Source organism: Sciurus vulgaris, assembly GCF_902686455.1.
Source record: "Sciurus vulgaris genome assembly, chromosome: 14".
Lineage (NCBI taxonomy): Eukaryota > Metazoa > Chordata > Mammalia > Rodentia > Sciuridae > Sciurus > Sciurus vulgaris.
Genome location: NC_136475.1, coordinates 79,625,092 through 79,752,118, shown reverse-complemented (window position 1 = coordinate 79,752,118; position 127,027 = coordinate 79,625,092). Strand labels below are relative to the sequence as shown.

General features: G+C 46.7%; 3 protein-coding genes and 1 long non-coding RNA gene across 7 annotated transcripts; 2 read left to right on the top strand and 2 right to left on the bottom strand.

The window, feature by feature from the left end:
* Positions 1-19,952: 19,952 nt before the first annotated feature.
* PTRHD1 (peptidyl-tRNA hydrolase domain containing 1) lies at positions 19,953-23,491 on the bottom strand. Of its 2 annotated transcripts, none has more exons than XM_079109642.1 (2): positions 23,135-23,491; positions 19,953-20,278 (listed from the first exon to the last, which is right to left on the bottom strand). In XM_079109642.1, the coding sequence occupies exons 1-2, from the start codon at positions 23,384-23,386 to the stop codon at positions 20,108-20,110; spliced, it is 423 nt and encodes a 140-aa protein (XP_078965768.1). In that variant the 5' UTR covers positions 23,387-23,491; the 3' UTR covers positions 19,953-20,107. The 2 variants fall into 2 exon arrangements, 1 of the variants encoding a protein (XP_078965768.1); XR_013758949.1 differs by lacking the exon at positions 23,135-23,491 and adding an exon at positions 22,636-23,092 and having other exon boundaries at positions 20,139-20,278.
* A 4-nt stretch (positions 23,492-23,495) lies between these two features.
* Positions 23,496-41,380, top strand: CENPO (centromere protein O). Of its 2 annotated transcripts, none has more exons than XM_079109640.1 (7): positions 23,496-23,564; positions 23,745-23,850; positions 25,973-26,142; positions 36,197-36,314; positions 37,591-37,850; positions 38,694-38,865; positions 39,525-40,169. In XM_079109640.1, exons 2-7 carry the CDS (start codon positions 23,805-23,807, stop codon positions 39,656-39,658), a joined length of 900 nt encoding a protein of 299 aa, XP_078965766.1. In that variant the 5' UTR covers positions 23,496-23,564; positions 23,745-23,804; the 3' UTR covers positions 39,659-40,169. The 2 variants fall into 2 exon arrangements, with proteins under 2 accessions (XP_078965766.1, XP_078965767.1); XM_079109641.1 differs by lacking the exon at positions 23,496-23,564 and adding an exon at positions 41,241-41,380 and having other exon boundaries at positions 23,675-23,850; positions 39,525-39,688.
* On the bottom strand, positions 41,060-121,513 carry ADCY3 (adenylate cyclase 3). Of its 2 annotated transcripts, XM_079109625.1 has the most exons (22): positions 121,312-121,513; positions 119,998-120,852; positions 85,371-85,520; positions 59,876-60,006; positions 59,198-59,309; positions 58,955-59,082; positions 57,650-57,808; positions 56,664-56,841; positions 55,155-55,280; positions 53,399-53,541; positions 53,115-53,276; positions 50,731-50,818; positions 49,769-49,885; positions 47,755-48,014; positions 47,413-47,478; positions 46,764-46,845; positions 45,766-45,924; positions 45,130-45,276; positions 44,502-44,621; positions 43,513-43,636; positions 42,707-42,831; positions 41,060-42,081 (listed from the first exon to the last, which is right to left on the bottom strand). In XM_079109625.1, exons 2-22 carry the CDS (start codon positions 120,670-120,672, stop codon positions 41,899-41,901), a joined length of 3,435 nt encoding a protein of 1,144 aa, XP_078965751.1. In that variant the 5' UTR covers positions 120,673-120,852; positions 121,312-121,513; the 3' UTR covers positions 41,060-41,898. The 2 variants fall into 2 exon arrangements, with proteins under 2 accessions (XP_078965751.1, XP_078965752.1); XM_079109626.1 differs by lacking the exon at positions 119,998-120,852 and having other exon boundaries at positions 121,312-121,466.
* LOC306643489 lies at positions 42,075-49,630 on the top strand. The gene is made up of 3 exons (XR_013758950.1): positions 42,075-42,512; positions 45,790-45,947; positions 49,089-49,630. It is a non-coding gene; the product is annotated as an uncharacterized lncRNA (long non-coding RNA).
* Positions 121,514-127,027: the final 5,514 nt, after the last annotated feature.

Genomic DNA, 127,027 nt, shown 5'->3' with positions numbered 1-127,027 from the left:
TGCTTGATCCTTGACATTCCTGTGCCTCTGAAGATAGTGATGATTTAATTAAACCCATTAATTCTTTTTATTGATAAAACTGCCAAAGGAAGCATTTCTCCATCCATTACCCTTTCTGCCAGCATTCAATTAGTTTTTTGGTTTTTATTTTTTTAATTTGGTATCAGGGATTGAACTCAGGGGCATTTGACCACTGAGCCACATCCTCAGTTTTGTATTTTATTTAGAGACAGGGTCTCCCTGCGTTGCTTAGCACCTCACTGTTGCTGAGGCTGATTTTGAACTCGAGATCCTCCTGCCTCAGCCTTCCAAGCAACTGGGATTACAGGTGTGTGACACCACACCCAGCTACTAAATTAGTTTTCTTTGTATATTTTATCTTTATTGCCAACAGAACTCATTTAACAAGACTGAGAGAAACCAAATGATTTATTCTTGTGCACTCATTCAACGCATTTTATTCTTTATTCAGGGCTCCATGGATATGAAAGGATCCAGACACAAATGAACCCTGTCATCATGAAACTTATATTCACATTTGCAGGGGTGTGAGGATAGTTATAATCATGATTGAGTTAAGTGGTACAGAGGAGAGTTGTAAGTCACATTGTGAGGGAGATCATGTCCCAGGACAAAGCAGGTTTCCCTGTGGAAGAGATGGTATTTGAGGTGACATCTGCAGGGTAGTGAAGAGCAGAGTGAGGATAATTCTGAAAAAGCATTATGAAAGCCCAGAGGCAGAAAGGAGCCCCAGAGAGCCAGCTTTTAAGTTGTTAACTAGTATTCTGAGCTCTCTCTAATGTGTTACTACGATTATGTCAGCTGAAAGGCTAGAAAGGAATTGAAATCAGCCTTTGGCTGCAGGAGGAACACACTAGGCTTTGGGATCCTCATTTGGAAATTGTACTAGCTGATAGCTACGGCCCCTTCCGAAACTGGCCCTATCCAACCAGAAGTAGAGGCTTCTGTTTCTTCACAATTAACTGTAGCTGATAACTTAAAAAATTCAGAGAAAATTAATTTTTTACTTGTAACAATTTCTGAAATACTTTTAGGAACATCGTTCTCAATCCTCCAGACTTTGAGAGAGTTGTAAAGACAACAATTTCCACAAGGTTATGATATCAGCAGCACTGCTGATCAGTGGAATTGGGACTTTACACCACATCTTCTAATTCCAAATTCTGGATTCACTATCCTAGATTATATGGTTTAGGAATAATTTGGAGTCTGCAGAGTTTAATCTTATCGTGTGACCTGAGGCAGTGCTTTCTTAGATGAGGTAACTTTTTTAAAAAATATTTTTTTAGTTGTTGATGAACCTTTATTTATTAGTATGTGGTGCTGAGAATTGAACTCAGTGCCTCACATGTGCTAGGCAAGCGCTCTACAACTAAGCCACAATCCCAGCCCCATGAGGTGACTTTTAAATACATCTTTGAAAAGAGGGGATCCAATCCTTCTCTGGAAGTAGTCAGAGCCTGCCCTTCGGGGTCCTCAATATGTGGTCATCAGGATATCCCAATATAATTTGGGAGAGGAATTTTGTCTATATCTAAACAGAATGAAAAGGGGCCTCCAGTGAGATCAGTGTCAACCCTTTAGCTTAAAATAATTTTAGAAGATACGGGTTCTCTGTGGGGCAGGTATAAGAACAGCTAACAGATATGGGGATGTAGCTCAGTGCTAGAGAGCGTGCCTTGCATGTGCCATGCACAAGGCCCTGGGTTCAAGCCTCAGCAACACACACACATACATACAGGATGCTTTTCATGAGGCAGAGTAATTGTAGCATCTGCAATTCTTCCCAGGATAATAGATTTCTTGGATCACACTTAGAGGTATTCACTTTTCTCTGGTCCTTGATCTGCAAAGAACCTTTCTCCTGTGCCGTGAGTCTGACTCTGGTATAACCATATGTGCTTGTCTCCAAGCTCTAGTCGTTTGTACAATGAGCAGAAGCAAGCAGTGCCTACAGGTATCCATAGCAACCTGGAAGCACTGATTTGAGAACAGAAAAAATAAAATGTTAAAAGGAATAACTCCTTTTCCATGAGATTTACCTCATTCCACCTAAGAAAAAAAAAAAATACTCCAGGCCAGAATTATCCATTTTTTGGTCAGTTGATACAATACAGATGGTGACAGACAGTGTAAGCAGCATAGAGACAATTGCCTGTGCTTCTCTCCTACAATGGAGATTCCACATCAGATGAAATATTTTCTCATTTCTATTCTACCAGGCAGTGTACTAGGCAAATACCTACTCATATGCTAAAAGTTTCTTGTATTTGTCCAGCACTTTCACAAACATTTGATCTACAAAGTCGTATAAATCAATGAGTAAGTCACTTTACAGATGATGAAACTGAAGCTCAGGTTTGTAGTGAGGTGGCTGGGAAATGCTGGCCACAAGAGTCAATTCTTGGGCTTTGGGATGAAACCTACCACTGTTTCTACTGCACAATACAACTACTGGAGATGAAAGTACCATTAGTAACCCATAAAACTCAAAATCCAAGTCCAGTGCAGCACATACTTTTAACCCCAGCCATTCACGAGGCTGAGGCAGGAGGGATTGCAGGTTTGAGACCAGCCTGGACAACTTAGGGAGACCCTATCTCAGAAAAAAAGAGATGAGGGTGTAGATAGAGCTGTAGCTCAGGAGAGTACCTGGTTTCAATCCGGGGGTGGGCTTGGAGGAGTGAAAGACTAGGAATCCTGTTGAGTTAAAAATTAGTTCCTGGGATTGAACTCAGAGGCACTTAACCACCAAGCCACATTCCCAGCCCCTTTTTCCACGTTTTATTTTAAAGACAGGATCTTGCTGAATTGCTTAGGGCCTTGCTAAGTTGCTGAGGCTGGCTTGGAACTTGCCGTCCTCCTGCCTCTGCCTCCCTCCAGAACTACCAGGATTATAGGCATGTGCCACCACACCTGGTCAGGATTTCCATTTTGAAAAAAAAGTGGGCACAAAATTTTGAGTTTGTTTAGGTTTGAATGTTGTATATGTGTGTGTGTGTATGCATTGTAAGTCCACTCTTCTAGCCAAGACATCTTCCAAGATCCAGTCCTAAATTTCCAACTGGTGAACACTACTATGTGGATTCCATCCTTTCAACTCCAGCACCTCAAAATTAAAGCCCAAACCAATTATGTACTTGTGTCCCTACCTGTTAGCAGTCATTTTCAATGACTTCCTTTCACTCATTTCACTCACCAAGCTGCAAGAAGTTGTCCTTTGTAATGCCTCATGGGCACCTTCTTTCCAGCCCTATTAATCACAGACCAAATCCAAGACTTAATTGTTTCTATGTATGACTGCAATGACCACCAGATCCAAAGTATTAACAGGAAGACCTTTCACTTACAGGAATAAATATCATACCTGGGATTTCTATCCTTAAACCTGGAAAGCAGTCCTGCCCTGCTCAGTTGTGCTTTGTTTTCAAATCTAAAGTAATTACCATACACCTGCCTGAACTCAATTTTAAGCTGCATACTGCATATTCATTTTCTTTTTTAATTTGCAAACTTACACAAAAATAAGCATTTTAATTAGTTTTCATTTTAACATGCTTTGGTGTTAGCAATTATATTTTAAATGATAATTAGTAAGCTATAATTTAAAGTTCAACCAAATCAAACTAGAAAAAAGTCTCCCTACAGAACATGTGCTTAAGACTCATCACCTCAAAGCTTAGGCTTTCCATTATCACCCTTCCCTGGAGAATTTTCATTAAAGAAATGTTCAAGTAGACCTGAAAATAGAATAGTGTAAATAACCAGTTCTAGACTGTTAAATTAGTCTTTTGGGGGCGGTGGGAGGCATTCTAGAAATTGAACTCAGGGCACTTGGTCACTGAGCCACATTCCCAGCTTTTTATTTTTGATTTTGAGACAGAGTCTCAATAAGTTTCCTGGGTTGGCCTCAAACTTGGAACTCTCCTGCCTTAGCCTCTTGAGACGCTGGGATTACAGGTGTGTACCACTGTTAAATCAGTGTTTAATATTTTATTTTTATAACCTCAAAGAGATGATCAGTCATTTTGTCCATTTCTAGCTCAAAAATAAGTGGTTAGCCTTCTTGGGAATCTTTAGATTTAAGAATGTCCCTTGTAAAAGTAGTATGATACTTATTTTAAATAATTAATTTTTAGGTACGCCTTTACTCCATGTACAAACAGAAACAACATGTATCCCATTTGTTTACAATAAAAAAAACCTGCAAAAAAAACCCCAAAAATAATTAATTTTTAAAGTAATTTAATAGCAGTGACAGAACATATATTTTCAGTCAACCTATATTAACTGAACACCTACTATTTGCCAGGTATTGTTCTAAGCACTGGGCTACATCAACAAAGAAAAGAAAAATCCCTGTCCTTGTGGTACTTGCATTCTAATGACGGTTGGTTGACAGGCAAATAATGTGTATCAGATGGCAAGTGTTGTGGAGAAAAATTAAGTAGGGAGGGAGGAACAGGAGGACTTGAGAGGAGTTGTCAGTTTAAAACAGGAAAGTCAGAAAAGGCGTTCTGAGAAGTGACAGCCTATAGGAGGCCAAACAGTAAGGCATGGCAATATGGAGAAGAGCTTTCTGGGCAGAGGTGCAAAGGTCTTGAGGCTGGAGCAGAGTAAAGGGGGAGAATAATAGGTGATGAAGTCAGAGGTTAATGAGGGCCAAGGATCAGAAAGGACCTTGTAGACAATATAAGTTTTGACTTTTACTCTGGGATAGAGAGCTAATAGGAGATTTTTAAGGGGGATGACAACTTTTACCTGGGTTCTGACAAGATCACTCTGGCTTTTGTGTTGAGCGCAGCTGCAGAGAAGGCAACGCAGAGCGCAGAAACCTGCTAGGAAGCAGGTGAGAGACGATGGCTTGGGGCAAGGTGTAGCAGTGAGATCGTGAGAAACGATCAGATTCTGGATATGTTCTGAAGGTACAAACAACAGTATTTGCTGACATACTAGTATTTTCCTCCTTGCTGTGAGGAAAGGATAAAGAATGACTCCTAGGTTTTGGACCTAAGGAACTGAAAGGACAGAATTGCCATTCACAGAAAAGGGAAAGAAAGCAGGTTTTATTCATTTTCTGTCCTAAGTTTGCAATTCCTATGGCATCCAAGTGATATCAGATCTGAAAGTTCAAAAAATTATTGTGGCTGAAGATATACATTTGAGAAGTCATCCACATGCAGTTGGTCCCAGACGAAAGAGAACAAGAGCCCGAGTCTCTTAACTAGGCCATCTCTCTCACATTAATTAATGACCTCAAGTAGGGCTTGTTCCAGGAACAAAGATGACCCAATACTTGAGGTCTAGCAGTGCCACTCACCACAGTCACAACAGAGCAAACACCACATGATTATTTCAGTAGATGCAGAAAAGCTATTTGATTTTTTTAAATACCCATTTATGAATTTTCTTTTAAATTTGGGGAAATTTTGGTAGAAGGGAACCTCATTAATCTGATGAAGAGTATTTGCTGAAACTCTGAATAAATGATACACCTAACACTGAAGGTCCCTAAGCATTCTGAATGAAGTCAACAGCTAGGCAAGGACTTCTGTTACTGGACTCAAGGTCCTAATCAACCAAGTGAGAAGAAGGAGGAGTGCACTGAAAGGAGAGCCAAGCTGTCTGCAGCACTTCCACAGGGTATCTGAATTATTCCCAGGATAATCCTGTTAGGAATTAGTCACAGGTAAGGAATCTGAGGCAAACTTGCAGTCATTAAGTAACAGAGTTGAGCCTTGCCTCAGGTTTCTGGGATTGTCATCTGCTTTGCTCTTTCTTTGTACCTAAAGTCTTCAGAGTTCCTCGCATCCGGTGTTGCGGAGGAGGTAAAATGCTTCATCCCCAGTGTTGATGGTGTGTTCTTTTGCAGAGGGAACTTAATTAACATAATGCTTCCGTTTGTTGCTCCACCTAACTCTTCCTCATGGAGGGTAAAAGGATAACCTGGTTAGTGGATGATTACTTTTTTTTTTTTTATTGTAAACAAATGGGATACATGTTGTTTCTGTTTGTACATGGAGTAACAGCATGCATTTGCATATTCATACATTTACATAGAGTAATGATGTTTGATTTATTCTGTTATTTTTTCCTTCCCCCCACCCCTCCCACCTCTCTTTTCCCTCTATACAGTCCCTCCTTCCTCCATTCTTGCCCCCCTCCCACCCCGCATTACGTGTCATCATCTGCTTATCAGTGAGATCATTCGTCTTTTGGATTTTTTAGATTGGCTTATCTCACTTAACATGATATTCTCCAATTTCATCCATTTGCCTGCAAATGCCATAATTTTATTATTCTTTATGGCTGAATAATATTCCATTGTATATATATACCACAGTTTCTTTATCCATTCATCAATTGAAGGGCATCTAGGTTGGTTCCACAGTCTGGCTATTATGAATTGAGCTGCTATGAACATTGATGTGGCTGTATCTCTGTAGTATGCTGATTTTAAGACCTTTGGGTATAGGCTGAGGAGTGGGATAGCTGGGTCAAATGGTAGGTCCATTCCAAGTTTTCTAAGGAATCTCCACACTGCTTTCCAGAGTGGCTGCACTAATTTGCAGCCCCACCAGCAATGTATGAGTGTACTTTTTCCCCACATCCTCTCCAACACCTATTGTTGATTGTATTCTTGATAATCGCCATTCTAATTGGGGTGAGATGGAATCTTAGTGTAGTTTTGATTTGCATTTTTCTTATTACTAAAGATGGTGAACATTTTTTCATATGTTTGTCGATTGCTTGTAGATCTTCTGTGAAGTGTCTGTTCATTTCCTTAGCCCATTTGTTGATTGGATTATTTGTATTCTTGGTGTAGAGTTTTTTGAGTTCTTTATAGATTCTGGAAATTAGTGCTCTATCTGAAGTATGAGTGGCAAAGATATTCTCCCACTCTATAGGCTCTCTCTTCGCATTGCTGTTAGTTTCCTTTGCTGAGAGAAAGCTATTTAGTTTGAATCTATCCCAGTTATTGATTCTTGCTTTTATTTCTTGTGCTATGGGAGTCCTGTTAAGGAAGTCTGATCCTAAGCCAACAAGGTGAAGATTTGGACCTACTTTTTCTTCTATAAGATGCAGGGTCTCTGGTCTGATTTCAAGGTCCTTGATCCATTGTGAGTTGAGTTTTGTGCAGGGTGAGAGATAGGGGTTTAGTTTCATGCTGTTGCATATGGATTTCCAGTTTTCCCAGCACCATTTGTTGAAGAGGCTATCTTTTCTCCATTGCATATTTTTGGCACCTTTGTCTAGTATGAGAAAATTGTATTTATTTGGGTTTGTGTCTGTGTCCTCTATTCTGTACCATTGATCTTCCTGTCTATTTTGGTGCCAATACCATGCTGTTTTTGTTACTATTGCTTTGTAGTATAGTTGAAGTTCTGGTATTTCGATACCCCCTGTTTTATTCTTCCTGCTAAGGATTGCTTTAGCTATTCTGGGTTTCTTATTCTTCCAGATGAATTTCATGACTGCTTGCTCTATTTCTGTAAGGCACGTCATTGGGATTTTAATTGGAATTGCATTGAATTTGTATAGCGCTTTTGGTAGCATGGCCATTGACAATATTAATTCGGCCTATCCAAGAACATGGGAGATCTTTCCATCTTCTAAGGTCTTCCTTAATTTCTTCCTTCAATGTTTTGTAGATTTCATCGTAGAGATCTTTTACCTCTTTGGTTAGATGGATGCCCAACTATTTTATATTTTTTTGAGGCTATTGCAAATGGAGTTGTTTTCCTCATTTCCCTTTCAGCTGTTTCTTCGCTTGCATATAAAAATGCTTTAGATTTATGCGTGTTGATTTTATAGCCTGCTATTTTGCTGAATTCATTGATGAGGTCTAGAAGTTTTCTGGAGGAGGTTTTTGGATCATGTCATCTGCAAATAGTGACACCTTAAGTTCCTCTTTTCCTATTCATATCCCTTTAATTTCTGTAGTCTGCCTAATTGCTCTGGCTAGAGTTTCGAGGACAATGTTGAATAGAAGTGGTGAAAGAGGACATCCCTGTCTTGTTCCCATTTTTAAAGGGAATGGTTTCAGTTTTTCTCCATTAAGAATGATGTTGGCCATGGGCTTATCATAAATAGCCTTTACAATGTTCAGGTATGTTCCTACTATCCCTATTTTTTCTAGTGTTTTAAGCATGAAAGGGTGTTGTATTTTGTCGAACGCTTTTTCTGCATCAGTTGAAATCACCATATGATTCTTATCCTTAAGTCTACTGACATGATGGATTACGTTTATTGATTTACGAATGTTGAATCATCCTTGCATTCCAGGGATGAACCCCACTTGATCGTGGTGCACAATTTTCTTAATATGTTTTTGGATACGGTTGGCCAATATTTTGTTAAGGATCTTTGCATCTATATTCATCAAGGATATTGGTCTAAAATTTTCTTTCCTTGACATGTCTTTGCCTGGTTTGGGTATGAGGGCGATATTAGCTTCATAGAATGAGTTCGGTAGGGTACCCTCCTTTTCTATTTCCTGGAATACTTTGAGAAGTATTGGAATGAGTTCTTCTTTGAAGGTCTCATAGAACTCGGCTGAGAATCTGTCTGGTCCTGGGCTTTTCTTGTATGGTAGATTTTTAATGGCTTCTTCTATTTCATTGCTTGATATTGATCTGTTTAAATTGTGTATGTCCTCCTGGTTCAGTTTGGGAGGACCATATGTCTCTAGAAATTTGTCAATGTCTTCGGTACTTTCTGTTTTGTTGGAATACAGATTTTCAAAGTAGCTTCTCATTATGTTCTGTATCTCAGTGGTGTCTGTCGTGATATTTCCTTTTGCATTATGTATTTTAGTAATTTGAGTCCTCTCTCCTTCTCTTTGTTAGTGTGGCTAAGGGTTTTTCTATTTTGTTTACTTTCTCAAAGAACCAACATTTTGTTTTGTCAATTTTTTGAATAGTTTCTTTTGTTTCAATTTCAATGATTTCAGCTCTGATTTTAATTATTTCCTGTCTTCTACTACTTTTGCTGTTTTTCTGTTCTTCTTTTTCTAGGGCTTTGAGCTATAATGTTAGGTCATTTAGTTGTTGACTTTTCATTCTTTTCTGGAATGTGCTCCATGCAATGAATTTTCCTCTTAGTACCGCTTTCATAGTGTCCCAGAGATTTTGATATGTTGTATCATCGTTCTCATTGACCTCTAAGAATTTTTTAATCTCCTCCCTGATGTTTTTTGTTATCCATGTTTCATTCAATAGCATATTATTTAGTCTCCAAGTGTTGGAGTAATTTCCCTTTTTTATTTTGTCATTGATTTCTACTCTCAGTCCATTATGATCTGATAGAACACAAGGCAGTATCTCTATTTTTTTGCATTTCCTAAGGGCTGCTTTGTGGCATAACATATGGTCTATTTTCGAGAAGGTTCCACGTGCTGCTGAGAAGAAAGTGTATCCGCTCGTTGATGGATGGAATATTCTATATATGTCTATTAAGTCTAGGTTATTGATTGTGTTATTGAGTTCTATGGTTTCTTTCGTTGGATTTTGTTTGGAAGATCTATCTAGTGGTGACAACGGTGCGTTAAACTCGCCCAGAATTATTGTGTGTGGTCTATGTGATTCTTGATATTGAGAAGGATTTGTTTGATGTACAGGGATGCACCATTGTTTAGGGCATAAATATTTACTATTTATGGAATCATAAATATTTACTGATTTATGGTTCCCTTAAGCAGTATGAAATGTCCTTCTCTATCCCTTCTGACTAACTTTGGCTTGAAGTCTACTTTATCTGATATAAGGATGGAAACCCCCGCTTTTTTACTAAGTCCATGTGCGTGGTAGGTTTTTTCCCATCCTTTCACCTTTAGTCTGTGGATGTCTTTTTCTATGAGATGAGTCTCCTGCAGGCAGCATATTGTTGGGTCTTTCTTTTTAATCCATTCTGCCAGTCTATGTCTTTTGATTGATGAGTTTAGGCCATTAACATTCAGTGTTATTATTGAGAAATAATTTGTATTCCCAGTCATTTGGCTTATTTTTGGTTTTTAAGTTGTCTTGGTTTCTCCTTTGAGTGGTTTTTCTCTAAGGTAGTTCCTCCCTTTGCTGACCTCCATTGTTGTTTTTCATTTCCTCCTCATGGAATATTTTGTTGAGAACATTCTGTAGTGCAGGCTTTCTATTTGTAAATTCTTTTAACTTTCGTTTATCATGGAAGGATTTTATTTCATCTTCAAATCTGAAGGTTAGTTTTGCTGGGTATAGGATTCTTGGTTGGCAACCATGTTCTTTCAGAGCTTGAAATATGTTGGTCCAGGCCCTTCTAGCTTTTAGAGTCTGGGTTGAGAAGTTGGCTGCTATCCATATTGGTCTCCCCCTATATGTAATCTCATGCTTTTCTCTCGTGGCCTTCAAAATCCTATCTTTATTTTGAATGTTAGGCATTTTCATTATAATGTGTCTTGGTGTGGATCTGTTGTGATTCTGTGCATTTGGTGTTCTGTAAGCCTCTTGTATTTGATTTTCCATTTCATTCTTCAGGTTTGGGAAATTTTCTGATATTATTTCATTGAATAAGTTGTTCATTCCTTTGGTTTGTATCTCTGTGCCTTCCTCAATCCCAATAATTCTTAAATTTGGTCTTTTCATGATGTCCCATAGTTCTTGGAGATTCTGTTCATGATTTCTTCCTATCTTCTCTGTTTGGGCAACTTTATTTTCAAGATTAAATATTTTGTCTTCATTGTCTGAGGTTGTCTTCCAAGTGGTCTAGTCTGTTGGTGATGCTTTCCATTGAGTTTTTTATTTGGTTTATTGTTTCCTTCCTTTCAAGGATTTCCGTTTTTTTTTTTTTTTTTTTTTTTGAGAATCTCTATCTCTTTGTTGAAATGATCTTTTGCTTCCTGCAGGTGCTCTTTCAGCTTATTGGTATTATCATTCATTGCCTGCATTTGCTCTCTTATCTCATCCTTTGCTTCGCGAATCATCTTAATCATGTATAATCTGAAGTCCTTTTCTGACATTTCTTCTAACATACTGTCATTGGATTCTATTACTATACAATCTAGATTTGTTTGGATCATTTCCTTCCCTTGTTTTTTCATGTTGTTCATGTATCTTCCCTCTAGCAGTACAGATCTGGGGTATTGCAGATTTCCCCCTATAGGCTTATAGTGGCCCTATAGGTTTCCAAAACCCTTTCTTTAAGGGGAGATCAATATTACCAGTGCCAAATCAGACACTATGCAAACCTAGACCAAATAGCCCCTATGGGAACAATAACAAAATTGTCATAATAAACAAAGTGAGTTCAAATATTATCTTCGGTAAAACAAACAGGTTTGCAATAAGGTCTGCAGTTTCTAATGGAGGACAAAGAGGATGCAGAGGGATGTAGAATGTGGCTGTTAATGGGATAAGAAAAGAATATACAGAAGTTCTAGAAAATAGAAAGGGTGAGAGTGTAATCAAGAGAAATCAGATGTTAGCATGCAAAAAAGGGAGAAAGAGACTCTGAGGGAACAGGTAAACAAAAGAAAAAGAGAGCAAGAAAAGTAAAGAAATAAAAACAAATTTTTTTAAAAAGGAGAAAGAAGAAAATCTGTATAGCAGTCATATACTAACAGTAGCCTGATGCATGAGAAGTACCTGACAATGAGCTTCAAGCCTCCAGCAGGCGTCTCAGGATGGGATTTGCCCCACCCGAAGATCGGAGCTACAGCTTTCAGGATTATCCAAGATGGCTGCTCTGGCTTCGAAATGTGTTGGCAAATGGGGAGCTTCAGCTCAGGGGTGGACGTGGTCAGATGGAGGTCCTGAAGATGGGATGCAGTTGGTCCGGTGGGGGTCCTGGGGGTCCAGTGTGTTTGGTGTGATTGTGGGATCCTGGAGGCCGGGTGCAATCAGTCCGTCTGGGGTCCCGGTGATAGGGCGCAGTCAGTTGGTCTGGGGGTCCTGGCAGCAGGGAACAGTCAGTCGATGTGAGGGCCCCAGCGGCAGGGAGTGATTGGTCGGGCTGAGGAATCCTGGAGATGGGGCTCAGTCAGTCCGGCCAGGGGTCCTACAGGGCCTGGCTGTTGTCTCAAAATGGTGGCAACCACGTGTAATCAAATCTGCAGGTACTGTAACAGTGAATTTCCAGGCAGCAGCAGGCAGCTGGTGCTCCACTGGCGGTTGGCGATCAGTTTGCTGACTGTTGTTGGATGATTGGGAGGTGAACCTCGAGCGTGGGGTGATGGATAGGGGTAAGGCAGGCGATGGACAGGCGAGAGGCAGGCAAATGGCGGATGATAGACGCCTGACAGTGAGCAATCTGCTCTCAAAAAAGGCGTCGATATGCTGGCAGACTGCAGATCATCACAGCAGACTAATGGGTAAACACCAGGAGATCGATAAGCAGCAAAAACTGCCTCACCGAGAAAAAGATATCCTCTGCTTGAATCCGGCCTTACAGAGCGACAAGGAACGCAGCCTCCCTCTAATCTGCCATCTTGGATCTCCAGCCGGATGATTACTTTTTTTTTTTTTTTTTGCGGTGCTGGGGATTGAACTCAGGGCCTATGTGCTTGCAAGGCAAGCACTCTACCAACTGAGCTATATCCCCAGTCCCGGATGATTACTTTTTTTTTTTTTTTTTTTTTTAAAGTTTCTTTCTAGATGTTGATAGACCTTTACTTTATTCTTTTATATGTGGTGCTGAGAGTCGAACCCAGTGCCTCACACATGCTAGGCAAGTGCTCTACCACTGAGCCACAACTCCAGCCACCCCCGGATGATTACTTTTGATTCATATTTCTCAAATGAGTGGAACCAGTCTACCAAAGCTTAATGGGTTGAATGTAGGGAATCTGTTCTTTTTATCCATACTTCATCCACATGACCAGTAGGAAGCAACAACTCTAGTGAGAGTACCTACTCTGTGTACTAACGCTTCCCGTAGGACAGGGAATTAGCAAGCCCCTTGAGGCCATCACATAAAGCTGTATCTTCTAGTTGATGATAAAAGTGATGTTTTGTGTCTGCTTTTTGTCTCATTTCTCAAGAACCCAGGTTCAGCCAGGCACGGTGGCACATGCATGTAATCCCAGTGACTCGGAAGGCTGAGGTAGGAGGATGGCAAGCCAGTCTCAGCAACTTAGCGAGACCCTGTCTCAGAAGGAGGGATGTGGCACCTAAAGTTCAATCCCTGGTACCAAAATATCAAAGAAAAACAACCCTAGGTTCAGAACTTGGGTGCCACTTATCTGGCCCTTGCAAAACCCCCACAGCTACAATCCAGCCTTAGGCCAGAATTTAAAACCTACCACATCTGGATCCTAGAGGAAAATCTGGGGCTGTGCTGAGCTTGACCTCAGAGGACAGCTTAAACTTGTGGCATGATTGTAGCCAAGGGTGGTGATTCTCAGCCATTTTTAATCACCAGCACCTTCCCATCAGTAACAATAGCTCCATAGTGCTAAAACTCTCACCCAGGAAGCAGAAAGGAGTGTACACCCCAGGACATCATCTCAGAGTTGGTGGGAAAGTTGTCAATTAAAACATTTACAGAGGCAGCTTTTCACATAGTCCTCTAGAGGAGGTCTCTGCATTCCATCAGCACTGTGAGCAGTGACCTAAGTTTGGATCCTGACTTTGGAAGTTCAGAACCTGAATTCTGTCAGCTCATCCAGTGATAATGGGGCTCTAGTCACACAACTCACAGTCATAGGAGGCTGATTTATAATCCAGAATGTCAATTAACCAATTTCAAATGACAGCTACAGTTTTCCTGTGCTTGAACTACCTGTGACCCCTTCCCAAACCACCCCCTCTAACTTGTATCTGTGTGGAGGAAAGACCAAATTAGTAACCAGCTATGAGAAGGTAAGAAAACTGAACCGATAGAAGACCTAGTTTTCAATCCCAGTTTTGCCACTGACTTTGATCTTGGGCAACTCAAAGTTTTTCCAAATCTGTAAACTCTGAGACAAGACTGCCTGCATCATACAATTCTCAGAACTGAGTAGTATGGAAGCACTTTGTTAATTATAAACTGTTTTTCCAGTATAAGAAACTTACCAGAGCGTTGGAGATTCTTTTCAAGGGTATATCATCTACCCTGTGGCTTGCAGCATCATCTTTGCTGTTAGAGAATATATCACTTTTTGTGACCTTAGCCTATGTGGCAGATGTATCGTATACTTAGATCCAGATTTCTGATCTCATCTTGACTCCTAATGAGCAAGGTATACACACTTATTGTTTACCTTTTAGGTTGGTTATTTTGGGGGGCCCAGCTGCTTCTAGGCAGTAGCAGAGTTCTGAATCAGTGGGTCTTCTGTAGGACCTGAGAGGTGGCATTTCTAAGATTAATGATGCTGATCTACAGGACCACACCACCATTTGAGAACCACTGGTCTAGTTTACAGTCTAAGCAGATACTAATAAGAAAACCTGTCACTCCCTACTTCTTCCTCTCATTCACCTGCCTACCTGTCCTTTCCCCACTTAGGAAGAAGTTCATGCCATGTGCGGACACTTGCCTCTCTCCCTCTTTATCACTGTTTTACTGTAGAATTCAGAATTAACAAATTTAAAACAAAAAATTTTAAATGCAGTGTCAATTGGAAATTTTCCTAATTGGCTTGAATGGAAATATCAGGGACTGCTTGATGATCTGTGGATGGCATCACTCCCAGACAGCAGAAGAATTGGACAACTGTATTAGTTGACCGAGAGCTCTCTGAGGGCAGCTCTTTGAGGTGGTGTCTCCTGTAACTTCCTATGCTTAGGTTGCAGCACCAAGCACCCTGGCACTGTCACAGGATTTGCATAAACAAATATGCATTTAATCCACACAGTTCTATAAATTCCTATTTTGCAGATGAGGAAATGGGGCTCAGGGAAGTTGAGTGGCTTGCCCACACTCACAGAGCTTGAAAGCATGAGAGCCAGATCTGGACTCAGGCAGTTTGATACCAGCCTGGGTTCCTGTCACTATGGTAAGCCATTTAATACAGTGCACAGTAAGTACATTCAGTGTCATCAAGGATTATATGCCTCCTTTTTCATAGGAAAAAAATCAGTAGGTGAGGTCAATGTCAACTTTATTCCTCCTCCATTCTATGAATTTGTGGACAGCTATACCTTCCGCCACTGTCTTTCTTGCAGACTCAAAAAAGTTTTCCCCATCTCTCAATTCAAGTCCAGTTCTTCCCTATGTCCTTGACCCCACCTCTTGCTATTTTCTCTGGATTTTATTTATTTATTTTGGTACCAAGGATTGAAGCCAGAAATGCTTAATCACTGAGCCACATTTTGAGATAGGGTCTTGCCAAGTTGCTTAAAGCCTCACTAAGTTGCCACGGATAGCCTGGAACTTGCAAGCCTCAGCCTCTCAAATTGCTGGGAGTATAGGAGTATGCCACTAAGCCCAGCATCTCTGAACTTCTTTTTTTTATTTTTATTTTTTTATCTCTAAACTTCTTTTATCAGTTATTCTATTTAGTAACTTTAATCTCTCCTCTTGTTTTAGTCAACTTTTCCATCATTGTGACCAAAATATCTGACAAGAACAACTTAGAGGAAGAAGTTTATTTGGGACTCGCAATTTTAGATGGCTGACACCAATACTCTGAGCCCAAAGTGAGGTACCACATAGTGGGGGAAAAGACCCAGCAGAGGAAAGTAGTTCAACTCATGGCAGGGTCAGGAGAGGGTAGGGGGAAGGAGTTATAAGGAAGATATACCCTTTGGGGCATGTCTCAGTGACCAGCCATGCCCCACATGCCTACAGTTACCAGTCAGCTCATTCAAACTAAAGATGGACTGATTAGGTCATAGCTATCTTAATCTAATAGTTGTACTTCTGAATGTTCCTGCATTAACAGGAGCTTTTAGAAGATACCTCATAACCAAACCATAACACCTTTGTTTAACCCCCTTCTCTTTACCTACCAACTGGCTCAAGCATCTAAAAAAATTCCCCAATGGGACCTAGCATTCACCTTTCCAGTCCCCAATCAATATCCTCTTTTCTGTTTCAAACTTCTTAAAAGGACAGTTCGCAGCTCATACCTCCCCGCCCATTCTTGTCTCAGTAGTCTACAATCAGATTTCCATCCTCATTATGCTATTTAAACTGCCTTCACTGAATTTCTCATTCAGTGCCTTCATTCCTAATTGTTAAATGTTTTCAGTTCCTATTTACTGAAATCTTATTCCAGTTTTAGTACTCTCTCCTGGAATTGGTTCTACCCTCAGCACTGTACTAGTTCTCCCTGGGAGGCCTTATTTACTCAAGTGACTACCTCTTTTAAAGGAAAATCTTAGTATCTAATATCTTTACTTTTTTTTTTTTTTTTTTTTTTTTTGGCAGTACTGGGGATCAAACTCAGGGCCTTCTGCTTGCAAGGCAAGCACTCTACTAGCTGAGCTATCTCCCCAGCCCAGTATCTAATATCTTACTACAATGTTATCTAAGAGATATACAATTCTATAATAATTATCTGTCTTCTTATTAGATGCTCAGCTATCTGATGGCAAAAACTCTTTTATTCATGCTATGGTTTGGGTAAGTCCCTAGGGTGGCCCTACTGGGAGGTGGGGCAACCTTTCAGAGATGGGGCCTAGTGGGAGGTCTTTACAGCATTGGGGGTGTGCCCTCTAAGGGGCATTGTGGGACCCCAGCCTCTTCCTCATTCTCTTGCTTCCTGACCCTGAGGCAACCAGTTTGCTTTTACTACTTGTTCCCCACCTTTGCATCCAGTACCCCCACCCGAATTCCAAAGCATGAATTCAACCAATCTTGGACTGGAACTTCCAAAACTGAAGGCAAAATAAGCCTTTTCTCTTTATAAGTTAACTATCTCAGGTATTTCATTACAGTGAGGGGGAGCAGTTCATACACTCATTTTAATATTTTTAGCTCTTAGTATAGCTGCCACAGCAGACATGCAACATGTGTCTGTTTAACAAATTATCCTCTGAACTTTGCTTCACAGGTGTTTCAGCAATTTCTATAGATGTGTCCAAATGTTTATATCAGTATTTTCAACACTGTACAGTTATAGGTATTCAGAGAGAAGAACAACCATTTTTGGCTGGATAAGACTTTAAGGTGATAGCACTTGAGGTGCAAATAATTTAAGTGGAATCCAGAGGCAGAAAAGGGAGGGAAAGAACAGTAACTCCCAGGCCACAGATGAGAAGAGCAACTGGTATGACTGTTGAAACACTGAGTATAAATAAGGGAAGAGAATATTCAACTAAAAAGATAGGTATGGAATATAAATGGGGAGAGCCTGGAGGCTAAGCTAAGGCGTCCCAGCATTATTACATGGACAAGTAGTAGCTCTACTGAGCAGGGTGTTCAGTGCTCCCATCTATATACACCTGGCAGCAGAACATCTGCTACATTGGTACTGCATACACCGGAGGTAGATCAGTGGGCCACTCTGAGAAGCAAAACAGAGGGTAGCAGCACACGGATTATAAGAAAACAGCTATAGAACAGGACAACTTTCATCAAATGTAATATATATGTGTGTATAAATATTTAAATTTTTTTGATATTAAAATACATCTTAGAATCAGTTTCTTGTCTTGCTTTATTGGAGTTGGGGCAGTACTGGGGATTGAAACCAGGAGTGCTCTACCACTGAGCTACATCCCCAGCCTTTTTAAAAATATTTTTTAAATTTTGAGAAAAGGTCTTGCTAAGTTCCTGAGGTTGGCCTAGAACTTGCAATCCTCCTGCCTCAACCTCCCAAGTTGCTGGGATTACAAGTATGTGCCACTGAGCCCCATTGATAGTATTTCTTAACAATACATAAAACAATGTTTCATCTTAAAGTTGATGTTGTCTTAGACTCAATGAAATATAACTAGATATGAGTAAGAAATAAGGAATTCATTCGCCTGTGGGATTACCTTTCTCACTCTAGCATCACGCTCCAGACAACACCACTTAAAACAGTTTCTCAGAAAAGAAACTGAGAATCTTTTGATCTCCAATGGAAAGATTCTTTAACTTTTCATCAAGATTTTTTTTTAAGATTCTTTTTCTCTGTTTATTTGTGACCTTAATAGTACATGGACACTTATACATATTCACATTTTTTTTCTCATTTCTAGCAATTTTGAAGCCAGTTATTTTTCATGGATTAGTATTTTGTGAATTATGATGTTTGATTAGTATATTTTAGGTTTGTTTTGATTTTTGTTTTTTTAATTTTTACATTTTATATATATATATATATTTTCTCCTGTTTTCTTTGATTCTTTTTCAGCTAACAGCCAATCTCTATTGTTCTCTTTCACTCTTCCGTTTAATTTTTTACTTCTTCTCTCTTCCTCCCTCATAATCTTCACATTCTATATCACTTGTATTCTCTCTCTGTCCACCATTTGAAATTATATAAACCCTTTTGCAAACTTGCTGTTTTTATTGTAGGTAATAAAACGATCATATCATTTCTGTTTATTGTGATAATTAACATTGCAGACATCATAGTAGGAACTATTTGGTTTAATGCTGTATACTGTTTGCATTGCGTGTTGTTATTATTTTTCTCCCCTTAAAGAAGGAGGTACTGAAAACCTTCAGGAACACTGTAAGTCCACAGGGTAGAAACTCTACCGCTTCAGATCCATACTATTAGATGGGTAGACACACAAACTATGAAAAAGAAAGGGAACAAATTGCCCCAAACAAACCAAGATACTCCAATAACAGAATCTATCCACAGTGGAAGAAATATCAGAGAAGGAGTTTAGCAAGTACATAGTTAAACTGATTTGCAAAGTAAAGGATGATGTAAGACAGCAAATAAAGGTAGCAAAAGATCACTTCAATAAAGATATAGAGATCCTGAAAAAAAGAACAACTAAACACAAATCCTTGAAATGAAGGAAACAATAAACCAAATTAAAAATTCAATAGAAAGCATCACCAACAGACTAGTTCACCTGGATAACAGAACCTCAGGCAATGAAGACAAAATATATAATCTTGAAAATAGAGTTGACCGTGGAGAGAAGATGTTAAGAAACCATAAACGGAACTATGGGATAACATGAAAAGACCAAATTTAAGATTTACTGGGATAATTGAAGGTGCGAAGATACAAACTAAAGGAATGCATAATCTTTTCAATGTAATACTATCAGAAAATTTCCCAAACCTAAAGAATGAAATGGAAAATCAAATACAAGAGGCTTACAGTACCTCCAAATGTACAAAATTACAAAAGACCCACGCCAAGGCACATTATAATAAAAATGCCTAACATAAAGAATAAGAATAGAATTTTAAAGGCTGCAAGAGAAATATCAGATTACATACAGGGGGAAATCAATTCGGATCTAAGATGATTTCTCAAACCAGGCCCTCAAAGTTAGGAGGTCCTGGAATAACATATATCAAGCTCTCCAAGAAAATGGACAGAAACTCAAAATCCTGTATCTGGCAAAATTAAGCTTCAGATTTGAAGGTGAAATAAAAGCCTTCCATGATAAACAAAAGTTAAAAGAATTTGCAACTAGAAAGCCTGCACTACAGAATATTCTCAGCAAAATATTCCATGAGGAGGAAACAGAAAAAAAAAAAAAAAGTGAAAACCAGAAAAGGGAGGAACTACACTACAGGAATAGTCAATCAAAGGAGAAACTATTTCAAATTAAAAACTAGAAATAAACCCAAATGACTGGAAACACAAATCATATCTCAATAATAACCCTGAACATTAATGGCCTAACCTCATCAATCAAAAGACACAGACTGTGTAGCTCAGTGTTAAGAGTGCCACTGGATTCAATCCCCTACTGCGAGGGGGGAAAAAAAACTCCATTATTCATAACAATATGTGAGTTTCCTCAATTCCTCATACCAGGGTTAAAGTAAATCTTCTATTTGGGTTAATGGCCCATAGATAATATTGCTGTTCACCTACTTTCCTCATTTGAACTAATTAATAATAGGAGGAAGTATTTATTAATGACAACTTTAATTTGAACATGTGTGGGATTCTCAGGAAACCACAACTGAAAGAGTAAACTGACACTGAAAGGAGTACATCATGCTTAGGGATGGATGGAATTCTACTTCTGGACCCAGCTGATATTCAACTATACCAAAGCAGCAGTCATTTGAACAATCGGAATTTTTTCAAATACTGGTTCACTTCTTCTCTAGGGTATGGCCGGAGTGCAATGCAAGTGGCGATATTCTCTGGCTGCTCAAGCCATAGCATGTGGTCAATGTTCTTCTGCTGCAGGGTCTCAGCCAGCTCCTTTAGGGTAGTCTCATCTGGGGCCTATAACAAACAGAACACATAGCACAGACTGAGTAGCCCATTTAGAAAATGTCAAAAGCCCACAAATACAAGGGTATGTGTGTATTTCTCTTAACTGAAACTGAAGACACCATTTAACCAAAGGAACTGCAGAGCAACAGTTTCATTCTCTGGGTTGCCATTCACTCTCTGCAGGATCTCAGATAAGTGACTGGGGAGGTGAGGAGCAGGGAGAAGCCTAATAGTCCTGTTATAAAATCCTAGGATGTTGTAATTATGCCCCTTACATTCTCTAGTTCTCCTATAGCTGGTGTTCATAACAGCTATCCCTATTTCTTCGGCCAGCTAGAACTTTAAGAGCTGATTACTGAAAGGATTTCTAAAATGACATGCACCTTCCTCCCCCCCTCCAATCCCCCCAGGCCCCAAACCTAGAAGTTTTCCTTCTGCTGGGATAGCTCCTGCTTTTTATTATGAAAGGGAGAACAAACTATTCTCTAACATTTTTCTGAAATTATTTCTGGGTCATCCTTATCACCCACTTCAGAAAGCGCAGGCTGAATCCCATTGCAGGAAGTATTAAAACTATAACTCAGAAAATGAAGAAAATGAGTGTGTGATTTTACTTAAGATACATTTTTTTGCCTATGAAGGCAGAGGCCACTAAGATAACTGGAGGCTTCCCTTATCAAGTTGGTGAATGCTAGGATTGTCACTCATCAGGCTAAGTCCCTCAGGTAAAGTCATGCTAGAGGCATCAATGCCACATCCCCCTCCCCACCTTGTTGCTCTGGGCAGCAGCACAGGACAATGGGGTAAGTCTCTGGAAACAGACTGCTGAACTTCAAACTCTTGCTTAATCACCTATTGGTTGTGTGACCTTGAATAAGTTATGTGACTTAGCAGGGCCTCCATTTCTACTTTGTGAAAAAGGATGATAATGCTTCCTAGCAGTAATGAGAATTCAGTGAAATTAGGCTTAGACCTGTGACTGGCACGTAATAAACACTAATAGATGTACTTAATCTTGACACTGGCTTATATTTTATTCAACCTTATAGCTATGGAGCAGTAATTTAATCAGCAATGACTCCTAAGTCCGAATCTTACTCACGGCCAACAACTATCAGAGGGATGTCCATTAGTTTCCTGTGGGCTTCAGATGTCTTGCCTGAGGAATGAGTCTTGAGCCAGATTTTTGTAAGTCCTCTTTTATAAAAAAGAATCTAAATGCAAAGCTACCTGACTCCTGCTTTTCTGCCTACTCAGATTCCCAAGACATTTTCCTAAAGACTACTGCTTGCTGTTTCACTACCCAAGGCTATTTCTCTCTCTCTCTCTCCCTTTTTTTTTTTCTTTGAAAGATCCTCTGTCAGTCATCCATGAAGGAACTGTCCCACTCCTGCACTCCAGGTTTCTGTTGTTTTCTTTTTTTAAGCCGTTTTTTTTTTTTTTTTTTTCCTCATTACAAAACATGTGACTGATGTGGAAAATTTAAAAATATAGAGAAACATAAGGAAATAACAAAAATCCCACCATCTAGTAAATATTCACATGTATTTCTGTAACACTGGTCCACTTCACCTTTTGAATATAGCTCAGGTTTATTTTAAAAAGGGACATGTCTTACTTTTCCTCTTCTCCCTCTTCTCCTCCCTAACCAGGGGCGGGGTGAAGATTATCTTGAGTTATTTGTGCACCACAGGAAGGAGATATCTGCCAGAAGATCAAGGAAGTGAATCTCTCCCAAATTAACAAGTGAATGTTAACACACCACCAGGGCACCCTGGGGCCCCCAGTCAGGGCATACCTGGAACGCAGCCTTTGAAGAATTCCTTTAAAAGGACAGAATCACAGCCTCTGGGACATGATTCCCTGTGTTTCTCCTTTGCTAGCAAAGCAATAAAACTTTTTCCATTTTCTCAAAATTGTGTCCTTGATCAAGGACCGAGCTTTCGGTTTCATGTCCTTTCAAAATTTAAATCATTCTGTATATATAATATAACTCACCTAGTTTCATGTCATGAGCACTCATATGCCACTAAATATGCTTCAAAACATGATTTCAGCTAATTACAGAATAATACTTTATAAGGGCACAAATTAACCAATTCTCGGACTGGAAATTTAATATTTCTACATTATTTTTACCAGTACAAATCACTGCGCAAAGGTCTTTGGTTGCATCTGATTTTTTAGGAGGTAAAGGACTTCCAGCTGCATAACTGCAAGTCAAAGAGTAAGAAAGATCTGTCTGGTCCTCTACAAAAGGAAACTTATCGCTATTTTAAAAGGTGTACACCCTTGGTGTCTGGTATTTTCGATGGTAGGTTCGATTTATATTTAAATACCTATTTACAAATAATGTGGCGTCATACCTAGGTAAATGCATATTTCACTTTACTTCTCACTGCCTCAAAGACGAAAAGGAAATTTTGTATCCAAATCCCTTCTGAGTTGGTTTCCCAGGCGGCAGGACATCTGCGCACAGCTATACAGGGCTAGTCAGTGCGGAGGCAGAAAGGCCAGAGGAAAAGTAGGAGGGGAAGGGCACGCTCCCCCATTCTCCTCCCTTAGAGGCGCCTACGTACCTGTAAGGGACGTAAGGGACGTAGGCGCCACCAGTTTCCGGTGAGCCCAAAAGGGTGCCGACCCGTTCTTACTAACGAGCCCGAAGTCCATTCTTCACAAACCAGAGTGTGTGAAGGTCCAAGGAAGGGATCCTCGGTTAAACAGCCCAAGACCCAGAACCCTTTCCAAAGTCTAAAAGTTAGTAATTCCTGCCCACTCAGACCACACCTACCCCACCAAGTTAGGCCACACCCACTTCCGGTCTCGGCGTCCTCAAAGTCCCTCCCCTTAGCCTGGGGGCCTCACCTCGAGAACCACTTTACGCATGCGCCCCAGGTCCCCGAGGTAAGCCGAGGTGTGCGGGTGGTCGCGGTGAAGGTGCAAGGCTGCAGTGGCTGCATGACAAGCCTGCGCTACCAATGCGCCCGCCGGCCAGGAGAACGGAGCCTGCGATAGATCTTTTCGTAACACCAAGTATTGTACCAGGATCTGCGGCTCCGCCCCAGAAGACGCCATCTTTCTGACAACCTGAAAGGCCAGGCCTGCTCCCCGGTGCATCCTGGGATTAGGGAGGGGCCCTGAGCGCTGCCATGTTTTTGTACGGCAGGAGCGCAAAGCACGCTGGGACTGACGCTGGTGTTTGAAGGCGGGGACGGCGGGAATTCTCATCCCAGACTTGTGTGAGAAGAGAGGAAAGGGAAAGGAAGACCCGCCGACCCGCCAGCAGGTGACTAGGGTGCGAGCTCCTTTGTGTAGGGAAACCGGGTTGGACCTGGCCGCGTAGTTGGGAGCGGGAGGTAGATAGACGGCTGGCTGGTCGGGAAGGCGTCCCGCGGGGACTCGTGGGTTATCTCGGAGTCCAGGGGCGTGTCGGAACGGGAATAGGTCTGACAGCTGTTTTTCTTTTATCGTTCAGGACGTGTAGGTCTCTAGTAGACTGGACAACTTCGTAGGAAGACGGGACCTTGAGGAGCAGATGGAGCGCGCACACACCATATGTCAAGACGGCGTGTCCTCAGGAGGTATTAAAAAGCCTCCTTTGTCCCCTTAGCGCTGCTGCCCCAGGCGACCCGCGCGCCGAAAGCCCTTCCTCCTGTAACTGAAGCGTGACCAGTACTGTGTAGGATCAGAAGGGTGAAAGCCGCTGACGGTGAAGGAACAGCACCGAGAGCATGAAACCCGGAAAACAAGGACTGGCTGTTCCTAGGCTCCTTGTTTTGAACCGGATAGGCTGCGTTGATATATGCCCACTGTTCACGTAGAGAGTCGCAGCTCTAGCCAGGGAGATCTCTTTCCGGATTTGTTTTGTTTTGTTTTGTTTTGTTTTTAGTGTGTTACTTCCGAGGGGGAATCAACATGGGGCCGTGAGTTGATATTGCTTAGACTTGTGTTTGATTCCTGGCTCTGCTCTTGTAGAGATTGTGGCCTTGGGTGAGTTACTTTATAGTTTTCTACCTCAAATTTCTTCATCTGGAACATGGAGAAGAAGAATAACATTGTTATGTTGGTTGTGGATGTTTTTGTGCGTACTTTATTACATGCTTTATAAGTAAAGCATTTAGCACAAGTGTCTTAATATGTAAGAAATGTTCAACAAAGTTGCTTGCCATTATGAAACAATGAACATGGGTGCTTAGTCCTTGGGATACTGAAACTTGCTTCTGTTTCTGTGCAGAACTGAGGATGCTTAAACTTTCCTCTTTAATACCCAGCAGTATTTGTTAGCAGTTCTTGTTAGTTTGTGTGAGTTTTGAAGTACTTATTCAACTCTGGTGTCTTAACTCTTAAGGAGTTTGCGATTTCTGAGAAAGACAATGAATTTAGTGTTCTTGTTTTCCTCTGAGTTCTTATGATCATGGATTACTGGCAATTAGAAAACTTAAGCTGAGACAATCCCTGGGTTAAGATTTATTGTTACTTCAAAAATAAAACTAAGTTTGGTGACACATGCTACAGTGAAGTGTCTAGTCTAGGCCTAGTTTTGTTTCTTTTAAAATAAGTGATGATATGGAAGTTCTGGATCATCACCTAGATCAAGTCAAAGGGTAATTCTACAACTTCTTTATTGTCTGCCCCAAATAATATTTAAACATTTAGCTATTACCCATACTGGTTTGATCCCTCTGCTTGGTAATTTCACCTGTCTGCTTATGGTGTGTGCATCTGTGGAAGGATTCAATTAAGAGGAAATGGATATAGCAGAGAAAAGGAATAATATATCTAAGGCTCCTGAGAAAACAAGAGGAGATAGGAGTCAATGAGTAATGGTAAGAAAAACAAATGATATAGGGTTATTCTGTGTATTGTATGTCTATTTCTCTCTCATGCTAGCTTTTCTCTTCAATGGGATATACACCAACCATAAGAGAGTTCAGATGTCTAGTCTTTGGGAGAGATGGTGGGGGGTTCTGGGGACCAAATTCAAGGCCTTGCAGATACCAGGCAAGTGTTCTACCACTGAGTACATTCCAAGCCCTTTTTATTTTTTTTTATTTTGAAACAGAATCTTGATAAGTTGCTGAGGTTGGCCTTGAACTTGTGGTCCTCCTGCCTCAGCTTCTCAAGTACCTGGGATTACAGGCATGTGCCACCAAGCCTAGGCAGATGTCTATTATTGGATAGATGAGTAAGTTTTTGGACTCTCTCCCACAGTGATTTTCATGTATGTATATGTTTATGAACCCTATAGCATAGATGTTGAATCTACTTAAGAAACCTAATTAACTGAAGTGCGGTAGTTAAAAAGTATAGAATTTGTGTAAGGGAGATTTCATCTAGTCTGGTAAAGCTATTGAAGCATTCTTTTCAACAGAGATGTGCTTTTGTGATGTTATGTAAGCATAGATAAAATACTGCTGGCTCAAAAACATGAAATAGATAAATCAGATTCTCTCTTTTGTTCTTTTTGAATAGTAACCTGGTCAGGAACTATTTTTATATCAGTGTCCAACCTAAAAGGTTGATAATCTTTGATTTTAGTTGTCAGATCCTCTAGTTTTATAAATCATAGCAAATATCTAACAATTCAGCTGGCCACAAAGTTCTGGGAAAAAGAGACACTCTGTTCCTTCTTGAAGTGCTTGCTGTTGCCAGAATTAGAAGCCCTTGTCTTTTCTTGTGAAATTTCCTTTTTATTTTCCTTAGGTGTTTTAGCTCATTTGGAAAGATTAGAGGCTCAAGTGAACAAATCTCATAAAAAATCTGAAGAACTGCAGAGTGCTCAGGCAGAGGAAAGTGCTCTTGAAACGAAGATTCACCAACTGAGGCACATTCGAGATAAACTGAGGGCTGAAGTGAAGCAACGGCAAGCTAGAGTGAGTAGGAGGGTAATGTCGGCAGACTTTTCTGGGGTGTAGAGGACAATAATACTCCAGCTGTTGACAAATCTGTATAATATGTTTTACTTGTGATCTTACTATATTGTTTTCAGTCTTTAATGCTTCAAATGATCAAACCTGTAGAGTTGCAGCTGATTATCAACTAACAAGTCAGGCACTTGTGATGGGTCAGGCAAATTCTTTATAACGTTCCCCCAGCCTGCCCTTACTAACATCTAGGCCTCTTAACTCAATCTCAGCAGACTTGAGTCATTTGTATTTTTGTCAATAGTACCATCTTTCTATCACCCAGACTCAAAAACCTCACAGTAAACATCAACCCTTCCCTTCCTTCTTGTCAGTTTCTTTTGTAGCCAAGGTCCAGTCAGCAAGGCCTGTCATATTTTCCTTTATTGTCTTTGCCTTTACTCTCTCCATTGCCATAGCTCAAGTATTTTCCATATATGTAGTAAATATTTATCAGGAATTGGATACTAGGATTACTAGGGTAGTCTGGTAGTTGGAGGTCTCTTGGAGTATTTCTACTTTCTAATCCTACCGGTGTCATAAAACACCAAATTGTTCCTTGCCCAAATCCACCAATAACCATTTATTGCCCACAGGACGACATCAGCTTTCCATCTTTTTCTCTCCATTTCTCTTTCCCTCCCTTCCCTCTCTTTTCCTTAACTCCCTTCTCATTTTCCTTCTTAACTCCTTTCCTTTCTTTGCTTTATTGAAATAAACTATATAAAGTGCACAAATAGGGTGAATATTTTTTACAGAGTGAACACGCCCAGTTATCTACCATACAGATCAAAAGTGTAGAATGTTACCAGTGCCCCAGAATTCTCCCTTTTGCCTCCTAGTCATTTCTTCAAAGTAACCACTATTCTGATTTGGGTCACCAAGATTGGTTTTACCTGGTTTTGAACTGTATATAAACATAAAAAGTATCAACTCTTTTATGTCTGATTTTATTTGCTAAATGTTATGAGATTCATCCATTCTGTTTGCATGTAGTAGTAATTCTTTTTATTGCCATATAATTCTGTTTTATGAATGTATGACAGTTTACCCATTCCGTTGATACCGTGTGGGTCATTTGGGTTGCTTCATTTTGGGATGATTGTGAATATTGCTGCCACAAACATTCTCACTCCTTTCTTTTAGTATAAAAATATGCACTTTTCTATTAGGTTCACACCTAATAGAACTGCTGAGATATAGGGCATGTATACTGCCAGTATTTGAAAGCACTTGTGGCAGTTTTACATTCCCAAGTGTGTTATAAGATTTCTATTATTTTGTGTCTTTACCTTTACCATACTTTGTTATATCAGTTTTAAAAGTTTGTCATTTTGGTAGGGGTGTAATAGTATCTCACTGTGGATTAATTTGTATTTGCTTCATCACTAATGATGTTAAATACAGACAGCCCTTTGTATCCATGTATTCCATGTTTGTGGATTCAACCAACCATGATGGGTCAGAAATATTCAAGAAAAAAAAATGCATCTGTACCGAACATGCCCACAATTTTTGGTGGGGGTGTGTGTGCTGGGTATTGAACCCAGGGACATTTTACCACTGAACTATGTCCCAGCCCTTTTTCTTTTTTATTTTGAGACAGGGTCTTACTAAGCTACTGAGGTCCTCACTGAGTTGCTGAGGCTGGCCTCAAACTTGTGAACCTCCTGCCTCAGCCTTCTAAGTCACTGGGACTATAGGCATGTGCCACTGTGACCAGTCAGACTTTTCTTGCTATCATGGTATTCTCTAAATGATACAATATAACAACTCTTTATATAATACTGCATATTTGTCATATTAAGTATTATAAGTAATCTAGGGGTGAGTTAAAGTATGGGAGGTTGTTTGTACATTATATGCAAATACTATGACATTTTATGTAAGGGAACAGTCCCCCTTGGATAGTAAAATCTCTGTTGTGAAGTATGCTTTTTCAGACTTTTGCACAATTTTTATTTGTTGTCTTTTGAATGTGGGATTCTTTACATATTTTGGATATGAGTTCTTTGAGTATATGTGTTAGAATCTTCCCTTACTCTGTCATGGTGTTTCATGATGAAAAGACATTCTCTGTTTAATGAAATTCAGTTTAGGAATTTAGCTGTATGTTTTGTGCTCTTTGTTTACTGTTTAATGAATCTTTTTCTAACTTGTGATCATGATGTATTCTTTGTTATTTTCTTTATTTTTAAGCTTTGCTGTTTCATACTTTAGAATTTCAGTCCATTTAATTTGTTGTCATGTGATAGAAGTCATGCTGCTTTTCTTTGTTTGTTTGTTTTCCATATGGATATCCAGTTCATCCAGCACTTCTTGAAAAGACCACTCTTTGCCTGTTATATTCTAGGGGATCTGCTTCTGGATTCTTTTCTGCTCCATTGTTCTATTTGTCCATCTTTGCCTCAGCCAGAAGTTTATTTACTATAAGTCTTGATACCCATAGTACATGTCCTCTTGAGAATTATCTTGGCTGTTCTTGACCTCTTGAATTCCCCATAAATTTTTTTTCTTTTTTTCCCCCCACCCCTCCCACCCCTCTTTTCCCTCTATACAGTCCCTCATTCCTCCATTCTTGCCCCCCTCCCACCCCCATTACGTGTCTCATCCACTTATCAGCGAGATCATTCGTCCTTTGGTTTTTTGAGATTGGCTTATCTCACTTAGCATGATATTCTCCAATTTCATCCATTTGCCTGCAAATGCCATAATTTTATTATTCTTTATAGCTGAGTAATATTCCATTTTATATATATATATATATATATATATATATATATATATATATATCACAGTTTCTTTATCCATTCATCAATTGAAGGACATCTAGGTTGGTTCCACAGCACAGTCTGGCTATTGTGAATTGAGCAGCTATGAACATTGATGTGGCAGTATTACTGTAGTATGCTGATTTTAAGTCCTTTGGGTATAGGCCGAGGAGTGGGATAGCTGGGTCAAATGGTGGGTCCATTCCAAGTTTTCTAAGGAATCTCCACACTGTTTTCCAGAGTGGCTGCACTAATTTGCATCCCCACCAGCAATGTATGAGTGTACCTTTTTCCCCACATCCTCGCCAACACCTATTGTTGATTGTATTCTTGATAATCGCCATTCTAATTGGGGTGAGATGGAATCTTAGTGTAGTTTTGATTTGCATTTCTCTTGTTACTAAAGATGGTGAACATTTTTTTATATGTTTGTTGATTGCTTGTAGATCTTCTGTGAAGCGTCTGTTCGTATCCTTAGCCCATTTGTTGATTGGGTTATTTGTATTCTTGGTGTAGAGTTTTTTGAGTTCTTTATAGATTCTGGAAATTAGTGCTCTATCTGAAGTATGAGTGGCAAAGATATTCTCTCACTCTATAGACTCTCTCTTCGCATTGCTGATAATTTCCTTTGCTGAGAGAAAGCTATTTAGTTTGAATCTATCCCGGTTATTGATTCTTGCTTTTATTTCTTGTGCTATGGGAGTCCTGTTAAGGAAGTCTGATCCTAAGCCAACAAGGTGAAGATTTGGACCTACTTTTTCTTCTATAAGATGCAGGGTCTCTGGTCTGATTTCAAGGTCCTTGATCCATTGTGAGTTGAGTTTTGTGCAGGGTGAGAGATAGGGGTTTAGTTTCATTCTGTTGCATATGGATTTCCAGTTTTCCCAGCACCATTTGTTGAAGAGGCTATCTTTTCTCCATTGCATATTTTTGGCACCTTTGTCTAGTATGAGAAAATTGTATTTATTTGGGTTTGTGTCTGTGTCCTCTATTCTGTACCATTGATCTTCTTGTCTATTTTGGTGCCGATACCATGCCGTTTTTGTTACTATTGTTTTGTAGTATGGTTGAAGGTCTGGTATTGCGATACCCCGTTTCATTCTTCCTGCTAAGGAAGCTATTCTGGGTTTCTTATTCTTCTAGATGGAATTCCCCATAAATTTAGGAATTGGCTGCCACTTTCAAAAATGAACCTCTTCATTTTTATTGGAATGATATTGAATTTATAGATCAATTTGGGGAGAACTTGCCTCTTTATAGTACTTCATCTTCCAGTCAGTGTACATGGTATATCTTTCGATTTAATTTTGGTTGACTTTTCTCAGTAATGTATATGGTTTTATATGTAGAGGTTTTAAACCTTATGTATTTAATCTGGATGTTACTGTACATGGCAAGGATCAGCAGATTTCTGTAGAGGGCCATGTGTTTTAGGATTTGTGAACCATATGATCTCCATGGCAGTTGCTCAGTTCTGCTGTTACAGCATGAAAGACAGTATGTAAAATAGGTATGGTGTTAGCCAGTGAACCCTTCTTTACAAAACAAGCAGCTAGCTGGGTTTGACCCATAAAATGCGATTTGGTGACCCCTGATATATGGTATTATCATTTGGAAGTTTTATTCCTAATGTATTATATAGAAATACATATGATCTTATATATGACAACTTCACTAAATCCACATAGCCTAATAGTTTATCTTTCTATTTTAGAGAATTTTTACTTTTGGAATTATGTCACATGCAAACAGTAAGTCTTATTTCTTCCTTTCCAGTCCTTGAAACTTTTGTTTTTCATACTTAATTCACTGACTAAGATCTCTTCTATGTTGAATAGAGTCATAGGGTCAGTCTTTTTGCTCTAAATTTGTACCCTTTATCAAATTAAAGAAATATTCTTGTATTTCTAATTTTCTATGAGTTTTAATCTTGATCAAGTATTGAATTTTATTACTATTTTACTGTACATAATAAGGTGATCCTATGATTTTGCCCTTTATTAATGTGTAAAATACATTAATTGATATTTGAGAAATCACCTGTACTTTCTTGGAATAAACCTAACTGGTTTGATGTATTATCCTTTTTATATAGTACTGAATCTGATATTTGCCAATAGAATTTTTACATCTAAATTCATGACAGAGATTGCCCTCGTTTTTTTCATTAGTTTTTCTGTGATTGGTATCACAGAGCAGGTTGAGACATTTTTCTTCTTTTTCTATTCTCTGGAAGAGTTTATATAAAATTGGTGTTATTTTCCCTTAAAATTTTGTAAAGAATTCCCTGGTAAAGCCCCTTGGGCCTTCTCTGTGGGAAGGCTTTGAATTTCTGATTCAGTTTCACTGATCAGCATACTACTATTCAGATTTCTATTTCTTCTTAGGTCACTTTTGGTAAGTTGTATTTTTCAAAGAATTTGTCCATTTCATATAAACTCTCATATTTAGATTTGCTCGAAACTTTTTTTTTTTTTTCACAATTTACTGTCTTGTGAATAAGAAGATCTAATTTTTTATTCTGATATTAGTAATTTGGGCTCATTCTTACTCTCTTTTTCCTTACCCCTGTTATGTTTAATCACTTGTGTGCCTTTTCAGGGAACCAGCTTTACGCTTTGTTAATGTTCTGTGTTTGTTTTTTGTTTTTTGGGTTTTTTTGTTTTGTTTTTTGTTTTTGTGGTGCTGGGGATCTAACCCAGGGCCTTGTGCTTGCAAGGCAAGCACTCTACCAACTGAGCTATCTCCCCAGCCCTCTGTGTTTTTTTTTTTAGTTTCGTTGACTTATGTGCTCTGCTTCCTCTGGATTTAAATTACTTTATTTTAGGTTCTGAGGATGCATACTTATTGCCTTCTTTTATGTGTATTTAAGATTATAAAGTTTCCTGTTAAACACGGCCTTTGCTATATACCACAAGTTCTCCTATTTTCATTGTCATTTCAATCTAAGACATTTTTAATTTTCAGTTGTGATATTTTCTTTGGCCTATAGGTTTTAGAAGCGTATTGCTTAATTTCCAAAACTTTGGGTATTTGTTAGTTATTTGTTTTAGTTACTGATTTACAGCTTAATTCCACTATGGTGAGAGAATATGACCCATCATATTATCAGTTTTGGTAAATATTTCATGAGCATTAAATGTGGATTTTACATTTGTTGGGTACTGTATTCGATATATATCAAATAGATCAAATGGGTTCATCATGTTTAGTTTTTCATTTTTTAAATTATTTTTGTTTTTTTAGATATATATGATAGTATAGTTTGACATATAATATGTACATGGAGTATAACTTATTCTAATTAGGATCCTGTTTTTATGGTTGAACATGATATGTGGAGTTTCACTTATGGTATATTCATATGTGAGCATAGGAAAGGTATATCTGATTCATCCTACTGTCTTTCCTATTCCCACCCCCTCTCCCTTCCCTTCATTCCCTTTGTCTAATCCAATGAATTTCTATTATTCCGTCCCCCTCTTATTGTGTGTTAGCATCTGCATATCACAGAGAATTTTCAGTCTTTGTATTTTTGGGATTGACTTATTTCACTTAGCATTATAGTCTCCAGTTCCATCCATTTACAGGCAAATGCCATAATTTCATCCTTCTTTATGACTGAGTAATATTCCATTGTGTGTATATATACCACATTTTCTTTATCCATTCATATCTTGAAGGGCGTCTAGTTTGGTTCCATAGTTTGGCTCTTGTGAATTGAGCTACTATACACATTGATGTGGCTGTGTCATTGTAGTATGCTGATTTTAAGCCCTTTGAGTATGTACCAAAGAGTGGGTCAAATGGTGGTTCCATTCCAAGTTTTGTGAGGAATCTCCACATTGCTTTCCAGAATAGTTGCACCAATTTGCATTCCCACCAGCAGTGTATGAATGTGCCTTTTCCCCCATATCCTCACCAACATTTAATGTTACTTATATTTTTAGCTGTAGATGGACCCAATATCTTTTTTTTTTTTTTTTTATGTAGTGCTGAGAATCAAACCCAGTGCCTCACACATGCTAGGCGAGTGCTCTACCACCGAGCCACAAACCAGCCCATACTTGTATTCTTGATAATTGCCATTCGGACTGGAGTAATATGAAATCTCAGTTGTTTCAATTTGCATTTCCGTAGAGCTAGAGAAGTTGAACATTTTTTCATACATTTGTTGACCATTTGTATTTCTTCTGTCATCATGTTTAAATATTTTACATCCTTACTGATTTACCTATTTTATCAGTTACTGAGATTAGATTTGTTAAAATCTCCCCCTATGGTTATGGATCTTTTTAATCTTTTTCTTTCTTTCTTTTTCTGTATGTTTTAGGTACAAATTTAGGATTACTGTATCTTCCTGATTGAGTTAATCTTTTATTATGAAATGTTCCTTATTGTTGTTTTGTTAAATTTTTTGTCTTTAGGTCTTTATTAAATGTTAGTACAACTTTTTTCTTTTTTCGCAGGGCTGGGGCTAGAACTCAGGGCCTTATGCAAGCTAGGTGAGCCCTTTACCACCACACCACACCCCGAGGCGAACAACTTTTTTGGTTAGAGTTTGCATCATAAACATATCTTTCTACTCTCAGTCTTTCAGTGCTCTTATATTTGAAATATTCCTATTGGTGGGGGGCAGATAAGAGAAGAATGGAGGAACTTTGTTTTGTGTAGAGGGAAATGAGGGGAGGGGTTGAGGTGGGGGAAGGAAAGAGTGGGATGAGACAGACATCATTACCCTGTGTACATGTATGATTACATGAGTGGTGTGAATCTATATTGTGCACAACCATAGAAATGAAATGATGTACCCCATTTGTGTACAATGAATTAAAACACAGTTTGTAACAATAAAAATAAATAAATTTAGAAAACATGGTTAATTGCAAAAAAAAAGTATTCCTTATATAATAGTAGCATATAAATATTTTTAATTTAGCCTGTCTTTGTCCTTTTTTTTTTTTTTTTTTTTTTTGTCCAGTATTGGGGATTGAACTCCAGTGCATTCTACCTCTGAGCTATATCCTCAGTCCTTTTTATTTATATTTTATGACAGTATCGTACCGAATTGCCCAGGTCAGCCTCCCAAGTAATTGAGATTACAGGCATGCACTACCACTCCTGGCTCAGTCTTGTGTCTTTTAATTGGAGTATTTAGTTCATGAACTTTTAATGTAATTACCTACATCTCAGTGTATCAGGTTATTATAATTTTTTGTGCTATTTGTTTTATATAGTCAGTATTCCTTTAGAGTTATACACATAGTTAACCTTTTCATTACTCTATTACTTCCTGCATTTTCATATGGGATTATTTTCTTTCACACAAATAGCTCATTTTGGTGCTTTTAGTATAAAATCTGCTGGTAGTACATTTTCTATTTTTGTCTGAAATCATCTTTCATTGTATTTTAAAACTTCGAGCATTTTTTTGCTGTGTATAGAGTTAAAGATTGGAAGTTATTTTTGTTAATACTTCAAATATATCACTGTTTCTGGGTCTGATTAGTCTTATTGTTCGAATATGTGTCTTTTTATTTCCCTCAGATTTCAAGATTTCCGTTGGTTTTCAGCAGTTTTATATCATAATGTGATGTTAGACATTGTTTTCTTTCTTTATTCTGCTTGATGTTTGTAGAACTTAAATCATTAATGGACATTTTTCATTCATTTTGGAAAATTTGGCTATTACCTCATTCTTTTTCTTCTTGGACTTCCATGGTATGGTTGGTTGGTTTTGTTGTTTTCTATGACCTATATGTTTAGGTCCTATATGATTTTCCGATCCATTTTTTTCTTCATATTTGTTTTAATCAGGTTATGAACATACATCTGTTTCACTTCCCTTATCACTTTTTCTTACTATTTAGTTGGCTTTTACTTCTATTAAATTGCTAATTTTTGTTACTAAACTTTTTGATTCTAGGATTGCCATCTGATTTATATGTAAAATTTTAAAAATTTTGTACACACACACAGATTCTAACTCTTTGGTATGAGTTCTCCATCTTTTAACCTATTTTAATCACATACCTGATAACTCAGATAGCAGAATTCCTTGAATCTGTTTCTGTTGTCTTTTATGATTTTTCAGTCATCTGTTTCTCTTTTTGGGTATTCCTGGTAATTTTCTTGATTGAGTAATGAGTATTATATATGGAAAAAATATAGCAGTCTAAAAAGTATTATATTCCTTCAAAGAAAATTTAAGTTTTTTTTTCTTGGCAGGCAGATAACATGTGAATAGATCACCTTGATTTTGTTGAGGTGGTCTAGTTCCCATTTGCCCTCACTCCTAAGGTATAGACTTTTTATAGGACCCTCAGTTGAAAGTTTGAGAGTGTTTTGGGGACAGGTGTATCAAAGCCTCTTTTCCTTGGCAGGTCCTGAACTCCAAACTTTATTCTATCAAAATCTCTGCTTAACAACTTTTTTTTTGTGTAGTTTCTTAGTTCCGAGTCACACGTGCACTGATTAGGAATTAGCAAATGCCAGGAGGGCAAATTACACACAGAATATTGGGTTCCCTTCTCTGTGAAATTTTGACCTGTAGAAAGACCACTTTGGTGACAGTGGTTTCCAGTCTTTGCTCCCCCTATACTGAAACTACTACTCTAGCTTCCTGTTCAGGCCATGCAACTTGAGATACAAATAAGCCAGTTGTCTGAAGGGAAAAACTGCAAGGGAGAGCCAGCTAACTTCAGAGCATTTATCTTTACTCTTCAATCTTGGCTGTTTGGCTTGTTCTCTAATGCCTTCAGTTCATCTTTCAGTTTGCTTGCTTGCTTATTTATATTTGCTATTTTATTCAGCTTGCATAGTTCTCAGAGGGAATTTTAGCCTTATTCCATCTGCTGGGCTGTGGCTAGAAGTGCAAGCGTTGGAATCCTGGCATTTGAAATCCTGCAGCCTCACTCAGAACAGCTTTCCTGGCTTTGCCTCTTCATAGCTATCTGTTGTGCCCACCCAGTGCTCATCCTAGATGTTCCTCACACCCCCACAGTCTTCTTCATTTCCACCCAAACTCGAATTGTTCTTTGGCTTGTAGTTTCTACTCTTCTAGGACACCATGACCCACAGATTCTACTTCTTGAATTCACAGTGCCAACTGAATGGCCACAAGGAGTATTTAGGTCTTGATGCTTTACATAATAGAAACTACTCTGCATTTTGCATTTATCCAGTCAGGTCAGGGCAGGGACTTTGTGATAATACCCCTCAGTATCCAGTTTGATTTGCTGCATATCTTGCAGGCTAACGCATCTTCTGCCAACGTAGAACCTGACCAAACAGTGGAGATCAGTGAGCAAGATGTTTTGGAAAGAAAACAGGAAAACATGAAAGCCATTCTGCAAGCTTATCATTTTACAGGTATAATTTGTCCTGGCCTGATTCATCCTGGGCCCCTGTCGCTCATGAGTTAGTATGCTACCTGTGTTTTTTGTCCTGGACTGTTCCTGAGAATTTATTTTGTAGCCCCTTCCTGCCATCATAAACACACATACAAAGTTGGCATATTGTTCATAGGCATGTTTACCTGTAAGGTAGGTTTCTTTGTGCAGACTGAGCCCATTCATTTTAGCAGGCATCATGTGCCAGACCCTACATTTGAACTTTTTTTTTTTTTCACTTTTGGCCTGCTTTGTGCTATTGGTCATACAATAATTTGAATTCCTCATCTCTCTGTTTTAGCATAGATGGGGATTTTTTCTCCCAACTATGCTACAAGAGGATTGTGGGAAGAACGGGATTAACATGAATTATTTGACACTCGGGGGGAAAAGAAAGGTAAAGGGTAGGGATATAGCTCAGTGGCAGAGCTCTTGCCTAGCATGTTCAGGGTCCTGGGTTCTTTTCCTAATATCATTTAAAAAAAAAAAAAATTTTTTTTTTTTTTTTGAAAATTTTAAAAAGTTTTCCTGAATAGTTTGGTATTTAGTGTGTCTGTCTCTTTCTTTCTTTCTTTCTTTCTTTCTTTCTTTCTTTCTTTCTTTCTTTCTTTCTTTCTTTCTTCCTTTCTTCCTCTCTTCCTCTCTTCCTCTCTTCCTCTCTTCCTCTCTTCCTTTCTTCCTTTCCTTTCTTTCCTTTCTTTCCTTTCTTTCCTTTTTTTTTTTTTTTTTTTGTTCAGGAGATTTAACTTGGGGCACTGAGTGCCCAGGCTGGCCTTGAACTTACAATTCTCCTGTCTGAGTCTTCCCAGTGCCCAGGCTGGCCTTGAACTTACAATTCTCCTGTCTGAGTCTTCCCAGTTGCTGGGATTATAGGCATGAACCCTCACACCTGGCTCAGGTGTTTTTTCCTTCCCACTCTCTTTTTTTTTTTTTTTTTTTTTTTTTTTTTTTTTAGATGTTGATGAATATTTTATTCATTTATTTATATGTAGTGCTGAGAATTGAACCCAGTGCCTTGCACATGCTAGGCAAGTTCTTTACTATTGAGCCACAACTCCAGCCCCTCCTTCCCAATCTTCTGTGGTTTTAACAGTTCAGTCTTAATAATGATCCAGAATCAAGGAGAGGAGCCGTTGATACTCAAGAAGCATTCAGGCACATATGCTAGGCTATGCAAGCTACCAGTGTGCTTATATGAATAAGGTACTACCTTTGCCAGCATTTGTTGATTGGTATCATCTTACTGTTTGTTTCAGGGCTCAGTGGAAAAGTAACCAGCCGTGGAGTCTGTGTCTGTATCAGCACTGCTTTTGAGGGGAACCTACTGGATTCCTATTTTGTGGACCTTGTCATACAGAAGCCGCTCCAAATCCATCACCATTCCATCCCAGTCTTCATTCCTCTTGAAAAAATTGCTGCAAAATACTTACAGACTGATATTCAGCACTTCCTGTTCAGTCTCTGTGAATACCTAAATGCTTATTCTGGGAGGAAGTACCAGGCAGATCAACTTCAGGTATTTTCTAGGATCTTATATACTTTATTTTGTGGACCTGAGATAAAATTAAAAGGAAAACAAAAGGAAAAGTTCTCTTTTGTATTTTAAATATTTCTTAACTCTGAGCCAGAAGTTTATTCATTACCTTTCTGATACTTTCTTAAAAATTTACAATCTATTTTCCACCCCTTTTTTCTTACTCTTTGAAAACTTTGATGATGAAGTGTGAGTCCTGGTTAAGGGATTATGCACTCTCCTGGTGGTCCTCTAACTTTCATCACAAGGTAGTGAAGCATGCTTGCTGTACTTTCAATTCAACCAGAAATTTCAGAGTACATGACTGAGCCTTGAATATAGATGCATAATACCATAGAGGACTGCGATCCATCTTCCCCTTGCAAGCTTTCAAGGCTGTCACAGTCTCAGTGAGTTGAGTTTTTTTTTTTTTTTTTTTTTTTTTTTTTTTTTTTTTTGCAGTACTGGGGATCAAACTTAGGGCCTTGTGCTTGAGAGGCAAGCACTCTACCAGCTGAGCTGTCTCCCCAGCCCTTCAGTGAGTTTTTTTGTTTGTTTGTTTTTTAATGACAAGCATCTTACTATTTCTCAGGCTGGTCTCAAACTGTGGGTCTTAAGTGATATTCCTGCCACAGCCTTCTGAGTAGCTGGGACTAACTGTACTTGGCTTCTTTATCTTATATATGTTTTTCATTAGTCTTTTTTTTTTTTAGGCATTTTTCTGTTCATTTCTTTCTCTGAAATTTAATGAACGGGCTCTCTTTTGGTAGGCATGCTTAAAGCATCACAGCCATTGCCTATGAAGCAGCAGTCCTCATACACTTGCTTTGTTCCTCACCTTCATAGAGTGACTTCGCAGCCCTTCTCACTGGGCCCTTGCAGAGAAACCCCCTGTGCAACTTGCTGTCATTTACTTACAAAGTGGATCTGGGGGATCGGTCATTCCCATTTTGTGCCAGATTGCTATATAAAGACCTCACAAGAACTCTTCCAACTGATGTCACCGTTACATATCAAGGTATGAGGAAAGACACCTCATTGAAGAAATATAATATGCTCTGGTTTATTCACATTGAAGCAGGTAAATCAGGTAGACTACATTAAGTGAACCCCTTGAGACATTTTCTTCTGTTTTCATACTATAAATTTACTCAGTATGACACAAAGAATATTGTTTTTATCATTTTTTCCTTTCTTCTTTGAAAATGGCATATATAATTATCCTAGTTTTTCCCCCTCCTTGCCACACCCAACTCAGCCCATGTTTTTATCTTTTGTTGGAGACCCTCTTGAAGAAAGACTGAATCATAGGGTCATCTGTGGTGAATGGAGCCAAAAGACTCCATTCATTTAAATGTACCATAACAAGTGCGTGTGTGCACGAGCGAGCTTCTATCAGTTAAGCGTGCCATAACAATGTGACATTGGCAATGATGAAAAGTTGAGTAAAATGTATTTAGGAGGCAGAAATTGTAAAGGTGCCACAAGTTTCACATCATAGGTGTTATTTCCCTGGGCAGAGTCTGTTTCAAATCCTGGTCTCAAAATTACATTGGCTTAATAAGGGGCAGACTCTCTCAGCTCCAAACCAAAAAAAGGTGTCCAGAATAGTGGTAATCCAGGTTGTGATTCCCCTAGTTGCACTCAAATGAGACTGAGAAAATCTCTGTTTTTTAGGAATGGAAGCATTGTCCACTGCATGGGAAAAGCATAGAGCATCTCATGAAACATTGTTCTGTACAGTGCCATTGCACCGAGTGTTTGCTTCGTTTTCAAGAGAAGGAGAAAAGCTGGATTTGAGTCTGTCCTAAAATAGTGTTTCCATTGGGAGCACATCTGAAGTGAGTACACTGGTACTGTCCCCAGTCCTGGGTGTGGTCCTAGAACTGAAAACTGAAAGGCTCTGACTCCTTGCTCGGGGACCATCCTTGCTGTAAGGATACCTGCTTCTTCATCAGAATGACAAGAAGCAAATTTGACTCCCATAGGCACTGGAGTTTTTAGACAGTTCTCCATGGTTGATCACTTGTTATCAGTGCTCAGGATCGTCTCTTCTTCTGAGGCATTAATTGATTTAATCTTGTATTTTAGTCCCAAATCAGAACTTTTTGTGGGGTAGTAGGACATATTTTATGAAAGACTAAGGAACATCTCTACCTTTTATGAAAGCTTTGAGTAATTTTGCCTCATTTTCCTAAGACTTTGAAAAGAAACTATTTTTTTAAACAAATATCTTTTTTTTTTTACATTTTGGTGGACCTACATGTAAATGTACATTATATGTGGTGCTGAGAATCGAACCCAGTGCCTCACACATGTTAGGCAAGCACTCTATCACTGAGCCACAACCCCAGCCCCACTAAAAGAAAGTTCTTAGGACACTCCAGATATGGGATAGATCATAGGAAGGGAAGTGTGTTTACTTTGATTTGGAACAGTGGCCACTGTTTTATAAAGAATATGATGTGCCAGAGAACTAAAGATAAAATAATTGGGGTTTTGTGCCTAATATCTTGTTTCCTAAAGCATTTTAGTAGAGAGCTTAGTGCATATAGTCATTTTGAGGAAAAATTGTTGGAATCTTACAAATGGAAATGGACCCTCTTTTTTCATGTCTTCCTTTCCCCTCCTAGAACCTCCAGGCCATGGCTGCACAATCTCACACTCCATCTTCAGGGCCTTTCAGTGTATTGTTTCTCCCTGTAACCATGTGCTGGTACTTACTTTTCCCTGGCTTAGGGCAGGTGGACAGCTGTGAAAACCCAAGTGTAGCTGATCAGGTTCTTCCATCTCAATTCCTGTCCCTCCTTTGCCCATTTACAGATAATAGGTGTTACTTCCTGAGGCCCACAGCTATACTCATGCTTTGCTCTGAAACGGCCACTTCCTGGATCTCACGAATGTTAGGCACTTCCATGTGTGGGAGCTCCAGTGAACACTTGGAAGAGCGCAGCCTGGGCCGACCTTAAAGCAGTTTAAGAATAAAAGGGGCTCAGGTTGTGGATTGGTGGGAGAGCACGTGCCTAGCCCATGTGAGGCACTGGGCTTAATCCTCAGCACCACATAATAAATAAAGTTATTGTGTCCATCTACACTAAAAATTTTAAAAAGAAGAATAAAAGAGATGTCTCAGTTCAAACTCTTCTAAGCATTTGGTTGGGCTGGTGAAGCACTTAGCAGGGTGCATTAACAGAATCTCCTCAATGATTCCATTCAAGTTGAGTAAAGCTTTTAATAAAACAGTCTTGTTCTTTATCAATACCTGTAAATTCTCTTAAAGCAGTAGCAAAGGCGACCATAGCAAGAGCTCAAAAGGCAAGGCAATATTGGAAAGTTTTTTTAACAGGTTAAAAATATAAATGTAGAAGATCTGTTTATATATTTTTCTTTCAGAAATAACCCCCCTCCCTCTACCAGGTGAAAGGAAATATTGCACTTTCTGCTCTCATAACTAAGGTGATTGGGGGTTCCAGAAGAACCTTTCAAGATTACCAGGAACATCAGGACAAGGGCCATTTAACCTAATTGGGACCCTGCGGAGACAATCAGGTCCCACTGGAGCTCTCTTCACAACGAAAGCACTGCTGTCAGGTTCCAGCCGGGAGTGGAGCATTCTCCAGCAGTGTCTAGCTCTGCCACACTCTACTCTTTTTAGCAAAGCTCCTGTACCTGTGCTCCCAGCCCGGGGGCAAAGGCAGCTTCATTCCACCTCTGCTGAATTCTTACTCACAGTGGCCATGGCCTCTCTGGGGGAAGAAGGGCTGAGTTGTAACTGGGGCTCTGGAAGGACTGTTCAGTACTACGCCTAAGACCCCCTACACTGGGGAAGCTACAGGCACACTGAAGAATAGTATGGCCACCCTCAGAGCTGACATATCCACAAACAAATGAAGGCTTAAGATTTTTAAACCTAAAGTCTACGGGAGTGTGCACTTCAACAATTCAGGAACATCAAGATGTGGTCATTGCCCTTTCTGAAGGCCTTTCTTCAGTTCCAAAAAGAAAAAAACCTCTCCCTTCCCACGTGGACCGTTGTGGGATCAGAGGCCATTCAGGAGTTGTCCACCACCTGATGGGGCAGCGTAACAGAGGAGCCATTGGGGAAGGCAGCTGGCTTATCCTTCCCCTTTAAGAAAAAGGTCAGAAGCTCGCCCTTCCCTTTCACAAAGATGGGACCTCGTCTCACAAAGCGAAAGCCGTACTCTCGGAGGATGACCTGCGTTTCTTCTACAACCTGCATGTGAAGGAGAGAGTAAGAGAGCTTAGGGTAAGGGAGGGAGCCTAGACTGTGCTGGGCTGAGGGACTTGGGTGTTTGGGCTGAAAATGTATCCACACAATACTATATTTATGTGACCATAAGGTCCCCGTCAGTGCCGAACTTCAATGCTCTACCCCAGACACCCAAGAGGGCCTGAGGTGAGAACCATGAAACTCAGGGTGACTGGTCCAGAGCCCTTCTCCCTCTCAAAGACAGCCTTAGTCCTCTCTCCCAGTAGGACAGCCTCAGGTCACCCATGCAGAAGACTGCAGTCTGGGAACTTTAACTCTCTATTCTACTCCTTGGGCTCCCATTTCATGGGGCTTTTCTGGCAGACTCAGATGACATACCACGAGTGTTGCAGGGGTTGCTGCTTTCAGCACCAGACATCAGTTCACACCGAAGGGTAAGCGCTTCTCAACTCAAACTCAAACCTAAGTGGCACGAGCACTTTCCTCCCTCTCCTCCCATGCATGACCTTCACCTCACAGTTCTGCCAGCTTCGTGTTCTGGGCCAGTGACAGGAGGCAGTGGTGCAAAGCAGAGCACTCACTGTCCTGCTTTTGTCCTGTTCCCTGTATCTGAGCATGCTGAACATACCTGAATGTTGCCCATGACCCCTGTGGACTCCATCCTGCTGGCCACATTGACTGTGTTGCCCCATATATCGTAGTGTGGTTTCCGGGCTCCAATGACCCCAGCCAGAACCCCTCCTTTGTTCATGCCTGGAGCAGGAGGCATAAAGTTCAGCGCAGCCACATGCCAGGCTTGGCATTATCCTCCCTCAGAAGCCACCAATTCCTCTTTTATAAAAAATTTTCACTTGACCCCCCACCACAAAGCTCCTGATTTTGTAATACTTTGTATTCCTATTGAAGTCATCCCTGAGCTACTTGAAGGCAGAAACTATGTCTCCTATTCATCCTGTCCTCACTAAGTCTATGCAGGTGTTGGCTACCCCAGTACACTGATTTAATCAGTGCAATACTGTCCAGCTTCTAACATACCTAGTACTTAAGGCTTTGCAACTTCATCCAGAAGGAGACCCCCCTCAGTAGGGAATTGGCAAGTGACATTAACCCCTTCAAAAGGCAATCTGCTCTGAGGAGGAAAATCCTTAGCAGGCCCAGAAATACCTTCAAAGTTCAGACAACAGACCCACTTCCTGGCTAGGTCAGAAGGAATGCTAGATTATGAGAGTGTGCCATGAGGCCAGGTCTAGCTCAGCCATTTCATCATTCGGTTTTCAGTTTGGAGACTGGACTAAAGATGCTCCAAATCCTCTCCAGGTCTGTGAGTGTGCGACCTCCCCACCCTAACTGCCTTTCATTTTCCTGAGCCTCTGATCTTTTCCTGCTGATGTCCCTAGCACCAGACGGCCAAGGCAGGTGGCCCAGACCCCTTACCTATGCGCAGCATGAAGTTGTTGAAGGACTGGTTGTTGATGTTCGTAAGTGTATCCTTCATGGCTAGTGCAAAGTCAGCCAGGTCAGCCAGGTGCTGCCAGCGCTCCTTGTCTGACTTTTCCTCCTGTCAAGCAGTGGTGAAAGAATCAGGAGCCACCCAGGCGCTCACCAGAGCAGCCTGCTCTCCTGCTTCCTTCCTGTAGCAGCATTTCAGGGGAGGGGGTCTCTACATCTACTTGGTGGTCTTTCCTTCCTCCTGGAGTCTGCTGCAGCATATTGCTGTGATACGAGTTCACACAGGTCCCTCTAGCAGGTTTAGGACAAAGACTGGCCATGGTGATGGGGAAGACAGGCTCTACCCAACTCAGCTACTTCCTGTCTGTCAGGTTCTTGATCACGACTCAGGTCTCCACGCCCTAAGCCTGGTCTTCAGGTTTTTGTGTAGTTATTTTTGTTTGGATTCCTCAACTAGATTTTAAGCACTTGAGGGTGATGACCCACCTTCAACCTGCTTCGTCAATATTATCCAGAAATTGAGTACTGACATAGTTGTAAAGGTAGAACAGGACCATGTTTTAAGAACAGTGTTTGACACCTGGGTTCCACAAGTCTATATTAACTTAGCAAAGAGCAGATAGCAGCCAGTGAGTTCTCAGGTCTTCCTCTTTAAGTTTTCATTGTTACAGGATTGCATAGAGGGCTCCTGCTCCCCACTTATAAAAGTATGAATCCTGAAGGGGGCATGGTCACAGTGTGCACAAACCACCTCAGGCCTACACTGGAACAGTAGGGAGGTTTGTGTATGTTGTTTCTTGGCTTTCTCAATAAATTCTCTTTTATATCTGTACTGCATGTGCAATGTGTGTCTGGGAGCCCTTTGTACAACACTACTCGGTAACTTATCATTTCCCACATGCTGGGTCTCCTTTTCCCAGGTAGAAGCCTTTGTCTCCTCTCTACATAGTTACTTAGCTAACAAGTTTAGTTACCTTATTGGAGCTGGAAAAGCCATTAGTGTTGACATCTGGGGTGACTCCTGAAGCTGCCATGTAGGTGCTGCCAATGGTTTTGATCTTGGTGATGACCCGGAATTTGGGATTGTCAAGGAGCTGAGGCCAGGGTTAAGGAAAGAGAATTGTCAGTAGAGTCAAGGGAGATGAATGAGCCAACTAACAGACTCTCCCATTTACAAGGACCCACAAAGCATCCAGGAGATGCCAACCTGCTACATGGTCCTTAGCAAACTACCTAACTCTCTGAGCCCCAGTTTCCACAACCTTAACACTGAGAGAAAATTACCAGTCTCCTGGGGTATTTGAACATGTATATAAGCAACTTCCCTGGTATACAAGTTACTCAATAAATGTTTACTGAATCTGAGTGTGAGGGTAGGAGGGATCAGGGCCTCAGGATCTTTGGGTAGTCCTTATTTTTTGAACTTGCAGGTGATTTCTCAGGCTCCCACCTTACCCCTCAGACCCAGCAGTTCCAGACAGCTGCAGAAGTTCTAATGGGGCTTGTCTGGGAAAATGTAGCCAGGCTAGAGTAAATCACTTCTCATTGATTTCTGTCCTGGGATGGGTTAGCTCTGACTGAAGAAGGCAGGAAGGAACTCACTGAGTCGAAATCGGAGATGATCTCGTTGAGGAAGCGCAGACACTCGATGCCACCATTATTGATGCTCTCTTCAGTGTAGAAGTCAGCAAAGTTGGGCAGGGAGGCGAACATGACTCCAATCTCATCATAAGACTGGCTGTATAACTCCTAAAAGGAGGCAGGGCCCACAAGCTCAAAGGATGGCTGCCCCAATGGGGTGATGTGCTGGGGAACTGAATCTGTCTTCCCACACAGTGTACGCTCAGCTTTTGAACTCAGATCTCTCTCTTGATTATCCCAGCTTGGTTGGAAAAATAGCTCGTCACAACTTTGAATAAATGAAAGATAGCTTTCCTGGCTCCTGTAACAGCCGAGCTTTGAGAAAGAGGGTTTTGTGGAAATGGGAACCACTCTGTTTTCAGAAAGCAGGACTCTGGCCAGGCCTCGTCTTCTCAAATGGGGCCTCAGAGATGTGACCTAAAGGAGCGGTGTCTATAGCAGTGCTCTTTATAAGAGGCCTAGGGAATTCTTTTCTGCTAATATTGTTGCTGAGCCCCAAACCATCATGAGAAGACCTGGACCCAGCGGAGCTCCCTGGAAGGAAGAGCAGATGAAGGTAAATGCCTCATGGGTCCAGCCTCCAGACCATGCCCTCACCTCATCTCTCTTCTTGGAACCCAGGAAATGGCGTGCAACATGCTCAGGCAACATGTTGGTGACCAAGGCTTCATTCCAGCGTCGCATCTCATAGACACGTTCCTTTTGGTCATGGACTTCAATCTTCCACAGAAACAGCGTCCTCGCCAGCTTTTCCACCTACAGACACAGACACAGGCAAGGTATGTGCTCTGAAAGCTACCTAAGTGATGGAAAGATAAAGAATGGGGACCTTGGTGGAGGGGATCCTCTTGGAAAAATGAAGGAAGATGGCTAAGTGGCAAAGGAGTAGATCCTGAGAGGATTCACATAATCAAAAAGGCTGTCCCACAGCTGAAGCATGGATCCTGGCCTCTGATTACAGCTGAGATCCAAGAGGCCTTCTGTATGTGCGGGGCCTCCTGGGACCTAATTTTAGCTGCTGGTCTATCTTGGGTAGGTAGAGTGGGGCATTGCAGGGAATCTCCCAGCTCAGGGTGGAGTCCCCACTTCCAATAGGTCCATTTGGCTGAGATGTAACTTGGAAAGAATTTCTTTTCCTGGCAAACCACTGGCAGCACCTGAGCTAACGTGGATTCCTTGTATGGATATTTCCCTGCCCTCTCTGTCTCCCTTCTTTTTTTTTTCTTCCTGTTAACCCAAAACTTCATCAGATCCCTTCTCTTCTGGCTGTGGACAAATACATTAGTGACACCCCCCTCCCCCGCCACATGCCAGGTGAATAGAGAGACTGTGAGTCTAGGCCTAGGGAATAGACGTTATCCCTCCCCCAACCCTCATGCTTCCTTTAACCTCCTGGAGGAGGTCAGAAGGGGAGGTGAAGAACAGATCTCCTTGTATTACTGAGGAAGAAACCACAATATGGAGAATGCAGTGGCCTGCCAAGGGCCACAGGTAATGCTGGATCTAGGAATCTGAGTTCTAGGATCCTGGAACTCTTTTTTGGGAGGCTCTGGTGGGCTTGGGCCAAGAGGACAGGAGGGTGTGTAGGCACTCACGTGGCGGGAGAAGTAGTAAAAGCTCAGCATCATGATGAACATCATCACTGTCATTGAGTACTTAGAAGGCACCAGCGGCAGCCTGCCAGGCATACAAAATACAACTGAAAGAGCGCCCATGCTGCCCTCCTGGAAGGAACTTTTAATTCCCTCCAACTGGGTTTTGTTGTTTCTTGTCACCCTGGGCCTTGGAAGTTTTCCCCACGCTTATGTTCCTTCACATGAAGTCCTTACCTCCTGAGAGCAGCTTTCCTAGGCTATTGGGCTTCTATCTAACAGCCAGCCAGGGCCTGGCCACACAGGGTATTTACATCAGGGCTGCTTCCCAGATGCTTAATCGCTACAGCACCTTACTGATCACAGAAGGCCTTACAACATGTAGGAGTCCACAGAAGGGACTCCTATAGGACTTCACAGCAATGGGACCAGTGCACAGTCTTACCATGGCTTTTTCTAACTTTCACCCATGTTTTTGTGTGGAGCTATATAGTTAATTTCTATTACTGTATGATATTTTACTGCATGAAGATAACACTACAAATTATGTGCCTTTGAAAGGGTGAAATCCAGGGTACTGGCTTCGTGTATTCCCTGTCTCTAGAAGGGCCATAGATGCAGAGACCAAGTGGGGAAACACAGTAGCACTTACCTGTCAGTGCCATTAAGCCCAGGTGTAGAAAATACCTGCATTTTCTCTAAGGCCACCATAGGAAAGCTGTGGGGCAGATAATAGCACATTCAGGCTGCATCTGGGTATAAGAGACTGATGTCCAGCCAAACACTGAGGTATCCCAGTCTTCACTCAAGATGGAAAGGACCTATCCCCAGATCATAGCCAGCCAGTGACATGTCTGAGAACCACAAACCCTGGTTCCCATAAGTCTCTGATGGGCCCTAGAGGCAGAATGCCACCTCCATGCAGGCCCATGACCTTGGAATGGAGACAGGGTAGAAGGAGACCATGCAGTTCCCTAATCAGGCTTCATCTTACTCATGTTCCTGAAAGCGTTTGTGGTCGTATTCATCAAAGATGGGGCACCAGGCATAGAGGTTGATGGCGGCCACCGCACCCGTGACGAGCAGCATGAGTGTGAGCTTCACCATATGGCTGACCTGCACCAGCATGATGGTGGCGATGAGGGATAGCACGGCGATGTAGTTGTAATACTTGGGGTTCTCCAGGCAGCCTCCCTCCAGTTCTGTCCCTGCAGTTCCATTGTAGGGTCCGGTGTAGTACTGGAGACAGCTGAGCTAGCGGCCAGGATGGAAGGGAACAGCAGACACTGTTAGAGAGGCTGTGCCATGGCAGTGACCACTCAGCTGCCTCCTGCGCCTCCCTCAGAAACACTGAGAAGGATGGGGGAGCCATACAGGGACTAATACAAAAGCAGTGTTTGCTGAGAGCCTTACCATTATCTCATTCAATGTTCAGAAAAATTCATTTGTGTTTTTAGTACTGTCCCTATTGCACAGAAGGCTTAGGGGCTGGACTGGGCCAGAGCTGCATAATTAGCAAGCAATAAAGTGAACCAGGAGCCAGGTCCTTAGGTTTCCAATGCAGCATGTTCTTCAGATCACACTGCCACTGCAAGAAGGGCTATGGGCCAGTCAGCCTCCACTACTGCTTCCTATGGTGGCAGCAAATCTGCCCAAACTGCCCTCTGGGAGCTCACTACCTTCACTGGATCCATTGCTGTGCAGATGTGATCAACAGAAAGTATATCAATCAACTGGAGTGAAAAAAAAAAAAAAAGATGGTGTGTATAACTTCCAGCTCATCTGGTTTTGGCAAGGTCTTGGCATATAATTCTAGCACATGCAGAACTAGCACATGCAGAATTATCACCACTAACCCATTTTTTTACCCCTCCATGGGGTGAACTCCAGATGTTCTGCAGGGCATTCATAACCCTGTTAACACCAGCCTCAGGTGTGTTCTGACATGTAAGAGGTCAAGTCAAGGGCTTTTCCCTGTGTGGTGGGCACTGCAGCTCATGGGCATAGTCAGCTCTGCATGTAACTAACCAGACTTCTGATTGACGGTTTCAGCCCTAGAGCTTTTTCACTTACACTACTGCCAGAATAAGTCTCCATGCTGATTTCATTCCTATACTTAAAATTGTTAAAATCCAGCAAATAATATGACAGCATGATACTTGAAGAAAGGACTTTTTAAGAGAGTGCATATGGTACTACCACAAATGGAGGAAGCTGTGACAACTGACGAGAGAACATCATGATAGCTATAAGCACTCAATGCTCAATAAATGCCTAGTGGCTCTAAATCAATAGATCTGAGTTTCCAACTCTGTCCCTTCTTCCTAGGAAAGCATCTGGCTGTCTGCTCACAGAACCTCCAGCTTCTCTATGAACTGAGGAGAACAGAAGATGTTTTTGTCTTCTAGCCATCTGGGCCCTGTGAAGCTTGCTGTTCCTACTGTCCCACCTTTCTAGGAAGTTCTGGCCATGTTCAGAAAGTAAACAGGAGCTCCTTTGATGAAACAGGTTTACCTCCCTGGCCCGGATGGATGCTTGACACTAGCCACAATATAAGGAATGCTTCAGATGTACAGAATGTGTGTGGGTCTGCATTCCCTAAACAGTGAGACATGAAGGAAGGAAACTTGGAAGTGGTATTTAAAACTGCTTTAATTCTTGACTCTTGACTATGTCACTGACTGGCTGTGGATGAAAGTCAATCTTTCTGAGCCTTAGTACTTTCATATGAAACTGTAGATACTGATGTACTTAGCTCAGGACTAGATTCATGGAACTGGGCTCAGACTCTGAGAGAGATCTGCAAGGAAACACGTTAGTCTCAGGTTCCCTGGGCAACAGCAGAAGACCCATTCGTCAGGCTGGAATAATCAGTTTAGGAACTTAAATGCCACTCTGAATCTGTCTGCTTGCAGAGGAATGGACCAACAGACTGCTTGTACAGCTAGTACAGAAGCCCTTCTCCACTGGGAACTGGTTTTCCCTTCAACAAGGACAGAGGAGCTCACCATGTCTACAACGTTTGCCATAACCAGAATGAAGATGGCTAACATGGCCCAGGTGTTCCTGGCCCAGCGGGTCCGGTCGATCCAAGTTGAGAAGGCCACAAGCTTCTTAGGAAAGGCCTAGAAGGAATGGAATTTCAAGGGTCATGAGCCTTTGACAGCCCTTTGTCCAGCAGACATGACTGCTGATGACTCTGATTGCTCCCATACTTTAGCCCTAGGAACCTAAAAAGTGCCTTGCCACTGTGTCACCCAAAAATTGACAGAGTAAGGCCACGCTGAGAAGACAGTGCAGGAGTATAGCTGTTCTGTCAGTCCTCCAGGTGTGTGTGCAACTCTATGGCCTCCAGTTGCAGCCCTTGGCAGAACAGAAATGCTGACCATCAAGGAGGCTTGGACAACACTGACAGCACTGTTCATTCTGTCTCCAAGAGGACAAAACAGGGCAGGGGACAACTTTCAGGACCAGCCTTCTGCCTAACCACCTACTCAGTCTTTCCTAGGTCAATACACTTAAATCCCTCAGGTTACCTGTCAAGCCACCTGTCAGATTTCTCTAAAACACTACTTTTCTCTTGTCATTCTGATCAAACACTGCCTAGCACCCCTGTATCTGCAGGAGAAAGTCTTAATCCCTTTAGTCTGGCTCCTAAAGTTCTTCATAGTCAAAGCCAACCCACCTTCCAGCTAGGCCTGCATTGCCTTTTTACCCAGGTTCCCCTTTATCCAGACTGCCTTAATGGGGTGCTGTCGCACATAGCACCATGCCCATCAGAGTCCAGCCCAGAGGGTATGTTCAGCCAACAGTGACAGATGAATGAATGAGGGAGTGAGTGGATAAATGCCAGAACCATCCCAACAAAAGACAATTAAAATTTGACAGGAAACAGATCCTTAATATGCAGTTTCATAGGGAGTGCACTCACTTCCAGAAGCTTCCAAGCCCAACAGACAATGCCTCTTACCCGGGGGAAGATGGCAGCCATTGAGCAGATGGTCAGGATCAGGAGCAGAATCTCCCCAACCACAAAGGTCACATAGTTTGTCATCAGCCTACAGCAGAGAAATGATGATTAGAATAAGGTGAGATTGGGTGAGGAGCTCAGAGTACAGAGAAAAGCATGGTACAAGTTACATGTGACACCAGAGAATTGCTGCTGCTGCTGCTACTAAACAAAACGAGAGGCCCTGGGCAGTGCAGTACCAACTGAGTGCAGGGCCTGGGAACATGCCACCTCCCCCAGTTGTCCCCTGGGACATTTCCCAGAGAGAGGAGAGAGTCACAGATACCCTGGACATAGCCCAATAAAAACTTGGGAAGGGATCCTTAGGAATGAGTGTCTGCCACATAACTATGATACACGATACAGAACTCCTGCTGAGGGTGGCAACATCTGGCAGATCCCTTGACTCCTCAGAGCCTCAGTGGACAAGTTCCTTCCACATCCACTTCATCCCATTCACTCTGAGAAATCTGCTGTCTCTCAATCCTTCACACCCATTCCCATTTCACCCCTTCACAGAGAGTGGAGAGCCTCAGAAACTTCATGTAGCTAAATCCAGTGGCCAGTTTGAGGTTATCTCATAACTCCTCCTTGAAACATTCTCACTTGGTTTGCAGGATCTTTTCACTCTGCTGGTTCTTTCTGTCTTCCTACCTCTACACGCAGTTACACTGCCTGACTCGGACCTTGACCCACTTCTCTTTCCACCTACACTGTCCCTTGGTGATTTCAAGTCTCATGCTCTCAATGTGCCCTGTGTGGAGATGACTCCCAAGTTGGCATCTCCACCAGTATCTCCCCAGTTCCCAGATTACAACTCCGCTGCCTATGGATACCTATGTTTGAGATATCCGTATGCATCTCAAACTTAACATGGCCCAAACCAGATTCCTGATCTTTGCCTGTCCAGTGTTCCTTTTCCTATGTTGTCCATCTTCGTTAATGGCAACTCCATTCTGCCAGATGCTGGTCAGAAACCTTAGAGGCATCATTCACTGTTTCATACCTCACAACCAGTGTCAGCAAATGCTGCCAGCATTGTCTCCAAAATATACCGAGTAGCCATCTCTCCATCAGTAAAAGTCATCCTCTAACTTCAGCCTGGCCTAAGGTGTCCTCACATGGTTTGTTTGGGTCACTGCCATCACCCCTTAATGGTCTTACTATTTTCACTCTTGCTCACTAAACTCTGCTCAACACAGTGGGGGGATCCTTCTCAAATATGTTTCCCCAACAGGTGACTCCTCTGCTTCTATTCCTCCATTGGCCTCCCATTTGAAGAGAGGCCTGCCATGGCCTCTAAGGCCCTAACTCTCTACCTATATTCATTCCTACCATTGTCCCTACAGCTCCCCCAGTTCCAGCAGCATTAAGCCCTTCACCATGCCTCCAGAGGCCAGGCCCACTGTGCCCACTGTGCCTCAGCACCTGACTGAGATGGGCACCTCCAGACAGCAGAAAGCCTGCTCCTCAGCCCCTTCAGGGGTTTACTGAAATAGCACCTCATCAGTGAGCTCTGCTGTGAGTATCCTATAAAAGTATGCAAACTTCTATCCTTGCTTTAGTTTTATGTGGAGTACTTACTCTATCTGGATATATACTTTAATTATTTAAATACCATCCCTGACTTCCCTGTGAGAATCAATGAGAGCAGGGATTTCTGTATGCTCTGTTCACTGCTGTATCTCTGGGCATTAATCCTCAAGCACAAAGTAAATACAAGTATTTGTAAAATAAATGATTTGATCTCAAAACAATCTTGAGAGTTAGCCAAAGTGGGATCATCACCTCACTTTAAAGGAGCACCTGCCACAGTGCTCTGTCTGGAACCTGGGATGGTGTGGCTGAGTCCAAGGCTTTACAGCTACTAAAACTAATCCACATGGGGCTCTCCACACCTCCTCTCTGGTGGGAACCCCTGGGCAGGAGGGAGTTGCTGATCAGCCACCAGAGGCTGGCAGGTGATGCTTATCCTTCAGTGGGGGCTTAATGGTTGGGCAAGAACTCTAGAATACCCCACCTGCACCAAAGAACCTGCTGCCGAGGACATATGTGCCCAGAGCCTAGACTGGCTTTGCTAAGATAAGCCAAGAAAGGGATGACAGGGTGGCCTCAGTGACAGGTTGAGGTAGCATCCCCATTCTTGTCCCAAAAACCCCTGGGCGCATCCAGCCAAGTTTTCTATCCTCTTGGATGCATCCGTCCCCTAGCTTTCTTGGCCCGCTTAGAAACCCACTCTGGTGCTGGCACAGATAAGGAAGGGGCTGGGAGCAGAGATGAGGCCCATGCTCTGACACTGGCCTCCAGCTGAGAGGCTTGCTTGGCCACCACTGCCCCTCCCGTACCAGGGGTCGATGAGTATCTCGACCAGGGCGGTGCAGAGGAGGACCACGCAGGAGCAGCTGAAGGCAGCCCCACTCTGCTTTTCCTTCTCCACAGAGTAGCGGATTTCCATCTCCGGGTCCATGAACCGCATGGATAGGAGAAAGGTGTTTCTCTTCTTTACCCTGCAGTGGAAACAAGCCCAGTGAGCCACAAATACCACATGTGCCAGCCTATTGGAGTGGGTCTGTATTTCAGATGCCTGGGCTCCTATACCCCACTGAGGGCCTCTGCAGTGGCCACTTACACCTGGGCAGACTCTCGCTCCAGCAGGGCCTCGTTGAGTAGCTGGTTGAGCTCATGCTCGTCCTCAGAGGCATCCACCACGCGGTCAGCCAGGTCCTGGAGGCGCAGCCTCCGGCGGGGGTTGGGAAATGAGGGGTTGTCTGCCTGTAAGCCAGAGAGGCAGCATCAGCACAGTGGGAAGATTTGGGAAGGATGAAGGTGGAGGGGGAAGGGAACTAAAGAGGCGGCACTCCTGAGGACCAGTCCCATTAGCTCTAAGCACCATTTTCACGGGAAGTCCCAATGCTGCCATGTTGCTTCATCCTGTTGAACCAAACCCTGTCTGGTCTCTGTAGGCCCCTAGTCTGCTGATGGCAGTGTCGGGGAGCAGCCCCTTGGCACCTGAGCAGAAGGCCTGGAATTCAAGACAGCACTGCGGGGTGTAGTTCTGGCACATCCTACTCCTGGAAAAGGGGTCACTTGAAGCCCTACGTGTTGACATCTTTGGGGGCACAAGTGATCTCCAACCCCAGGGCTTAAGAGAGTAGCTAAAGCTCACTTCTGGCTCGTTTGGGAGAGGAGGAGGAAAAGGGAACGATGGGAGGGTAAAGAACGTGCTTGTTGGCTGGGGCATCTGCCACCACCTCATTCCTAGCCACAAAGGAAAGCTATCAACTCCAAAAATACTACTCCAGCTGTGAGTACACAGCTCAGTCCAAATGACAAGAGTTGGGACAGGTCCGAGAGTGCACCAGGGAAAGGACTGTGCTGAGTTTGAACCCACCCTGGGTAATTCCTGGTTCTCCAGTCCCATTTTTCTCCTCTGTAAAAATGACGTGGATGGGCTCTTCAGGTACCATATGCTGGAGCTGAGTGACAATGGCTAATGGTTAGGACATGAAGAGTCACAGGCTGCTAAAGCCATCTCTGTGTGCGTGTCATTGAGTTATATCAATTCTATAAGTTCATTTTTCATCAAGAAAATCACCAATCAGGAAAAGCTGCTGAATATTAGTGCTCAAGGAAAAGCTAGTTATGTGAAGCTTCTCTGATGTTGGACCCAAAGGCCTTGGGAAGAACTCTCCTGTCTCCTTGCATAGGGAGATCAGCAAACCCACTCGAGTCACCTGGGCAAGGCAGATAACCCACCTCCAGTTCACCTTTGTCAGTAGATCTACTCAAGAGACCCTTAGTGCTAAGGATGTTTTTTGGTCCTTTACAGTCCTAGAGATGGAACCCAGGACCCCAGGTGTGCTCAGCAGATGCTGTACCACGGAGCCACATCTCCAGCCCCTGAGAAGCTCCTTGGCAGTGGGCAGTTCTGGATCATCTCCCAAGACATGCCCATCCTCTGGGTTAGCACACTAGTCCTTACTTGTGTGGCTTTGGGAATGTCCATCTGTGCACAGCATTTGTGGGTCTGACCTAGTCAGAGGGGTAAGTCAGGCCTACAAGTCTCATTCCAAAACAGTCTCAGATCCTGTAGAACCTTCCATGGATGTCTTCGCTGATCTCAAACGTATAGGATTCTGGGCCATCTGGCTACACAAGGCCTCACAGGCACATGCCTCTTTGGAACTTACCCACCTCTGCCTCATGTAACTGATGAGGAGACAGTTACATTGTCTGAACGGTGACTGCTAAAAAGGAGCTGCATCCAGGCTGGTGACAAAGCCTCCCACTTCAGCATGTGCCTCCCTCCTGCTGCAGCAACCTACTGCTCCCCACTTTCCACCCACAAGTTGGCCCTCAGTGAGCCCTCCCTGCCCTGAGCCTACCTGGGCCTCCTGCTCCTCAGCCTCCTCCGACGTGGAGCCACCGGCCTGGGCACTCCCATTGGGTTCCTTCGTCTCAATAAGGGTAGGAGAGCTGGGCTTTGAGACTGGAGCTCCATTTGGCAGGGCCTGCAGTGGAGAGATGCAGCCATCTAGGACCCCAGCTACTGCCTGCTGCACATTCCAGTCTGTAGGCGGTCTGCTATTACTCTAGAATCTTCCCATTAGAGCTGTCAAAGCCTCGTTGACCTAGAAATTCAACTACTCAGTTTCGCCTCTAGAACATTAGTTTCAAAATGCTGTCATTTTCTAATATCGATTTTTATCAGAAGTTTTCTAAACAGAAGAAGACCCAATTGGTCCGACTCCCTTTTCAAAACAGTAACTCAGTGTCAGTGATCAACTGGGATCTGTTTTGGTAGAGGGCTCTGCAGCTGCTGCTTAGTCTTAATAACCTCCAGAAACCACTGAATTTTTCCTTGGCAGAGTGAGTAAAACTCGGTAATGCAGGGAAAGAGTTCCTTCATTCAATTGGTAAGTGTCTGCTGAGTACAGACAAACCGCCTGAAGGAAGACGGACAGTGGCGCAATAGATAAGGAAAAGGTGCTGTCCATGGAAAGACGGGAGGGAGAGCAGGAGGGCAGGCGTAGGGGCTGCTGGGGAGTCCTGGCAGTGTCGCTGTCAAGATGACAGTTCAGTAATAAATGAAGGATTAAGTCAAAAAGGGAGGGGAATTCCAGGGAAAAAAGAGGAGCCAGTGCAAAAGCCCTGGAGCAGGCTCTGTCCTGAGGACAGGTGGTGGCCAGGAGGCCAGGGCTGCTGGAGCAGGTGAGCAGAAAGGGACTGTGGGAAGTTCCATGCAGAGACCAGGCAGAGGGCAGGACCCCAGAGGGCCCTGTTGTTTCTGTCCCTCTCCTTTTGTTCCCTCCCCTTCCTGGTACTGGGGCTTGAACCCAGGAACATTTTACCTCTGGGCTACATTCCCAGGCCTTTTTATGTTTAGAGAAGGGTCTAAATTGCAGAGGCTCAAACTTTTGATCCCCCCGCCTCAGCCTTCTCTGTCACTGGGTGTGCAGATGTGTGCTGCTGCAGAGCAGGGCCCATTCCTTCTTCCTTTCCCACTCAGGAAACCCGCCCTGGCTTTAGTTTCCTCCTCCTCTATGGCTGCCCACCTGGCTCTGCATATTTCTCGCTGGCGCTCAAGACACTCATGTGGCTTCAGCTACTTACACAACTTCAGTGGCCTCCCCCTGAATCTGTGTCAGGAATTCCAACTTACCATGAAAGACACCCACAGCCTCCCCCATACTCTCTTTCCCTCTGAAGGACTCTCCCACTGGACTCCTGCACCACTGGACTCGGAATAATTCTTCACCTCAGCCTGTCTCTCACCTCTCATGGGCAGCCATCTTCAAGTCCCACCAACATCTCTTCTACCACTGTCTTCAGAAAAATTGTTTTAACTCCTTCCTTTACAAATCTCTACTCCCCAAGTGGGGTGAGGAACTTACCGAGCCATTGAGGCCATTTTGGGTGGCTGTTTTCTTCACCTCGGGCTTGGAGGCAATGATGAGGTAGGTTTCGATGCCCTTCTCATCTAGGTAATCACAGCGGCTGCCCCCTTCACCTGGCTCCACGTCGAACTCTCCTTTCAGGCAGTCCATGGTGCTCTGGGAGATGTGCACACGCCTGGATTGCAGCGGAGGACCTTGAGCATGTGCCAGAGGCAGCCTTTGCCCATACTGGGAATGGTCAGTGCATTGCAGGCACCAGGTGCTGCTCTGGTCTGTGTCCCAGGAATGTGGGGCAGAGGCCAAGGAGGGGCAGTCTTGTGGCTAACTAGCTGCGTGGGCAGAGTGGCATCTACTTCCCTGAGCCCCAGTGTTGGGTCCTTAAAACAGGAACACAATTTTTCCTCATGGACTACTGAGAGTGCCAGATGAGATAAGCTCTGAACTCTATAATGTCATAAGCTGATCTTGCCTCACCCTGTGGATTCTCAGTTGCAAGTCTGATGCCAACAAGTGGTAAAACCCACTCTGAGTCACCAGAGGACAGAAATGGAACTGCCTCTGAGGAAGCTCCCTGGCTTGGTGGGAAGGCTGAGCTTGGACGGTCCACCCTAAGGGCAGGGCCTGCCAGGGTGGCTGGTTCTGCTTCCGTAGAAGAGCTCAAGGGGGATGTGCAAATTAGCTGTAAGCCATCAACTATGGCCTTCAGGCTGCTACCTGATTACCAGTCATGAGACCTCTTGGGAGACCTGGAGCGTAGCATCAGTGAGCACAACGACAGACGACTGCGGAGGCCCGGGCAGGAGGCCCAAAAGAGACAGGCCCCAGAGGAACGTCTCAGAACGGCCTTAGTAGGAAGGGAAGAACACTGCTACTGGGTGGGAAGGGACCCTCAAGACCTCTTATCCCTAGGGCTACGGCCTTGAGAGTGGATGGGATGTCCCTCCACAGGTCCTCACACCTGCCCACGTTGAAGGAACACTCACCCGGGAATGCCACCAGCTTCCATCTTGTTGGCCACGGTGACATCGGTGGACCACACATCGTACTGCCAGCGCTTCTGGCCCAGGACGCCACCCAGCACAGTGCCCGTGTGCACCCCCACACGCATGTCCACCCCGGTCTTGGTCTTCTCCCGCACATACCTGCCAGGCACAGAGATGTCAGGGTGCAGCTCTCTGTGAGACAGTCTCCCTCTCCCTGCAAGAGGAATTCTGCACGAGTTGCCCTCCCCTCCAGGCTCAGGGGCCTAGCACATGCCCTGAGGCTTCCTGCTTCAGCCAAGTAGCTGCAACTGGGGTCAAGGTAGGCCAGGGCCTAGCACAGATCCAACAGTCACAGGTCAGTGGGACTTGGGGCAAGGTGTATGGGGGACACAGTACTCTCTTCCCCTGAGGGACCTCTAATTTCTCTCTTCTGATTGTTTGCTTATTTTTCATCACGCAATTACTAGAATATGCCCAGCATCCTGTATGCTGCAGACAGAGGTGAACAAACCTCTGTGAACAGCAACTTGCTGAACAACTCCAGAAAGATACTAATACAAAAATTCAAAAATTGGCCCTTAGGGAGGTAGTGGGGGTTAAAGTTTCTAATCCTGAACTAATGTCCCCCAAACCCTGGGGTGAGTAGGTTGTGTTTCTTTCTTTCCAGGTCAGTGGGAGAGGGGTTTAACCTGGGAGACTAAGAATGCAAAGCTGCTCCCAGAGGCCATGGGGAAGAGCAAACCAGACTTCTTGGCTCCATTAGAGGGAAGAAGCCTCCTAAGAGCTTCCTTTGCCACCTCTCCCCTGGGCCACCAGAAAAACCAGGTCCATGTGGAGCACCGCAAGGGGAAGGCACAAGGGGAAGAGGGTCCACCTCCATCAGCCCTTGCGGGTGGCTAGAGCAAAGGGCAGGTTCCAGTCCCACCCTACCGTCTCTGCGATGACCTCAGCAGTCACTTCATATTGACATGGGGAGGGCAATCCCTGAACTGATTTGTCTCGGAGGGTCATGGTGAGAAAACAGAAAAAGGGGAGAACCCCTGGGGAGGGGGACCTTAGTAAAACATGAAGCAGTGTGACGGATTTCACAAAGGCGACTGGTAGAATGTTGTGGCCAAAGGCTGGGAGGCATGGCCAGAGGCTGTGAAGAAGCCACCTCCTGACTTCCTGAGGCTGAGGACTGCGCCTTATCCCATTCCTCAAGCAGATCCCTGGCATCTGGTCAGACCAGTGAGGGGCCTCCTTCTCCACGGCCAAGGTCAAGAGTCATGACCCAGGAGCCCCTCCCCAGAGGCGCCCACTCACGAGATGGCCTCCACCATGGCGAGCCCCATGAGGATGGAGCAGACGGCGTGGTCCTCCCGGTAGTCAGGCAGGCCACAGATGCAGTAGTAACAGTCACCCAGGATCTTGATCCGCAGCTGGTGGTATTTCTGAAAGGGCAGGCATGTGTGTGCTCCCAGTCCCTCCTGGGCACAGAGGAGTGAAGGACCAATGGGAGTCACTGAGCTAGGGAATGACCCAGGGTAGTGGGGGGGTGGTACTTACAGCTGCCAGCTTGTCAAAGCGGGCAAAGAGCTCATTGAGCAGCTTCACAAGCTCCTGGGCACTACATGCAGACGACAGCTGGGTGAAGCCCACGATGTCTGCAAAAAGGATGCTGCAGGAGAGGGGACCCCAGGCAGTGAGCCCCAGACGCCCAACCAACTCCACTGCCAGCTCCTGCCAACTCTCAGGCCAGCCAGGCTGACAGTGGAAGAAGGTGTTGCTCACCCCCAGCACAGTGAGACTTTGGTGCTTCCAGGCAAATTCAGGACTCCGACACCGCAACTTATCCTTGCTGAAGTCCACTCTGCACGCCTCCCCCTCCAGCTGTACCTGGGGACCACCCCCTGCTGGTCAAACCCTACCCCTGGCTGAACACATCCTTCTTTTTAGAATCAGGGGTCATGGTTCTGTACCCTCAGAGCTGCCCCTAAATGGTGGGTGACCTCATAGGAACCCTTCCCTTCTCTTGAGTGACAGTCATGTAATGATGGAGAACAGGCTGCATGAGGCCCGTGGTAACTGTGTCCTCCACAGGACTGAGAAGTTCAGTGGAGCTGAGGTCCATGCAGTGGACGGCCTTGAGGTTTTGTCCCCAGGAAACCAAACCCGCAGTACTCAGCAAACCCCAGGAGGGCACATTCTTTTGGCCGTTCTGGGGATGGGCCTCAGCCAGCGCACCTGACATTCTCGTGTCGGTACATGTACATGGTGTTAAACTGCTGCTGGTCCTTCTGGCTCTCGTCTTTCTTCATGTCCTTCAGCATCTCATCAGCTACGTGCTTGGGCAGGATGGAGAGCATAAGGTTTTCCTGGGAGGAGGACGGGGTTGGAGAGGAAATTCAGTCTCTCTGGAAAGAAACCCCAACTCTGGTGAGAGGTGTTAGCCAGGAACAAAGACCTCCCTCCCACAGAGGCCCACACGCCGGCACTGGGGAGGTGGGGAGGACAGGCAGCTTGCCCAAGAGGGCCCAGTGTCACAACAGCCCCTTCCCAGCACTGATGCAGGTCAGAAATCCAGCTTAGTGTCACCCTCTGTCCACAGTGCAGTCATTCCCGTGTCAGCCACTGCACCGAGCCCTAAGTCCCCCTCCTGTCACTCACCATGTTTCACAGAGCAATCACTCACAAAGTTCAGATTCAATTGGATCTAAGATTGACAACATTCCCGGTGCCAGCGATACCACAGGCAGCAAGAGTTCTACCTCAGAGAACATAGGGTCTCATAGGGACACAGACCAGGACACCAGTGCGGTGTGGTGTGATACTGTCAGAGGGGAGAGCTGTGTGACACAGGAGGAGGTTGGGGCACCTTGAAGTTCTTCCTAGAAGTGAGTGCGGCCAAGTCTTGAGAATAAAGAGAGCGCTATATACTCAAAGGTACAGACACATAAGTGGCACCAGGTTCAGGGACCTGCAAGCATTTCCGTGGAAACAGAAACCCCTCGAGCTAGGTATGGACCAAGGGGCAGCAAACTGTAGTCTGTGGGCCAAATCTGGCTGTTGCCTGTTTTCATAATATTGTAGTGGCACCCAGTCACACCCATTTATTTACATGTTGCTGCTGGCTGTTTTCACGCTCCGACAACAGAGCTGGTAGTTGTGATGGAAACCATATGGCCCACAAAGCCAAAAATATTCACTATCTTTCTCTTTCCAGAAGTCTGTGGCTTGGCATCCAGGTGGATGGTGCCAGTCTCTGTAATACAGAACCAGGGAGGAGAAACATGTGAGGGGTAAGCCAGGAGTGTGGCTGAGGCCGTGCTATCTGAGGAGTCACTAGGTCTCGGGAGCTTAGGCCAAGCCAGCAAGTCTGGAAGCTGTGGCTGGGTGCGTGGTCCTAGGGAATCATGGGTTAGACTGAGAAGGGAAAGAGAAGACACTGTTGTCAGGAGTCAGAGGTAGGAGAGGAGTCAGAAGAGCCAGCCCTGCACCCTGGGAGGACAGTGATGATGGCTTTTGGTGAAGGACAATGGAGTTAAGAGACAGCCTCAAGCTGAGATTTTGCAGGACAAAGACTATAAACGTTCAAAGAGCAAGAGAACTGTGGCTGATGGCGAGGAAGTGACTAAACCAAGGTGTGTAGGCCAGGCAGCAAAGAAAGGGGGGCCATTCTGGGAGAAGCTGAGGCTGCCATCAAGGGTCAGAGACCATGAAGTAGCAGGGCAGGGAGGCAGTGCCCTGTAGTGAAGTAGCTCCTGGTAACAGATCAGAGTGCAGGCATGTGGTCCGGTGCTTAAAGGTGAGAAGGGAGCGGGCTCAGGGATGGTGAAGTGCTGGGGTGTGGCTGGAGGAGGTGGGGATCGACGCGTGGCTTTGGGGTATACATCTGTATCTGGCAAGTGGAGTCTCTCTCTGCTTCCTGATGACATGAGCTGCTTCCCTCCACACACTCTTCCGCCATGATGTTCAGCCTCATCTGGAGCCCCTGGGGAATGGAGCTGGCCTTCTGTGGACTAGGACCTCTGAAACTGTGAGCCCTCAAATAAACCCTTCCTCCTCTATAATTGTTCTGGTTGGGTCTTTTAGTCAGAGCAGCATAAGAACTGACTAGAACAGATGGCTAGAGGCTCTGGGTCCAGGCCGGCCAGAAAAACAAGAGCTAAAGTGCTTAGTTTTCCTCTTCTTCCATTTCCTCTACCATCGTTTAAAACCTCGTGAATGGCATCATACAAGTCAGGAAGGAGAAGCCAAAACAGCCCCATTGTGCCCTCCCTGGCACCACTTGAGCCTGGGAAGCAGTAGCAGAGCCTCCTGGGACCACACTGCCCAAGAAGAGCAAGCCTGGCCCTCAGTCCCCGAGTCCTCTGCCAGTGGGGTGGGGGCAGAGAAGAGCCCATGTGCAGGGCTGGGTGGGACCCTCTTGGGAGACCTGAGGTCCTCTCCTGGGACCTAACAAAGCAAGCACCAGGGAGTAGACTCTTGGCTTGAGGAAAAACTGAACCTCTGGGAAGGTTCTTAGGCAAAGCCAGAGCCCAGGCCCAGCCAGCTTGTGAGAGCAGCCAAGGCTCAGCAGCAAGCACTGGGGCTGGGTTTCTGAAGTCGGTTGTCCGGGCTCCCGGCCCACAGGAAGCGTGCTGCCTGGCACACATGGGCTCAGAAGGGCAGGAGGAGGCAGGCTTAGGATACATCCCTGGGCTCCATGGCCAGCCCAGACCCCAGCCTGCCAACACTCCCTGTGTGACACTGGGAAGTCACTAAACTCTCCTGTGCCTTGTTTCCTCAGTGGTAAAACAAGACTAGGTAACTCATTACTGTAAAGTGTGACACGCAGGAAGTGCTCAGTGTACCTCAGCCTTTCTCATGTCACTTGAGCAAAGTGTGACTGAGGATGTCAAGATGGCAGGTGTCTCACAAAGAAGAGGCCTAGTCTTCCTGGGCATCCAGGTGGGCCACAGGTGTTCAAGTTATGAGTCCCAGAGGGTGTCCCAAGGTCAGCAGAAACCCCCTGATCACTCAGCCAGGCCTTGTGAGCTGACTAGTGCTGGTGGGATGGTTAAGGGGACACAAAAGAAGGAGACCACCTTCCACTCAAGTCTCAGCCCCCCACTCCTGCCCGCCTCTCCCCATCTCCACCACATGTCCACACAGGGAGCTGCTGAGGTAAAAAAGGCCCAGAGGTGCCAGGAGTGTGGTGGCCCACCCAGGCTGAGCAAGGAGGGATGTGGAACCCAGGTCTTGGAAGGGCTCTGCCATCCTCCAGCCACCTGTGTGCTGCAACCCAGAAGCCAGGGCCCACGTGGTCAGGCCTTTCCTGCCCCCTCCCAGAGCCCTGTCCCTCCAGTAAAGCCCCTCTGGCTCCCTGTAGAACCTCAGGGATACCAGAGCCCAATCTGGTCCCCTGACCACAATCCCAATTCCCCTCTAAACACTGCCAAGCTCCTCAGGGGTAGCCCACACCTGCCTCCTCCTAAAGGAGTCTGGGCTCCAGGACTGTCAACCAATCGTGAATAAAAGGCAGGAGCACAAAATCAGGGCAGTCCTGGAGCTCAAATACAGTGAGAGGCTGAGAGCTTCTCTCTGGGGTGGGATGATCGGAACTTTCACTTTTTGCATGATAGATTTCCATAACAATTTTCAAGAGCAATATATGCGTTCTGAAGGTTAAGAGGTTATATCAACCTTAAAGATATAAGAAAGAAGCTGAGGTTGTAACGTAAGGTCATCAATTTACTTCTTTTTATTTTTGTGGCAGTGCAGGGGATTGAACCCAGGGCCTTGCGCATGTGAGGCAAGCACTCTGCCAACTGAGCTGTATCCCCAGCCCACCAATTTACTTCTGTGGTTATGGAAACCTCACAGTCAGCCTCAAAAGGTTAAGTACAAACAATCCACCTTAAGTCACACTGATAACAAGATGGGTTTTAATAAGAAGTAGGTGCATCCAAGGGACAGGACAAATAGAAATAGGTGAGAAATGGGCGAAGCAGATGGCTGCGGGTGTAGGGGCAGGAAAGGACAGAAGGCAAGTGGAGATGAGAGGGCAGGACAAGGCCAATTGGCAGCAAGGAGCTGGGATTTTTCATTTTCCGAGGTCCTGGGGATGGAACCCGGGTCTCATGCCTACTAGGCCAGTGCTCCACATCCGTGCTACGCTCCCTCCCCGGCCACAGGGACTCCTGTGATGGCCCATAACCAGGCCTCCCTGGCACCAGGCCTGTGGCTCCTCTCCTGCAATCCTCCTGCAACCTGGCATCTGAACTTCCTCTGTGCCTTTGACCCCTGTGCACGGCTCCCTCCCTGGCCCCGCTGCTGCTTCTCCAGGGGCCCTGGGCCTAGCTCCTTGCCCGCCAGGGTCCATTGCTTTCCCCAGTAGCTCTCGGTGTTGATAAACCACTCAGCTTTCCTCTGTACCTCCCCGTCTAGCTCTGCTTCTGACATCGTTTTGTTTGCTTGTTTGTTTGTTTTGTATTTTTTTTTAGGGCTGGGGATTGAACCCAGGGCCACTTTACCACTGAGTTACATCCCTAGTCCTTTTTATGTTTTATTCTGAGACAGGGTCTCGCTAAGTTGCCCAGGCTGGCCTCAAACTTGTGATCCCCTGCCTCGGCCTCTCTGGATTACGGGTGTGTGCTGCCACAGCCCGCTCTGATGTTACTCTCTGGAACACCCCTCCCTACTCACGCCTTTCAACACCCCCTCACATGCTACCTCTCTAGAAAGCCCCTGACCCCTACCCATATGCGCCTGTTCCTTCCTCCTCCTTTATACCAACTTTGTTGGTGTCTTTCTGCTGGTGCCGGACATTGCCTGCCTGTATGTTTCAGAGAGTCTGAACTCGTCCCTAATCTAAGCCCTTCTGAAGGGTGTGCAATATTAGCTGTAGATCTTCTAGAAAAACACTCTTACACAGGTAGAGGATCCCTGATAACCATTCTTGGGGCCTATGTTAAAGACTCCCAAACCCTATCACCTGTGTTCCTGGGGAAGGAAGGAGGCTGGGGTCCAAGTACGCCTGCTGGTGGGTCCCACAGAGGGGTGCAGAGCGGAGGGGAGAGGGGTCACCCAGAGTGGTCTAGGATTGCTCTGGGGCCCAGAGCTAATGAATGGGACTTGGGTCTCCCCAGAATAGAGGCAGGGCCTGCTTTCCCTAAAATAGAAGTTAAATGCTATATGTTTCAGGAATCACAAGAATGTTCTAAGCCTTTGACCCATTAATGGCTCTCCTGGGAATTTATCCAGAGGAAATAATCAAAAAGAAGTAAAAAGATATATGCGCAAGAAGGTCTGCACTGCAGCATGACAACACTCGTGGGAAAATCTAAGTAGCCCAAGTGCTCAGTAAATGGCCAGTCCAACAGTGACACTTCTAGACATAGATTATACAGCCTTAAAAATAATCATCATGATCCTTTTCACCAAGATGGTGCCAAAAGCAAAGAAGGAAGCTCCTGCCCTTCCCAAAGCTGAAGCCAAAGTGCAGGCTTTGAAAGCTGAGAAGACAATGCTGAAGGCAATCACAGCCACAAGATGACCTGCCTGGACCTACCCTCCAGTGCCCCGAGACACTGGAGGCAACCTGAACACCTTTGGAAGAGTGCCCCCAAGGGCAGCAAACTTGACCACCACGCTCTCATCAAGTCCCCCTGACCACTGAGTCTGCCACGAGGAAGACAGAAGACAACACGCTCCGTTTACTGTGGAAGTCAAGGCCAAGAACACCAGGCCGCAGAGAAGCTCACGGCAGGGCGTGGCCCAGGTCTGGTGGCGAGAAGGTGTGTTCAGCTGACTCCTGATGATGATGTTTTGGATATTGTCAACAAAATTGGTATCACCTAAACTGAACCCAGATGACTAATTCTAAATATTAAAAAAAATAATAATCATGATGAAAACCATTATAATAAGAAAATCATAAGAGAGAAGAGCGGGACACAAGACTGTATTCTGTGAAGATGGGCTGGAGAGGTGGTGGTTGTTTTTTCAAAATCATTTTTAAACTAGAAATAAACACAAAACTTCCTGTTGCCTCCAGCTGTGATCCTAACCTAACCTCAGCTTCTCTGTAACTGCCACAGACTTCCGAGGGAGATCCTCAGGGTCCTTGTGTCGGCTCCAGTCTTCCAAGACGGCTTGGACATAATCTGAGAAAGGAGACTATCCAGGTAGGAAGCAAGGGGACCCACAGCCCACAGCCAAGATGGGGAAGGGGAAGCGATGGCCTCGTAAGGAGCCAAATGACAGAACCATCACCCTGGTCTGGCTTTTCTGCAGTTCTCATGAAGCAGCAACTCCATGCACACGGACACTACTGACCAATAATCAAAACTGTCCCTCTTCTTTGCTAAGACCTTGCCTCTGCCTTACGCTTCATATATGTGCAATACTGCCTCTATTTTGCAGGTGACCAAACAGGCAGAGGAGATGTTTGTTCCAGGTTCCAAAGCTAGTGGCAGACCCATGACTCAAATCCAGGGCTCTCTGAATCCTGGAATAGGTGAGTTTGTGTGTGTTTATGTGTGTGGATGTACTTTTGACATCACTGGATAATATTTTGTCATGGATGTGCAGGTCCGGGAAGTGCCCAAACCTTACCTAGTAAGGCGCTGACAATGCTACTTGAGAAAACCTCACAGGCCTTTTTTCTGGGGCTGAAGCCACTGGAAAATTCTATGGGCCCACAGTCCTTGATAGATCTGGCCAGCTGTTTAGAGGGAGGGCCCGCCCTGCTGAAGAGGACCGCTACAGCAGGTCACTCTGCACTAGGGCTGCCATAGTCCTCTGGGTGGCCACCCCTGAGCAGAGGTGAGGGAGACACAGGTGCTGCTCCAGTGTATTCTACATCCTAAGAAGAATGGCAGTCACCCATCCTTCATCACCCATCCTCCCTGCACCTCTGCTCTCATCCCTCCTCACAGACTGAGAAAAGGACAGGCCACTCACAGCAGATACCTGTGGCTGACCGTGACCTCTGCAAGTAACCAATACCACCAAACCAGCACAGCCTGAGGCACTGACCCCCACCCCACCTCCAAAGCACCAAGAGTCCTGGGCAGTAGCTACACTCCCAACTCAGGAGGTGCGGGGAGGAAGATAGAAAGTTCCAGGCTAGTCTGGGCAATTTAGCAAGTTCTTGTCTCAAACTCTAAAAATGTGGTGATGTAGCTGGAGTGTGTCCCCAGTACAGGGGGTAAAAAACAAAACTGAATTTAAAACTTTAATCTCATTTCTTTAAAATTCTTAGTAACTTAAATTCTAATGCTGAGAATTCATTGAATATCATTATTCCTATGTGTTTTTACATATTAATATATATTAAATGTACATTCAATGAATATATCAATTGAACATTTATATATAACTGAATAATGATATTTGTCATTAGGTGAATTTTTTTGACCAATTTCAGATGTTTTCATCTTGTCTCTCCTTTATCAAAATTACTCATATATACTGAGAAGTTACCTTTCCCAGCTGATGCTTTTTAAGGTTTGCAGTGCCCTTTTAAAATTTTGGCATGTGGGAACTTCACTCTTAGCCCATGACTTTTGGAGGGCAGTAAAAGTTTTCCAGAGAACTGGACTGTGGGAAAATGGTATTTCCTTAAGGTGAAGCTAATTTTATCTAATGGTCTAGACCAAGAGAGGGCATATCTGCTGGAGGTTGAGGAGGCTGATGTGGAGACAGTAATGGCTAACTCCAAAGGCAGCTCTGCTGAAGAGACAAAGCATTTTAGAAATTAAAAAATCTTGTCAGAGAAGAGAGATGGCCTCATGATCCAAGGCAGAGCCAAGTTCACTGAGGCTGGGGTTAGGCTGCTAAGACCCCGTCAAGTGTTGGGAAAGCGCTTCACCCCTCTGGACTTCATTGCTCATCTATATAATGCATGACCTCTTAGGCCTCTTTCATTGTTCAAAATGTAAAATGTTCTAGAAGGAAAACTTTTCAGAAGACACAGAGGATGAATTTATAAAATGTGAGGATGGCATGTCACTAGGACAGCTGGTTAATACAGATTTTACTCCAAAGTGATCTGGTGAGTCATACGGGATGGCATTCAAAAGGGATAAATTAATCTCTACGTGAGTCCCCAAAGCCAACTGCAGGAGAACAGAATGAGGGAGGCAAGATGTATCAATATTGGAGGGGGAAGTCTACCATACAGATGTCATTACATTTAAAATGAATTCACAGCATAAAATGGCGACCTCAACTAGCCCCTTGGTCCTGAGCTGGGTAGACAGAAAGTAAAGGCCCAGAAAAAGACTTACTCCAGTAGGCTGTCTTCAGGCCCAGGTACCTGCTATTCCATTAAGAAAATGAGCACCTCGGCTTTCACCACGGAGTGCCATGAGGTAAGGGAGCTGAGGCTGGGATTCAGGGGGTGCTGAGGGGTGGGGGTGCACCTGGAGAAGAGAGGGCTCTATAAAATAAGGATCACGCAGCTGGCCTTGGTCCCAAGGTGGAGGAAGGCTGTGTATGGAAAAGGGAAGAGGCTAGCTTCAGAGCCTCACAAGAGAAGGCCAACCAGGAAAGGCTGCCGGGAACAGACACTTGCTTTCAGAAGGGGAAGGATTTTTAGTCACACAATCAAAGAACACGCTGGGCTGAGACATGGTGAACGCTTGTCCCTGGACACTGGGTGAGAAGCCGACAGGAGGGAATCAAGCCAGCATGGAAGGGTGGCCAGTGGAGGGGGATCCAGCCACATTCCAGGAGCTGAGGCCTGAGGTACTGAGAGGGGCTCTGCACGGAGGGAGGCCTTCTCGGTCCCTCCTGAGCCTGGCAGTGCCTGAGGTGACCCTAAAAATATAGTATGGTAACAAAATCAAGGCCCTGCCCCTCTCTGGGGGGCAAAAAAATAAAAGCCTGGAGAGAGAACAAACCCTGAACGTCCCTGGTAGGAGTTCTGGGTAAAGCAAAAGCACCACCAGATCTGGTGGAAGACGAGCACCCGTAAGTGATGTGCAGCCCTGGGTAGAGGGTTGGTAGGGTGATCCTGGTCCCTGGGAGAAGAGGCCAGAGGTCCAGGGCAGGATGCCTGGCCTCCTGACCTCCTAGATCTGGATCCCCTCATCTGAAGTCAGGTTTAGAGAGCTGCTCAGGTGGGCTGTGAGCCCTGCCAGTGTCTATCAGCATGGCCTCTGCCAGGCTGTGAGAAGCAACCAGTCAAGTGCCTTCATCCCAGCTGTGACTCATGCCAGGCTTCACCTTGTGCTAGCTCAGGACTGAGGTGGAGGAAGGAGGCCAGCATTGCTCCCAGGGGCCCAGAGCTGTTCCCACTGATGCTCTGATGAGGCACTCAGGAGTTAATTACAGCAAGGCAGCCCAGAGGGATTTGGGTAAATGAACTTGGCTGTTGAGAAGCCAGGTATCTACAACATCCTTGTAAGAGAGCAGGAGAGATTCAAGTGTGGAAAGAGACCATCAGAGTCTAGGTGGCTGGGTGTCTGTGTGAAGTCTTCCTGTCTGAAGGGTGAGTGACCAAGCACACACCCATGTACATCCTGTGTATGTGTGGTGTGCTTCTGAACAAACAGGTGTCACTGTGAACCATTTCAGCTGTGAGCAAAACCACAACTGTTCAGTAAATATGGGGTTGTTCTGTTTCCAACTTATCCAGATTCTTGGAGCTTTCAGGCCATTTGGAAGGTAAAAGGTCACTGGGTCCTCCAGGTGCTCATCCTGATCTGACTACCTAAGCAGAGGGGGCTGTGGGAAACAGGAAATGAAGAGCAGGAGGAACAGGCCTGTATCTGGAAGAGCTCAGAGCCGATAGCTCACCCCATACTGTGGAAAGAACAAAGGACCACAATGGGTGAACTCTGGAAACTCTAATGTCACCACCAAAAGATGCCTCTCTCCAAAAGATGTGATGACAACCTCAGTCACTCAAAGAACATCTATGCAATCCCTGAGCTAAGGGCAGGGAAGGTCAAAGATAAATAGTACTCCAAAGAGCACCATGGATGGGCAAGGTGGTCCAGTCACATGGGGACATGACTGGCCTCCCAGGGCAGGGGTGGTTCACCATCTTCAGTGCTGAGCATGTGCCTGGACGTGCTCAGGCATGGAGTCCCATTGGCCTGGACTCCTAAGCAGGGTCACTGTGTAGGCCAAGATGACTACAGTCTCAGAAGACAGCCCATTGGGCCCAAAGATAGCCACATGTGTGTGGTACCAGCAGCCCTTGCCAAAAGTATCTGCACAGAGCAGGTGCTCCTTAGAGGTTTGGTAAGTTAATGAGCTGTCAACTAGGAGACATGGCCCAAGGGGCAAGCCATCACCCTCTAGAGTGGCACTAAGAGAACTTTCTGCAATCATGGAAATGTGGTTTCTGTGCTTCCAAGATGGTAGCCCCTAGCCACATGCGGTTATTGAGTGCATTGAATGTGGAATGTGGCTAGTAAGACTGAGGGACTGGCTGGGTGCGGTGGTGCACGCCTGTAATCCCAGTGGCTCCGCAGGCTGAAGTAGGAGGATTCCAAGTTCAAAGTCAGCCTCAGCAAAAAGTGAGGTGCTGAGCAACTCAGTGAGACCCTGTCTCTAAATAAAATACAAAATAGGGCTGGAGATGTGGCTCAGTGGTCGAGTGCCCCTGATTCATCCCTGGTACCCCCCCCAAGAAAACCCCAAAGAACTGAGGGTCTAACTTTTAAATTTAATAAATTTAAACAACTACATATGGCTAGTGGCTACCATATTGGACAGTGCAGCTCTAAAACACTGTAGCAACCAAGGAAACCATGTACCAACTCTGAGAGGCAGAGAGCAGCTGCCTGGAGCCAGGTGTTGAGGAGGGTGCTAAGGTCACATCTGTGAGTGGTAAGAGCGAGCGCTTGCATATCTGCCGTGAAGCACTCACTACCTATTGTCACTGACCCAGAAAAAGCAGCTCGGTGCCATCCTGGGCCTGAAGGCCCAAGCAAATTAAGCAGACAAGAGTTTCCACCTGTACTGAGTAGTCATGGTTTGGCCTTCCTCCTTTTGCCACCAGCTAATGAAGGATTAAACCCCACCAGTGCTGGACCCCCCACCTTCGGTGACTCACTATACCCTCAACTGCCCAGTCTCCCGTTCCACCCGGCAGTTCAGACCCATGGGCTCTGCCATCGGAGCACATCCGGAAGAGCCGCCCCCAGCGCTGCGTCACCTGTTCTGATCTGAACCAAGGTCATCCCCACTGAAATTACTGCATGGCTTCTCACCCACCTCCCTGCTTCCACGCTTTCTCTCCACCAGCAGCCACATCGCTCCGTTGAAGACCTACGACCCTCCCGCGGCCGCCATCTCCCTCAAGGAAGAGCCAAGGCCCCTGCGGGGCCCCATCAACCTGGCCCACACCCTCTTGCCTGGCTCCTGCCTCTCTTCCCCTCACTCCTGCTCCAGTTGCAGTGACCTCGCTGGGACACACTCAGGGCCTGGCACTCACTGCCCCCCACACCTGCGGCTCAAGCCCTCCCTGCCTTCAGTTCTCTGCTCCCATCTCACTGTGGAAAGCTGCCACCTCCACTGCCAGGCTCCCCCTGAGCTCTGACCCTCACCTCTCAGAGCTCACCTGTTTATTTCATGTCTGCCACCCCGACTGAATCTGTTCTGCTCACAGCTGTGTCCCCCAGGGGCCAGCACAGTGCCTGAAATGCTTGTGGTGACTGTTCTTATAGACCTCTTAACATCCTATTCTGTTCCCATTTCCCAGACAAACTGGGCTCAGAGGGCATGAGTACCTGGCCCCAGGTCATGCGGTTAAGTGGCCTAGCTAGGAGCCCATGTTGCCAGACACTGCCACTTTCAATGGCAGTCAGTCAAAAACCCAAGTTATTATGTAGAATGGGCAAATAAAGCTTTTTTGTTTTTACTTTTGTTTTGTTTTTCAGTACTAGGAATTGAACCAGGGGCTGAGCTACACCTCTAGTTCTTTTTATTTTTTTATTTTGAGACAAGGACAGGGTCTCACTAAGTTGCTGATGCTGGCCTCAAACCTCCTGCCTCAGCCTCCTGAGTCACTGGGATTACAGGTATACGCCACCACTCCTGGCTGGGCAGTCTTTAGTATTAGAAAACTGTAAACTCTGGGAAGGTCAAATGGAACAAACACCCATGGGCCCAAGGACGACTTAGCGAATTCTCCTGGGTCTCCCAAATAGAGCCTCTGCAGGAGGAGGGGTCGGCTATTACATGACTTACCTCATTATTAAATGAGATAATCCAGTAAAAATGAAGGTCGGCAGGTGTTCAGTGAACTACCTGTTTTACCAAATGCAACTCCATTCCCACAGCAAGGTAAGGGCAGGGATGCAGCACAACAGCAGCCACTGCAGCCAGGGATCCGACCCACAACTGCTGGAGGGACTGGCCAGGGCTAGGGACTGACCCAACCCGACAGCTCCAAGCTCAGGAGGCACATAGCCAGCAGTGCCATCCTCATCACCACTGCCACCAGGAGCCACCACATCTTCAGGACAACCTGTTCTTTATGGGCTTAGCACCTGCATTATCTAAACTGTGCACGTGATTTGGCAGATCCTGCAATATTGGTGTGGAGAACATTCTGTGAAGTCCAAGAGGTGGGAACAGGAACCAACTGAAGCGAATCTCAACTTCATCCCGTGAGGAAGGCACCTTCTGGCTCTTCTTACAGCAAGAGTCATTCCAGGCTAAAAGAAAAGCTAAGGACGGTAGACATGTTCACGAACGGTCCTGCGGAGAAGCTAAGGTCTCAGGCTTATTTCAAGGCTGATGCAGGGGGAGGGTCTCTGGTTCCCATCAGGCAGATGATGGTTTGATCCACCTGCCTTTGATGCTGGTGACCCTGGGACACTGCCACAGTGAGGAAGATGCAGGGCTTCGCAGAGATGAAGCACACTCCTCCCTTGCTACACCAACCCCTCCTCTCCTGGCTCTCAGAGGCTCCCCAAGGAGGCAGGTCCCCACCCCCACCCCCACTGCCAGGTCAACAGCTGGCGCCTAAGCATAGCCCCAGGACAAGAGGTAACAGGCCTCTCTGTTCCGACTCCCCTCTCCCCCACCAACCTCCTGTAAGAACAGGGCTCAAGGTTGCAGCTACTCTACGGTCACCTTATCCTCTAAGCCAGAGGTCTTGAGGGGAAACAGTGAAGCCTGGGCAAAGGTCAGAGAGGGGACAGAAAAACTAGCAGCAGAAGCCAAGCTGACGAAACAGCAGTGTCCCAGGGCTCGAGGGCAGGGCTCCCAGGAGAGAAGCCTGACGCTCCTGGCTAGTGGGCAGCTCTCCCCTCGACTGCCCGAGGTCGCCCACCTAGGAAGACACCAGGGCTCAAAGCAGCATCCTAGTCACAGGTTCCTGGAGCCAGGTTAAAGCAGAGGGGCAGAGCAGGGCAGCTGTCTGTCCCTGCTCATTCTCGTAGGAGCCACACGGAAATCCAACCTGTGTCCCCCAGGGTGCCCTGGATGAAGACGGTGGACGGCACAGTCAGCCCTGGGCTCTCCTCATAGGTGCCTGGGCCAGTGGGGACTGAGGGCAGTCTTATCCTCTGGAGCAGGACGAAGTGCAGAGGAGGCTTGCTTACGAGGGCGTGAGCTGCAGGAAGTCCTGGCCCGCGTGACCACCACCCTTGTCACCCTCCATCTCCCTCATCCTCCCAAGCACCCCTACTGCCTGGGGAGCGATTCTGAGTGTGGAATTCATAGAGGTCTGCAGTGTGTGTCTGGAAACAGGTGTGTGTTGCACGGATTTTCTGGATGCCTGCTGTTGCCAGGAGGCAGTTGGGGTGCTAAGTAACACTCAAGGTCCCAGCTAAGCCCTGCTATGAGGTCACATGGGAATCACAACAAACAACTCCAGATCTTTGCTCTGGGCCTCGGTTCTACCCTAAGATGCCCAGGGAGACAAGAGGAGACTGGAGAGAGGCCTAACGTGTACCTGAGCAGCCCCATTCCACAGGTAGCTGCCACCAGACTGCTCACAGTCAGATCTGTGCCTTTGAGATGCGAAGAGAGCCCCTCTGCATTCCAGGGCCATATTCAGAGAGCGTCACATCCATAAGGCCTCTGAGTGGGCCAAGTCCCTGCTCTGCAGAGGAGGCTTGGGCCGGGATGGGGGGCCGATTCAGGGTGGCAAAGTTGCAGGGTTCCAGACCCCTCTTGCTACCCATAAGCTATCTGTCTTGACCTACCTGTTGAGAGACATCTGCCCTGGTGAAGAGGCAGAGGGGGCAACTGTGTGCAAAGGGACTGGGCTGCCTCACACCCTGGAGAGGGGGGCAGGTGGGCATGGCTGTCCACCCAGTCCGCACGAGCAAGAAGCTGGTCCTCTCCATAAAGGCGGGAACAGGCTCCCTGGGGCAACGATAGAGACCAGAGCCACAGAATCCTGGGCAGGAAGCCTGCACCCAGCTCATCCTCCACTTCATTTCATGGCAGAGGAAGAGAATGAGTCCAGAGACGACTCCACAGCCATGGCAGGAGGGTGCATCCCTCCACCGCAAAGTAAGACCAGAAGGAGGCCCCTTCTCCAAGGAAGAGATCACGGCACTCAGAACTGGGGCTGAGAATGTTTTAAAAACTGTTAGCATAGGGACGGCCTGGTGTGGCATTAGCCTCGACTGTTCCTCCACGGGAGCCGTGTGCAAACCAGCTTCAGTGCCTGCGCCTCCACAGACCTTTCCCAAAGTGTTTCCCCATCTACTGTCTCCTGTTCATTCTCACCATGGGCTTTGATAGGAGGAAAGTGAAACAGGATTGTGTGACCTCCATTACTGGCCTGCACTCAGGGCCCAAGGCGGGCTGGCTGATGCTCCTGGGATGTTAAACCAGCCCAGAGCCCAGGCTGCTCACAGCACCATTCACGTCAGCCCTGCTGCCTAGGGAGGGAGCAACCTCTGTTCCCACTGGAACGGAGGAGGCGGGTGCGTGGCCCAGCCAGCTCCCATCTACTGCCCCCTGCCTCCTTCAGCCAGCACGTCCCCAAGGGCTGGAGCCACGTCACAAGGCTAACAGTACTACAGGCCTTCATGGTTTCAGACTCACTCTGCCTTCTTACTTCATGTGACTCCCAGACAACTCCGCACCAACAGGTTTTTGTTTGTTTGTTTGTGCTAGGGAAGAACCCAGGGGCATGCTTTTTAATCTCAGTTTTTCAGAAGACTAAACTGAAGATAGGGAAACAGAGGACTAATGTCACACAGGGAGAAGGTGGGAAAATCAGTGCTTCCTGTCCCCCAGAAAACACTGGCAGAAGCAGTAGATGCAAATCCCATGTCCCAGTTTGCCTGTGGGTCCTCCCACCCACTCTGGCACAGACTCCAGTGCCTGTCACAGAGAGAGGAGGCTCAGGGCTGTGGGAGTGTGTGATGGTTCCTGTCTTCTGTCTTCAAAGGAAAGGACTGCCCCAGGGCATCAAGGGTTCCCCAAGCAAAGAAGTAGCTTCTAGATAAACAAGGAAATTCTAAGCACCTAAGTGCACTCTCATTCATTGCCAGGAGGAATATAAATCATTTAAGACTGTGTGCGGGACAATCTGCAGTATTCGTCAACATTAAAAATGCACATGGCTGGCCCCTCAAGAAGTTAAACACAGAGCTACCCTATGACCTGGGTATGTTCCCCAGAGAAGGGAAAGCAGGGGCTCAGAGAGACAGTGTACACCCATGTTCACCGCAGCACAGCCACAATGGACAAAAGGACAAACAACAAAGAGAAGGCCAACGGATAAACAACTGGAACGTCCTAATGGATAAACAAACTTCAGCGTACACACAGTGGTCTGGAGGAGGAAGTTCTGACAGCACGCCACAACAGAGATGCGCCTGGGAGATTCCACTGAGTCGAAAGAGGACAGTGGGCGCATGACGCCCCGTACAGGACACACCTAGAACTGGGCACAGTCAGAGACAGACAGTACAGCGTGGTCATCAGAGCCTGCGGGATGAGGAACTCCTGCTTAACAGGCAGTTTCTGTTTGGGATGATGAAAAAGTTCTGGAAATGAACAGTGGTGATGGCTGCATAGCCCTGCGAATCTGCGTAATGTCCCTGAATTGTTCACTTAAAAATGGTTAAAATGGCAAATTTTATACTATGTGTGCTTTACCACAATTTATATATACATATATATGGTTTTGTAAAATCACAAGCCCTGTGATGTGGCAGTTCCTTTCCTAGGTTCCCATTCCTCAGACACGTGAGCACAAGCATGACTGGTGTCCCTCGGGAGGATATTTAGTACAGTGACGTCTGCAGTAGCAAAAGATCGCAATTCACCTAAATGTCTTCCTAGATGATTCCAGAGAAATAAATTACATCATATCTGTAGAACAGAATGTGACACAGTCATTAAGAAGGACAAAGTAATATGAACTTAGAATGCTCTGAGATAGGAGGCAAAGAGATCCAGTGCTGAAGAATGATAGGCCACCATTGCGTGTGAGTGCTGTGTGTGTATTTTCTGCATTCACACATTTGGAAGTTAAGTGGAATACCTGCATGATACACACAATTATCTCTAATACAAAAAAAATAAGAGCGCTCGCCTGATGGATGGCGATCTGGAAGGTGAGCGAAGTAGAGGGGACATTTACTTCTTCCTGGTACTCTTTTTTTCATACCTTTGTAACGTTTTACCTTGTGCATTTTTAACAATTTTAAAACAATAGCTTTTGATTCTTGCTATTACAGAGGAGCTTATATCAGACTGAACACTTCATCCAAGAGCAACTCTAAAATCCAGATAAAATACAAAAAGACCCTAGGTCTTCAACAGCAATAGGAAACAACTGAGGTAGCCAAGCTTGGGGGACCAAGATCTCAGAGGGAAGAGGAACAGGTTTAGGTGAACCGGGCATGCTCCACACCCTTGCCTGCGACCAGCAGAGGCTGAGCAGAGGGCAATGGAGACCTTCTCAGGGCTGGAAAGTCAAGACTACTGAGAAGAGAGTCCAAGGCAGCTAGACTAGAAAATCTGAGATGCCAGAGAAAAGAGAACCACAGAACAGTGAGCCTGGCTTCTGGGTCTCTAGTCTGCATGTGCTTGGGGTGAGAGAATGAGAATCCAAGCAGAAAGTGACAGCAAGAGGCGACAGGCAAAGGGTAGTTGCAGCAGTGGCACAGTGCTGGGGACTCTCCCAAGAGTGGGACCAGCCTTTTAATTAAGACCACTGAAGGGCTATTTCCTAAGAGCAGGCATAGAACAGAAGCAGACCAGCTCCCAGGCCAGTCCAGCCTTAGATCCTCTCCACCTCACACTGGATCAATGTGATCTGCTCGCACGCTGGCCATCTGCTTTAGAAAAAGCTCCCTGAAAAGACACAGCACCGTTCAGAAATGCTACTATCTTCCATATACGATATCCACCACTTAATAAAAACCTGTCCAAGAGACAGGACCAGAATATAGAAAGATGCAGGACCATCACATTTCAGAAACTCTGTCAGTCAAGGACTCTAAAGCAAATGTTTAATAAGTTCCCCCCAAATAGACGACAGAAGGGTCTGCTTAACCAGAGCACTGGAGTTCAATTTTAAAAATTAAATGGAAATTCTAAAATTGAAGAAAACACAATAATTGAAATTAAGGATTTAATAAATGAGCAGAGGATAGGACAGATTGATTCAACTACACCAAGGAAGGAAGGATTAGAAAACTGGAATTTAGGTCAGTAAAAATAATCAATCTGAAAGCACAGAAATTAAAAAAAAAAAAAAAAAAAAAGAAGAAGAAGAAAAGAGACAATGACTTATGGGGATATTTAGAGTCCTCGAAGTAAAAGACAGGATGGGGCAGAAGCAATAAAAACATACTGGCTGAAAATTTTCAAGCCATCAATTCAAGAAGCTCTTTGAATACCAAGCAGTATAACTACAAAGAAAACCCTAGGTGCATCACTGAAAACTGAAGCCTAAGAGAAGGTTGCAAAAGCTACCAGAGGAAAAAATAAGCGTTACTATACCCGGAGCAGTGCATCTAATAACTGGCATTTCTACAGCAACGATGAGGTGGAGGACAATGGAACGGCACCTTCAAGGGGCCACAAATAAAAGATGAGCAACCTAAAATCCTTTATCTGCAAAAAATGTTGCTCTGGTTTGAATGTGTCCTCTCCAAAATTCAGGTGTTGGCAGTGTGACAGTGTTAAGAGACCGGGCCTGGAGAGGTGTCAGACCATGAGGGTGGCTCCTCACTCAGCGCTCGGTGGCTTCCCCCCTGCCCTGTGCAGACACAGCCAGGAGGCCCTCCCCAGACCAGAGGACAGCACCCTCGTCTAGGACTTCCCGGCCACCAGCACGGTAAAGAATACATTTCTGTTCTTTATAAAGTTATCTAGTTCACATATTCTGTTGAGGCAGCACAAAATGGATTAAGAAAGGTATCTTTCAAAAATGAAAGCAAAAGAAACACATTTCCAGGCAATTAGAAATGGAGAGAAGGGCTGGGGAGATGGCTCAGTTGGTAGAGTGCTTGCCTCGCAAGCACAAGGCGCTGGGTTTGATCCCCAGCACCGCAAAAAAAAAAAAAAAAAAAAAAAAATGGAGAGAATTCACTGCCAACAGATTTCTGTGAAAAACAACACTAAAGTGAATTCTTCAAGAAAACAAGGCACAGAATGAAGATGGGGGAGCGACTGAGGTGAATGTAAGTCAGGAGTATTAACAGTTTAAGAAATCATCCTAATGTCTTATGGGGCTTTAAATATATGTTGAATTAAAATATATTACAACAGAGCCAGGAAGGGGGAGCAGGGGATTGTTACAGGAAATGAAAGTGCTGCAAGGTCTTTGTATTATAACAAAGAGGCAAGAGTATTAATGTGGGTCGATGGAAATATAAAATAACTGCTATTTATTGATGATATTTCAGTTTTCAAAGACATTTGGACACATTTTGAAGAATACGCTTTTTTCTTAAGTGCATCAACATCAAGCACATGTTTTCTAACCACAGAATTGAGTTAAAAATTAATAACAAAAATATAATTTTGAACAAACTCCCAAATGTTCAGAAATTAATCAGTGTAATTCTAAACAGCCCATGGATCAAATACATTTCAATTAAAATGAGAAAACATTTTGAACTAAAATGGCCATACTACCAAAAACACTATAGATATTTAATACAATTCCTATTAAAATTCAGTGATATTCTTCATAGAAATAGAAAAAGCAATCATGAAAGTCATTTGGAAAAATAAGAGACCAGAATAGCTTAAGCAATCCTTAAAAGCAAAAAAGGAGGCATCACAATACCAAAGCTTAAATTATACCACAGAGCTATAGTAATAAAAACAGCATAGTGTTGGCACAAAAAGACCATGAACATGAAGACCAATGGAACAGAATAGAAGATAAACAAACGAACCAACATAAATACAGTTATCTCATACTAGACAAAGGCACCATAAACATACATTGGAGAAAAGATAGCCTCTTCAACAAATGGAGCTGGGAAAACTGGAAATCCATATGTAGCAGAATGAAATTGAACCCCCATCTCTCACCTGCACAAAACTCAACTCAAAGTGGATCAAGGACCTAGGCATTAGACCAGAGACCCTGTGCCTACAGAATGAAATTGAACCCCCATCTCTCACCTGCACAAAACTCAACTCAAAGTGGATCAAGGACCTAGGCATTAGACCAGAGACCCTGTGCCTACTAGAAGAAAAGGTAGGCCCAGCTCCTCTTCATGCCAGCGTAGAAATTGAATTCCTTAACAAGATTCCTAAAGCGGGGGTTGGGGCTGTAGCTCAGTGACGGAGCTCTTCCTAGCATGTGTCAGGCACTAGGTTCAATCCTTAGCACCACATAGAAATAATAAATTAGATAAATGCATGCTGTCCATCTACAACTACAAAAAATAAAAATAAAGATTTCTAAAACATAAGAAGTAAAATTAAGAATCAATAAATGGAATGATTTCAAACTAAAAAGCTTCTTTAAAGCAAAGAAAACAATCAAGAACACGAAGAGAGAGCCTACAGAATGGGAGAAAAATCTTTGCCACCTGCACCTCAGATAGAGTATTAATCTTCAGGACATAAAAAGAACTCAAAAAACTTAACACCAAAAAGAATCACCCAATCAATAAATGGGCAAAGGAACTGAACAGGAACTTCACAGAAGAAATACTGTCAACAAATATATGAGAAAATGTTCAACATCTCTAGCAATTAGAGAGATGTGAATTAAAACTACACTGAGATTCCATCTCACTCCAGTCAGACTGACAATTATCAAGAATACAAGTAACAATACATGTTGGTGAGGATGTGGGGAAAAAGGTACACTCATATATTGCTGATGGGAATGCAAATTGGTGCAACCATTCTGGAAAGCAGTATGGGTATTCCTCAGAAAACTTAGAATGGAGCCACCATTTGACCTAGTTATCCCACTTTGGTATATACCTAAAGAACTTAAAATCAGCATACTATAGTGACGCAGCCACATCAATGTTTATAGCAGCTCAATTCACAAGAGCCAAACTATAAAATCAAACTAGGTACCCTTCAAGAGATGAACGGATAAAGGAAATGTATATACACAATGGAATATTACTCAGCCATAAAGAAGAATGAAATTATGGCATTTGCCCATAAATGCATGGAACTGGAGGCTATCATGCTAAGTGAAATAAGTCAATCCCAAAAAACCAAAGGCCAAAAGTTCTCTCTGATATGTGGATGCTAACACACAATAAGCAGGGGCGACAATAGAAGTTCAGTGGATTAGACAAAGGGGAATGAAGAGAAGGGACAGGGAATGGGAATAGGAAACACAGTAGCATGAATTGGACATGACTTTCCTATGTTCACATATGAATACATGAACAGTGTAACTCCACATCAAGTTCAACCACAAGAATGGGATCCTAATCAGAATAAGTAATACTCCACACATGCATATAAGTCAAAATATACTCTACTGTCACAGATATCTAAAAAGAACAAAAAATGTTTTGAACTAAACAAAACAAAAATATGACATATCAAAATTTGTATTGTAAGCTAAAGCAAGTAATGAGGAAAATGTGTAGCATTAAATGCATGCTTTAGAAAAGAAAGGCTGAAAATTACTGATCTGGGGCTGGGGAGATAGCTCAGTTGGTAGAGTGCTTGCCTTACTAGCGCAAGGCCCTGGGTTCAATTCCCTAGCACCGCAAAAAAAAAAAAAAAAAAAAAAAAAGAAAAGAAAATTACTGATCTAAGTTCCATCTCAAGAAGGTAAAAAGGACACTAAGAAGAGCCAAAGAAAATGAGAAAGTTAAAAGCATAAATTATGACAGTGTGGGATTATGCCTATAATCCAGCAAACTCGGGGGACTGAGGCAGAAGGATCACAAGTTCAAGGCCAGTCCCAGCAACTTAGCAAGACCCTATCTCAAAATAAAAAATAAAAATAAAAAGTGCTGGCAATGGAGCTCAGTGGTAGAGCACCCCTGGGATCAAGCACCAGTACCACACACAAAAAGCATAAATTAATGAATTGAAGTCAAAAAATGTGCAGCGAAAGAAGCAGCAAAGATATAAGGTAGTTCACCAAGAGGATAAAACATTACTAAACCTCAGCAAAACACGTGAAGAAGAAAATTAAAAACTGAAGGCACAAATTATCGGACACAAAAAAAGGGAACATTACTACGAATCCTATAGATAGCAAAGATAAAGTAGTATGAAGTCATGACAAAACTGAAATTTCGATGAGCTGGACAAGTTTCTAGAGAAAATAGAACCTGAAGGGTTATTCAAAACAACTTTCATCTACGACAAAAGCAGCCTCTTCCCACACTCCAGACCCAGGGAACCTCACGAGTGAGTTCCTCTGAACACTTAAGGAATAACCCCGATCCCCCTCCGACTCTTCCAGGAATCAGAGGGAAAGCTCGCTCAACTTACTTCATGCGTCTGGCATAACCAGGACACCAAAACCTGTCAAGAACATGGACAGAAATAAAATGACAGGTAGGTCCCTCTTTTTGGCCACAGTCACAAAAGTCCTAAGGAAAACAGGAGCACATAGAAACTCATGGCCCGGCAGCAGGATCCCAACCCTCCCCATGGTAACAAAGCTGACAGCCCCACGGGGTCACGCAGAGCCCATCTTACCCTGCAGCCATCTCTGAAAGGCTTCACATGGAGAAACCGAGTCCTAAAGAGGCCACGGAACTAGCCCAGAATCACACTCTGAGGAAAGCCAGGATGAACAAATTCATGCCACTTGATGGACATTTAGAGGCACCTGCTGTGCCCGGCCAGACCTGGGACACGTGTTAGTGCCTCCACCCCTCCCTCTGCTTCACGTGGACCTCTCAGTCATGAGCACAATGTCTGCTCTGCTGGTATGGTGGGCTGCATGGCCAGGGCAGGCCGCACCACAGTGATCCAGAGTTCTGGGGTACACAATGCCTTTCCCAGGGCTCCCTGAACTGACCCTGCCCAGAGGAAGCATGTGGTCCTGTGGTCCTGAGCATTAGAATGCAGCCTCATGGCCCCCTGAACTTCAGCCAGCCTATGACTGTTGCCGGGCTCTACGGGTTACAAAGCATCTCATATGACCCTCAAGAAACTCTGCAAGACAAATGTCAATACTGCCACTTCGCAGTTGAGAAAAGTGGGACACTGATGGAGTCAAAGAACTCCCTGGCCTAGCTAAGTGGTGACATGCATTAAAAAAAAAATATATAGAACTCAGAGGGATGCCACCATGGTATAAGAGATCAGATGCCTGGGGCCTTTATAAAACCAGCAAAGGCTTTTGTTTGTTTGTTTTGCAGTACTAAAAACTGAACCCAGGGCCTTGAACATGCTACATATGACTGAGCTACATCTCCAGCCCCAAAGGAGTGTTTTTAAAATGCACTCAGTCATGGCAAGCTCTCAAGAATGCCAGGCAGGGTTCAAGGTTCAGGTTACGGAGACAAATATGGTGGGCTACAATCTTGGGCTCTCGTCACAACAGAGGTGAGGAAATTCCCCTTCCAAAGCCTGCCTTCTGAAACAGACGAGTCTGAGACCCAGCTCAGAAGTTTTGAGACTTCATGGGTAAATAAAGAAAAAACATTCAGAGGAATGTTGGGCCCCTGCAGCTAAATGACTTCATGTGTACCTTCAAATACCACTGTCTAAAGAATGTGAGGCCCAATGATGGGGTTCCAGAGTGGCCCCCCAAACTAAAGCCCCATCTGCCTCAGTGGCAAGAGCTATGAAAACAATTTCAGTAAATCCAGGGCACAGAGAACCTCCAGAACGCAAAATGACATGGTTCTCAGAGCACAGACTCTTATCGTTTCAGGAGAGGAAGATAAACCTATGGAAAACAGGAAATTGGTGGACGTAATCTCTGGAGACCTTTAAAAAGCATTTGAGATGAATCCAGACCAAAACCCATTTCAAAGGCAGAGTGAGTCACATGAGAACCAGGAGGACCATTCTGTCATGGATTAGGCTGGAGCACAGCCAGTAAACAAAGAACAGGGACAGCAGGCCCTCTCCAGATGCAAAGAGGTAAACAGTGGGGGTCTCCACAGACTGAGCTGGTTTTCCTTCTCATAAGGGACTTGGAATGGAAGTAAGTGGAAAGTGGGTCCCGGGGAGGTTGATAGGTAATAGGTAGGGGCCGTGGGAACATGGAAAATGAAAGGTCAGCCTTGCAGGTTGAGCCTCCTTGCTAACTCACAACATGTTTTTAAAGAGAAGTTGTCATGATCACAGCCCATAACGAACTAGCTTATTCCCAGGGCTGAGGAGTGTTTGCCCAAAGCTTCTCCTCAAATAAGAGAAAGAAACACTACCCTGATCAGAGTCTGGACGCTCAACGGTCTCAAGGTCTGTGAGAACAAATTCCAGATAAAACTGGCCAAGATGACCGAAAGTTGCCTTAGGTCCTTGACATGTTACTTTTTTTTAAAAAAAAGTATTCATATATATAATATACATATATTTATATATATATATTTTTTAGTTGTTGATGAACCTTGATTTTATTCATTATTTTTATGTGGTGCTAAGAACCAAACCCAGGGCCTCACACATGCCAGGCAAGCACTCTACCACTGAGCCACAACCCCAGCTCTTGACATGTCATCTTTTTTTTTTTCTTTTAATATTTTGCTTTAGTTGTAAGTGGACACAATATCTTTATTTCATTTCTATGTAGTGCTGAGGATCAAACCCAGGGCCTCACACATGCTAGGCAAGCGCTCTACCATGGAGCCACAACCCCAGCCCTTGACATGTCATCTTAATCTTATTGTAATTACATACTTTCTCACTTCTGTGTGTTTCACTTCAGCCCTGAAGGGTAATAACATATGCAATAGGGATTTAGGAATCTGATACAATCCAACTGTCAATCAAGAGCTAGGAGTAGTGCTTGGGCATGATTCTCCAAAAACTGCCCCTTAACTGCAATAAAAGCTGGGACACAAAGAAGAGAGTTGTCACTCTCCTCCTTGAGAGGGACCCCTTTCTCCCTTAAAGGTGTCTTTTTCCCTTTCTTCTCTAATAAACTTTACTATACTTTTTTCTATGCCTCCTCATGTCTTGCTTAAAATCTTCTCTCACAAGAACACAAGAGCCAATTATACAATGCACCCTCCAGTAATGAGGTCGTGGGATGGGCCCATGTGCATTGCCCAGCAGAGGCCCCAGCTCTTCTCTGAGCACACAGCAGGTGTACAGTGCAAATCTGCAGTTGAACAGGTAGAGTAGGGGATGGGCAAGAGAGGAATAACAAAGAGCTGCCCATGGAGAAAAAGAATTCAAAATAAAACCATCAAAGCTTTTCACCTGAGAAAAGAATGGCACCAAGTCCCTGCTAGCTGCCTAGGCAATGCATTTCTTTAAAAAGAAGTCTTACATTATAGGGAAACAAAATAAAAAACAAAAACACACAGCAAGAGGGGAAGTCAAGGAGAGGAGATTTGGAAATGAGAAGCTCCCGGTGGTCCAGAAACAGCCCTCTGATGACAAGGAACCCATAGTCCAAGTAAGGAAGCAAAACTGGACCTTGTTCAAGGCCAAGCCCTGCAGAGCCCCAGGTGCTCTGGCCCTGTTGAGAACAAGGTGACATCTGTGTAGCCATGTTGTATGAACAAGCCATTTCAGGAACTGACCCTTAAACCCCCCCCAGGAAAGGGCACGCAAACACTAAGGAATGAGGAACTATCAGGATATAGGCAGGTGCTACCCTCAAGAGCCAATACAGGACAAACAGGACGTACTGGGCCCCCGGGGTTTATCAAGGCTGTTAAGAGATATCTGTCCAAGAAATGGGCAGCTGCCCGGAAACCTTATCTATCAAGGACGGGGTGGGGGGCGCCTAGCCCCGACTCATCTCCTGCATAGTTCACTCCCTCCCTCCTCCCTTCTTCCTCCAGGACCATTCAGTTTTGGTGGGACCCAATGAGATTCAAATAAATTGGCAGGACCCAACCAAAAGAGAACCAATGTTTAGCTGTTCGAATGTTAACCAATAATGTACAGGTCTTTGTATGTGAATGACAGGAAATTTCTTAAGTAGAGTGCTTTCTCACCCCTCGGGGCCGCTCCCCACTCAGCCATTGTAGTGGTCTGAGAGGCTGGTCGCGGTCCAGCCTCGAGCTTGCTTTGAATAAAACCTCGTCGTATTACCGTGTGTGCACTTTGACTTTCTGGGGATCAGTTGATATTGAACCCCAACAGCCCCTCTCCTCCTGTGGGCCCCTCTTCCCAGGCCCCAGGTCCTGAACCCAAGCCTCAGGCCCAAGCCACCCCACCAGAGCCTCACCTGCTGCTGGCTCTGCTCCTCCAGGTTCATCTTCACCTCCAGCGACTGGCGGGCCTCCAGAAAGGCCTTGCGGTGCTTGCGGTCTGCCATGTAGTAGGACATGATGCCCACAATGATGGCGCACAGGTAGAGGAAGACGTTGGCCAGGATCTGCACCCCAGGGAGGAGAGAAGGGGACAGTGGTGAAAACATGCCTTCAGGAAAAAGGGACAGGGGTGGTGCAGTGGGCAGTGGTCACGATCAGCCTGGACTGGCCTAGTGTCCAGGGAGCCCAGCAGAGCTCTGACTTGACTGGAGAGAGATGGGCAAGGCCCTTCCAAGGGCATGGCTCCGACCTGGAAGGCACGGGGTCCACAGGCTTGGGTGCTGCTGCTCCCCCTCCTGCTTCACACGTAGCCACTCCCCTCCACCTGTGCAGCCTGAGCAGTCCCTCGGCCACCCTCTTGTTCAGTCGCTCACTGGTTCCGATAATGAGCCCTCACTAATTAGATGCTCCTCGGTGTTGCACCAACTCGCTGGAGAAGGGGGTGTACACATCCCAGAGCCCAGCAGAAGAGCGTAATCCTGGACGTTACAGGAGACCTGAAGAGGTCCTGGGCTGGCCCAGCTACCATGTGCCACCTTAAATGTATGCCTCAGGTTTGTTTTCTGGGCCTCACATCCACCCGGCTGCCTGCCTAGGACCTCACATCCACCCCACTGCCTGCATACCCACCACTGGCACAAAGGGCTCCTTGGGCCTTGAGAGTCCGTTCCCATCCCCGGCACCTTGCAGGCTTCCCTAGGTGTCTTGGTCCCTGACCATTCCCATAGGCTGTGGGGACTGCAGACCCAACAGCCTCCTGCTGAAGGCAACCTTGGATATGGACCTGAACATCCACTCCACTCCTGTCTCCTGGCGTTGGTGGCTGCTGGCTTTGACCTTTAGTCTTGACTGGACCCCCAAGAGCTGGACCAGGGCCAATTCTTCCAGTGTCTCCAAGTCCACTGGCCTTGATTCACTGCTTCCTGGTACAGGTCCACACCCTCCCCCTAAGGCTGTACCCACCCTCCACACCCTGATTCCTGAGGTCCTGCCCAGTGGGAACAGATGCCTCCCATGTGGGGGTGGCTTCTCAGACACAGATTGGAGCAGAAACGCAGAATGGGAAGGCTGAAGAATATAATTTCTGGCCCTGTGGGGAAAAGGATTGGCCCAGCAGGTACAATGGATTCTGGGATCAGCAAAAAATGGGGGAAGTCAATTTAAGATTTTTAAATAAGATGGTTTTTGATTCTGATGTTAATTTTCTGGGGTCTCCTGGTTACGCCACATCCCCTCTGAACTGATTTGGTGCATTATCAGGGCTGATGAGTAGCACCCTGAAGATCCACCACCTCCACATCAGGCCGAATGCTCCTGTAGTAGCTGCATGTGGACCAGTGCTGAGTCCCAGGGATGCTCACTGCGGGCTGCTGAATAATAAGTAATTAGGTGAGGTATCTGAGTGCCAGTCCATAAGCCACCAGATATAGGTTCCCAAGCTCACTGATGGCTGGCTCCAACATCTAATGACCCAGTGACTTACCCCATGGAGGGCGGGGACAGCGGTTAGGGATTTCAATATCCTGTACAACACCCCTGAACCTTCTGCTTCCATGACAGTTCCCACTGTCTGCGTGGTCAGTATAGTAAACACCTAGTCCTCTAAAAAGCTGCCAACTGTGTCTAGTGACTCGAAGTAAATCACACAGACCACGCAGGATTTCAAAACCAGTCTCTGGAACCTCGACCAGCCCAGAAGCTGCCCTCCTATATGACTACCTGACCTCGGAAACCTGTCAGCCCCCAAGCTCACAGTGCCACAAGTTTGGAGGGCTGGTTCAAGGTCAGAATGGTGTCCTGTTTTTCCTCACTGTCCAGTACAGCAGGCACTAGGGCTGAGGCTCTTCTGGGCTTACCAGGAAGCCAAGGGAGAGGCTGCACATGGAGGGGGAAGCTAACGAGGACCTGTTCATCTGGGTCCCTGCCCGGTGGGTCCTCAAGGCACTGCTGACCAGCCCTGATGAAGCACAAAAGCAGTTCGGAGGGGATGTGGTGCGACCAGGGGTCCCCGGAGAGGCCCCAAGCTGAGGCCTTCAGGAAGGGACCAGAGACCTGCTCTGCATCCAGCCCTGGCCAACACCAGCTTGGGTGTCTCTCTGGGCTGAGGAAAGAGCTCTGCGCTCTTGATCCTCCCACCGCTGCTGACAGGCCTTGGCCGGGCGTCCCATGGGAACAACGGGACAGGCTCTGCGCAGTGTCTACAGCTGTGACTCCCCAGGGTGGCTACCTAGAGAAACAGACCTATTGTGCAGAGCATCCGAGGACAACTACTGCCACCAAAGATCAGAACCCAAAGAATATGTAAGGACTGTTAGGATTTGGATATGAGGCGTCCCCCCAAAGCTCCTGGTTAACGCAGGCATGTGCGCAGGTGAAATGATCGGACTGCAAGCTGTAACCTGATCATTTCATCCTGGTTTGAATGGACTGGGTGGTCACTGTAGGCAGGTGAGGTGGCGGAAGAAGGTGGGGCCCTGGGGGAAAGTCCTGGAAAGGCGCATCTTCCCTGTGGCCCCTTTCCCCTTCCCCTGCCTCTCTGCTTCCTGGTCACCATGTCCTGAGCAGCTCCCTTCCTGCCATGATTTGCTGCCTCACTTTAGGCCCAAAGCAGTGGACTCAGCTGACCAAGGACTAGCCCTCTGGAATAGTGAGTCTCAGGGGTGCTGTTGCTCTGTTCCACCCCGCACCCTGCCTTTGTCTCATGCACAGTCACGGCTCTGTGGCCCGCAAGAAGTTCTGCAGTCCCCAATCCAGGTAACAAGTGGTGGACAGCTCAGCAAAGGCCCCACAGGCCAACTCTCAGCCCCCAAGTCCAGGCCATGAATCCAACAGGAAGAGGCCACCAAGCCAAGGAATACTCAGGCAACCCCAGGGAGGAGTCTGCTGGGGGAGGAAGGTTCACCGGAGCAGGTGGGGCCACACTGGTGGCGGAAGAGGACTCCCAGCACACAGCAACAGTCACCCAAGAGACTGGGCACCCCCCAGAGGTACTGGTACAGCTGGAAGGTGGGCCAGGTGTGCAAACACTCCAGGTAACTATGATGTGCAGCCAGGGCAAGGAACCCCTTCTACTGGTCTCAGTTTCCTTGTCTAGGACATCACCTCAACATCAGGACATTCATGTCTGAGACACGGGCACACAGTTCTTCAGCCTCATCCCATTTACAACCACCACTGAGGTGACAGTCTTCCAGTTTTATAAAAGAAGAAACTGCAATGAAGCAAGGTCTTGAAACCACACTCCCACACCCACGGCTTATTCTCTGGTTCAAAACCTCCGAAAGCACTCAGCTCATTTACATATTTATAAACCACCTTTTCCCAGAAAGAACATTAGACATTTTTTTAAACTAAAAATTGTCAGGAAAATATCAGCCCTAAAGCACTTAGGTGTGAGCTGCAGACATTTTAATCGGAAACAAAGAAGCACGTCTGCAGATTTTCCACAGCTGCTTCACACGGTGGGAAGTGACCTGTCTAAGCTGTTAACATTCAGGCATCTCCCCTTTCGTATTTATAAATGGATGTATGTCTCACTCAGAGAAAATAAACGTGCCCGTCAAAGTACACTTGAAAAACACTGACCTTTACTCTTTTGACGTCGGGCCAGCACTGGTTGCTGGCATTGGGGAACAGTGACCATTAAGTGTCCCTGTCTCCCCAGAGCCACTGCAGGGCAGGAGAAGGCTCAGGGCCAGGGAGGTGTGGCCTTGGGGGAAGACCTGATGATGGGGAAGCAGGGCGCTTCTCCCTTCAAAACACCATCAGTACTGACGCTCCTTATAGTTTTCGAACGAGAGCCCCAGTGGAGAAAATCGGCCTCCAGCGAAAACTTAAACCCCTGTGAGAATCCAAAATGGATCTCCACGTCACTATGACAAACGGATGTTCTCCAAATTGGGCCTTGAGCTTCACTGGTCTGGGATTAACTTTCCAGTGCTCCCACCCCAGGGTAAGGGGGGCTTCCTTCCCAGAACTCGCCTCTTCTCCCCCCAGGGCTGTCTGCCCTGCCTCCTAGCACACCTCCTAACCCACCCAGGCCCGCCGGCCCAGCTGGCAGGCTCCTGGTCCCCTGGAGAGGGCTGCTCAGGCATCCTGTCCACTCTGAACACTTCCCTGTCTGTGCCAAAGGCACCCCTCCCACCCCACACAGGGTCCCTCACTGTCTGCGGACAGACCTGTCTCTTACACCAGAGGGGGCACCTCGGAAGGTGGACACTGCTGTCCTCCTCCCTTTCGTGTCCCCAGGTCCCATCTTGGCCCATCTAGCACCAGGTACCCAGGAAGTCATGAGATATCGGACTGGACTGACCTGGGGTGGTGACACCACACTGAGACTCCTCATCAGGTCAGCAGAGCAGAAGTCATCAGTAAACACAATCGGCCATCCCCCATGGCCTCCCCAGGACCCTGCTTCTGCTGCTTGGGACTCTTCATTAATACCCCAACCTTCTCCTACCCCAACCCATCCTGAAAGCAAAGAGGAAGAGGCTCAGTCAACCACACAGGCTAGGAGAGCAGAGAGGGGGACAGTTCACAATCCACCAGGAGGGGACCATCACCTAATGGGAAAGAGGAGGCATACAGGGAGGCGCAGAGAGGCCCACGTGGCCAGGGAACCAGTCAGGGAAGTCTGAGGACAGCTTCCTGAGGCACTGGCATCAAAGAAAGATGGGGTCTCTGGAACATAGGATGAGCATGCGCACACTCTGGGAGGGCCAGCCAGGAAGTCTCTCCCCTCTGGGACCATTAAAGAGAGTTGTGACAGGACTCCAGCAGTGAGCATTCCACATATGCACCACCTGACCAGGAGACCAGAGGATGAGGAGGCCAGGCCAGGGCAGCCGTGAGGGCCGACACTGGCCCCTCACTGCTCCCTGTGGCCCTTGGACCTGCACAGCAGCAACACCAGGATTTGCTAGGTGCTGTACCCTGAGGCCTGCACCAGACTGAGACCCCAGAGCAGTTTCCTCAGAGGCACAGGACTAAGCAGCCTGCTCCGGAGCACCACTGAAGTCACCTGTGCTCACCCAGGGTCCCCTTCAGACTGTGCAGCATGACAAGGCTCCATGTGACAGCTGCCCAGTCCCTGGGGTCTCGTATAAAAAGTTTTCCTGGGCTAGGGGTGGAGCTCTGCAGATGAGTGCTCGCCTAGCATGCACAGGCCCTCAAATTGATTCCCAGGAAAGGGAAAAAAAAAAAAATCTCTTAATCCTAAAGTTATTTTCTGGAAATAACTTATTTCAAAGAATTATTCTTAGAAAAAATTCTAAAAAAATAATGAATAAAATAAGATGAATGATCTCCCAAGTGGGTAAACTTCCAGACTAAAGCTTCATTTAGCTGACAACGGCCTAATAAAGTGTTCCCAGCACCCCAGCACAGCAGGCAAGCGTGAGAACATTCCCGCGGGAAACACCCTGGATCTGGATCTCCGCATGGAGCATGGTCACGGCTCACACATTCCCAACAGCCCCGGGGACGTGTCTGCTCTAAGACAGCTTTAAGTAGAAGCTGCCTGCTGGGGGTGGCTCCCTGGTCTAGGCCAGTCTTTTCCTGTAAGCTCATTCTAGCCTGAAGATCACAGAACGTTCCAGAAGCAGAGGGAGAGTTGCTGGGGGTGCACTGGTGTATCAGCACCACGTGGGCTGCCTATGGAGACCTGTGATGCTCTGCAGCCTCTCTTCATTAAAATGTACTCAGATGTTTTGGAAAACAAAGTCTCCAAGGAGCTGGGGCAGGAAAGAGCAGGGGAGAGGAGACAACTAGCCTTCTCCAACCCAAGGACGCTGCCCAGAGCCCATTCCACAGGTGTGGGTGGGAGAAGCACCTTCCAGCTCCTTCTCTCACTCAGGTCCTGCTGGAACATTCCACCATGCTAAGGTCTTCCGCCACACCAACCGCTCTGCAGCTCACCTGTCCTCAGGCCCAGAACAGAGTTTTCTGCATTTCCCCGTCTGTCCTCCTTTGCTTGTTTACACATTCGTCTGTTTTCCCACCTAGAAAGTGAGCTCTGAGGGATGGGGCTTCCGTTTTGTTTCTCTGCTTTTTACTAGCACCCAGGACCAGGGCACATGGGAAGCCACCAAGGCCAGAATGAGCTGCTGGTGAAGGAATGAACACAAGAAGGAGGCCAGGCTTTGTAGACGCATGGGTCACATCAATCTTGCCTCGCATGCGGCAGGCTGTGTGACCCAGAGCAAGTCACTTGACCTCTCTGACCCCTGGCTCCCCATCTTCACAAAAATCACAAGGCAGTTCCAATGAGACTGAAATAAAGCCCTATCTTACTCAGGGCTTAGTACAAAATAGGTTCTCAATGTTTTTCTTATTTTCTTCCAGAAGAGAGAAGGCAAATTAATACTTATTAATAATACTCATATAGTCTTATAAGAGCCTTCACACTCTTCTCTGTTTCTCACACAAATCTCACAAGAGGGAGGCAGGGCAGAGTTTTCTTAAGCTCATTTTGTGGAAGAAGTGACTTGAAGTCAGAGAAATGGGCTTCAAAGGCTTTGGTCCCCTGGCTGTGCTAGAACCCAGGTCTCCCTCCTTCAAGGGCAGGGCTTCCCCCCTATATCACTGTCACCTTGACTGACCTGTGAAGAGTCTGCCCAGTCTGGGTGAAGGCCAGAGCGGTGGGGGTCCCCGAGCTCACTGTCCAGGAAAGACCTGGGGCCTTCAGGAGGGTGGGAGAAGCTGTAAGTCTGCAGACAGTGTCTCATGTGGCCTTCAGATGTCCCAGGGCCTCTCTAACCACCCTCCTGAACACGGAACGGTGCTCAAGCCCCGGGCATGGCATTTCTCAAGTTTCTACCATGTGCCTCAAAAAAAAGAGACCGTCAGAAACTTTTTCGTTTATTTTTGTTTATTTTCTATCTTATGCACGCCTCTGCTAAAAGACATTCAGTCTTCCAAAACTATTCAGAAGACTTCCGGGACAAGCATCTGGACAACGTGACGTTTTACACACGACCCCTCATGACCGGCTGGGTGCCAGGCTTCTCAGATTGTGCGCTGCACAGCCCCAGGGGCACCACGCCACAGCTCTGACCGATGGTTCCTCCAGAGAGACTGGGCCCGGCAGCGCCGTCCAGAGAGGAGGCGGGGCCCCGGCAGCGCCGTCCGGAGAGGAGGCGGGGCCCCGGCAGCGCCGTCCGGAGAGGAGGCGGGGCCAGGCAGCCCCGTCCGGAGAGGAGGCGGGGCCCCGGCAGCGCCGTCCAGAGAGGAGGCGGGGCCCCGGCAGCGCCGTCCAGAGAGGAGGCGGGGCCAGGCAGCCCCGTCCAGAGAAGAGGCGGGGCCAGGCAGCACTGTCCAGAGGGAAGGGGCTCGGCATCACTGGCTTTCAGGCTCTTCTTTTATCTGGCTGTCCTCACAAGCTCCTTCACCCCAGCCACAAAGGTCTCTCTCTGTTCCTCTATAAAGATGTGCTGCTTGTGGGCTCTGTGGCTCCGGCTGGAACGTCCCGCCCCTCCCGTCGCAGAGGTCCACAGAGTGTGGCAATTCTGGGATTCTGCTCTTTCCAAGCACTTAACAAATGCCCAGTCCCCGCCGCCAGGAAATGTTAGTTATTAGAACTATCAAGACCCCGCTTGGACACTCCTCCCCGATCCCAGAACTCATTTATGCATCAGAGATTTAATGAAACCACCGTGCCTGGTGCCTGCTCAGCACTTAGCACTGAACAAGGCAGGAAAAAAAATCCCTGCTAATGTTCCTCTATCGACCAACAAATAATAACTAATTCAACCTTAAGCGTATCTATCAAAGCTCCGAAGATAATATAAATGACAGCAAGTGCCAGAGAGCTGCCTTAGATTGGGTATGAGGGGACTGGGGGCCCCAGTTCCTCACTCCCCTGTAGAAGAGTTGACAGCCACATGCTTGCCGTAGCCTCATGGAGGGCAAGGCGTTCTTCCTTCCTGCTGACTTTGACGTCCGACTTGCTGTGGCCAAACAGCCACTGGGAGATTTTTTGAAGTGTATGTGCAAGGCTGGCTCTACCTCTCATGCCGTCCCATGAGAACAGCAGGCACCAAAGAGCTCGCTGCACAGGAGAGACCTGTGCAGCCAGGGCAAGCCCAGCCTGCAGCCGGAGCAAACACCACTGAGCACAGCCCAGGCCAGCCAAGCCCCTGCCAACCCATAGATGTTTGTACACTTGACAAGTGTGTGGTGTGGGCCACTGAGCATGGGGTTGTTACGCAGCACCAGGCGAAAACGGCTGACAGATACAGATATTAGGACAAGTGTCACTTCAACTGAGATAGGAAAGACACAGAGACCCAGCCAGGGAAGGATCAGAAGGCAGAGCGTCAGATTGAACATGTACTAGCACTCCAGCCCTGGACTCAGGCCTCTTGGGGGAGGACCCCACGGAGCAGGCACGCCCTGCCCTCCTGCAAGGCGGCTGCAAAGGCAGCTTGGGCACCTTCCCCCAGCATGCAGGAGGTGGGGAGTGTCTTACACTGGGCCCCGCACCTGGGTCTCCCAGGGGAAGCATAGGTCAGCTGCACAAGGTGGAGAGTGTCTTACATTGGGCCCCCCCACCCCGCCCCGGGTCTCCCAGGGGAAGCACAGGTCAGCTGCAGGAAGGGTGAGTGGTGCACCGCAAACAAACAAAAAAAAAAGAAGGCCAAAGGACGGTCTCCTGGGCGCCCAGGTGTTGCCCTTGGTAAGGTAGCCGAGAGGGTGCCAGGGCACAGAGCAGCAGTGCTTGCTCCCTGGGACGTGATCCACCCCCCACCCAGGGTCACTCAGCAATGTGCCTAGGGACACGTTTAACGGCTGTTATAACCAGGGGACAGTACTCTGGCAGCTAGCGGGCAGAGGCCAAGGACACTCACCCCAGCACAGGATCATCCAGCCCAAACCATCACTAGAGTTAAGGCAGAGAAGCCCGGCCTCAATTTCTGAAGAGGAGCCCGGAGCTCACCTCAGCTTTGGCGCTGAAGGGTAACCCGCTCTGAAGCAAGAAGTGAGCACGGGGGTTATCTTTAAATCAACTGTAGAGCTGGAGGGCTAAGAGAATGCCACTGACATCGAGACCCAGGACATGGAGGCCCAGCAGAGCCCCATACGCACACCACAGGGAGGGCCCCAATGTCAGGGCTAGAGAGAGCAAGTCTGGAGGCCTTCCCCCTTTCCAAGCAGGAAAGAACAGCTTGTGGTGTTCAGCACCGCATACTAACCCAGGGATTGGTCACTGGAGTTTATAGATGAGGTTTTGGGAAAACGGGTGAACACCTAAAACTAGTGGGTAAAGTTGCCAGGTGGGGTTCTGCATGCCTGTAATCCAAGCTGCTTGGGAGGCTGAGGCAGGAGGATAGTGAGTTCAAAGCCAGCCGCAGCAAAAGAGAAGTGCTAAGCAACTTAGTGAGAACCTGTCTCTAAATACAACGCAAAATCAGGCTGGGGATGTGGCTCAAAGGTCAAGTGCCTCTGAGTTCCATCACTAAAAAAATGAAAAACTAGGGGGAAGTTACATCCAGCCATTTATAGAGGAGCGTTACTTTTACCAGATTCTCCAGAAGTCTGTTCCCTAAAGCGACTAAGAACCACAAAACCAATCAAAAGCACCCACCTGTGCCTGTTGCTTCAATAAAAAAACACCTGGCCACAGCATTTTGTTTTCTTATCGATGCGACCTCATTATTGAGTCATCTAGGTCTCTTTCTCCAGGCCAAATAATTCCAACTCCACTTAAAGAGTCTATTTTCAAGCCCTTTAATCATGTTCTGGCTTTAGGTCTTTCTTAAAACAAGGTCCATTTGATCCTACCAGGTTGTCTAGGGGGTGGCAGACCTCATGAGGTCCTGGAGATTAAAAAATGACCTCAAAGCTATGGGGGGTGACCAAAACTCTGGGCAAGAAGAGGCTACTGTAAACAGAGGAAGAAGAGTTTGATTCTGAGGAAGAAAAGGGTAATCAGCAAAGGCCCCCGGGAGGAGGAAAGCTGGGCTGGGCACACACGTCTCAATAGACAGATCTGAACGGTAAAGAAATTCAAACCATCTCTAACTGATGACCAATACAAAATGGAAAAAAAGGCAAAAGATAATAAACTGCATATTCATGACGGCAATCCAAATAACAGGGTCCCACCTCCTGCTCACTTGTCTTAGCTCTAAGCCACACAAGGTGGATTTATGACACAGATCCCTGACTTTCTGCAACTGACTGTGAATGAACTTGAAAACAAATACACCAGCTGGGAGAAAGAGGAACACACAATCTGGAGGCAGAAGAATATACCCAGAATTCCAGAAATATTATTGTCACATAGTATGTGGAAATTGAGGGGGAAAAGGTCACTCACACACAAACACACCAAAGCCTTCTTCCCTTCCATCTGTGCTGATGGAACAGAGCAGTCTGTGGATTCCAGGATTCCCTACCTTTCGGTCTGGAAAGACTCAGATCTTGGGAGTTAAACTTTTTGCAAACTGTCAGCTGCAGAAACCAGCACTGTTGTGCTGGGGTTGTGTTGCTCAGTGGTTAGAACACCTGCAGACACCGCCCCCCCCCCCCCCAAGTGTTCCTAGGGACATCTGCCGTTCTTTAATCCAGAGCCTGGTTCAGTGGCGACTCTTCAATGCTGTTTCTTGCTTGCTATTTCTCTGATTCAGTGTTTTTGAGATGGGTACATTCTGAGGGGAACTGATTAAGAACAGGGGTTCCTGGGTCCCCCCACCACTGAGTTGCCGGAATCCACATCACTGCCTCCTCCAAGGATTCACTTCTGGATTGCTACACAACGTGGAGTGATAAATATTAAAACAAGGCAGAGGTCTCCGGATCTTCCTGTTTCTTTAAGCCAAATTCTCATGCAGTTGGTTGCTTCAGGTCATCCCCCTGTGCCTCGCATGCTTTTCTTCTGTCCATTTATTCGCTTTCATTTCCTAACCGTCTTCTGATATTGGTTCAACTTCACCCTCACCTCCTTATCACCGATCACCTTTCTCTTTTCTTTTCTTTTTTTCCAGAACTGGGGCACTGTACCACTGAGCTGCATCCCTCAGCTCTTTTAATTATTTTTGAGACAGGGTCTCCCTGAGTTGCTGAGTTTTGAGACATGGTCTCTGACTTATGCTCCTCCTGCCTCAGCCTCCTGAGTCCCTGGGATTACTGGCATGAGACACAGCTCCTGGCTCACCCTTTTTCTTTCTGACCAGCTTCTCCTCCATACACTCAAAGCTACATCCACTTAGATGGATCCATTTGTTACTGTTTTCATGTCTCCTGCACTTAATTCAGTCCTCTGGTTTTATTTTCTGGGGTTTTTTTTGTATGTTTGTTTTGTGGTGCTGGGGATTGAACCCAGGGCCTAGTGTGTGCAAGGCAAACACTCTACCAACTGAGCTATATCCCCAGCCTTTTGGTTTTTAATTCAAACTTTAAGTCACCTCCTTGGTGGACCAGTTCTCTCAAAGTGCTACCTTAGTCACATGACCAAGATTCAAATTCCAAAATGCAAAACCAAAGCCCTGGCAGACTGTCACCTCTCCCACTAGTTCTTCAGCCTCAATTGCATGTTCTCCCCTCCCCCTCCCTTCCAGATCCCAACTCTAGTGACATCCTAGCACCATGTGCGGAGTTAGGCCAGGGTCGCACCCCAAAACAGAAACTGGAGGTTCAGACACTGGTATTGTTAGAAAGTTCCCAGGGGTCTCAAAGGTACAGCCAGGGCTGGGAAACACTTCCTAAAGTCGATGTGAATACCTAAGCTTGTCCCAGAGGCTCCCCCAACCAACCCTGATCTGAAGGTCCCATTTCTGCCAGCTGGGGGTTGAGACCCCAGGTCTTCCATTGTGCCCCAGCAAATCACACACAGCACCCAAAACAGCGTAGGTTTCAGTAAACCTCGGCTGAATGCCAAACCAACTGTCTGCTCTTCCGCCTCAGCCAGGCTCCTCTCCCGGCACCTCTCACCAGGGGCTCATGAAGTGCAGGAACTCAGAGATGATCGACTGGTTTTCCCTCCCCCGGTGGAGCTGATGCTGTAAAGGAAAGACATCTGTTTTTCTTGAAGGCGAGTTTTTTAAAACATTCAAACACAGTAACACAAAACATGGACATGATGGAATAGGATGCAAAATCTACACTGAACAGCAAGGTAAAACGAGATGACTTTTGTTTCCTTCTTTTTTCTCATAATCTTTCTGGAACGAACATTCCCTTTGTGAAGACACAAGAACAAGGAGTGCTACTTGACGTGTCCTAGGGTTTTGCTCCCACGGAACACCCTGATGGGGTGGGGTGTTCCCGCCGCTGCGCCTTGCCAGGTCCACGCCTCCGGATCTCCTTCCCCATGGATCCTCCTGTCACCTCTCAGGCAAAACCTCACTTCCTGTAGGGCTGGGGACAGACTCATCTCTCTGGCTCCTCTCTGCTCCTGCCAATCCACCCCCAGCTCACATTAATCCTCCAAAACTACCTTTCTGCTAGTGCCACCTCCTCAAAACCTCTCAATAGCTGCCAATCATCCCAAAGTAAAGACCTTTATTCTGACACTCAGAGTCCTACAGACCTCAGGCCCTGGGAACTCCTCTAAATACCTCCAAAATGCCTGATGTAAACCATGTGCTTGAACCAAGCTCATGTCCTCAATGTGTCACCCACCAAAGTACTTTTCCACCAAAGTACTTGGGGAAGCAGCTTCATCTTCTAACTTGCTCATGAATGTGGATGTTATTCTATTCCATCAAATCTATTTCATTCAATTCTATCAAATCCATGTTTGTATTACTATTTTTGAATGTTTTAAAATGTCTGCCTTTGAGTAAAACAGATGTCTTTCCTTTACAGCATCAGTTCCACCGAGGGAGGGAAAATCAGCCCATCACCACTGAGTTCCCAGCCCTTGAGGAACACCTGGTGAGATGACTCCTGGGTAACACAGTGAAGGGAGGGAAGAGGAGGGGTAGGAAGGACAGGCCGAGCCCGTGACTGCCCTGTGGCTTCACGCACACCAGCAAACATGCTTCTACACCCCAGGGTCAGGGGCACTATTGGAAATGCACCCCAGCCTGCCAGGGTCACCCTCTCCTCCAAATCCAGCTGAACCCAGAGCCTCCTTGACAGCCCCACCCCATGCAATCCCACTCTGTCCTTCTTTTGCCTGGTGAAGCAGAAATACACGCAGGACACAAATCACCATGAGGAGGGAAGGTCTGCACACACAGCCATGCTGACTGCACTCCTGTGCAAATGACATGCAGCTCAGAAGCAGAACCCCCCTGCCCCCCATTCATTGTGGTCATCATGGGGAGGAGGGCACTTTGGGACAATTTTTGTTTCCTTCTTTTTGCTTTATAATCTTTCTGGAATGAATATTCCCTTTGTGAAGAGACGATAATGAACAAGGAGTATTATTTGAAGTTTCCTATGATTTTACTCCTGTGGAACACCCTGGCGATCAGCAGGCCACAGACCCACCAGGACTGACTCCACTCTGTAGAAACGTCCCCCTCACACTCCAGACACCCCCATGGGGAGAACCTGGAGGGTGCTGCTGTGCACCTTGAGCCCCTCCCAGCTCTTGGCAGTGCCTCCACCACAGCCTTCATGTCTACTCCATCTGACATTCTGAGAACTCTCCACAAAGCCACTGTCACTGAAGACAACTCACTTCCAACTACGCACTGTAAGGGGCCAGCAGGGAGTGGAACCCTTTGTAAGATCTCCAGGCGAGGCCCGGACACGGGACTCAATCCTTGGTCTGCCCTGCTGCTCTGCTTTGTGCAACACAGGCATTTGGAAGCTCAGGGTCACAGCCACCAGGCGGGAAGAGAGAAGACCCTGCCCACCCTGCCAGGCCAAGCATTTGTCACTCACTGTTCAGCCCGAGAGCTGCAAAGGGTTTGTTCTTTAGAAGGCAGAGCTGACTCAGGGATATCCCAGGGAATCATCTCGTCACCCATCCTGTCGCCATCTCCTCCTCAGAGATGCCACCTACCTCGGTGGCTCCCTGCAGGGTGCAGCTGTGGCCAGGAGCCACCTACCTGGGGCCTGTGGTATGAATGGGGTCTCTGCTGGCACAGAGGTCCTCTCACCATCAATGCGACAGTCCCTGCCCACAGCCAATGGCTCACTGTCTGGTCTCACATCTGGGCAGCGCGGCCTTCCTCTCTGCTGATGCTTTTACCTGGAACGCCCACGGCGACTTTCCCTCTGCCTCCGGACACTGCAAGAATCTGCTCAGCCTGAGCCTGGGAACATCCACTTGGGCTTCCACAATGGTATTAAAACCAGTCACGGAATGCCCACGGGGCAGGTTCCTGCTTTTTAAAACATTTCCTTTTGGTTTTTGTCTAATTTGTCTACTTATTGGCATGTCCTTTTTTTTTTTTTTTTTTTTTTTTTAAAATAAATGCACAGCAGCCCTGCTCTGGGTTTCTCGGCTCTTGCCCTTGGGTGAGGGTGGGATTTAACCACATCACCAGCCTCCTGAAGCAGCTGCCCATGATGGCTCCCATCAGCCTTCATCTAGGGGTCTCAGAAGTGACAAGGAAACTGGCACGAGAAGCACATCTTCAAACTCAGGCTCCGATGGGGAAAACTCCAACTCACTACCCAGCAGCCGTGGCCTTGGAAGTCTCACTTTCAGCTCGTCCCTGCTCTGTGACATGGTGAGTGACGAGGGAACCAGCTCAGAGTGGGCTGTCAGAAGTCAGTACCGTGATGTGCACGAAGCACTCAGCACATACAGCCTGTCTCAATACTGCTGGACATACAGTCGGTCTCAATAACTCTCACTAAAGCATCTTCCAAATCCCAGAGACGACTACTGGACTTAAATCCACCATTCCAGCTTTCCTGTCTCCTTGAAGGTGGCAACTCCATTTTGGTCACCTGAGAGGAGGATGCATGTCAATGGTTCCCAGACCCGACTGTGCTTATGTGCCAAGGCTCCACCCTCAAGTACTGCTTTGGTGCATTTGAATTGGGCCCGGGAGTTTATTAAGCAAACAGAGTGTCTCCCTGCAGGGTAAGAGAGAAAATGAGAGGAAAAGAGAAAGGAAAGAGAAAGGGCATGCTAGAGAGAGTGGAAAGCGAGGGGAGAAAGAAAGCAAGTCAGGGAGAGAGAAAGGCAAGAGAGCCAGAATTCTGTTCTATTCCTTTAAAGAGTGTTGGGTATTTTCCTGTTAGACAGCTAAGTTGGTTGTTGATTAATTTGATGATTTCATATTTATTTTTAAACTGCTTTAGGGTGAGCCCTTGTATGTCCCCGCTGCTGACGCTTGATCCTTCTAGGTTTCTGTCGAGTGCCCCCATTGACTCAGTGAAGTCTCTGCTTCAGCGAGAGGATGCACAGGAAGCCTGGCCCTGTGGTGGCTGCTATTTGTCTCTTAGCTTCCCTCAGTAGTTCCTGTCTGGTCAAAAAGGGTTTTAACCTGTGCACGAGTGGCCTGATATTAAGCCAAAGATTTAAGAGGGCCTCTATAGAGATTCTGGAGTTCTTTCTCATTATAGCTTCTTCCTTTAAAGTATTCTGCTCTGTAAATTCTAGGAATATTGGCTTTCCCAAGCTCTGCTCTCTGTCTCACCTCAGTGAGTGCCAGCCAGGCTCTGAGCTCTTCTTCCCTGTGGCCCAATTATCTCCAGAAGAAAGCCTCGGTGATGACAGGGCTCAGACAGTTTTCTTTTTCCAAGAAATCACCATTGCCTATTATTCAAAAATGGGTGCAGACTTCCCTGCACTTTGTCCAGTTCCTAGCTGTTTACAGGGGAAGGTAATTCCAGACTGTCTTGACTGGAGGCCGTAGTCTCGTGCTCTATTTCTGCTGCACACCATCACTGAGAGCTCAGAGAAAGGGAGAGCAACTGCCCTCTTTCAACTGTATGCCTCTTTGCCTACCGGACCCGCACCCCACCTTTCCCTAACTGCCAGTCCTGGTCCCCAATCCAGCCACATGCATCCCCATCCTCTCCCTTTCCCTCTCCCTCAGACCGCTCACAGAACGTGCTGCCTCCCTCCACTGCCTACCACTAACTTCAAAGCCTGAGTCAAAGGCCCTGCCCGCGGCACGAAGAACCCAAACTGGAACTGACAGAGCAGAAGCTGAACACCAGCCCCACCTTCCAATGGCCTGTGTGTCCCCAGGGAAGCACCTTGGTCTGCCTCCGCAGAGCTGGGGTGAGGATCAGGGTTCCAGGCGTGACAGTGCTCGATGAGCATCATTCCCGTCTCTGAGCCACCGCTGCACTGCGTGTGGTGGTCTGTTGTTCTCTTTCGCCTTCTCAGAGGTGGTTTCGAAATCACCTCTCACCATTTATGGGAGTGACGGAAAGTCTTCACAATCACCAAAGGCAACAGCTAACACATTTCAGCTTCTGGTACACGAAATACAGGAGCAGGCCCTCCCTATATTCTGGCCATATAAATCACTGTCCTGCTCGTCCCTTGATTGCTCAGGTAAGGTAGGCTGCTGTATTCCACCACATTCAGGCAGGTTTTCACAAGCTGTCAGTCACAGGTCTCAGTTTGTCACCAGAATGCTCTTCCTGAAGGATAGCTCAGCTTGGTTCTCCTGCCTGCTCCAAAACCTTCCATGACTCCTTGGTATCTACAGAATATTGTCAAAACTACCTCATCTAACTTTTTCTGATCTTACATTTTGAATCCCACATTGCCTTCTGGATTTCTCTCTTATCATCACACACCCAATTCTGCAGTCAAAGCTTCTCTGTTACCACGTTTGTGTTTGTCCTGAGACCTTCATTCACAAGCAGACACCTCTGTTCCTCTCCTGCCAATGGAGGGTTTGATACTCACTGTGACCTTCAGTGTCAACTCCTCCCTGAGGCTTCCGCTCTGAACTCTTGCAATTTGTGTTACAGATGCTTGGGAACACTTTCAGTCACCTTGAGGTAAGCCCCATTCTTAGATCCACAAGACAGGGAATGGGCCTGATGTGTCTGGGACAGAAGAAGTAATAATTCAACCAGGTTGCACCCCTGCAGGACCTCCTCAGACCTAGCGGCCGGGCGCACAGTACACTGTGAAGGAGAGAGTCAGGCGCCACCTCTCCTCTCTCCCAGGGGAAAAAATGAGCCACACAGCAGATTAAGTCCATCACCTGTGGCCAGAGGAAGCATCCTCTAAGGATCTTCACTCTCAGGTGTCTCAAGAGGTAGGGGAAAACATTCTAGCTCTGAACTCACTTTTATAAAGCCAGAGGGGCAGGACCAGTAAACATGTCCCAGGAAGCCACACAGCTCCAGGTCTCTGGGGAGAGGATCCTGAGGCCAGAGAGATCTCAAGAAAACAAAAAGAATTCCTGAGACTGGGAAAACAAAAGCAGAATTTACCCTGTGACCAACAGCTGCTCCCCAGCAAAGCTCTGCAGCCTGAACATCCCTGAGCTGTCCCCTCCGAGCACAAGCAGCAGGTCACTGCTCCACCCCCACACACAATCACCCACTCTCAGCCTCCTGCTGGGTGAATTCTTAACACTCCACTGCCCCTTACTGACCTATCACCCACATCCCGATGTCACTTGCCTCGGTCCCTACCACCCCTTCTCCACCTCAGCAACCTCAGCAGAGCCACAGGACACTCGTTAATGAAGACTGGCAACATCAACGGGAAGCTCTGTGGGTTTCCCATCTGCTTTGATGTCTTGGACCGGTGGCAGGTCTCTGTCCCACCACACAAGGTGCTGTGCCAATGGTCACCAGCTCCCTGACTGATGGAGGAGCCTGGACTGGGAGCCAGGAGCTAGAGCCCACAGACCCAAGCCCTGACACTGCCTCTCCGTGTGACCTCAGGCAAGTCACTTCTCCACTGGCCTCTTCTCGGGAAAGCTCTGGAATGTCCCTGGATGCCCAGGTTCTCATGTAGTCCAGGCTACCCCAGCCATCAGGGAAGAGTGGGCAGGAACAACCTGGTCCCTGGGGTGCAAATCCCAACTCCTCCCTGTTTATAAGTTCTGCCCACGCAAAATGCACTCTGGAACTTCCCCGAAGGGACACAGTTTTGACTTTATATAGTTATAGATAAACATAATAATAGTAACACTTGCACCTGAACGAGGCTTTGTGGCTTACAAAGTGCTTTCACTCATGGGTTCGTATATCCTTACACAGCTCCGGAGGGCTGGTATCTTCAACATAGTCTTAGCAAACTCAGAAGGCCGGCAGATTCCAAGAGCTTAGTGACTTAGTAAATCTAAGGGTGCAGGGAAGATTAAGCCACTTGAGCAAGATCACAGAGCAGGCAAATAGAAGCCCAACAATCTGGCTCTTTGCTACTCATAGTGTCCCTGTTCCTCTACCCTCCTCATGCACAGGGAATGGGGAGTACCCAGGAACCAAGGTTCAGCAAGATCAATGATCTGCCCAAGACCCCAGCACCCACAGAGGGGCACTTCAATCAACTCCTGAAAAACATCTACAAAACAGACAAAAGGAGAAACATAGAGCATGTCAGTCCTTAGTGGGACACAGAGACTCTGGGGCCCCACACCTTGCACAGAGGTCTCCCTCTTTCTCCTGACAATGTGCCGCCTCCTCTACAACTTCTGCCTTCCCACTGCCCACAGCTTGATGGCTGTATAGATCTGGATGATTTTTTAAGATTTTTTTTAGATATTGATAGACCTTTATTTTATTCATTTTTTTATATGTGGTGCTAAGAATCGAACCCAGTGCCTCACGCATGCCAGGCGAGCACTCCACCACTGAGCCACAACTCCAGCCTCTTGGGTGATTTTTTGAGTCCCAATGAATAAACCATTCTCTTAGGACCAGAGTCCAAAGAAGGCGCCATGTCTAACAGCAGAACCTGGCTCTCAACTAAAATGCTACTGCCCCACCTCCAACCCTGGTCACCTCTGCCACTGGCCTGCTAGGCCACATAGACCCTGGGTTTCCTGCTCCAGAGGACCATGAAAGACTCCTTGCAGCTACAAATGGAAGCAGAAAGGGGCAGCTCACCAGCCTGGCTCTTCCCCAGCTAAAGGAGAGGCTGCAGCCCCTGAAGGAGGCCCTGAAGGAGGCCACCTGTGTGCACCTCCAAGGGACCACCTGGCTGAAGAGGGAAAGGGTCTCAGACTACAGGTGCCCCCATCCCCTGGAGAGGAAGACTATCATCCCACAGAGGGGGACAGAGGTGTTAGTGCTAAGGATTCTGCCTCACTGATTTGTATAAATTTAAATCAATAACATATAATCCTAAATGTGCACATAGTCACATAAACATGCATATTAGAAAGATCTCTGGAAGAATCAACACCAAACACTTGGCAGTGATAACCAGTGGGAAGGAGGCTGGGGAAGGAAAGGAGGACTTTCACATTTATTCTTTATATTCCCGACTAGGTCGAATTAGTTTCTTACGAGAAGTACTTTCAACTATAGAAGAAAATCAATGTCCAAATCTATCTTCAAAAGTGGGGCCAATGCTATAGAAGCTATCCTTGAGGAATAACATTATGGGTAATATTTGTCCATACCATATAGGATTTTTCAGGCTTTCCAAAGTGAACATGTTTGTTACTGTTATACTAGCTTACCCCATAAGCAATGAAATTGCCATTTTTAATAGGTTGAAAGTGATTGGATTTGATAATTTCACATAGTTCCTCAACTCATGGATAAATACCCAACCAATACTTATGAAATGATTTCTCAGAACCAGTACCACATCCAGAAAGTAATAAGCTTGTTTTTGTTTTTAAAGGAAGCAAATAAACAGAGCAGGGTTTCCCTCGTAGCCAGGGACCCTGGGCTACTCATCTCTAGATTCCCAGCACCCAGCGGCTTGAGCAAAACTGTATCTAGACTCACATGAGTTTGGCAAATGAAAAAGATACATAAGCAGACAGAGAGAAAATAAACATTCATCGCTAGGCACACAAATGAAATTATACATACTAAATTCAACAACAAATAAGGCATCTCAGTAAGAAAAGAAGAGGGAAGACAAAGAGGAATGTGTCAGGCTCTGGCTAACTTGATAATTGTGCTGATCTTCGCTGATCTGGTAGGAGACAGGGACAGAGAAGCAACGGGGAAGGAAGCAGTCAAAGGGGCATGCAGACTGCAGCAGGCACAGCTGCATGGCAGAGCCCAGGGAGACAAAGACACTCGCCACGGAGACACTTGCCAACTCTAGGAAGCAGCTTGAGCTGAACATCCCTGGGAGGCTTCCCCCACCTCTCCCAGCCTAAATAGCACATCCTGCCAGAAGGGGAACATCCTAGAAGTCTCGACAGAGCTGCCCTGGCTCTCTAAATTAACATATTTTTATGGAGATGATCGATCTTAAGGCCTGATGTCTAAATCTCCAGGAGCAGGGAACCCCTCCCTCTGAAGTTTATCACTGTAGAACTGATGCTTCTAGCATGTGTGTCCTGCAACAGGCAGGATGGGCAGGGCTTCGCGCAGCTTGGGAAACGTCTGTAACACAGTAGAAGGTGCTCCTGGGCCCCATGATGTAGTTTGCTGCGAGAGAAGCGGCCTGGGGTGATGTACGGTCCAGAAACCATCTCACCGAAGGGCTTCTAAAAAGTGAGATGGGACTGGCTGACAGAGACCAAGGGGGAGCATGACGGCTGAACCCCAGGACTGGGAGGACTGCTGGGTAGAAAACAAGAGGCAAATGCACGTCACTTCCCGTGGCTCAGGAGGACAACGGGGCTCAGCAAGAAGGGCAGTAAAATTCAAGGGACCCGCAGGCCAGACTGGTCAGGAAGTCCACCCCTCTGTACAACCTCCTGCTCTCACACTCACAGCCCATAGGCGCCTTCTGGAAGGCATGTGCATTTATTTCTGCTCCAAATTTTGGAGTGTTTCCTAAGAGTCAATTGTATTTAGTCCCAAACCTGTTTATGCCAGTTGTTTTTTGGCATTATATTTACATAACTGAATTAAACATAACCTAAACAGATAAAATATGAATATGAAAGAAAGGCGTGTCTAAGAAAAGAAAAGTGAATATTTCAGAAATGTTTGGTAAATCTAAGTAACTGAAAAAAATGTTGTTGAATTAGAGGCAAGCAAAACAACAATAAAAATTTGTCCAAAAAGAAAGAAAGAAAATCATAAAAATCTAGAAGGATTCTGTGTCCTAATTATTTCCAAGTGACTTTTTTTTAATTTTAATTAAAAATCATAAATTTACATAGGGCAATGTTGTTTGATTCATTGTTATTTTTTCCCCTTCCCCCCCACCCCTCCCACCCCTCTTTTCCCTCTATACAGTCCTTCCTTCCTCCATTCTTACCACCCTCCTTATCCCTAACCCTAAACCTAACCCTAACCCTAACACTAACCCCTCCTACACCCCCTTATATGTCCTCATCCACTTATCAGCGAGATCATTCGTCCTTTAGTTTTTTGAGATTGGCTTATCTCACTTAGCATGATATCCTCCAATTTCATCCATTTGCCTGCAAATGCCATAATTTTATCATTCTTCATGGCAGAGTAATATTCCATTGTATATATATTCCAAGTGACTTTTAATTCTCTCACTTCAAGGAAATTGAAAATCATACATGCATACCAACTGCAAAAGAAGGTCACGAGAGATAATAACTAGAGTACATGTTGAGCATCTCTAACATGATGATCCAAAATCCAAGGTGCTCCAAAATCTGAAACTTTCTGATGCCACAGTGAAAAATTCTAGATCGTGAAACAAAATTACTCAAAATGTTGTACAGAATGACATTCAGGTTATATGTACAAGGAATATGTGAATCATAAGTGATTTTTACACTTAGACTTGGATGCCATCTTCAGGATATCTCATTATGTGTAGCAAATATCCACAAATCTGAAACAATTCTGGTCCCAAGCATTTCAGGTAAGGGATATGCAACCTGTGCCAATATGCAAAGGAAAGGAAAGAACTTTACCTGCAACAAAAGATTAGCAAATGAACTGTACAGCTAAATGTTTTCAATTAAAAGAAATTATTTAAAATACACAGAAGTTGTGCTGGGGTTGTGGCTCAGTGGTAGACAGCTTGCCTAGCATGCGTGAGGCACTGGGTTTGATCCTCAGCACCACATAAAAATAGATACAGATAAGTATACACATGGGTGTGTATATATATATATATGTATATGTATGTATACACACACAAGCTCGTGGGGGGGTGTGCTTTTCTGAGGTTCCTGGATTTTACTTATATTTTATAAAACTTAATGAGCTGTATTTATTAGACTATACCCATCTTAAACATATAATCTCATGGGTGTTGATAAATGTACTGCTATGTGACTACATCAAGATACAAAACTCTGCATGCCTGTATTCCCAGTGACTTGGGAGGCAGAGGCAGGAGGATTGCAAATTCAAGGCCAGTCTCTGCAACTTAGTGAGATCCTTGGCAATTTAGTGAGACCCTGTCTCAAAATAAAAAATAAAAAGGACTGTGGGTGTAGCTCAGTGGTAAAGCACTCCTGGGTTCAATCCCCAGTAATAAAAAACAAAAAACAAAAAAACGATACTCTGCCCTCACCCCCAGTGTTCCCTTGTGCCCATCCAAATCAACGCCCCCAATCCCTCAGAGTCCTGTGAAGGTGCCACAGGTCTTTCAGCATCACGCTGGGACCATCTGATGGCCTGTGCTTACCACCACCCATCTTTTGCCATTATTTCCTTTCTTCAAACATAATAAAGGCCATGTCTTTGGTGAACGGCTCTATGCAGACCCACAGTTGTGCGACCACCACCACAATTATCTAACCTTTTACATTAACCCTTAGGTCCTATCACCCTATATGTAGGACACTGATAAAAACTCAAAGTGTACAACAAATACACCACTTATGATCACTTTGAAGAGAAGACTATATTTTTAGAACTTTTATGTTTTTTGAGAAAACAGGTGAATAACTAGAATGTCGGAAAAATCTACATTTTATATTTATGTAACAGGATATTCACATACTTCATATGAAATACATAAAGAATATATAAGCTCTAGATTATTATTTCCAACCTATTTTGACGCACCTTTGTCAATTTTGTTGAAATACTCACAGAACTGAAAACCTGAGACTTAGTGGGTTTAATCAACCAACTCCGTGTCTCGGTCCCCTCAAGGAAGCCTCCTTTGGGCTGAGTTTGATCTAGAACACTTGGCCTTAAGACCACACGGCTCTGCATTTCCCTGTGAGTTGTCCTTCACCTCACTGTCCTCCTCCACTGTCTCAGCTACAAAATGCCAGTGGCAAGGATAGCTGGTCACAGAGGGTGTGTGAGGACAAACCGATACACTGGAAGTAAAACATACTTTAAAGACCTGTGTAAATGTTATTCATAAGCCTTGGGTTTATCTGCCAGCCTTCTAACAGTCTTCAGACCAACTAGGTTTCAGTGAAGGACATGGAGCCCTGTCACTGCAGACATGGAAGCAAAGGCTAGGTCTGCTAGGGACACCCCCGCCAGCAAGTTCCACAGCGGGTCTAAGATCTCCTCCCTGCATCCAAGCAGCAGGAAGGACTCTCAGGCACAGAGGAACAAAGTGAGGCCACCAAGATCCACAGAACTTCCCACAACCCCATGATCCCAAGATGATGCCATCAGTTTGTGACCAGGCCAACCAACCTCCTGCAGCGAGAGTGATTTGGCCTAATGGAAGATGACGTCGGCCTTCCTCCACTCCAGATCCTTCCAGAGGCCGGCTCTACTGCATCTCCCACCGCCGCTACTCTCAATCCATTCCTCAACAAACAGGTGAAGAGAAAAAAGATAGTGAGAGGCCAATGCCATAAGGAAATAAAAGGAACTCTGTCACAAAAGTACAGCATCCTGGGGCTGGGGCTGGGGCTGAGCAGTAGAACACTCGCCTCGCACATGTGAGGCACTGGGTTCCATCCTCAGCACCACAGAAAAATAAATAAATAAAAATGTTAATTAATTAATAAAAATGTAAAGGCATTGTGTCTTTACAAAAAAAAAAAAAAGCACAGCATCCTCTGTCCTCAGAGAGCCCTGTCACAAGGCAACCAAACGCGGGCCTGGCTTCCAAACCTCTCCCTCTTGCTTCCTCTGTCTCCCATTGTGCTGTTGTTTTGCATTTCCCCCTGATTATTAGTTATCAGAAACTGCCCAGCAAGCAAACAAGTAAAGTCATGAGCACTTTAGTGAGAAGTGGAGTTAAAGGTTTTTGGGTTTTTTTCCTTAATTACATGGGGAAATGGTCAATAATTCAGAAGACATATGTTTGGGTTTTCTTTTTTTTTTTTAAATACATTCATTTAGGAAATGAGGTTATTTATTAAGCAGGCAATGAAGCCAGCACCCTGGTCAAGGGCTGGGAAATGACAGACAATAGGGCAGAGAGAGGTATTATTCTCACCACCCCGCTGCTCTCCCTAGAGCACCTACCATGAGCAGCTTGGTGACTGCTATGGTTTGAATATGATTTGTTCCTCCAAAGCTCATACTGAAATTTGATTCCCTGTATAACAGTGTTAAGAGGCGCTGGGGCCTTTGAGAGAGAGTAAGGCCATTCTTGTGGGAGTAATGGTATTATAAACTCATGTTTTGTCTACCCCCATGCACCTGCTTGTCCTTCCACTTTCTGGGATGGGTTGAAGCAGCACAGAAACCTTGCCAGAAACTGATCCAACCTCCAGAACCATAAGCAAGCTATAAAAACCTCTATTCTTTACAACGTACTAGGTCTCAGGTATTTTGTTATAGTAACAGAAAACGAACTAAGATGGTTGACAAGCCTTGAGCTTATCGGTCAGCCTTTTAAGAATTTGGCCCATGGGGCTTTATCCCTTGGAGTATGGTCCCCTCAGGTGGAAAACTCAGCCCTAAAGGGCAGCCCAGAAGCTCACCATGAAGCTGGAACAGGCAGTAACTGCAGCTGTCACTGCCAGGTCTAACTCAGCTGCCTCCAAACTACACTTCACAGAGACCAATCTTGGTGATGTGTGAACCAACCACAACCATGGAGACCTTGCAGAAGTTCGAGTCCAGTTAGGTTATGCTGGGGTTTTGAAAGGAGGTAAAGGGAGGGGCAGGAGCTCTTCTGAAACATGCCATTTCTCATCAAGAGAATTCCTCAGGAACCACAAAGAGGAATTTTGCTGGAAGAAATAGTTAAAATATGATCAGAGGAAGGAAGAGATACCGGATATAAAGTGTCCAGGATGGGGAAGAAGAGAGGCAGCAGGGCTGCTGACGTGACATGTGAATGACAATAATCTGAAAAAAAGGCATAAAAGATAAAATTAATAAATTAAGAGTAACCAAATGTCCTACAGAAAAATATGTTCTGCAACATCACATGGAAGTTTATGGTTTAAAACATTCTTAATAATCCGTCACAAAGAAGAAAAAATGGCCAGCTGTGGTGGCACTTGCCTGTAATTCCAGCTACCTGGGAGGCTGGGACAGGTGGATGGTGAGTTCCAGGCCAGCCTGGGAAACCAAGAGAGAACCCACCTCCAGAGGAAGTTCAGAGGGGGAGAGATGGCTTGCCAAGAATAAATGCAATAAATAACCAGGACTTGCATGATGCTCTGTAGTTTGTAAGGTGCCCTCCATATACGTGGTCCCTTCCCCTACTAGGTAACCAAATAACACCCCAGGGAGACCAGTGAGAAGCCCTCACCTGGCACCATGGGCCACTTGCCTGGGCCTATCTTAACTTTCCACAACACAAGAGAGTCAAGGGCGCAAAACACCATCAGACGGGAGCTGCCTCCTGCTCCTGAAAGGTCCTTCTACCCATCAGAGGCCACCTGGGACATGCAGGAGCCCAGGCAGGAAGCAGAGGCAGATTATGGATGCTTCACATTGAGGACCCAACACACCAGGCTGTTCCCAGCACTGGGGCCTAAGCCCCCCTCCCTCCTGGCTGTACCCACTCTCCCTGGGCAACCCCTCATGCTCCCTACAGTTTTAGGTACCACTAAATACTGGCTAATCTCAAATCCAGAATGTTAGACCCCTCTTCTTAGCTCCAGATCTTGAGTACAGGGCCTGGTATACAGGAAGTGTTCAATAATTATCCGTGGAATAATTTGACAATTGCATTTGGATGTCCCACGGGCACCTCAAACTAAACTCCTCTTCCCTATCCCTGCTTCCATCGTGCTGGATGATCCTTGAGGCTTCATGCCTAGACGACTTTCACGGCCTCCAAAACTCTCTTGGTTTCACTCAAGTCTATCAGGAAGATCTTTCTATATGCATATCAGATCCTATCTGTTCCCTGCTTAGAATCCTTAAAGAGAATTCTACCATCCTATGAATAGAACCCTTTCGCTATTTGGCTTCTCTGCACCTGTCCCTCCAGCTCCTGCCACCCACCCATGTTCCTATTAATAATCCTCACCAGTCCCAAGCAAGTGAGAACTTCCGATGACTGACAGAAAGCCCTATACCCACTGTTCCACCTGACAAACTCCTACTCATCCTTCAAGGCCCAATTCAACAGTACCCCTTCAGAAGCCTTCCTCGGTTTCCCTGAGCAGTCTCTCTCTTACTAACAAGGTTTATACCTGCTGGAGGGCAGGAGCTGAGTTTTACCCACATTGCACAGCCTGCCTAGAACAGCGTTTGCTGCCCTAATGAAATCTTTGGTAAGCAGTAGAAGGAAGGGAGGAACAACCAGGGGAGGCAGCAGAGGGGGCTCCAATTCTATGCAGCTACTTTTCTGCAAATCATTTTTGCCTGAGGACAAGAACAGGGCAAAAAGGATGTCAATGACTCATTTTCTGGGCTCTTAAAATCCTTCTTCCATTCCTGCTTTTTACCTGGACCAGAAAGGAGAGTGTGAGTGAGTGTGAGTGTGAATAAGTGTGTGTATTACTGGGGGTTGAACAGAGGCACTCTACCACTGAGCTCCAGCCCCGGCCCTTTTTAATTATTTTATTTTATTTTGAGACAGGGTTTCACTAAGTTACTAAGACTGGCCTTGAACTTGGGATCCTCCCGCCTCCACCTTCCAAGTTGCTGGGATAATAGGCGTGCACCACCATGCCAGCACCAGAAAGGATCTTTATTAATAAGCGATGGAGTATTATTGATCGGCACCCTTGAAGAGCTAAATAAATCTGGCTTTAAGAAATCATCCTCAAATCACTTGGATTCATGCCAGAACACTTGCCCTGGCTTAGCTCTAGCCAAAAATGTATCGAACGAGTTCTCAACGAAAGGCAGCGAGGAAGGAAATGAAGGTAAAAGCAAAGCCAGAACGTAGGCATTCAACCAACATTCACGGAGCAGTTGTGGCCACCACGGCACGGCAAGGACCACGAGGTGGCTCCACCACCAGGTAAATGACAACCTGTAAAGACAGACACATGCCACGTCTCTGAAGGATACGCACAAGCAAATCCCCACCTTTGGGGGAAATGGGCAGGCTGCCCGCGGTGCTACATAGAGAGAAAGGGACAAGACTGGTGCTGGGGTCTGGTCTCACAGCAGGCTCCTGGGGCAGGCATGGCTCCCCAGCAACCTAGCACGGCGTCCTGGACACACTGTGTGTTCGACAAGGTAGAACAAACACTTCCCACGCACGGAAGGCAAGGCAGAGCCCACGCAGAAGGACCACCAAGCATCTGCTCTCCGTGTGCAAGGTGGTTTCTGAGACAGTCATAAATCTGGGAAATGATCTATTGGGTCAGATGATGAATCGATACCTTAACAAGGCTAAACACATCCTGCTCTGGACCACACTTTTAACTTCGAAGCAGCTCGTGGTCAGCACATCTTGTACTCCACCCAGACTCAGGGCTTTAGTCCCTTCGCCCCGGCATCCTTCACGTGCCTCCTGGCTTGGTGGACAGTCTCAGAAGAGGGGCCGTCAATTCATTCCCACCCTGGACACATGTCACTCTCACAGCAAGTGGTCGGAACAATTTCGTCTCACACCTGAGTCAGCCCTGTGACTTGCGGTACAGGCCTAGCCTCCGAAACTCCAGTAGCTCCCCCTTTCTCTCCTCTCCACTGTGCTGGGAAGAAGCCCAAGTGGGCCTTGTGGAGAGGTCAGGCAGTGGAGCTCTGGGGCTCCAGACCTGGACGAAAGCCTTCTTAGAACCTGCCAGCACAGCCCTCAGCAAACGCTGACTGCTGAGTGAAACGGGCCAGCAGCCAAGTGCGTGACCCCAGCCAGGGCCACGGGAAGCAGAGAAACCACCCGGCAGCCAAAGTCAACCCACAGACTCCCGAGAAATAATAAACTGTTCTTTTAAACCCGTAAATTTTGGGACTGTTGTATACTAGTGGATAACTGAAACATGGTAAACAAATGGATGTATCTGCAGTGAGACCACAGAGAGTAGGCCATCCCACGTTATGTCTGACCTGCAAAGTTATGTCTGGATCTGGAATGTTCTCCAAAGGCTCATGTGTTGAAGGTTCCCAATGGAGCAATGCTCAGAGGTGAGGCTATTGGAAGTGACGGGATTATGAGGACTCTGATCTCATCAGTGGATTAATCCACTGAGGGATTCATTGTTGAATGGGCTTCTGGGAGGTGGTGGAAACTAGGTGTGACCCAGTTGAAGGGAGTGAGTTCTGGGGGGCTATCTTGTTCCAGACTCCTTCCTCTCTCTCTCCTCCTGCTTTCTGGCCACCAGAGGTAAGCAGCTCTGCTCTGCCACGTTCTCCTAGGAAGCCAAGATATAATTCTTATTCATCTAACCTTGTATTTATTTCTGAGGAAAAATGCTTTTAGAATACAATACGAGGCTCTCACTGGACTGCAGTGAGTGCAGCTAATGCCATCTGATGAGCTGGTCACCATGACAGACACCAGTGTACGCGGGTGTGGACTACGGCACTCAGCACCCCAAAGAGCGCCCTCACGAGCACACGCTCCTCAGCAAGGCCCCTAGAAATGCCTCCTCATCCCCAACTTGCTCCTTCAAACGCTTGGGGGTTGAGAAACCAAGACCCCGCCCTGCTGGAAGCCAAGAGAAGATCTGAGGGCCTCTTTCATGAGGCAGAAGCGGTTCTAAGAGCCCACTGGCCTGGGTTCGAATCCTACTTGCCCACTTACTAGTTATGTGACCCTGGACAAGTCACTCCAGTCATCACATTTCAGTTTCCTCATCTGCAGGATGATAGTATCTGCCTCTTGCTGGAAGACGCTGGCTGGAAGAGAGTGAGAGCTCAGCAGTCGTGGCCACGGGGTCTACCTGGGACTACATAGGGGGGCCTCTCAGCCTGCGTGCTGGGGAGGGCTGGAGGGCACGTACCCACAGAAGCTGTCATCAAGAATGTGTGACCCGCTGAGGGACGGCTGGGGGAGTGTGGATGCTTATTCAGGGTCAGGCCACCCTAATGGGATCTGCTGCTGTTTAAGAAGAAACTGAAGCATGAGGACAACCGTGGAGTCCTGGCCACTCCATCTGACAGAGAACTTACCAGGACTGCTGTGCTGGGCACCTCAGGAGGGCGTGAGAGTGCGTGTGTCTGTGTGTGCAACACGTTTGAGCATGTGCACGTTCAGGTAGACACAAGCACCCAGTAACCCAGTGCTCGCCCAGCCTGGGCGTCAGTTTCCTCTCTACAAAAACCCAGCCGACTGTGAAGTGCTGATTTACAATCACGAGCACGAGGACTCTGATGTTCAAAGTGAAATGTCAGTGAAAAAATGTGGGTGAAAGGTGGGCCCTAAATGGCATAGGAACCACAATGACACACTGGGAAAGCTCTGTTTACACAGATAATGATCAGAAAAGGCCACAGAGAAACGACCCAGTGAAGGGAGCCGGGTGATTTCCTGCAAAACCATTTACAAGTTCGATAATCCACTACTCCTCATCCTGTGCAGCGGGACACCACAGCCCTGCGGCTCCCTGCTCTGCATTTCCTCCATACTCCGGTTCCTCCATGGAGGGTCATCTGTGCACTCCTCCCGAGAGACGGTCACCTTGCTCCAGCCCTGGGACAGTGGCAGAACCCAAGGGCCAAGACTGGGGGTGAGTCTGCCTCCTCCTCCCCAGAGCTGCTGCCTCACTGCCCTCCCGCCCAGCTCCTGCCCCCTCTTCTCTCTGTACTTGCCACATGCTCCTGGCCAAGGTCCCACCAGGAACTTGGTCCTGGGCCTCTCCCTCCCTTGCATCCAAGTCCCAGGAGGAGAGGGGGCGCTTCCCACTCTCTTAGGGCCTCCCACCTCCTGGCACTGTGCTTCAACATAGCTTAGCAAAAACATTTACAGCAACCAAAGCAGGAAGGAGGCCCAGATGCCGGGGTTGCAGAGAAAGAGGGGCTTTCAGGAAAGTGCCCCATTCCACCTTCTCAGTCACCAGAGACCCCTCCCCAGTTATCTGACCCCTCTACCCTCCTCTCAACCTCACTGGGCCTCAGTTTCCTCCTCTGTGAAAAGGCTCGTCACAGGTCGGATTGAAGGACATTTGACTCCAGCGGCAGATGGGGATGTCTCTGGAAGCGGTGTCCCTGCGCCTTCCTACTGCACCCCCACACGCTGCCAGAGCCGAATGCTCCTTCGCTTGGGTGAATGGCTTTCTGTGGAATCTTAGGTGTGAAAGAAACCACACATTCATGGCCTGGTCCTGCCTGCCTTTGTGAATAAGGCCTGGATGGGCCACGCGTCCCACAAGAGAACTGCTCCCAAATAGCCTTTCTGCCAGAAAATAAGTCTACGAACTATTTTCCAGGGGTTCCTTAGCTCTTGAGTTGCCGTGGACTTTCCTGAATGATACGCTCAGAAGATAACAGGGACACGTGTGCGTGTGTGAGGGTCTCAAAGCAGTCACTAATCCAAGGAGTGCTCCCCGCATCTTGGCATGTTTCTGCCCCACCTCTTCCCCTTCATCCCCACCCGTCAGCTCCTGGCCCTGCTCCTGACACCTCGTGCCTCCTCACCTCATGCCAGGGGCACCGTGGGGTGGGGAAGGTGCTGATGCTGGGCCTGGGCCAGCTGCGGCTCCTCCTGAACCTTCCACCCTGCCCACCACAGCCTGACTGCGGACAGCTGGCCCTCTGTCTGCAGACCCTGCCCTGGAGAACTCATCATGAGCTAACGGGTGAAGGCCCAGCCCCACCCCAACCACACACCCAGCCTCCACCAGCTCCTCCATCGGAACCCCACCACTGGCCTCCGGAGAAGAGCCCAGGATGGGCGCAGGCCACCCTGAGTCTCATGTATACCTTCGGTCCTTCCCATGGAACCCAGTAGGTCTGGATTGGGGGCGTGAGGGTTGCAAAAGAAGACTTTAGACATTGGAAGTGTTTTCTTGGTGCTGCTGGTCAGGGAAGCACCAAAACCACAAAACTCACAACTGCCCAGAACCCAGGGGTTAACTGTGAAAATGAGTCCACCCCACACAGCCCAGGAGGGAGTCCCTGCCACAGCCAACAGATGCGGCAGGAAGAGGAAGGAAAGGGAAGTGCACAGCTGGAGAAGAGGAAAGGCGGGCGGGAGGGCAATGGAGTGCGAGACGCTTCCTAGGAGCTGGGCGCCTGGCCACCTGGTTCTAACGCCCCTGCCCCTCTTGTCCTCCAAGGAGCCCCCATTCCAGGAGGCAACGCAGGCAGGCAGAAGAATGCTTCTTCACCCACTCCCTGGGTGAAGGTGGGTCCCGGTGTCCCTCCCCACAGCAGCACCACTGCCCTTGGCTTGTCCAGGGTACTCAGAAGGGAAACTGTGAGTTATGGAAGACTTTAGTGGGCAAGCCTGGGAATCAGCACCTTTAAAAAGTCATATTGGTCCCAAAAGAGTGACTCATAAACTTCTGGAACTTGGCCCAATGTAAGCCAGGCCTCTAGCCTCCTATCTCAGGCTCCCAAGTGGACCTTGGGAGCCCCTTTCCCTAACCCCTATCTCCCCCAAGCCGAGCTCCAGCACAGCTTCATGTCAAAGTCATGCTCCCCTGGGATGCTAATATTTTTATTCTTTTTTTAGTGCTGGGGATTGAACCCAGAGCCTTGTGGATGCCAGGCACACATAATACAGCAAACTATACCCCCAGCTCCAAATATTTTTGTTCTTGATTTACTTATTTTTCTTTTTTTTTTTTTTTTTCCTCTCTTCTAAATTTAGGGGGTTTCGTTTCTTTGCAATGCCCAAGGGAGAGACACAATCACGAGTTCCTAAGTGATCTCCAGGCAGTGACCCAGCAGGGGACAGTGGCCTGCCCTATGGTATGCCTTGTTTGGATCAAGGCCCACCTGAAAGCTTCAGCAGCCTCCAGGTAAGTTCCTTGCTGACCTGAGATAAGGTCCAGAGTGTCACCGGCTTGAAGGGCCATCCCAAACCTCCTCAGAGCAAAAGGTTAAAAAGGACTTGGGACCAGGTAAGGCAGTTACAGCAGGGCCCAAACAGGTGTTCCCATCTGGCCGATGAAGAGACTAGGGACCCCTACAAGCTGTGCCTTCTACTGAGATTTGGATAGGGACTGCAAAGCAACACAGTCCCTGTCCCCAGGAGGTGGGAGAAGGGCTCTCCGCCTCACAGGAAAAACACCCCGTGGAACACACAAATGTTCCTCCAACAGTGCAGCAGCCTTGGGCTGGGAGTCAGACCACCTGACTGTCACCAAAGATTGTCCATCTCTGTTTCCTCCTCTGCAAAATGGGGGGTTTGGACTAGCTGCTCTCCAGGCCCCTCCTGCACTAACATCCTCTGATTGTTTCTAGAACACATCAGAAAGCTGAAGCATGAATGGGGAAACTGGCAAAGTTGTGAAATGCCATGTCTGTTCACTCCGAGACTGCTTCTGGAACCCAGCAGGTCACCTCTTCAAGCTGACACCATCTCAGCCCCACCCGCCACAGAACTGAGCGACAGTAGGAATCAGACTCTCTTTACAGACCAGAGAACCTTAGGCCAGGCGGTGGGGAAGCCTTCCTGACCATCAGTCAGCAACAAGGCTGGCACATCAGACACTACGCCCACGGTAATAGCTCTGCCTTGTTTTCTAGTCACTGGTTTGCTGGGCCCCCAGGGACAGACACTGTCTCCTGTCCCTCATGTCTGCTCCCTGCTAAAACCCAGAATCTGACAGTTTGATAGGACCCCTCTGTGCCCCTATCTCAAAACTGCCCAGACCTGGCAATGACTCGGGGGATGACTACTGAAGGTAACGGTTCAGACCTCGATCCCAGACCCCAAATGCTGCCAAGCCCACCTGCCTATCTGCCTCTGACCAATTCCAATAGGAATGGCTGTGGCCATTTTTCCCACAGACGGAGACAGAGGCTGAAGCCGCCAACCCTGGAAGCCATAACGGCAATGGCAGGAGCTCACATGAGAACAGGAACCCGGAGAGACACAAAGGGACGTGTCAGCCTGCCCACACAAATCCACAGACACTGTCCCTGGCTGGGATCTGCAGACTGCAGAGGCACGAAGCTTCAGTGAGACAGGTCACTGCGAGCCAGAATGGAAAACAAGAAGCACCTTGGTCCAAGAACTAGGAAAAAGTTAAAACTGAGCAAAAGCCATGTTTTCCACTAACTAGTGGGAGGCAATGGAATAGTCCCACCTAGTTTTTCATCAACCACCAAAGGTACTACAAGGCCCCTGCAAACTCAGGGTGTCAATTCAGGGTGACAAGGCTAACGGGTAGGGTGAGATGGAGGCAATGGACACAGTAGGAAGAGCGCTGGAAGCAGATGCAAGAAATGGGCACTCCAGCCTTATGACTACCATCACTAGCTGTGTGGTCTTGAGAAGGTTGCTTTCCAGCTCTGAGCTCATGTATAAAGTAAGGAGGTAGAAGGTAGGCTGTAAGACTGTGGAAAGTGTTGACTCTAAGCTCCATGGATTCCCCCAGTGAATTACCAGATAATAAGCAGAAAAGGCCAGAATCCAGTCCCTGACTCCTGCAACCCCTCAGAGACTGGCCAGGTCCTAGACCTTGGAGAATACAATATATTAAGTTAAGCTGAGGCCAAAATTCCACCCCTTCTAGCAGAAACCATCTACAAGGACTAGTAGACTCCAGGATGCGCAGTCCCAGACGTGTCCCCACACCATTCCTTCTAGGGGAGACTGCCATTTCCCACATCATGTAACTGCTTGTGGCACCCCAAGCAGAAGCAGGATATATGATAATCACATCTTCCCTTGCTGCAGCCCTTCACGTATCCTAAGGAGTTCTCACCCACGTTTCCTTTGATCCTGACAACAGTCATGTTCTGCAGGCAGAGCAGACAGTATCCCCATTTGACAGAGGAGCACAAAACCCACACAAGTCAAGTCACACGCTGGCAGTGATAGCTGGGGATCAGAATTCCTTGCAAGAGATTCTTCTGGCCCGGGTCACTGACAGGGAACGGCCAGGATGATGCTACCTTGCTATCAGGCCAATGAGGCCTTCTTGTCATTTACTCAGGCTGGCACAGGTGGTAGAGTGGCCCTGGGGTCCAATATCCTGACATCCTCCTTTTCTTAGGGGCAAACACCAGTTGACATGGAGGTGTGGAGCCAGGGGTGGAGAGAGAGAGGTGGTCTTCCAACACCGGGTGCCAGAATGCATTCTGACTCAAGAGCAAAGAAAACAATCCCATCACTACCACACAAGTCCCACCTAGGCTGAGAGCTGACAGAAAGGGAAGGGACTGGGAGGGGAAGAAGGAAGGACTCACCTCCCTCAGCAGCTGCACGCCCTGCAGCTCGTCCTGCTGCTGCTGGGCCACGGTGACTCCCAGGACAAGCGTGTGCACAACACAGGAGACCACAGAGATGATCACGATGGGGCTGAGGCTGAGGGGCAGCGTGATGAAGAAGGAGAAGATGAAAAAAGCCTGCCAGCCCACTGTGTCGCTGGCAGCATGGGCATGGGCGAAGTTCAGGCCCAGGTAGGAGAAGATCTGGGCTGTTATCAGCAACCACAGCAGGTAGGGTACCGCCTTTCGGGTAACCCGGTCGGGGAGCAGCCCCTTTTTGCAGAGCACGAAGAGGATGATGTCCAATACCAGCCCGATCCCAGCCACAATGAGGGGAGCCAGCTTGTCACTGGAGAAGACCACAGCGCACATGACCACCACGTAGCAGTCAAAGAGGGCTGCGAAGACCACCAGCACCAGCAGGGTCTCATGGCGCTGCCTTTTGAAGTAAGTCTGGTAGAGGTTCTCCAAGGACTCAGGCACAAAGGTCAGCCGCATGAAGCGAGGCAGGCACAGGCAAGAGCCCGAGTTCCTGACGGAGATTTCATGGGTCCGGCCTACCCCACGTTCAGGGTCAGAGGGCAGGCTGACGGAGTATTCTGCTGAGTACTCAGCTGAGTACTCAGGCTCAGAGAAGCCCTGATTCCTCGGCATCCTGGCTGGCCCTGGAGAAGTGGACTGGACAGAGGAAGCTCTTAAACAGGCCACCTACCAGGGCTTTCTGAGACCTGGAGAGGGCCAAAAGCCTCTTCCTGGCTGGGGTTGAAAGGTGGCCACCTGGGGCAGGAACAGAGAATGGATGTCCAGGGCACAGGTAGCACGAATCATCTGGAACTTAAAAGACACTGCTAAGTAGGAGCACCTCTCCTTACCACTCGGTGGTTTCCCCATGACCCACCCCACCTCTCACGAAAGGACCTCTGCTGCAAGATCTTCCCCCGGCAGCCCTGCACACATACCCAGTCCTGTCCACGCCAGACACCCGATTTCCTGTCTCTGGTTTATGGAGGGGCCTAACCACCTCTCCATCTCTCACACCCTCGTCTCTGTGTCATCTCTCTGGGTCCCTGACTTCCTCGCCTAAATTCCCTGCAGGCCCAATCCTGAGAAGCGGAAAATAAAACGTGCCAGGAAGAAGCCAGAGACATCCTGGGGATTCCTGCATCTTCCGTCTGTTTACTTCCTTTTTCCACCCAGCCCCGGGAGACTCTGGCTCCTCTCTGCTACCGGCCCCCTTCCCAACCGCCGGGCGCAGTCTGCCTTGCGGAAGCCCGGCCCGGGCCCTGCGCTTACCTGTGCGGGAACTCGGGAGCCGCGTGCTCCGGGACGGTCCCCGCGCTTGGCTGCGGGACCGGGTCACGCGAATGGCGGGCCGGGGCGGAAAGGCTCAGCTCGCCCAGAGGCTGCTCCCCGCCGAGCCCCGCCGCCCCTCCAGCGCCACGGCCCCCGGCCCCGGCCGGAGCGCTACTCCCCTGCCGTCAGGCCCGGGATTCCGCCGGCAGAGGCGCAGGGCTGCCCCTCAGCATCCACCGGCGCCCGGCCGCAGGAAGAAGGAGGAGGCGGCGACGGGCGCTGGAAAACCGGGGGCGCGGGCCAAGCGCGCCCGCCCCCGGGGCTGCAGCTGAGGGGCCGGGGTCGGGGCCGCGGCAGCTGCGCGGGCGGCGGCGCGCGCGGCGCCCGGAGCCCCTCTCTCTGGAGCGCGCGGTGGTCGCGGCGGCGGCTAGGGGCGCGCGTCGGGCCCTCCCCGGCGGGAGCGCGGGCCGAGGCCGGGGAAGTCCGCCAGCATCCTCTCGCCCGCCCGCGCCGAGCGAGTCAGCCGAGTCCGGGCGCGGCGCGCTGCACAGTGAGTCCCCGCGCGGCGCCCGCGGCTCCGGGCCACGCGCGCTCCGGGCCCCGGGAGGCAGGCGGGGGCGGCGGCAGCCCCTCCCCAGTCACCGCCTCCTCGGCGAGCGCGTCCCGGAGCGGGAGCGGGGGAGGCGCGCGCTCAGCCCGGGCCCAGCGAGGGCGAGGTCGGAGGGCCGGTCCGGGTCCCCGCGCTCCTACTCCCGCGGCGGGCTGGCGGCGACCGCCGAGTGGAAGCGCCGGGGTGGAGGGCGGGCAGGAAGGATGGGGCGAATCCACGCCTTCCGCGGCAGGCGGGTCCCGGAGGAGCGAAAGCCCGGGCGCGCCCTCCCGCAGGTGAGGCGTGCTCGGGGCACCCCAGCCGCTCCCCGTCTGGTCCGCGGCGGCTTCCTTCCGGGCCGAGAGGCCGCGACTGCGGTGGAGGGACCACTCCTGCGCCGGCCGCGCTGGCCTCAGTGTCACTGCCCGCCCCGGGAGCTCGGGCCTGAGCTTTCCGCGGAGGGGACCCGCCGCTGAGTCTTGTCCTTTCAGGCCGCTGATAGGAGTGACCCCTATCCAGTAGGCACCTGGCACGTGGAACTGGAAGAGACTTTGCTTCACGAAGATCCCCAGCACATCCTACCCGTTTGAGATGTGGTTACATTCACAAACTCCCTTAAAGTCGCAAATGCTCCTTCTGAATGGAGACCTATCAGTTTCCTGAACTGTTGTTTAAGTTATTTTCCTTCCTTGAATCTGACAGAACACCTTGATAACGAAGGAAGGTTGTTTTGTAAAAAGCATGTGTTGAGGGGAGGTGGGTGCTGAGGAGAACCCACACCATTAAGGGATCAGCTCCCCGGGGTGGGGAGAGTTGAAGACGGAATTGGGGAGAAATACAGAATCCAGGGCTGCATGGGGGAATCCCTCCTCATGCCCTTGGGCGTCTCTGTGGGTGCCCTTTTCAGGACCTCAGGCATCTATTTGCATCCCGCAGGGACTTGATCTGGTTACTGCCCTTTGTACCAGTTCCCCATACTAAGCCTGAAAAGCAGCCAGCCTCAGCCCAGGCTTCTCGGGGCTTTGATTCCAAAGGTGGGAGCATAACTCAGCTATAGGAAGAGGGTATTTTGAGTAAAGTGGCATTTTTCCCCATTGTTTTGATTTGTTTGGGGTCCAAAATTTTATTCTGAATTGTTATACGATGGTAAAGAAGGGCAGGATTTTTATGTTTAATAAAGGGACATGTCTTAAAAGAAAAAGCTGATAAATACCATGTTAGGGCCTGCTTTGGCAAGAGGGACACCCCCAGTACACCCTCTGTGAGTTCCCCACTTTCCTGGCACACATGCCAACCCTTACAGTTCTCCGTAGGCAAGACTAGGCCCAGCTCCTAGGCACCGGGGTTCTCTATGGCCTTCTGCCATCATCTATGCCCCAGCCTCTCCTCCCTGCCTAGTTTTATGAGGGAGAGGGTTTCACCCAGAGACTCTCTTGGCAAGAACTCCACTCTCCTGTCCCTCTGACCTCTGACCCCAGCCTCCTCCTGCACACCCAGTTCTTCCACAGTCCTCCTCTCTGCTCGGCAGGCATGCATGGAGAGCCAGGCCAAGAGAGGAGCCACCCAGTGCCACCCTCAGGACACTGCCCACTCTGTCAGGTGACCACATCCATTGATAAGGCAAGCCCTCAGGTAGACACAGGTGAAGATGGCTTCTGGCCAACAGGCCCGAGACAGGGCCTTTCAGGATAGGAGGCAAGGATCTGATTGGCCTGAAAGTGGCACCTTCTAGGTGGCCAAATCTTACTCACCAAGACCCAGCAACAGGAAAGCCCCACAGCACATTCCCATCCCTGCTCTGCAGTCTGAGTCATGGGCATGGCCCTACCCTGTGGGGGAGACTCTTAGGGGGACAGCTGTAGCCCCTTACTGTGCCTCCCTAGGAGCCAGAGGCATCTGGGTGAATAATCCAGAGCTAGAGATCTGCTCAAGGTCCTGCCAGTGAAGATTGGAGAACCTCATCTGGTTGGTTCATAGCAACCTGCCTCACTTTTGGCTTCTAGTACATACTCAACTCATGGTCTCTGAATAAATGGATCATCTCCCTAAGAAGAAATGGTACTTTAAAAGGGCCCTGGCTGCCACTGAGGGAACCAACCAGCCTCTCCCTAATGCTGAAAATGTCCTGGTCCAAGGATAATTAAAAACAACCATCCTCAGAGATGTGGCTCGGTGGTACAGTACTTACCTGGCAAGTGACATGGGCAAGGCCCTGGGTTCAGTCCCCAGTGCTGCCAAACTGGGGATAAACACCCCTGAGATGAAAAGAGTGGGATCGTGGAGCTGGTGGTTTCAGCTGCCAAGCTATACGTTGTGAATGCTTATAACTCAATTGGCAGGCTACTTTTGTGATCAAAAGATACAGTAAATCTATCTTTAAAACACACACCCGCAGAGGCAACCTGACCCTGAATGGCTGCATGGGTGACTTGCTCCTCTGGTGCATATCTTAAAGGAAAAACAGGATGGTGGACTCAGGCATAAGCTGGGAGAGCATCCTGACCCTCACCCTATCCCTGCATCTGCAGGGTGGGATGTGACTTTGCTGAAGGTACCCTCTTTGTTTGTACAGTTTGAGACTAGCAATGATTGCTGAGAATTAAGTGTTAATGGATAAACAAGAGTGGTTTGGCCCCTCAGGGAAGGAGTGGCTCCTGAATCCAGCAAACAATAGATCAGAGCTGAACTCTGGTGTCCTGGGGGAAAGAGAAGTGGGAGGAGAGAAGATCATTAGTTTCCCTGGTGCTGCGCACCAGGAGGGCCCTGTTGGGGCCTGAGAGCAGAGCCTGAGACCAGGTCCTGTGGGGTAGTTTACTTCGGGGAGTGAGGGCCTGGCCAGTATAAAACCAAGAAAGGGGAAAGGGGCAAATGCTAGGGTTTGTAATCAGCTGGTCTCTGCTGAGGGTGCAGAGGGGCTCCATCTGAAGGGCCATGCCCAAGACACCTCAGAACTTCCCTGGAGGGCTAGGAGGGGGGCATATTTTTCACCTTCTGCCTCTGCTGGTCATGTGTTTGTTGGGTGGTCACTTCCTAGTTCTTTGAGGTTTGTGCAAGGGAGGCTGGGTGGTCAGTGCCTGGGAAGGAAATGAGAGGTCCCCCTGCAGATACAGACAAGGTGCTCCCAGGGTAGGGAGGAAGGTGGCCCGGGAGGACTTGGCACCTGACACTGGAGTGCTGCATGCAGAGCCCACTGGCTCTAGGTTTGGATCTGGTATCTGGAGGAGAGAGGCATGTGGAATTAGTAGAAAGAGCTGGAACCTGGGAATCAGAGTGCTTATTCCTCATGCACTGGCTTTCACATAACAGGAGACCTTGGATGTTTTTTTGGCTCTCAAACCTCAGTGTCCTTGTATTGCAAAGTCATAGCACTAAGCCCTAGATAGGGTCATAATCAGGAAGGAGTAACGGGACCCAAAACCGTTGGCATGCTGGACACAGTTGTGGTCACTTGTAGTTCCAACTAATTCAGGGGGCTGCGGCAGGAAGGTCACATGGGCCCAGGTCAGCCTCAGCAACATAAGGAAAACCTGTCTCAGGAAAATAAAAAGGACACAGTGGTTGGTGAATTTGCACAGGACAATCAATGGATAACTCCATCTCACAGCGGGTTGGCTGGGCAGCCCTGCCACTTCTGTTCTTGATGGCTACATCTGGGACCCTCTCTTGACTGGATTGCAGTTCTCCTCTGACAGTGTTGGCCTGTCAGTCGTGTGTTCTCACTTGCTTGTCTCTCACCGTTTCTTGGTATTTCTGCCTCTGTGTTGGGACTCTCTGACTCTGTCACTCATTGGGCCGCTGTGAATGTGCGAGTGGGTGGGCACCCCAGGGTGTGGAAGAATGTGAGAGGGGAGTGTGAGTAGATGTGTGCATGTCTGTGTGAACGGGTGTGAAGTGTGTGTGTGAGCGTGCACACTCGCACCTTCCTTGTCCTTCCTGGCTGGGTGCAGGCCTCTCCCCAGGCTTCTTCGGTGCTATGACACAACCCTGCTTGCTGCCTTGGGCACTGTTTCTAGGCCTCTTGGGTGGGCAGAGAGGCAGAACTGAGAAAGTACAGCTTCCACGTACTGGTCTTCCACAGGCTAAGTGTGTTTCCAGAACTGTCCCCACTTGGGTGCGGATGCCTCCTCAGGAGCAAGCCCCAGATCCTCTGGTCCCTCAAGCTCAATCTTTGAACCAGAGTAGCTATTTCATAACCTGTTGTTGAAATAATGTCAAACCCTAATCATGGTGTCAGCTGACTCCCATTGGCCCCATCCCCCCTGGTTCCCTGCCTTCTGGGCACTGTTCATTATGTTCTCCACTTTGATTTATGATGTAAGTACTACTAACATCCCTGTTTCATAGCTGAGGAAACTGAGGCTCAGAGGCATGAGGTAACTTGCTCTTGACAGTGAGGAAGGGCCAGGACTTCGTGTGCTAGACCATTCACAAACTGGGCCCCAGTAGGGATCCTCAGGAGCTTCCTGTGGATTCCCTTGGTTCTCTGTAAACAAGGTGCCCTGTGGTCTCATGGACAGCCAGGAAGTCTGGAGATTGATCTCCCTGATGCTCGGACAGTAAAAGACTTCAAAATGTCTTTCTGTAGCTCAGGTTGGGAAATTGAGGCCCAGAGACGTTAAATTCAGGCAGAGGAAAACACACCTGTGAGCATGGAGCAGCCTGTGAATGCTGAGTAATCCTGAGGTCTCTGTAGGAATGTCACATTTTCAAAAGTGTTCAAGCCAGGGCCCTCGGGAAAGAGGTGCCACAGAAATGCGTGCTAACAAGCCTCTCTGGACTACTGGGGAGCAGAGAAAGAGTTTAGAACAGCAAAGTTGGCCAGCAAAGGCATGGGCTGGGAGCAGATGAGGGCCTGGCCCTCCCAGGAGTGATGCATAGAGAGCTGAGCCTGGGGAGGTCAGGCCCAAGGAGCCTTGAAGAGGGCTGGCTGTGCCTTCATCTCCAAGTGAAAAGAATCCAACTGGTCCCCACTCTTACCCCATTTCAGGAATCAGGAATTATCCTTCAGCCCTGCACTTCCTCCCCCAGCCCCCTTCTCTAGACCTCAACAAGAATGATCATTCCAAATCCACATCTGATACTGTCACCATTTTCTTTAAACATCATCCTGGGTTATCTGGGTGGGCA

What these genes read in the sequence shown, in the direction of transcription:
- ADCY3 (XM_079109625.1), bottom strand. Translation starts at nt 120,672, where the DNA reads ATGCCGAGGAATCAGGGCTTCTCTGAGCCTGAGTACTCAGCTGAGTAC. An exon ending in TGGCAAACGTTGTAGACATG is followed by an intron (nt 48,015 to 49,768) that starts GTGAGCTCCTCT and finishes CCTGGCCGCTAG; the next exon opens with CTCAGCTGTCTCCAGTACTA. An exon ending in TTTACTACTTCTCCCGCCAC is followed by an intron (nt 45,925 to 46,763) that starts GTGAGTGCCTAC and finishes CTGTGTCTGTAG; the next exon opens with GTGGAAAAGCTGGCGAGGAC.
- CENPO (XM_079109641.1), top strand. Translation starts at nt 23,805, where the DNA reads ATGGAGCGCGCACACACCATATGTCAAGACGGCGTGTCCTCAGGAG. An exon ending in AGACGGCGTGTCCTCAGGAG is followed by an intron (nt 23,851 to 25,972) that starts GTATTAAAAAGC and finishes TATTTTCCTTAG; the next exon opens with GTGTTTTAGCTCATTTGGAA. An exon ending in GCAAGCTTATCATTTTACAG is followed by an intron (nt 36,315 to 37,590) that starts GTATAATTTGTC and finishes TGTTTGTTTCAG; the next exon opens with GGCTCAGTGGAAAAGTAACC.
- PTRHD1 (XM_079109642.1), bottom strand. Translation starts at nt 23,386, where the DNA reads ATGCACCGGGGAGCAGGCCTGGCCTTTCAGGTTGTCAGAAAGATGGCG. An exon ending in TGCGTAAAGTGGTTCTCGAG is followed by an intron (nt 20,279 to 23,134) that starts GTGAGGCCCCCA and finishes TGTTTGTTATAG; the next exon opens with GCCCCAGATGAGACTACCCT.